Here is a 144,179-nt window from a genome sequence, read left to right as displayed (position 1 = left end):
GATATATGCGGCGGTGATACTGCACTTCCTTTCCCAAGCAGCATGCAGATATATAAACATTTCAGTTAAATGCATAATATAATACTCAGATAAATCTATGGAATGGAATAAGGAAATGTCAGTAAGTATTTCATGTTGCAAGGAGAAAATACTTGATCACTCCCTGTAACAAACTACAACAAAATTATACTATGTGCCTGGTGACAACAATTAAGGCTCTACCTCTCTTTCACAAATAGATTTATTTGTAAGATGGATTGATCAATAAATCAATTCTATTTTCTTATCTCCCTATAATTTATTTAAGATTCATTTTTCATCTATCTTTGTCTAACAGTTTCCAACTTTTGTACATTAGGCTGCTTAACCCACCCATAGATTCTCTATCAAGTAGTTAATGGTCTGGAACCAAACACTAAAGAAGTTCCTGTTGTAAAGGAATCCTAGGGTGAATACTTCTGCAAGCTGAGTAATTAGATTCTAATTTGAACTTTGAAAATCTGACTTTGCATAAACAGCTCATGTACGTATTTGCAATTTATGATTACACTGGGCTCCAAAGACAGTTTGAAAACTGATTACTAAAAAATTGGAATAAAATTTTTCCATCCAAATAATTTTAGTCAAGTTCCTCAAAATCATACTTTTTAACTCTAATGCCCCTGCCCTGTATCACATTAGTACCATTAATAAGTAGATCAACTTCAGGATCCTGGGGCCAGGGAGCCTTGATGTCACAGGAAGAAAGAAGAGAATGGAGAGCAGTTTCCTTTTTCAGTTTTTGCTAGGTGATTCTAAGCAATATTTCAAAACTGTAACATTTACCATCATTACTCTTCTCCTCCCTACATTTTTCTTTTTCTTTCCTAACCACTTCCATTGTCAGGGTCTTGCTGTAAGGTTACCTTTTTGTAGTCTCTTGTTTGAATGGCATTAAAAGATGTATTTCAGGTTTCAAGATGACTTAAACCCATCCTATCTCTTCCAAATTGCCCTCTCATCCAACTGGGCCCAAGAATCCATGGGAGATGGGATTCTGGTAGGGAGGGGAGAGATTGCCAATCTCATGTAGCACATCTACAACAGGCCTAAAGAGGACAGAAATGAGTTCACATTTTTTTTGTTTTTGTTTTACAATATCTGGACATTCCTTGAAAGCATTAATAATGTAGTGAAACAAACATGAGAAGGAAATGGGGAGAAGAGATGATGTTACAGCCCCTGTAAAGAGAGGAATGGAATGGATCTATCAGCAGTAATGAGTATGAAGGAAGGGGGTAGGGATACCTCTTTAGCCAAGTCAGACAAGATGGGATAACCATTTGTATGTCAGTGACATTCATTAGCTGGGAACTTTATGACTTACAGAGAGACACTTCTATTGTCATGATTCAAGCCAGTAAAAGCAAAGAAACCCCAAGATCAATATTTTTCACTTTTTCAAATATATAAAGAGTAAATAAATACTCAGCTTGGAAATTGAAAGGAAAATAATTTTAAATGAACAATATTTAAATCTGGAAAGCTAAGTATTTTTATTTTGAGTTTGAAATCTTAACAATCCATGAAAAATCTCAAAAGTTTACTGTATTGCTAGTCATCTATTTTGAGATTTTTGGTTTTCTTTTTAAAGATTTTATTTATTTATTTTAGAAAGAGAGAGATGGGAGGCGGGGCAGAGGGAGAGAGAGAGAGAGAATCCCGAGCATACTCTGAACAAAGCGTGGAGCCCCATGTGGGGCTTGATCCCATGACCCTGAGATCATGACCAAGGCTGAAACCAGGAGTCTGAAGCTCAAAAGACTGAGCCACCCAGGAGCCCATATTTTGAGATTTTTGATTATGGAAGTTATTTATAGGACAACAAAAGTGTTCAACATACCAGTGATTCAGGAAATAACTAGGTAAATTTTATACCTGTAAATGTAGAATTTATAAGTGGGAAATGTGGCAACTTAACAAAGAATCATATAGGCAGTTTTATTTTTTAGTCATCCATATGCCTCCTATTTTTCTAGAGCATTTTGCTTTCCCAGTGCACCACTACAATGAATTAACTGTCCCTGTTTCAATCTAAGGCCAACGTTTCCACATATCCCATCCTCCCTTTTCTACTGAGGCTTGTGCTCCTATAGTTATTTCCTCTCATCTGGATTATCCCCCTCAATGTACAAATATGCTTCAGCATCTCACACTTAAAATAAAAATTATTCTTTTTGAAGAAATAGCTGATTACCATGTAAGATAGAAATCATACAAGATAAGCCTAGAATACCAGATATCAAGGAATCTATAAATAACTACCAGGGATTATCAAAAATATTCTGGGGCCGGGGCGCCTGGGTGGCTCAGTCGCTAAGCGTCTGCCTTCGGCTCAGTTCATGATCCCAGGGTCCTGGGATCAAGCCCCGCATCAGGCTCCCTGCTCGGCGGGAAGCCTGCTTCTCCCTCTCCCACTCCCCCTGCTTGTGTTCCCTCTCTCGCTGTCTCTTTCTCTCTCTGTCAAATAAATAAATAAAATCTTAAAAAAAAAATATTCTGGGGCCAAATCAAAGAAGTTCCCATTGCCCACAATGGGGGCAATTTGAACTTCAAGGATACTAACTACGATGTATTGAAACACAATGAGTATATTTAAATCCACGAATTCATAGTATTATTTTAAAAAATCATTCATTGTTGGAAGATACTAAAGAGTTTACTTATTATTTTTGAAAACTGTTAAAAGAGAAAGAATCAAACATTTATTGTCTTTCCTTAACAAACTGTAACAGTAAGTAACCAAAAATTGATAAGGGAAGTATTCCAGCTAATAAATAAAGAAGCAAGGATAGAATTGGAATGTCACCATTTTGCAATCCTTAATGAATTAATGTATCTGGACAGAGAGCATCAATGGCTGCTAACAACACAAAAAGAGAGACAACCAGACATTATAGTCTTCTTGATGGATAAACATACCATCATCTCTGAATTAATCATGCCAAAAAATTTAAACCTGATTCTGATCAAGCTTTGGGATCCAACCATCAACTTTGGGGAAATACAAAATTTGTTAAACAAAATCACAGAAGTCCAATCAGGCATACTCAGGCTGTAGGAAACTCTACAGGACATACTGGTTTCTTTGAAAATAAATTTCAAGGAGGACAAAAGATGGAGAGAGAATATTTAGACTAAAAGATTTAAAAGACAGCAAAACAAAACAAAACAAAAACAACAAAAAAAGACATAGCAATATCAAACCAAAAGAACTTGCAATTGGTAGATCCTGTTTGGGAATTAATTCAAACAAATCATTAAAATTTGTGACGTTTGTGAGATAATTAGAACTTTGAACTCTCTAGATGTTTGGTATTAAGAGATTATTATCTGTTCTTTTTAGATGTCATAGGGTATTGTGATTATATTTCTTCGCAAGGAGTCCTTGTCTCTTAGAGATATACTCTCAAATATTACAGATGAAATAATATATACAATTTGCTTCAAAATAATACAGAACTGTGTAAGTGCATAGCAGCACAGATGAACAAAATGGCTCATTCTAAAAGCTGTTGATGCATGTGAAATCTATTGTACTATTGGATCTACTTTTTTATACATTTAAAATTTTCCATCACAAAAATATTTTTAAAAATTGTCTCTTGGGGGGCGCCTGGGTGGCTCAGTCGTTAAGCATCTGCCTTCAGCTCGGGTCATGATCCCAGGGTCCTGGGATCGAGCCCTGCAACGGGCTCCTTGCTCCGCGGGGAGTCTGCTTCTCCCTCTCCCACTCCCCCTGCTTGTGTTCCCTCTCTCGCTGTCTCTCTCTCTGTCAAATAAATAAATAAAATCTTAAAAAAAATTGTCTCTTGATCCTCATCTTTTTTATGTACAGCCTCATTCCTCTGCTTCCCACTAGAGCACAATTCCACACATGACTCATCTCTACTTCTTTACCTCCCATTCTCACTCTTTTCAATCAGGCTTTGGCTTACCCCGACTCCACCAAGACTCCTGTCATCTAAAGGCCCTAAGACCTCCGCCTGCCAAACCCAGCCTGCAATCTCTGTTTTCATCTCACTCAACCTCTTAGCAGCACTTGCCTGCTCTTGGTTTCTGATGTTTTCCTTGTGTCACAAGTTTCTTCTACTTTTACTGGCTTCTCTGTCTTCAATGCTCCTCAAACTGTTGGAATGCCACTGGGATCCCTGTGGACACATCCTACTAGGGGGGACTCATACAGTTCCACAGCTTTAAAGCCAATCTAAATGTTGATGACACTCAACTTGGCCCCAACTTGTATGTCCAACTCCATGACAATGTCTAACAGGTGGCGATCTTAAAATTAATGAGTGTACAATGAAACTCCTGATTTTGCCTCTTCCCTTTCATGTACTCCCCCTCCTACTCCATCTTCCCATTGTATTTAATGCACCTCATTCCCTCAGACGCTCAGGCAAAAAGCCTCAATGTTACTTTTGATGCTTTTTCCCCAATTCTACACTTTTGATCTGTTGGGAAGTCTTATAAGCTCTAACCTAAATACACCCTAAATCTGATGTCTTAGTCAACTTGGACTGCCATAGCAAAACGCCATAGACTCGGTGGCTTAAATGACAGAAATTTATTTTCTCACAGTTCTGGAGGTTGGGAAGTCCAAGATCAAGGTGCTGGCCAATTTGGTTTCTGGTGAGGGCTCTCTTCCTGGCTTACAGAAGACCACCTTCTCACTGTGTTCTCACATAGCTAGAAGAGAGAGCATTTATAAGGATACTATTCCTAGTGTATCAGGGCCTCATCTATGACCTTAATTTCCTTCTTATAGGCCCTACCTCCAAATACAGTTATGTTGAAAGTTAGAGGTTTAATATATGAGTTTGGGGGACCACACTGACCACAACATCTGACCACAGCAACTTCAGGGTTTTTATATACCTATTTTTTTGTACTTTTCTTTCTGCCCAGAATATCATTCTCTCCAATCTTCACAGGGCTACCTCCTTTTCCATGTTCAAATCTCAGGGCAAATGTCCCTTCCTGGAAAGTCCTTCTCTGATCACTCTGTCAGAAGTAGCCACATAAATTCGGTGAAGCCTAGTCACTCTCGTCATTGTCCCTGTTTTGCTTTCTTCCTAACTCTTGTCACTACCAGAAATACCCCATGTTTATTTGCTCATCAGATACTCCTGCCAGCTTCACAAGGGCAGCAGCCTTGTATGACCTGTTCTCCTCAGCACACACAAGGTCAGGAGTAGGAGGTGCTCAGAAGGAAGTGGTGGAGGAAAGGAGCCTATCTCTTCCGGACCACTTAGCAGCCAGACTGTGCCAGTTTTGGTCACCACGGAGCCCCAGCAGAACAGTTTTAAGAACACTAGATACTGAATTTAAAAACTTGCTAAAAAAGTAAATGCATCTTTGAATTGTAATTTCTTAGCCCCTCCATCTCAGCCCTAATTTTCTCCAACATTCTTTGTAATCTGTACAGCTCCCCCTGAAACTTTCACTTTTCCTCCCTTAATGACTGTATAACTTCCAGACTCCCAAATCTTCTCAGTGATTCTAAAGATGATTTAAAGAATAAGTGACGAAAAACATATTAAAAGTATAAGAAGTGGCGCCTGGGTGGCTCAGTCGTTAAGCATTTGCCTTCGGCTCAGGTCATGATCCCGGGGTCCTGGGATCGAGCCCCGCATTGGGCTCCCTGCTCAGCGGGGAGCCTGCTTCTCCCTCTCCCACTCCCCCTGCTTGTGTTCCTGCTCTTGCTGTCTCTCTCTCTGTCAAATAAATAAAATCTTTAAAAAAAAAGAAAAAAGTATAAGAAAATATATGATTTTCTAATAATCACTATGTCAAATTAGCTATTTGTTCTGAGTTATTTCTATTCTTCTAACACTGAAATTGAAAGGTGGGAAATATAGTACTTCTTATAAAACAAAAATTGGGAAGAGTTGTACTTGGCCAGTCTTCCACTACTTTTCTGATTTATACCTATATGCGCTCACACTTATGCATATATAAAAACAGAATTGGGGTGCCTGGGTGGCTCATTGGTTAAGCATCAGACTCTTGATTTTGGCTCAGGTCATGGTTTCAATGTCCTGAGATTGAGCCCCACACTGTGCTCTGTGCTCAGCAGGTAGTCTGCTTGAGATTGTCTCTTTCCCTCTCCCTCTGCTTCACCCCTCTTCCGCCACTTGTGCAAGTGCATTTTTTTCTCTCTCTCTCTCAAATAAATAAATAAATCTCAAAAAAACCCAGAATTGTTCTCTCTCGACATATTGGTCCATAACTCATGTAACAATATACCCTGGTCATCTTTCTGGGCCATATAGATTGACCTTGTTCTGTATAAATGTTGTATTATATTCCATTGTATGAACCACAGTTTCTTTATTCATGCCTCAAGAGATGGCATTGAACTCATTTCAAATTATCTGTTTTCATAAAGTCCTTTGTGTGTGTGTGTTTACAGACTTGCACAATTATTTTTGTAGGCTAGATTCCTAATGCCAAGATGGCTTTCTTAAGTGAAATGAACATTTTCATTCCTGAATTCATGTACCTATTCAGTTCTCATCAAAAATGTATAGCATTGCTCCCATCAGCTCAAAATGATCAAAATGTTATCTAACTTTTACATTTGTACCAAACTGAGAGATGTTACCTTGCAGTTTTAATTTGCATTTATTTAATAATTAATAAGACAGAACATCTTTACATATATCAGTTAGCCCTTTGTACACTACAACTTTTATATATTATGTTGTTTTGTATATGTCTAACAAAAATACCCTACTAAGATTTGAGAGGCCTTATAATAGAACTCATGTAGAACTATTAAAAATGGAGAAAACGAAATGTTGGGGGGAATTAAGCTTCTGTGTTGTATATAAGGCACACACCCACTTCACATATATCTGCATTTCAATAAATGGTTATGGGATGCTTACTCTGAACCAAGCTCTCCTCTAAGCCCTTGGTGGCAAAGATTAATATGCTCCTGTCCCTAAACTTGTAGTGTTTCCGTATGATTAACTAAGCATACTAACAGGAGAAATTAAAATATAAAAATGATCAACTTGGTAATTCCCTATAAAAAGTTGTAAATTTACAAAAACATTAGAATATAGATCCACAAACTAGATCACCAATAGACATGCCGAGGCAAAACTTTTCTTTTTGTTTTTTTTTTAATATTTTATTTATTTATTTGTCAGTGAGAGAGAGCACAAGCAGGGGGAGCGGCAGGCAGAGGGAGAAGCAGGCTCCCCGCTGAGCAAAGAACCCGACACAGGACTCAATCCCAGGATCCCGGGATCATGACCCGAGCCGAAGGCAGACACCTAATGGACTGAGCCACCCAGGCGTCCCAGCACAACTTTTCATGAGAAAAAAAAAAAACGTATAACTAGGTTTTCGCCATAATGGGTAAATTGATTGCAAAGTAGCATTAAACACATATATTTATATAATAAAAATATGCTGAGGTTTCAGTAGGTGAGAACAAATTTAATTTCCTTGGCAGTCAAGAGAATATGCATGAAGAGTTGATGAATTGCCTCTCTCACTTCTTAAAACCTCTGCCTATAGATTCTTTGATGGTTTTACAAATGGCTAAGTCCACTGGGAGGCTGCATTTGGTGTTCTCAGACGTATTCACTCCTAACAGAGTCATAGTTTGTAATAAAATCATTCCAAATGTTTAAAAGAAAAAAATGAGAGTGAGGACCACGTGTGCAATTCTCTGCAAAGCTGAGAAAAAAAAAATGTTCTCACTTTAGACAACTTATCAAACATTCCTAAACTGAAAATAATTCAGTTCAGGATTTTATACCCAACATCCCAGATGCCTGCACAATTGGAAAAGTGGGGCTGGCCTGATTCTGGCACACAGTGGAGTTATTTATGAGACAAAATGCAATTTCCTCTCCCCTAAACTGCCTGCAGATTATACGGGGTCTGGAGAGACTGACCATTAGGGATGGGCCTTTCTCATCCAAATAGGATGGTAACATTAGCTGAAGAGGGAGATAGCCTGGTAGGAGCCTTTCCATCTCACCACAGGGCAGGCAGCTCTGGACTTTTCCATGAGAAAAAGGTTTATTTTGTTGTTGTTTCCTTTCCAAGAAGCCTTGAAATCATCAGGAGGCTGTGTGGATACCAAAGTCTCCATGGGATAAGTTTAAGCAAGGAGACAGGGAGAGAGGACACCATGGAAGCCTGGTAGCTTGGAGCTCAACCAGGGAGGCATTAAATGCTATGGAGTTTCTTCTAATGACTGGAGCCTTTTGCCCCAGATACTTCTATCATAGAGCAGCCTCAATATCCTGTACTCTATCCTTTCAAGATAGGAGAACAAGCAGGGTGTGTGCTCTAGTATGGGTATTTCTGTGGCATCTTGAGTTAGGGTCTTGGCACTACCTCACTGGCTCCAAGGCAGTCTCAAAACTATTTTAGGGATTAGACTTTGCTCCAGAGCCCCTTAGAGCTGGACTAAAAAAGCAGGCAGCCTCTTTGACATGAGGCAAAGATTTATGCAGCTAGTTTGGTAATCTGATGCTAGTGCGAGTCTAGTTGCAGCCTTGATTTCTAACAAATTGAGCTTTGGTAAATGCTGAACTCTTGACTCATAATGGGACTGATTACAATTTGGAAGATCAACAGAAAACTCCCTGTAGTGGGTTGTATGTGTCACCCACCAAATCTGTCCAAGTCGTAACCCGAGGTACTTGTGAATGTGACCTTATCTGGAAAAAAACAAAAAACAAAAAAGGTCCTTGCAGCTAAAATAAATTTAAGGATCTCAAGAAGACATCATCTTAGATTCAGGGTAGGCCCTAAATCGAATGACCAGTGTCCTTATAAGAGACAGAAGGAGAGAAAACACAAAGAGGGAAAGGCCATGTGAAGATGGAGGCAGAGGCTGGAGTGGTACATCTATAAGCCAAGGAACACCAAGGACTGCCATCTGCCACCAGAAGCAGAGAGAGGCATGGAAGGGTTTCTCAGAGCCTCCCAAAGGAACCAACACTGCAAATGCCTTGATTCCAGACATCTGGACTCTAGAAATATGAAAGACTAAATTTCTATTATTTGAAACCATCTAGTTTATGGTCATTTGTTTTAGCAGCCCTAGGAACTAATATACCCCACAATCCAGGTCCAAGGGTTTAGTGTGCTCTGTGCTGGCAGATTGCATTGGGAACCCTGCAAAAATAGGCCATTAGGGCACAGTTGGGGTACAGGGGACAGAGCACAGGTTGGAGTCAGACAGACCTTGTTAGTTACTGCTGACTTGGCAAGTCCTTCTAAGCTTTTGTCTCTTCATGTGAGACCAGGAAGGCAGCCTAGGAATATGGAATAGAGTCAGCTAGCATAAGCCAAGAATATATTAGAGGTCATCGACACTGGCTGCACATTAACATCATCTGAGAAGTTTTCAAGATATTGTTGACAAGACCTCACCTCCAAATAATTAAATCAGAGTCTCTGGGATTAAGCCATAGGCACTGATAATTTTTTTAACTCCCTGGGCACCACTTCATACCTACTGGCATACCTATTATCAAAAAACAGAAAATAGCAAGTGTTGGCAAGGATGTGGAAAATTGGAACCCTTGTGAATTGCTGGTGCAAAACACTATGTCACCTCTTAAAACAACAGAAACAACAACATAGAATTACCATATGATCCAGCGATCCCCCTTCTAAGTATCCACCCAAAAGAACTGAAAGTAAGAACTCAAAGAGATATCTGTACCCATGTTCATAGAAGCATTATTCAGTTGAGTGGAAATAACCAAAGGTGGAAACAACCTAAATGTCCATCAGTGGATGAGTGGATAAACAAAATATGATATATATATATAGAATAAAACATTATTCAGCTTTAAAGAGGAAGGAAATTCTGACCCATGCTACAATAGGGATGAACCTTGAAGACATTATAATAAGGAAAATGATACCAGGCATAAAAGGACAAATATGTGTGATTTCACTTACATGGGGTACCTGCAATAATCAAATTCATGGAGACAGTTAAAAGAGTGGTTTCCAAGGACTGGGGAAGAGAGGGGAGGGAGAGTTAGTGTTTAATGGGCATAGAATTTCAGTTTAAGAACATGAAAAATTTCTAGAGATACATGGTGGTGATGGTTATATACCAATGTATTTAATGCCACTGAAATGTACACTTGGAAGTGGTTAAAATGGTAAATTTCATGTTATGCGTATTTTGCCATAAATAAAAAAAAACACATACTGTGGTAATTATTTCACAACATAAATAAATCAAACCATCATGCTGTATACTTTGAACTTCCACAGTGATGTATATCAATTATTTCTCAAAAAAAAAAAAAACTGGGAAAAAAACCCAAATACACACACACAAACCCTTTTTGGGCAATGCTGATATGCAACAGAATTGAGAAAGAGGGATTAAACAGTGCTCAAGGTCAGAGGCAAAGGCAGATTGGGCAAGTCATGGAAGAGACCACCTTGGCAATGGCCAGGGAAGATACTCTGGGGGACCCAGGACAGGGACTCACATCTTGGGCTGGGATGCTCAGGGTCAGCGGCAGGAGCATAGTCACAGCAAGGTTGGGTCACCAAAGTTAGAGAAGGACCACCAGCATCACTGACGTGGTGCTGAACCAGAGTTCCTTCCTAGACCTCTGTAGAGGACAAAACTGGTCCCCACTATGGGGCAAAACTGAACTTGTGGGGAGAGGGAGAAGGGGAGGGCACCAGACAGCTGACTCAGGAAACGGAGAACCCAAAGACTGTTACAGTCTCCAATCTGCTTTGTTTTATTACCATCTCAACTCCATAGATGTTCTTCCTCTACAGAGAAATGCTGTGAAACCTCAACTCTTGACCTCACGGGGAAACTCTCACTGTGAACATCAGGCTGAGAGAGGGCTGAGAGCCTGTAAGCCTTGCATAAGTCTGACAGCACACTCTATCGATCTATTTCCAGCTCAGAGTGGGCTGCAGGGAAGAGTTGAGCAAGGGTGTGTGGGTGCCAGCTGAGGGCGTACATGAATAGATGCTGATTCTGTTCACTTGGGTTTCAGAGGAAGCTGGTCCTGACCTTGTCCCCAGGCTTGGGCATGCACTCTCCTTGCAATATGTGCACTCCTGGCACTGCTTTTGGACTTCCTTCTTTTAAAAAGTGATAACACTACTGTCAAAAGCAAATGTCAGCACTTTCACATGAGGAGTTCATCAGTTTTGCTAGCAATGAAAGAACATTTAGAGCTTTTAGTTTGAGCTCTTGTGCTTATTTACTCTGACCTGGACCCATTTCTCCCCAGCAGAACAGCCCTCCATCCTGTGTTCTCTGACTTCATCCCTGCTCAGTTATGCTGCATCTGGGAGAGGATGTAGCTCCTTAGCACACCTCATGAGGGAAACATGAGTGGGAAGCGGGGCTTCACCTGTCAGATGCCATCCCTGTCAGCTTCCCAATAGCATCTCATGCGTAGAAGGAAAGTATTTTACCTCTCCTGTTTTAGTGGAGTTATCAAGAATACCCGTAACCACTTTCTTCAAATAAATGAAGAGGGGGGAGAGAAAAGGATGATACGGAGCCTTCTGTGTTTCTGGTAACTTTACAGTTCTGTTTGTACATAGATGGGGTCTAATTTAGTTCTGTGCTCAGGGGTAGAGTGAGAACAGAACGTCAATTCTGGTCCATGTTCCAGGGCTGGGCAAGTGGCCCACTCAGGCCCTGTTAGGGCTAAGTTCTTGTTTCAGTGAGGAACCAGCCAAGAGGCTGTGCAAGATGAAGGACACACAATGATGTAAGTAGATTTGGTTCCCAGGGCTCCTTTGTTTTTCAGGATGCATTCCCAAAATTTGGAGTTCTGGCAGCCATGCAGAGTGAGGAATCCACCAGGTGAAAGATCCTACAGGTATGCTGCCTAATATTTATACTTCTAAAAGGGGATGGGTTGGGTGTGGCCTACAGGAACCTAGCAGCCTACATCACTCGGACCTGAAGTCCAGGTTCTAGGTTTATGATTTCTTTTATTTTTAAAAGATTTTATTTCTTTATTTGAGAGAGAGAGAGGAAGAGAGAAAGAGAGAGAGAAAAAAAAAAGTGGGGAAAAGGAGAGGAACAAGGAGACTCGATCCCACCACTCTGAGATCATGACCTGAGCTGAAATCAAGAGTTGGATGCTCAACCACCTGAGCCACCCAGGTGCCCTTAGGATTTCTTGATGCATTGCAGCTATATTAAGATCTGTGTCCCCCTTTGCTTCTTGTTGAGCCACAGGGTTTACTTAGGACTTCAGCGCAACTGGTTCACCCATGGTCTATCACGGTTGTGAAGAGCAAATAATACAACAAATAACTGACTCCAAATTCTTTGCCATTTCCACCAAAGAAATTTTAAGGTGAAGAGTAGCAATCTATCACAGTACAGTAAACGTGTCAGTTCAGTGACCTCTGTGACAACATTTAGAGGCAAGGCTTATTTGATGGCTAATTCAGAGATGCGATTCAGAGATCTGTCTTGATAATCTAAACTCCTTGGTTTTTGTGAGGACTATTTCACCCAACAAGACTCTCTGTACCCCTTAACATAGACTTTTCGAGTGACTGAAATAATCATGTCTGCCAGATGATGCCTTGGCTAAAGCCAGATAACATCTACAATTCTTACTATCCACCTTACCTACTTTTCCAGATTCCATGCAGACCCTGGCTCATTTATGTGGCTTCTCACATTCTCCTGAATCAAGACTTCACCCCATGCTTCTGATATTTTTATCTCTTGGATCATATTCATTTGTATGTTTATTAATTCACTTCTTTAAGAAACATGCATGAAGTGTCTATTTTTTACCAAGTGCTGTTCTGGGCACTGAGAACAAAACAGAGATAAAGGACACTGTTTTTATTTCAAGGTGTTCACATTCTAGTTGGGAGGGTAGACCAAGAAACCCCTGATAGAGGTCTGCAGATGTTTCCAAAACCAACTATGTCATATATTATTTTTAAATCATCTCACTTTCGATGGTGTGGTATCGAAGCTGTGAGATGACCTCCAATGTCCTCACCTCCTGATCTTTATCCTCTTATAAGGCCCCTTCCCACATTAAATCAGTGCTAGCTTGCATGACCAAAATATAACAGAAATGGCTTCTGAGGTCATAAAAGGTGTCAGTTTCTACCTTGGTCTCTTGGATTGATCACCAGCCAGCCACATACTACGAGAATGCTAGCATGGCCCATGAAAAGCCTACTTGAAGAGGAATTGAGACCCCTGGACATAGCAAGCATGAGTTTACCAGTTGTATAAGATGGCCACTTTGGAAGACAATGCTCTGGCCCTAGTCAGATTTTTGGATGAGTGCAGCCCTGGCCAGTGTGTGACTCCAACATCATGATAGATCTCAAGCCAGAACCAGCCAGCCAAGCCAATCCCAATTCCTCTCCCACAGACACCATGAGAGATAATAAATTATTATTATAGTTTTAAGGAAGTAAATTTGGAAACAATTTGTTACACAGCATTAGATAACTAATACAGATAGGCTATGCTTTGTCTTCTGTTATGTTTTTCTTCTGTGTGGAATCTCTTTGCATATGTCCTCCCATTGCAGTTTCCTCATCTTTTAAGGGACAACACAAATATCACTTATTCTAATAATGCTTTTCTTAGATATAACAATCTCAGATCTGTACCAGTTACTTGGCACATAGTGCATATTATAATTCCTTGTCTATTTGTCACAGCTATTTCTAGGTTAGGAGCAATCTAAGGGTAGACTGTGCTGTATTCAGTTTATAACATCACAGCATTAACCTAGGGTCTTACACATCAACATATGTGTGCAGTAACTGTTAAATGAATAACATGTGTGATCAGTGATCGACTGTGGTGCATACACAAAACGTGCTTTTATATGTTGATGTGTTATTTCAAGGGCTCTTCTTTATATTTTTCCTATGTCAAAATTAGAATGGGGCATGAACCTCATCTATCATACCTTTTCTGCCTGCCTATAGCACCTAATATAGTGCTGGATACTCAGTGTGTGCTCAATAAAGGTTGACTGACTAAGCATTTAATCCCTTGAAACAGAAATTCAATAAATGTAGTCCCAGTGACCTGAAAGAATAATGTTTCTCCTTGTGTGTCTAATGGATTACCAAAGAGTATCTTAGAGCCAGGATTTTAGAAACAATTGTCAATGCCAGACTCAAGGACACAGCTATCACTGGATAGGGCCTGCCTCAGAGAAAAGATAATTCCCAAAGGATAATAATGAGCTGAAGAAATTTGTGTGTACCCAGTCCATAGAACTCTAGACTCCGCAGATGTAAAGGACTCCCTCTGACCCCTATGCTTACCCCCAAATCAAAGATTTCCTTTTAGGGGAGTGAATATCCCATCTTAATTCAGAGAACAGTCAGAGCCTAAAAGTCCATATTAGTGATGAAGCTACGTAAAAAATACCTGAATTGCCACGGCGAAAGTTCGAACTCTGCCACTAATTCCTCTCAAAGCAACACCTACAATGTCTGGCTACTGTCATCTCGGTAGCCAGTGCTGATTCTGAACACCAAAATGTCTCGTGCATCCTGCTTGTGATGCTGCCCCTCTGCACACCATCCTGAAGAGACACCTTTACCTTCTGGGATACAAAGCTCTTGGATCCAGCCCTGTGACTGGCTTCTCTTCATTTTCCTTTATCCATGCTGTGTTTCAGCCTTAACCCATTGGTTTCTGTCTCCTGGAAGAATTTCCTTTACTTTCCTGGAAGTACCACTTATGAACTTGTGATTAATTAATTCCTTCTCAGTTTCCAAAGTAGGAGCTTTATTAATTGGGGAGTAATTGCTGATATTACCCAAACTTTTAAAAGAAGAATCAGCTGATTTTTTTAAAGAAAGTAGCCCAGGTTCTGATGATAGAAATTACTCTTAAAAATACTTCTTTCTGATATTTGGTATAGTCAGTGTTATGGAAATGATGATAATACTTTGCCAAATGAGAGGAAAATATAAAGGTGCAGGGAATATAATAAACATCAAGCCTTGTAATATACTAACATTTACCATTCAGATTTTCAATAATTTAATAGAGCACCAAAGCAGGTTTTATTATTCAACATATTTGCCTCTGGATTATCCATCAGAGATGTAAATGCCTCTAATTCAATCATGTTTATCTGGTAGGTATATTAATAACTTCACTGTTGAGGGCTTTTGTGTTTTGTAATCAAATGTATGTTTGTTATTATGAGAACAATAAATATAATTTTATGAAAGAAAGAGACAAAATTACATAAAGTGAAATTATATCTAAAGGGAATGGAATAAAGTAAAAATTATAAGTAGAAACAGGGCGTTAGGAAATAAATTGATTTTAAAATTAACATTACGGTATGGAAGGTTTTAAAAAATTTGTATACCCTACAAAGAATTAAAATGATTCATGTATGTGTTTTGGTTCTGAAACTTACTTAAATTGAATAATTTAGCCTGAAAAATCCTTGGTATTTTATTAAAAAGTTCAATAAGGAATAGCAAATAAAACATGATCATCACAACCTTCAAGTGGTATTTATTAAGCTCCTGTCTACTTCCCTTAAAATCATATCAAGTACATAAATAACAGAATAGGGATGCATTAAAAATTGATCTTTGTGTAGTTTCTATGTTCATTCTCATCCCTGTCTTCATTTATAGCAATTTCTACCACCACCACCACATTTATAAAGCACCCACCATGGGTCGAGAACTGCACTAATCACTCTATCGCATAATCTTCCTTAATATTTCAGACAACCCTATGTCTAAGGACTCAACACCCTGCAGATGGGGAAACTGAGGCATAAGGAAGTTAAAAATTTGTCCTAGATCTCAGTTAGAGGTGCAAGAGACAGAATTCAAATCATTATCTCTTTGACTCCAATCCTGAGTTCTGACTCATTCTATTATTAATTATTAAATCTCCTCAAAAGACTTGCCCACTTTTCTAGCCCACACAAATCTCACTCCCTTTTCTCAATCCAAGCTTTTCCCATGTACATCATATTTTTATTATATACTGGTTTATATAATGTTAGGTACATGTGTGAAGAGTGTGAAATTTGTTCAAGTAGACTGTAAACTTCATGAAGGTAGGCTTATGTCTAATACGTGCCATACTACTATCAAAAAATAAAAGATAACAAGGTTGGTGAGGATGTGAAGAGTCCTTGTACACTGTTGGCAGGAATATAAATGGATACAGCTATTAAGGAAAACAGTATGGTGATTCCTTAAAAAACAAAAAATGGAACTGCCATATGATCCAGCAATCCCACTTTCCCCCAAAGGAAATGAAATAAATACCTTAAAGTGATATCTGCACTCCCATGTTCATTGCAGCATAGTCAAGATATGGAAACAACGTAAGTGTCCGTTGATGGATGAATGGATAAAGAAATTATGATATAGATACCTATGCATATGTCATATATACACATACATTTACACATGTATTCATATATATACATATGTCACACATATACACATATGTCATATATACATTTATAGAGATATGACATATATTTGTCATATCTGTATCTATATCCAAATATATATGATGGAATATGATTCAGCCTCAAGAAAGGAAGAGATCCTGCCATTTGCAGTGAACCTGGAAGATATCATACTAAGTGAAATAAGCCATTCACTAATATGTAGGATCCAAAAAAGTTGAAAACCTAGAAGCAGAGAGCAAAGCAGTGGTAAGGGAGGTGGGGGAAATGGGAAAATGCTGGTCAAAGAGTACAAAGTTGCAGTTATATCGGATGAATAAATCTAGAGACTTAATGTACATCATGATGACTATAATTAATAATGCTGTGTTAAACAATGAAAATTTGTTAAGAGAATAGATTTCAGGTACTTTCATCACACACACAAAAGATACTATGTGAAGATATGTTAATTAGCTTAACTGTAGTAATCATTTCGCTATGTTATATATATATTAAATCATGATGTTGTATACCTTAAATATGTACTTTTATTAAAAATACATACATACAAACAAAAAATATGTGCCATATACTCTTCCAATTTACCAACATATAAGTACTTAATATATAAGTACTTAATAAATATATATAAGTACTTAATAAATATTCATATATAAGCACTTAATAAATACTAGATAAGTGTGACCACATAAAATAGGTGTTGATGGTTAATAAGATATTTAGCACATTTAGTATAGTCCTAATATTATAATAAATAATTTACATGTATTATCTTCATTTAATCCTCATTTACTTCCTGTGAAGTAGGCTCCATCCTGCCCGTTTTACAATGAAGAAATGGAAGAAATATCAAATAATTTGACCAAGGTCACAAAGATAACTAGTGGCAGTCTGGGATTCAAATCCAAATTGTCTAAAAAAAAAAAAAACTATATTCTTATCATCTACTGCACTGTTATATTAGGACTTGGCTAGGGCAAGTGATACTAACAAAAGTGTTTTTGCTTCTGGGTAAAGGGTGAATAAGAACTGACCAAATAGAAAATATGTATCATTGTTACATACTATTCATCTGAGTACATGGAACTGAATATCAGGGATATGACTGACTAGTAATTTAATACTTACCATGGAGTAGGGGAGAAGGAAGTGAGTAGAAGAGAGTCTTTCTAGATATATCACTCACATGAGGGAGAGAAAATTGAATTTAGTAAAAAATATTTTCTGTAATCCTCTACAATTAAAACCTGATATTTTTTTTTTAAGATTTTACTTATTTATTTGAGAGAGAGAGAGACAGCAGAAGCAGGGGGAGCAGCAGAGGAAGGGGGAGAAGCAGAATCCATGCTGAGCAGGGAGCCTGACGTGGGGCTCGATCCCAGGACCCTGGGACCATGACCTGAGCCAAAGGCAGATGCCCAACCGACTGAGCCACCCAGGTGCCCCTAAAGCCTGATATTTAAATAGCTTCTGATTTCATATGAGATTGCCAACCATTTCTTTTTTTTTAAGATTTATTTATTTATTTGAGAGAGAGAAAGAGAGCGAGCACATGGGATGAGGGGCAGCGGGAGAAAGAGAATCCCAAGCGGACTCCCTGATGAGTCTGGAGCCTGAGGCAGGGCTCAATTTCATGACCCCAAGATCATGACCTGAGCCAAAACCAAGTCAGATGCTTAGCCGACTGAGCCGTCCAGGTGCCCTGAGATTGCCAACTATTTCTGTTGGAAAAGTGAAGTTACTTTTATTTCTACAACTTGAATTTTTGAGATGAATTAGTTTTAATGTAAGAGATATTCCATAGTCCATAATTATTGCATTATTAAAAATAACAATCTTAAATGTTCTCTTTTTAATTATAAATCTCTAGGGAAACATCACCTACTCTTCCTACCTCAAGCTTGTATTATATTAAATATTTTATCCTTTCACAGGGGTCAACCTGGAATCATTCCTTCAACTTCTCTTGCTTTGTCCTTTCCTGATAGATGATTCACATCAAGAGAGATTCAATCAAAACAAGTCATAGGGCAGGAGGAGAGATGAAGAGTGTTCAGTGAGCAAGGACTGACCTCCATTGTAATTTCTCACAAGCTGATGACTCACTTCTGTTGCAAATACCGGCCTTACTCAGTGCTTATGCCCTGCTATCTCTATAGCTTTGCCAAAGATGGCCACAATGGACTGGAAATATCTTTATTTGCTGGGAAGCAATACTTTTGATAGTTTACAAGGTGGCCATATCAATAGTAATAGAGTCATCAATATCCAGGAGCGAAATTGATTTTAGTGAATACAGAACTGGAAAAAGTACTTAGCAGATTTTTCCTTTGGCCTTTTAAAAAATTGCATTTAACAATATATCCTTTCATGGTACCATTTTTTAAAATGGTTAATATGTTTGGCTGACAAAGTAAAAATATAGATCTATAAAGGATTATTAATGATGAAGAATTGAAGATACAGTAGGAAAAAGTGAGTTGCTGCAGAATGAGATACAGCTGAGCAAGGCAGAAATAAGAGAAAAATGGTCTAACACCATGGAGGAAGATTGTTTCAGTTCCAAGCTCAAAGTAAAAATTCTTTGCCTCAGGAAACTGACCAGAAACACAACTTTTATGTTCATCTCAGCATTATTTGTAATGGTGAAGACTTAAAAACAATATAAATGATCAGTCATTATGGTTCACTCATGTAAGAAAATACTATGTAGCCATAAAAATAGGTTGTGGAGGAATATTTAATGACATGAGAAAAATTCATTCACTATTATAAAGAAATAAAAAACAGATTACAAAATGGTAGATACAATATGATGAAAATTAGATAAAATACAAAGATAGATACTCACATGCATGTACATAATATAAAGATGGGGCAAAAAAACCACCAAAATGTTATTGGTAATTAGCTTTGGGTTATGAGCTTATGGATGAGCTTTAATATTCTTCTCTGTATTTTTGTATATTTCTCAAAGTCCCTATAATTAACATGTAATATCTTTATAATTATAAAATAAAAACAATACTTTGCATTTTTATTTATTTTATTTTTTAAGATTTACTTATTTATTTGAGAGGGGGGAGGGCCAGAGGGAGAGAATCTTTCAAGCAGAGTCCCCACTGAGCGAGGAGCCCCATGCAGGGCTTGATCCCACCACCCATGAGATCATGACTTGAGCGGAAACCAAGAGTCAGACGCTTAACCAACTGAGCCACCCAGGTGCCCCAATACTCTGCATTTTTAAAGGAGAAGAAGAAAACAAAGAGAACTTCTATTTTTGACAATAAGGCTAAGTAGATACCCTCAACAGCCCTTTGGTAAAAAGAAATTCTGGGCTAAAAAATAAGTATATAAAACTCCTCCTTTTAAAACATACTGCCAAGACGGTAGAAATAGCCTAAAACAAGATCAAAGATGAAATCCAAGGAGGTAAGCAATAATTCAACTGTCTTTCCACTCTGAGGGATATGCCAAACTAGTGAATTGAGCTTACATTTTCTGAGCCATGTAGAATGTGAGCAGTGGAGTGTGGAGCTCCTACCACCAGCCCAGAGTGCTGACCATACATATCTCTTCCCAACTTCATGTTCAATGTTTCAAACTGATAGTTTGAAATCAGCCATGTGAGTGTTTATAACACAAAAACTGCCAAGTGGTACAGATCAGGAAATTTTTTTTTCCTCAGAGACCTAGTCCTTACGCATTTACCAAGTTTAGGAAGCAAATCCAAGGGTCTATGAAAGATTGAGAGTCTAACTGTAGACTGCATAAATTTGGGGCCCCAAAGAGCTCCACAGTTAGTAGGACAGAGAAGTAGAAATAAGCTTTTTCCACAGAAGGAATCATCAAGGAAACAAACTTGATGCTAGGTGGGGTGCAAAATATCTTCCCTGAAAGGTTCAATGTCACCAAAGTTTTAGGACCTGAAAGTCATACTACTTACATGGCTCACAAAACTTTAAGCCAAAATTCAAAAGTAGTCCCAGTTGATAGAATCCCCAGGCTTCTGGCTGATTCAAATGCAAATCCTTTCTGTGGCAACACACTTATAACTCAGCCTCAAAAATTAGCACAAGTGAAAAATATTAGCTCATATTAAAAAAATGAAAATAGCACCCAAGAAAATAAGACAGTAGGAAACAAGACAGTAAAATCAGACCTCCAGAAGTTTTAAATATTTAAGCTGGGCACAAATTAGAAACAAGTTTAATATAAATAAAGAAATAAAAGAATTGTACATATGAGAACAGAGAGATATTAAAATAGAAGAAAAAATGGACTTGAAGGAAAAACGTAACACTCCTAGAAATAAAAAATCAAGTAATGGAAATTAAAAACTTGGTGGAGAATTTAAACAGAATATTAGACACAGCCGAAGACAGCATTCGTTTGGAAAATCAGAAGGCAGATCTGAAGGAAGCATCCAGAATGCAGCAAAACGTGTCACAGAAGTGGCAAATGCGTAGGAGAGGTTAAGAGATGTGACAGAATGCTTAGGGGGACACCCGTGGAGTAAATCCATAAACAGAAGCATGGGGATGATAAGTATTAAATTTAGGACAATAGTTACCTGTGGGATGCAGTGAAGCATTGGGTCATGTGCCTGTAGGACTTTAAAAACACTGGTAATATATTCTCTGATTTAAGATGGGCAACGGGGACAGTGATGTAGGTGCTGGGGTGGTAGCAGTCAGGACTGGTGGACTGAGAGGGGGGTGGCCTGGCCTGGCAGGGGGTGGGCAGCAGCAGTGGAGGCAAACAAACAAACCCAAAACAACAACAACAAAAATGGGTAGTGGGTACGCATGTGTTCCTTTTAATTTTTTTTTCTTAAAATACATAATAAACACTTTTTTACATTGCCAATATTTAATTAATATTTATAACGTAGCCTGAAAGGAAATACTCCATAGAGTTAACTGTAGTTGCATTTGAGTCATGAAACTATGGGCATTTTTGTTTTCCCATCTTTTCTGATACTTTCGAATTTTCTTTCATGAAACTGTATTAAATTTACAATAAAAATATAAGGATAAATACACTTTAAAAAAAAGCATATGGTTTCCCAACATAATAAATGTCTTTGCATAAAATAGCAAACTCAGGTGATCCAATTATCTAGGACCTTGTCTTTTATTTACAGATAAATAAAATTTTTAAATGCTGCATACGGAAGTGGGAAGGCTTCTTTGGGTTATTTTTTCTCTGGTGAGTAAAAACATAATATTAAGTTCCCAGTGAATCAAAGAAGCTTTTAAATTACCCTTTGGCACTTGTGCAGATTCTTAAAATGAATTACTTCAGTTTCTTAATTATATTTAGTGACAAATTAATTAGAGATCTGGGACTGGTGAAATTATAATAAGACTATTGAGATTTACACTCGTTCCAAATAGAGTCAGTGGCAAAGATAACTGATTTAATTTGGGACATAATGTGTTTATAGAAAGAAAGGGTTAGAATAAGGCCCATTGGTAAGAGAAGCACTAACACCCGTAGGTTTTTAGACAAAAAATTTGCTTAGGCTTCAAAGCATTTTAGATGAGTAATTGAATAATCAAATCCTAAAGAGAAAAGAGAAAAGACTTTTTTGAAGTGCTGAATTCAACTTACTATAAAATTACGGTTTGCAAAATCATATAAGGGAAACAATGAGATAAAAATTTTTAAAAATGTCATTAGAAGTTGCTTTAGTTTTTCTAACATAAAAAAGTAAGCTATAATATGCCTAAGGATGAATACTGTTTCCTATTTGAAAAGTATAGCTTAGCTTGCAATTTTTATTTTAAGTGACCTAAATTAAGTTGTCTTAAATATTCTTTTGGTTTCCAGCCATATTTATTTATATAATCATATACAGAGAAATGTACATATACATACAGTTTGATCCAATTTAACAAATGCATTTAACTGTGTAACCCCAACACCTATAAAGATATTGACCATTGCCATCCCCCCAGAACTTCCCCTTGTACTCCTCTCCTGTCAACCCATAACCCCATGCAACCACTGTCCCAATTTCTAATATCAGTGAATGTATTTGATTTTTCAAGAATCATGTAATATTCACTCTTTTGTGTCTGGTTTCTTTCATGCAGCATGTTTTATAAATTGTTTCATGCTTTTTATTCCATCGTATGCCATGATTTGTTTATTCATTTTCCTGTTGATGGCCACCTGGGCATCTGATTCCAGTTTTTAGCAATTACAAATAAAATTCCTATGAATGTTTTTGTATAAGGCATTAGTGAACACTATGTTTTAATTTGTTTTAAATACTCAGGTGTGGAACTGCTGAATTATAAACAAATATGTTTTTAAAGAAAACTGCCAAAGTGTTCTCCAAAGTGGCTGTACCATTTTACATTCCCACCATGAATGTATGAGAGATCTGGTTGATTCTCTCTTTGCCAACTCTGGTATTGTCAGTCACTTTCATTTTAGCCATTTTAGTGGGTGTGTGGTGGGCTGCCATTATCTCTCCTTGAATATTCTTGTCTGGTCTTAATATCAGGGAAATCTGGCCTCATAACACAAGCTGGGAAGTATTTCCTCTTCCTGTGTTTTCTGAAACTGTGGGAAGTTTTGTATTTGGTTTTATATGAAGGTTTTTAGTTCTTTAACAGATACAAATCTATAAAAGTTTTCTATACATTCCCTGTTAGTTTTTGTAATTTATAATTTCTATCCACCTTGAATTTGCCTATTTCATCTAAGTTGTTGAACTTAATGGTATAAAATTGTTTATAATATCCCTTTTTGCCCATTAATTGCTGCAGAATTTGTAATGATGTCCCCTCTGTCATTCCTAATATTAGCTATTTGTGCTTTTTCTCTTTCCTTGATCAGTCCTGTTTGGTACTTACCAATTTTATTACTCTTTTTAAAAAAACAATTTTTGTGACATTGTTCATTCTTCTGTTTTTGCCTATTTTCTATTTCACTGATTTCAACTCCTATCTTGCTAGATCATTTCTTTTACTTATGTTGAGTTTAACTTGCTCTAATTTTTCTAATGTCTTAAGTTGGAAACATAGGTCATCTATCTTTCTTTCTAATATATTGACTCTTATAAAAATATAAAAAAATAAGCTAATATAGCCTTCAATTATGACTATATATATTCTAATTTAAGCATTTATATTTGAAATTTAATCTACCTCTAAGCACAGCTTAACTGTATGCCACAAATTTTGAAATGCTGCTTTTTAATTGTTACTCCATTCTAAATATTTTTAATTTTTCTTGTGATTTCCTTTTTGGTTCATGAGTTATTTAGAATGTATTGTTTATTTCCAAATACTTGAAGATTTTTTAGATTAATAACATTAATGACACCTTAATGTTATTAATTTCTAACTTAGTGCTCTTGTGGTCGGAAAACATACTTCAAAGATTTCAACCTTTGGAATTTATTGAGACTTGTTTTACAGTCCAATATATGGTCTATCTTGATAAATTTTCTTTATTTTTTTTATCTTGATAAATTTTCTATGTGCAATTGGAAAGAATTTGTATTCTCTTATTTTGGGGTATAGTGTTCTACAAATGACAATTAGATCAAATTAGTTGATAGAGTTTTTCCAATCTTCTGTATCATTACTAATTTTTTGTCTACTTGCTCTCTCACTTACTGAGGTGCTAAAATCTCCCACTAGATTTGTCTACTTTATACTAATTACTTCAAGCATTTTACATATTGTCTTCTTTTTTATTATTCTTAGGTATCTAAGAATACTCTTTGAAAGGTCTGATATATTTATGTTTAATTCTCTATTGTTCGTGCTTTCTTTTCTATTTGTCCCATTTCTTCTTTTATCTGTTTCTCCATTCGTATCACCCTTTTGGTAAATCAAATCTTTATTCTTCAATATTATATTTTAGCTTCTCTATTGACTTTTTAATTGTGTCTTTGTGGGTTTTTTTTTAGTGGTTGCTCTGGAGATTACAATATACACCTTTAATTTTCACAGTGTATCTCCCCAAAATATCTATTATTTCATCAATAGTGTAAGCACCTTACAGCGGTGGACTTGCCTCCCTTCCCTCCCTTTGTGCTACTCTTCTTATATGTCTAATTTTATGTATGCTATAAATCCCACACTGTATCTTTTAATTTAAGGAATCAGTAATTTCTAAAATAAAATTTGAATATATATGTATGATAATTTTTTATCTGGTAACTTTTCTATCTGGCATATTTTCCCTTCAGTCTCAAGAAAACCTCTTAGCATGCCTTTTTTTTTTTTAAGATTTTATTTATTTATTTGAGGGAGAGTGACAGAGATAGGGATAGAGATAGCGACAGAGAGTGAGAAGCAGACTCGCTGCTGAGCAAGGAGCCTGATGTGGGGCTTGATCCCAGGACTCTGGGATCATGACCTGAGTCGAAGGTAGACACTTAACTGACTGAGCCACCCAGGCACCCCTCTTAACATGTCTTTTATTGCAGATCTGACGAAGATGAGTATTTTCCCAGCTTTTCTTCATGTACAGATGTGTTTACCTTCATTTTTGAAGATAGTTTTTGCTAGATATAGAATATTAGATGACAGTTTTTTCTTTCAGCACCTAAAATTGCTCTATACTCTTCTAGCCTCCATTTTTTTCTAATGAGGAGTTAGTCAACATTCTTATTGCTGCTCACCTGTATGCCATGTGTTTTATTCTCCAGATGCTTTCAAGACTTTACCTTTGAGTCTTTCAGCAGTTTGATTATGATGTGCCTTCCTGTAGTTTACTTTGTATTTATCCTGCTTAGGGTTTGCTGAATTTCTCAGATATGTAGATTAATAATTTTCATCAATTTAGGATTTTTGGTCCCATTTTCTCTCTGCTCTTTTTCTACAACTCCAGTTACATGTATTATTGACCATTTTATATTGTCCCACTTATCTCAGATATGTGTTCCCCTTTGTTTTTCTTTCTCTTTGTGTTTCACTTTAGAAAATTTCTGTTGACTTATCCTTAAATTCATTAGTTCATTCCTATGTATGGCACGTCCTCTGGGTTTGTAACTCCATTGATGAATTTTTCATCTTGGTCACCATAACTCCATTTCTAGGACTTCCATTTGACTCTTTGTTATGGTTTGCATATATTTTCTGATATTTCCCATCTTTTCACATGTATTGTTTACTTTTTTCATGAGATCTTTTAACACTTCCTATTGTGGCCACATAGTTGTGTTAATCATTCACCGGAGTCTCACCTGTGTCTCTGATTGGCAATATATACCAGAAGGGCAGTAGCCAAGAGATAGGGGTTTGGCCTACAATAGTACAGCCAACAGAACTAATTGATTATATAGCATTCTCCTAAAACTCAAATTATAAACCACAAGTCTCTTAGAATTAAGAATATGCAAAAATTCCTGGCAGTCCTACTACATTGCAAAGATACATGCGTGCCAATTTTTCCTGAGCTTTTGTATTTATGTTGCATTTGAGGCATAAGCTGAAATCATTGGATTGGTAGGGATCAAAATATTACCTTTAGATATGTTCAAGAAAAGAGAAGTCTTTCTTCCAAAGGCTTAAAGGAAAGTAGATTCCACAACCCTCCATGGTAAATTTGTTTGACATTTCTCTGACAGGAATATATTTCTTAAAAAAAAAAAAATTGTGCAGTGCTGAAGAACGGTTTTGACTATTATTTTCTAAAGAGATAGTTAATAGTAATCAGCATGGTTTTGTGGGGGGAAATCGTAACATACCTGAAGATCATTCCTGAAGATTTCAAAGAGGCTGGTTTAGTAAAACAAAACAAACTCAACAGTGATAAAAATAATACACGAGACATTTAAAATCTTTTAATAATTATGAAGCTAAATCTTTGGGGTTTATGTTGTAAAACTATTTAGGAGAAAAGGCTAGAAGAACAAGAAGAAAGCTCCATCATTATCAAGAACCTTTGTTAAATGTCTATTAGTGATGTGGTAGGTATTATATTAATTTCTGTGCAAAAAGTTTAGGGATCATTATTGTGTATATCAGTTAGCTTTTGTTGTGTAGCCAACTACTCTAAAACTAATGATTTAAAAGAGGAAACATTGATTAATTCCTAAAGCTCTGAGGGTTGCCTTCTGGTCTGTGCCAGCCAGGTCAAGGCTCACTCATATTTGGTGCTTGGCAGGTTGGTTGGTCTGGGGGGGGCTCACTTTTATGTGTGACAGTTGGCTCAATGTCAGCTAACAGGATGGCCACAGCTGCTCATCATCCAGCAAGCTTAGCCTGGGCTCATGCACTTGGTAGAGGAAAGATTTCTAGCCTCAGGAGAGGACAAGCCCCAGTGCCTACGACTATTCACGTTTCCCTGTGCATCATGTCTGCTGATAATCGATTGGCCAAAGCAAGTCATATACCTACATTCAAACCTCTTGCAGAGGTGTAAAAATAGATTCTTAGTGTAAAAAGGCTAACACTATAACTAGGATTCAGATTAAAACTCAGATTCAGTGTTGGGCATCTCATTTGGTCTCAACAGTGCAGTAATAGAGCATACCTCTTAATGGTGACACACAGAAAGGGATTAGAGAAATGGCCATGATACAATCTCCCACATCACATACCTTTGTTTATAGTTAACATAAGGCAATAATTGCAACTGTATTTGAGTTGGAAAGAAGGTCAAAAGCACAGTTTACTAGAGGAGATTTTACACATCTGTATCTTCTTTCTTTTAACTTGCTTTTGCTACTGCAAAGAAAGTGTACAAATCCTGAACACTTACAAGTCAATGCACTGGCACAAAATAAAGACAATGTGTAACTAACACCTATGTTTGGAATTAGAGCAATGCCAGCATCCCCAGAGTGCCATTTATCCTTTCTTTCAACATATCCTACCCTCCTCCCCAAAAGTAACCACTATTCTGACTAGATTCGTTTTGCCTGTTTTCCTACTTCATATAGTTGAGAACATACAGTATGTGCTCCTTTGCGTATGACTTCTTTGGTTCAACATATATGCTCTCTCGATTTATCTATGTGTTGGACATAGCTATGATTTTATTTTCATTTCCGTACAGTATTCCACTGCATGAATAAACTACTAATTTATTTATCCAGTCTACTGTTGTTGGACGTTTGAGCTGTTTCCAATTTTTTTGCTATTAAGAATAATGCTATTCTGGGGTGCCTGGGTGGCTCAGTTGGTTAAGCGACTGCCTTCAGCTCAGGTCATGATCCTGGAGTCCCGGGATCGAGTCCCGCATCAGGCTCCCTGCTCAGCAGGGAGTCTGCTTCTCCCTCTGACCCTCCCCCCTCTCATGCTCTCTCTCTGTCTCATTCTTTCTCTCTCAAATAAATAAATAAAATCTTAAAAAAAAAAAAAAAAAGAATAATGCTATTCCGAACATTCTTGTACACATCTTTTGGTGCACCTGTGTACACATTTCTGGTGGGAAGAAAAAAAGATTGAAAATGTTCACAGTGTTCTTTAATGTTTCTATATTTAGGTACCCAAGATGCAGTGTTTCTTTCTTCTTTTTTTTTCAGTTTTGTTGAGGTATAATTGACAATTGACAAATAAAATTGTAAGATATTTAAAGTATACAAAATGATGATTTGATGTATATATACATTGTGAGTTCCTCCTATTGAGTTAATTAACCTATCTATCATCCCACTTCTCACTTTTTTGTGTGAGAACATTTAAGTTCTACCCTTTTAGCAAATTTCAATTATACAATGCAGTGTTATCAACTATAATCACCATGTTATACACTAGACCTTCAGGCTTTATTCATCTTATAACTGAAAGTTTGTACCCTTTACCAACCTCTCTCCACTTAACATGTAGTGTTCTACTATACTGTTGAACACCTAGGAGTGGAATTGCTGGTGGTGAATAGGAAACATGTATGTTCAAATTTAGCTGATACTGTCAAACAATTTTCTAAAATGATTCTACTTATTTATACTCCCTCTACTTCTATGTATTTTACCTTTAATATACTCTTATGCATAAATTTTACCTTCATTTTGATGCCCCAGGTTTTAAGCTAATATGTTCTTGACTTTGACTTTCTCATGCTCTATGGCAAAATAGTTATACTTGGACTCCAACTGGGTTAATAGTAGTTGATCTGCATTTAAAATTTCACAAAACCCCAAGAATCCCGAAGTGTATAAAATTGTTCTCCTTAGCAATAAACCAAAATATTCTGTTTCCCCACTCATTCATCAAATGCTCATTGAGCATCTACAATAGATTTTTAGATTTGAATCTGGGGATACAAAGGAATATAAAATTGAACTTCTGACCTCTGAGAAGTATGTGCAGAAGATGACTCTTCTTTATCAGCAACTACCAGCTCCTTCCCAGTGCCTCCCACCTCTCCTATCACTTCTCCAATACTTACCTCTAGCCTAGATGAGCAATTCAGGATCTTTCATTAAGCACAAACCCAATTTTTCCTCCTCTCTTTTCCCTCTTTGGCTAAATACCCCTAAGAGTTCCATCTTCTCCCTTTTTAGACAAAAAATAATATTAGGACACAAGCAAAATTGTTCTCAAAACTTGAGGAATGGTGGCAATGTTGACTTTTTACATTTTTTCCTGTATTTCAAGAAGAGTCTGCAGGTATTTGTATATAATGGGATTTTCAGACTGCTTTTATTTTGTGTAAGAAGATTGCAAATGTTTGCAGTATTCTTACTGTTCAGTATTTCATATTGTAAAATGATCAGGAGGATACATTAGTTGTTAAGGTAAAGTATCTTTGTGGCTTAAAGGAGGTATTATAGCTCTCAAAATAGCTGCAGTTAGTCCTTTTCATTGGTAACATGAAACCAATTTTTGTTTGTGAATTGAATTGTTGCATCTGTGCAATACATTTCAAAGCCCAAGAAGAGTGCTGTAGGAAAAGTGAGGTTCTGTTATTTATAAAAATAGATCACTAGTAATAAAATTAACCTCATTTAAAATTAACCTCATTTAAAATCACTGGTAAAATTAACCTCATTTAAATTACTCATTTAGATGTTTCTTTAAAATATTAAGACCCACCCAAAGGTACTTTGTTGTATTTTTTTCCCATAGGTCATCTTTATTGGGTATACATCTATTTCCTTCTACCCTTCTTCAAGTAAAAGTATGTAAGCAAAAATATGGTGAGGTGGGAATATCTGTCCAAATGATTCCATCCTGTCCATCAACAGGAATCACCATGAATTAATAGATGTTTTTATTACAAGTGGTATAAATCCAAATCAAAGTATCTTAAATAGAAAAGGGATTCGTTAACTCATACCTGGGAAGTGTAGCTTCTGCCACAGTTCAATTTATTTAGGGACTCAAACAGAATTGTTTCCTCATCCATCTGGGGGCTGCTTGCTCTTGAGCAGCCCTGATCTGCAGGTTGGCCTTTTCCACAGGACTCTGGATGCTCCAGCTCCAATAAACACCCTTTTTGCTCTGCGTGCCCTTAGACATGGTCCTGTGGTTTCATGCTCCGACTGAAGAACAACTGGGCAAGGATTCTGAGTGGACCAGCTTGGGTCATACGCTCATTCCTGAACCAATTCCATTGTTCAGGGGATTGGGTACCCTGTATGGCCAGGCCAGGGAGCGTTTTTGTTGGCAAGTTCCCAAAATTATCTGATCAGAGAGAAAGAATCATCCTCAGACAGAAACAGCAAATGTTCGGTACAGCCTTCACAGGGACTTCTCATGTATTGGTCACAGAAATAGTGGAGGAAGATCTCTGGTTAAGGTGCTATATAGAGTATGGGACTCATAAGGACATTGGGTTCATACCAGATACTTGTTCCAGGAGAGAATCTAACTCAGTGAAGATTAAATCCCATTTGGCCAATCTTTTAGGTCTTATAGTGCATGAAATTACTGATTAAATGACTAGTTAATTCACTTCAGCAACCATTTGATGGTCACTGAAGTGTTTGATCAAAAATTAAGGTGTTTGGATATTGGATAATCTAATTCTCTATTACAGGATTAACAATAATACAATAGGGGCGCCTGGGTGGCTCAGATGGTTGGGCGTCTGCCTTCGGCTCAGGTCATGGTCCCAGGGTCCTGGGATTGAGCCCTGCGCTGCTCGGCGGGAGGCCTGCTTCTCCCTCTCCCACTCCCCCTGCTTGTGTTCCCTCTCTCGCTGTGTATCTCTCTGTCAAATAAATAAATAAAATCTTTAAAAAAAAATAATACAACAGTCACAGCTCATTATTTGCCATTCCTGAAGTGTGTTGGTTATAACAAACAGCTACAGTGAGAAGCCAGAACCTTTATGAGACAATCATATTAACAGGCTGGTAATCATGCTTCTATTTGCAGAAAACTTACCTCTTAAAATGTCAACCAGAATGTCTTCCCTAGAATATCAGAAAATTTTGCTGAACAAAAACTGGAATATTGCTGTCCACTCCTCTATTAAGTGAGTATTAAATAGTCATTTAAAACAAATCTTCCCCTTGCAAAAAGAGGGCAGTATAATAGGCATAGCTTTCTATGAATGGGCACAGTGATGCCTGCAGAACAAGCACGACATTGAGATACACTGAAGACTATTTCCTAAGTGCTAAGTCTATGGTTATGGTAGTCAACTAGGCAAAATTGTATCTAGTAGCTAGTATCTAGCAGCTAAGGTCAGGGATGCTGCTAAACATTCTAAAACGTAGTAGTGCTCAAAGGCTGGCAGCTCCTAGAACAATCATTAAGACAGGGTGAACTTGAACTTTAAAGAAACTAGAGTAACAGGCTGCGAATTTACATTTATGCTATAGTCTAGAGGAGTCATTGAACTTCTATGTAGAAGAAAGTGACAAGATGGAAATAAGGCTTTAGATTACTGAAATCAGAATCGAGGTAGTTTATAGGTGGTCACTGCACTATTCTTTTGGTTTTTCTGAATAGCTAACATTTTTCAAAGTGTAAGTTTTTATTTTTTAAACTTTGTTTTCCTTTGCAAGGATTTAGGCTCAATTGAAGACAGGGCCTGTTTGCTTTTTGCTCTCTCCTTGGAGCAGTACTTGGTGCACAGGAGGATGTGCGCCGACTACTGTCGAAGTCCAGGGGTGCCTGGGTGGCTCAGTCAGTTAAGTGTCAGACTCTTGGTTTTGGCTCAGGTCATGATCTCATGGGTTCTGAGAGCCCGCCCACAATGGGCTCCGCACTCAGCAGGGAGTCTGCTTGAAGATCCTCTCCCTCTGCCTTTCCCTCTCTCTCTCTCTAAAAATAAATAAATAAATAAATCTTTAAAAAAGATACTGTTGAAGTTTGGTGATTTGGGGAAAGGGGAACTCAAAAATGATGGGAGATTCATGGAATCAATTGCAGTTAAGTTAGAAAGGATGTGGCTCTGAGGAAAAATGAATTGTGGTACAGCCTTTAGTGACAAAAATAGTAAGAATAATAAATAAATAATAAGAACAGTCACACTGAGCACTTAGCTCCAGGCCCTGCTCATGCCACAGAGGCCATTCACTATTTAAGGGAGTTACCGTTCTCCCACTGTTCACAGGAGAAAATGGACACAAATGGAGACACTAAGTGAAGGACCTGCCCAAAAGTCAACAGCCAGCAAGTGGTATAGGTCAGATAAAAACCTAGTCAGACTTAAATGTGCAGTTAGCCAAATAGTTTTCAAATGAAATGGTAATAAATTACCCAATATGAACCCGAGTCTCTTCCTAAAAGCAAGTGAAAGAATGGGGAGGGGGGCGCGATGATAAATTTTAACAAAGTCAGTACATCTGAAGTTTTGATGAAAGGATTCCTAGACTAGCATTACTAGAGCATGTGAGTGGGATGGGCAGTGGTCAAAGTGTGATGCTGGAAGAAGAGATTTCAGAGATGGTGTGGATTCTGAAGTTAACATAAAGGGGATGACATGGGTGCAGGTGGTTAGGGATGTAGTAGGGATAGAGAAACCTTGGATGCAAGAAGTTGAGAAACTGAAACACAGTGAGTAATGGCATGCAAAATATACAGGACTCAGCTGATCCTCAAAAAAATGCTAATCCTAAGAAGTAAAAAGTCAGAAATAGCAGACATAGTCAACATGTTTCTTCTCTGCATTTTAAAAGGATGAAAGTGAAAAAACCTGCCTGAATGGCAGGGCGGGGGATGTGAGCATATCACATTTGATGCGCTAGAAATGCACCATGAAGGCCGACAGTCCAGTTCTGCCCCAGGCCCCCATTCACTGTGCCCTGGTATGACTCAGTTAAATTCAAAATACTTTTCTGCTTGAAGGGAGTTAGGTGTTAACTGCTTTTGTTAAAAGTAAATAAAATAGTGAGGAGAAAAAAAATCCAACTAGTTGAATAGGAAATGTTAACATAAATTTCCAGGCAATATTTGTTACAAATAAACATCTATGCCTCAGCAATTCCTTTTGCTTGGGTTCCCCCCACAGCAGTCCACAGGGTTGAAGCCCTTATTTCCTTCAATAATCTGGGCAAACATCGCCTTATCAGAGATCTCTGACCTTCCTATGGAAAATTACCAACCACCCCACCAATATCATGACCACCGTATCTCCCTACCATAGTATCAGCCCTGTAAGAGTTCTCTGTTTTCTTCATGGTTTATTTCTAGTTCCTAGAACAGGTCTGCACACACAATAGGAGCTCAATAAATATTTGTTACATTTAAAAAATTACCTACTTGAACAACGCTCTAAGGTCTTAACGACTCAGTAAATCTAATGATTTCCCATTTCTACATTTAAAAAAGAAATTATAAACTTAAAGTGAAGAAAATAAGCTAAAATTTCTAGTCCAGTTTTTGTCCTTTTTACCACCCCCAAGATCAGTGTTCAGTTACAAAAATAAACTATTCTCCTTTACGGCTCATAGCCTATGTGTTCCTTAAATCCAATTTGCTGAGCTTCATAGTTTTGTGAAATGCACTGCGTCCAAGACAGTACCTTCTAATGACAACTCAGCACCTTCTAACCATCACAGTAGGAGACAACACTAAAAAGAATTTTTCCAGGCTGCCATATTCAACTAATACTTTTTTGTTGTTTTTTTGCAGGGGCAGGAGGATAGGAGGAGAGGATATTTATTTATTTATATGGACTTTATTGTTATTTATATTCAAGTTTTTGAACAAAAATAGAAAACATTTTGAATCAGAAAATGCCTGAAAGTCAAACATTAAAGACGGTGGTCCCATTATTCTTGAAACCAGACATCAGCTAAAATGGACTTTAAGTACTTTAAAAGTGAGTAAGCACAAGCAGTCTATTTGGTAAGTAGGGTTAAATGTCAGCAAATCTAAAATTTCAGAGGCAATATTTTATTTCAAAAGTAATAAATAATATGGTCACATATTAATTGGTAAGAGTTACAGTGATGGAAACCTTTAAAATTCTTATAAAAATTGGAATTATTTCACAGGCCGTTCACATTTCTAATGACTGTATGTTTTCCAATGACCTATTAATCTAAATTAAAAGTTAAATACACATTAACTTACCAACAATGATATAACTTCAAGGCTGAGAAAAAGCACTAATCACAAAGAATTTCAATTAAACGTTAATCTAGCAGTCCAGAGAGAAGAAATGTTATGAGAGATGAGAGAAGTCCTAATTCTAAATAATATAGCTTTGTATCTGTTTAAAAGACTAACATACCCTTAGCTTCATCAAAACACTTGTTAAAAAAATTACACATACCTATTTTGTTCAAGATGTAATATGAAACTTGAAATAATTCTTATTTTATAAAAAGGGTGACTCCTAAAAAAGGTTCATAGCATCTCATTAACAAAGCAAAAATATTACATTGAAATGGTTCATCTATTTTGGTCTCTAGTTATTAAAAAAAAAAAAGCCACTAATAATTCATTATAATAGTTCTATAAACAGTTAGAAACATTATCAGGAAAAAAAATTTTGTCAATGAAAAAAATCACTGATTCAATGAGCATTTGATCATTTTATTAACAAAATATAAGCAAGAATTACATCCCTCTCCCGTGAAACTTTTCAAATAATTTTATGTGGAGGGCCTTGAGATGTATCAATTATAAAACATGTTAAAAAGAAAAAAACTTTAAATGTACAAATACAAACCATTACTTTATACAAGAATTCTCTATAAAGTTCGTTAATGTAAAAAATAATTTGTTTCAACTGAATATAAGGCATGTTCAGTTTCTGTAATTTTGTAGAATCATTTTTTTTGCTTTGTTGGAGACTTTTCTCTTCGCTGGTCCTGATGTTTCTTTGATTCTCTGGATTGTTTAGAGTATCTGCTAGATTTTTCCCATCGCCTTTCGGCACCATTCTGATACCTATCTTCATCACTTCTAGAACCTGAGTGTTTTCTATTCTTCTCTCTTGACTTTGATCTATCTTTTCTTATAACATTTTCACTGTCCTTATTTCGGTGTCTGTGCTCATTTTCAGAAAAAGAATTTCTTCTCTCTCCTCTCTTCTTTTTGGGATCACCATGCTTATTTTCCAAATCTGTGTGTGCTTCTTGGTCTCTGTCATTCATGATTCTACTGTAACTATTTCGTTCAGAAGGAACACCTCTGTCTGAAGTGTATTTTGTTATGGGATTTCTCCAATGTGGATCCCTTGAATTTTTATCTTTATGTTTTTCTGACCTTCTTTCTCTTTCAGTCCATGTTTCTTGATGTCTTTGCTCTGGCCTTCTTTCTTCTTGTTTCCTATCATGGGTTTGTTGTTTCCTGATCAATTTATCTACTTCTTTACTTCTGGTGTTCCCTTGTCCCTTCTTTCTTCTATCTGTAGCTGCAGGTGTAAAATGAAATAGCTTTTATTTTAATCTTTAATTTCATAATTTAACAATTATATTTATTGATCCATTGTAGGTTTATTAATTCAGACAAACTGGATGCAAAACTAAACTGATTGAATGGAAAGTCTGATGACAGAATATTTTATGGGTAATTTTTAAGAATATACATCATATCACCATTAGTTACCAAAGTACTGTTTTGATCTTTAGACTCAAAGCAGTAAACAGAAACTTTAAATAAACTATAGCAAATGTAAAGTTTTTTATAAAGTGACTAACATTTCCACTTCTAAAAAATACAGTGATCACACATGCCAGCAACATCACTCCCTAAAGGTGGGGGAGTGGGGTGCATGAGTTTGTTTAATAGCACAAATATACATTCTTCAAATAAAAACCTCTTTCTACAAAAACAACAGTTCTGGGGCGCCTGGGTGGCTCAGTTGGTTAAGTGTCTGCCTTCGGCTCAGGTCATGATCCCAGGGTCCTGGGATCGAGCCCCGCATCGGGCTCCTTGCTCAGCAGGGAGCCTGCTTCTCCCTCTCCCTCTCTTCCTGCTCATGCTCTCTCTCTCTCTCTGTATCTCTGTGTCTCAAGTGAATAAATAAAAAAATCTTAAAAAAAAACCCACAATAGTTCTGCTCTCCAGTGCTATCAGAGAAGCAGTATCTGCACCAGGAAGAGAAGCTTGTTAAGACATATAATCATATGCTTTATGAGAGCTATGAAGGCTTGATTTCTGAGAAAACTCTTCTGAAATGGCCTAGAACAATTCAATCTCACTGATACAATCACAAATATAAATCTTAATCACAGTGAAATTTTAAGCTATAAAACAAGTTTAATCACTTTATATTTGTGTTATTTCTTTTGGGTACATAAGTCAAAGTTGCTAAGATGACCAAAAGTTCTGTCAAATTCATACATATACAGAAAGAAGAAAATATGGTAGAAAACTGCCTACCTTCGTCCTATCTCCACCTAAATCTCACTGTACCAACCTGTATTTCTTCTGCCAAATGTCTACCCTTGGCACAGTCCATTGGTTTGCCACTAAGGATTTATTTCTCTGGTTCTCAGCTGAGCTGCAGCTACCCAAGCAGAAACCATCTGGCTGTGTGCTAAATCAGCGTCTCTCTGACCCTACTCTACACCACTCTTTTTCTTGTGTCGCTGACACAAAACCCTGAGCCCTACCATAATATGCAACCTCCCCACTCTTCGGTGTTTGCTTTACAATTTTCTAATTTGGGAGCAGTTCATACTGTTTTTATGCTACTTAATATTTTACTAATAAAACTGAAAGCTCTCTACTGAAATTGTATGATGAGGCAAATTAATTCTGAATCAGCAAGATTCCTTATTGCAGCAATTCATGCTGTGTTATCATCTGTTCTCAAAACAGATACCATGAAATAACAAATTCTTTAGAATTAAAAGAGGTGAATATTAAATGAACAATGTTATATATTTTAATTCAAGAATAAGACTTCCTGTGGGCAAATGCAATCTTGCTCTAGTAACATAAAATACTGAGAGTCCCACAATTCTGGCTGTCACACAGTATCTAATACTCTTTTAAGTGCAACAAGCCAGAGAACAAGAGTATAAAGATCAACCTTCCAAACTACTTTGTCCTGCCACTAAAATATGCATTAAAAAATAAGAAATAATATGTGTTTTGGACAATTAGACTATCTCTTATTCAGACTAAGATACTATGATGGAAGAAAACAGAGTTGACCCTGGGGAAAATACCACAGACCTTCTCAGAAAATGGCACATTTGAAAAAATCCTTTCCGGGCGCCTGGGTGGCTCAGTTGGTTGAGCGACTGCCTTCGGCTCAGGTCATGATCCTGGAGTCCCAGGATCGAGTCCCACGTTGGGCTCCCTGCTCGGCGGGGAGTCTGCTTCTCCCTCTGACCCTCCTCCCTCTCATGCTCTCTGTCTCTCATTCTCTCTCTCTCAAATAAATAAATAAAATCTTTAAAAAAAAAAAAAAAAAAAAAAAAGAAAAAATCCTTTCCTACTGTATTTCCACTTCTGGGGAGGATGAAGAAAGCTGTGGAAGACCAGTGCCCCTGCTGAAAACTACTAGAAATGCCAGATAAAAATTTAAAATCTTCTGCTTAAAGGCACTAAAGATCTTGAACAACTTGAGATGTTATAAAGAAAGGCAGTGCTCAAAAAAAGGATAGGGGTATGTTGAAAGGACAGAGGGGTCAACTTGCAGGAGCTCTTAATTGCCAAAGCTGAAATAACCTGAACAACAAAATAAATGACAATAATGGATTTTAACTAATTCAGATAAATATCCATGAGTCCACACTGATAAAATATACAGTTAATAAATAAATGGGGAGGGGGGAGAGGGACAACTTCTTCTTGCAGAAGAAATTCAATTACTAAATGCAGAAAAAAAAAGCAAATGGAAAAACCACATTCGGCAAACACCACAGCAGTTAAGTATTGCAGACAAGATCCAAAGATGGATGCTAAAATTAAAGGGTGAAAGGTAGAGGAGGAAGAGAAGATTTGCATAGTATCAAATTATCTCCCTTATATAAGACATTAATTTACAGAGAAAAGGAGTTTCCATGAAGAAATCGAGCAGATATCACCTTAACTGAGTGATCAAAGTTAATGTCACCAATAAGACACATTAATATTATGAACTCCAAGATAAGATGCATTAAGAATACATTTCTACGGTATTCTGTCCAAAAATGCATAACCTCATTCTAATCATGTAAAAACATCAGACAGATATCCGTATTGAGGGACATTCTAAAAAATAAGTGACCAGAGGACTTCAAAAGTATCAAAGCCATTAAAACCAAGAAAAGCCTGAGAGGAACTATCACAGGATACAGAGGACTAAGAAGAAACTCAGTTCAATGCAAGTAGGATCCTGGAATAAGAAAAAGGACATTAATGGAAAATCTGGTGAAATTCAATTCAAATTCAAGAATTTGTTTAATGCATTGTTCCAATGTTAATTTCCTGGCTTTGATAATTGAACTCTGGTTAGTACAATGCTAACATTAGGAGAAGCTGGGTGAAGGCTATATGGGAATTTTCTGTACTATCTGCAACTTTAAGTTGAATAAGGGCCAAGATTCAAGGAGGGGAGAACCATAGAGAGGTAAGTTGACATTCTACAGCCACTTTCTCCCTGTGAGCATCTGCTGATTCAGGGCTGCTGCTGAGGGACAGAGAGACCAACAGAGCTCTGGCAGCTGCACAGGCCTGGAGAGACAAGAATGGAATTGAACTAGCTATTTGCAATACATACATGTCACAAAAGATACATATCCAGAAAACCTAAAGAACTCCTACAAATTTATAGAAGAGACAACTTCATAAAACAAAAAAAAGGGGGGGGGGGGCTAGCAAAAGACTTGAACAGCCACTTAACAAAAGGAAAAATACCCAAATGGCCAATAAGAATATAAAATAGTGCTCAACTTCATTAGTGATCAAGAAAATACAAATTAAAACCACAATGCAATACCATTACACATCTACCAGAATGGTTAAAATGAAGAAGATAGCCAACTGAAGTGCTGTGAGGATGGGAGCTACTGGAACTCTCAAACATGGCTGATGGGGGTATAAACTGAAATAACCACTTGCAAAACTGGCAGTTATCTACTAAAGCTAAATACGCACACAACCTACAACCCAGTGATTCCCAGTGATTCTCCAAGCACACACCCAACTGAAATGCACATATGTACATATACATATATCTACCAAGTATGAATAAGAGTATTCACGGGAATACTATTTATAATCTAAATTGCTGCTGAGTAAAAGGGATGTTAAATAGACTGTAGCATATTCATATAGTGGAAAACTATACAGCAGTAAGATTGAATGAACTATAACTAAATGCAGTATTACAGGTGAATCTCACAAAAGTAATTGTGAAAGATAAGCCAGACATAAAGGAGTTCATAAAACATAGTTATAAAGTTAAAAGCAGGCACAATGAATTACATAATTACAAATGAGAGCAGAAGCTGCCCTGAGGCAGTGGATGGGAGGTGTGGCAGTAGCTGGTAACTCTGGTTATGGGTAGCTAGCACATGGATGTATTCTCTTCATGAACATTTACACTTAGGAAGTACGCACTGAATGCATGGCGCATGTCAATAACATAAACCCTCACTAAAGTAAAAAACTAAAATTCCTTTAAACACCAGGAAAGCTATAAACTGGATTATAGGCATTATGAATGAATGGTATTTCAGTCATCACTCAAATAAGTATTTGCCAATGAAACATCTTCATTTCTATGAAGGGGATGCCAATAGGTAATCTCAGCATTATAAATAATGCAATTCACTACAGACTCCAGCAGTGATAGATGATCATTTATATTATTAATCGTGGCTTTTAAACAACTGAATCTATAATAATTAAGCAATCAAATTATTTTGTTCCCTTGCTGTAAACATCACCAGCAATATACTTGTTAGAGAAGAGCCCAATCAATTATAAATGAGTGTCCATACCTGAGGCAGAGCTCTGACTACTGCTGGATGAAGAATCGCTCTCTTCACTGGAAGACTCTGAACTGCTGTCACTGCTGTCCGAATCAGAGGCGGAGGAGTCAGACTCTGAAGAGGAGGATGCGGAAGAGGAAGAGGAGGGGGAGGATTTATTTGGCTCAACATCTGGTTTCTGTGCCACAATGACCTTTGGTGTATTTTTGAGATGCTCACGCAATTCATCCCTAATTAAAGATATAATCTCTGTTAGTTTCTGCTTCGAAGGCAACTGTGAGATAATTTTATAAGATGAAAATAAAATTCTGAAAATTATCCTTACGTTAAACCTCCAAGACCTATAGACGTAAAGAAGTTGATGGCAAACCGAGTGTTTCTTGGATTATCTCGGGGTAATAACCCTTCAAAAAATGGCTGTAGGGTTCTAAAACAAGAAAAAATATAAACAAAAGAGAACACATTGCTTAAAGATAAAAAGGCAGTATGCAGTCATTTTTCAGATTTTCTATGTATTATTAAATTAGTAAATGAAATACAATTAAGTAAGTGATTTATATCATTTATTAGACTACATGCTATCTAAATGAAATGAGTAGGGTCAAGTCATAATTTACTAAAGTTACAACAGAGGTTTTTTAAGAAAAGATTTATTTATTTATTTATTTATTTGCGAGAGAGCCTGTGCATGTGTGTGTGTGGGGGGCGGGGCCTGAGGGAGAGAGGGAGAGAGAATCTCAGGCACACTCCCCATGGAGTGTAAAGCTCAACACCAGGCTCGATCTCACAACCCTGAGATCATGACCTGAGCGGAAACCATGAGTCGGATGCTTAACTGACTGAGCCACCCAGGCACCCACAGAAGTTTTTAAAAACTTTTTTATACATCACACATACACACATATTGTAGACTATATATAATCATACACACACGCATATATATGTAGTATGTGAATGTATATAATAAAGTTGTGTGTGTATATATGCACACACACACACACACATACATGCACACACAGTACTGTGCATGGCACTGGGGGATGGGGAAAAGTAGTCAACAGAAGAGTGAAATCATGGATGAAGCCTGCATATAATTATTATTTCTAGGAAGGGGAACAAAAAAAAACATTAACAATATAAGGTGGTTTGGACATGTTGTTCTGAGTACCACATTGAATGACTAACCAGCAGAGTCAGGACAAACTGTTTCATAGACAAAGGTGACATATAAGGAGAATAATTAAGAGTTTTGCTGGATAGACCAAGAGAGGGGATTTCTAGCTCTGGAAATGGAGGTAAGGAAGCATGAATTAGTTGAGCAATGTTGGTGCAGCCTGTGGAGAGGGAGGAGATAAACCTGGTGAAGTAGACAGGGACCAATAAGTTAGTCTATGAAGCTAAAGGGAGCAGATGGACTAGCCCAGAGAATGGAAACTGTGGCAAAGAGGAGAGGTAGGCTGAAGAGTAGAGACCATGAAGAGTGAGGCAGAATTCTTGAGAAGAAAGTGAAGAGCCACAGTGAGCAAGTGGTCAACTGTGTAAGTAAGGCTGGGAAGTCCAGGGGCATGAGGACTGAGAAAAAGTACTTGACTTGGCAGGTAGTCACTAAGAAATCTGAAAGGATGATTCAGCAGTGTGAATACAGTAGAAGTCAATGTGAGTGGCAATGGGTAATCTGAATAAACAGGAAATAAGAAAGCTGAGATAGGGATTACACAATAGTCCCGGAACAAGACTCTCATTCAGTGTAATAATTTGAACAATTACATGACTGGGTCATCTAAATATATTTACAATTATCCATTGATAACAAAAATTAATTAATTTTCTAAGGTTCAAAATTAGGGTTAAAAATGAAAATAAAACTGTAAGTAGTACTCATTATTGGAAAACTCCAGTGAACATACAAAAGAATTTTGTGTTTTCTAACTAAATTAAAAGAGGCATTGATTCTGTGTTTTCTCTACTGCAACTAAAATCCAACATTAAAAACTGCATGTTGTCCTGTGCCACAGAACATGAGATTCAGAGTTGTAATTAGTGGATGAAGAAAGTCCTAGAGGTTTAACTATTGTTTTTACAACCAAGTGTGGACTTATGTTGCTACAATGGAAGAAAATTCCTGAGGACAGTAAGAATAAAAAGTGCATAATGATAAACTTACTCATCCTTTAATCTTGCATTAAGTTTAGGAAGACCCATATATTCACAAAGTTCTTGGAAAAATATTTTAACAAAAATTCTACTGGATGATGTAGTGGTTTCTTCACTTAGCTTTATACATTCAAGAACCTGAAAATTAAAATTAAAAGACAATTTTATTTTGTTCAAAAGACAAAATGACCAACATTTATAACTCTAAGCGTCTCTAAAGAATTATCCGTGAATATCTTTCTTTGTCCTAATAAGTATTGCTTCTTGGCAAAGTTTAAGACTACCTCTCTATGCTAATTTTTGTAACGCTAAGATACTACAGAAATAGAGTTCATTCTTTCTTGAGTAATGTGCTTTTTATAGCAGAGATATATTCTGCTGTGAGTATATAATGCTGAAGCAAAGATTACTAGCTCCTAAAACTCACTCATCAAAATGTGGATATATATAAGGGTTTGGGGCAAAATGCCACTTAGAGCATTAGGCTACAGTTTTGTGTACTACATATACAATAAGGGTAAAGACAGGAAGAGTGATGGCTTGTTCTGAATACTAAGCTTGAGGCTTAAAAACTGAAGCCATAGAGAGATGTTTTAGGACAAATAAAACTAAAAGTAACCTCCAGTCTTTATGAGTTCTGTGTTCCAGGAACCCATCTGCTTCAATTGGTTAAAACCTTGATTTCATTTTCATTCCCAGAGGGGGAAAAAGAAGTAAAAATATTATTATAATCAGGCTCCTAGGTTAGCTTACAAAATGCCTATTAATGCAGCCAGACATACTTAGTACTTACAATATTACAACAATCTAATGTTTATGAGGTCACTTTGCTGCCTCATTCTACCATCAGGTTGTGGTATTCTACAATGTGATCCTCTTCTTTCTTTCCTCTTGGATGTAATTTCTTTCTTTCAACTTCACTTTTCTTATAACCTATCACTTGTTATTTCGTATTGGCGCTATGGGCATATCTTACCTTATGTATTTCTTATATGGTATGCTTCTTGAAAGCAGAGATCATATATAATTCACTTTGGATGCCCAGTATCTCTCTCAAGTGACTGGGCACATAGCTGGTAACTAAATGAATGGTTGTTGGATGAACAGCAGTTGTACAATAAATGCCAGCTTCATGAATGCATTTCAAATTCCAATCCAGTATACATCTGTGTATCAAGGATATCTTATCTTGTTCTAAAGAACTGGCTACACGATGCATGGACCACCAAGCTACTGATGTATGTGGGTATGAGTGTGTATTCACATGTGCACACCTAGAGAAGATGAAAATCTCTATTTTCCCTGAAAACACCATTAGCCATCACTATTAAAAAGGACTGTGATGTTTGGACTGTTAAAATCACCTAGGATGGTATTTCTTATACTCATGTTATTTACTTAGCTTCTCGATCCCATGTTATATGAATATAACCTCAAAGATAGCCATTACAGTAAAAGTTTGCTATACATTTCATTTTAAAAGTACATTTCCTACATAGGAAAAGTATGGTTATATTATACTTAATACTCTATTCGAGAATAACGGGATTAGGAAGGAAGTATAAATATCAACCCATCTACTTACACTCCATGGAAGTGAATCAGTATATAAAAGGTGAGCAAACATCTTAGCAACATTTCTCAATTTGTTTGTTTCCAAGCGATGGATGGTATCATATTGTTCTTTGAATATACTTTCAAAGGATTCCATGTATTCTTTTTTTAGCATGCAAAATCGCTAATAAATAAAAAAAAATTGAATGTCAGTACCACTAAAAATTGACTCTCAATACCATTATGAGCATATCAGATCCTTCTAAATTTACTGAATCAAAAATTAGTAAATATTTTATATATCATATCACTCAATCTTTTTGTGCTATATGATGGAATGCTTAAAAAAGAAGGTAATATGTATCATCCCTATTTACCTGGGGTTTATATGCTAAAACAAAATTATACAAGTAGCTTATCATAGACACATACATTTGCATACTATGTAAATATATTTCTCTGTGGGTAGAGTTTAGATTTAAAAACTTATTTTAGCTCATGCTCTATTTGTGCTGCCTGAACATGTACTTGACTTCAGAAACTGCTTTGAGATTTTGAAAAGGCAACATTTAATTGTCCTCTTTGGGAAACTGTTACAAAGCATATAGAATTTCAAAAAGTTCTGGAAGAGTCACATGCAATGTTAAGGCACTACAAAATGAAGTAGGAAAGGAGGAAACCACAGAGGATGGGAAACCTGAGGAAGGGAAGAGCAACGAGCTTTTAGCAAAGATTTGCTATTGTATTAGACAAGACCACAAAGCAGACACATTAATTCACAATATTCATGTTAAGGATTCCCTTAGTGATTCTATTACATTCCAACAAGAAAAATGAGGCTGGAACTCACCCCAGCTAATAACCCAAAAAATTTCTCATATGTCCTTTGTTGGGCACAACAGTCAAGAATCATGTTGCAGAGTTCTTTCTATTTGGAAAAAAAACTGCATTAATAATTCAGAACACAATGAATCCATGCTATATGATAATTTATCAATATGACAGAGACAGCCTGAATTTTAAATAAGGTTTTAAATATACAAAACTTCCAAAGCTTTGTGAGCTTGTTATTAAGACAAAATTAAAAAATTCAATCTATGTCAAGCCTATAGTTTTTTAAAGCCTTCAGCTTAGCTGACAGTTTCCATAGTCATCCATGCTAATTAGATTAAAAAATTCTAAATTCATATTAAGTATGAACCACTTCAAGAAAATCTACTATATGAAACAGATACACCATGAAGAGACTGAATAGACTGTATTCTAAAAAGTTCCTACACAAAATCTTTAAAAATACAGATCATCAATACGCCACCTAACAATTCAGTTATACACCTTTAAACTCAATTATTAAGGAATATATTTAATTAGTATGGAAAAGGTAGAACATGAGTCTTCATAGAAGCATAAATAAACACAGCTACAACATTAACTTAAATGACACTCTGGTTAATAAAGAAAAAAACACCTCTGTGGCTGGATTTCCCAGCCTCAAAATAAATGTTACGCATATACATCTATCTATTGATAAATCTATACAAATAGATCAAATCATTCCATGACCGCTGGAGTAATATATTGTCTAATCAGCTATTTATGTGCCTTGAAAACTCCTGTGTAAAATTCTGTTGAACTAATAAATGCAAGAGTAAATCCAGGACCAGGAAATACTATCGTCACAAATGATTTGTAATTTTAAAATACTGTAATGAAATATGTATTGATTATATCAATTTCATAGACAAAGAAACTCAGGAAACATGGACAAATCAATGGAGACAAAATGAAAAAAGGCCTAAATTCATTCTCTGACCACTGCTGTAGAACTGACTAAATATCTTTTTCTACAAAACATTTACCAAAAAGTTAAAGATTATTTTTTCCAAATATAGTAACTGCAATGTATTTGTGTTCTATAAACAGAAAATATAATATAATGCATAATATATAAAAATATATTTATTAAATAAAATATAATATATACCCTTTCAGTTCATTTTTACTTCTATTTAATTTTACCTTTATATTTTCAATTAGCAGTTTTGACATTCTGTCATATTTAACAATGTGAGATGCAACCTAAGTAAATATTGTAAATATTTTTAAAACTTAGGTCTATCTACACTTACTGCATATATCTATGCGCAAGAGGGAGGAAAAGGGTCCCAAAGAAGCACAGAACAGATACTCTAGAACTGTGCTGTCTAGCATGGTAACCCCCAGCTAATTAGTTAAATAACATTACATAAAATTAAAATTTTTGTTCTTTGGTCATACCAGCCACATTTTCAGTACTCAAAAGCCACATGTGACTAGTGGCTACTATACTAGACAGCGTGGAATACAAATATTTTCATCACTGCAGAAAGTTCTATTGGTTGCGCTGTTCTGGAAGTTGATAATCTACTTATAAAACAATCTACTCAAAAAGCCTTACTTAATTCACAATATTAAGTTGTTTCTAGATGTCATTACATTGCTAAATTATTTTTTTATGATTAGTCACAAGTCACCTCAATTAAAAAAAATGCTTATTAATGTGTAAGTTCTGGAAAAATGTACTTTGTCAAAATTTAATATAGTACTAAAAAGTTAAAATGAGGTTTTTCTGAGTTCTGCCATATTATGTTAATTTGATATATTAAAATGCATTTTCAACTCTTTCTACTAACATTGTATTTTACAATAACATAACAGTTAATCAGGTTTTAAACAACATAACATGGTAATATGCTGACAGCATTGTTAATAAAGCCAGTGCTACTTATAAAACAAATTACTTTCTTCCCTAGACTAAATGCAATTATAAGAGTTATTCCCTGTGGCTTATAATAATTAAATATTTTAACATTTTAATTAAATATTATAGCTATTTTAGAAGAGTCTTTTGAGTGCATGAAAATAGATGCACTACGACATTCTTCCAACTATCAAAATATGTTGAGGTTAGTTCTAGAACAACTATCCTCTGAATTAATATTAATAAAAGTTATAATGACTTAATTATACTCCTCAAATAATGTGACAAGATCATATAGTAATTTCAGTTTCAATTATAATTTTAAAGGTTAATTCACTAATTTATTTCCTTTCAAAAGTGAACACATCAAGTGCACCCAGGGTACAAATAGGTACACTGTTTCTAATATACCAGTAAACAAACTTTAAGAGGGAAAAAAGAACTTTCATTTCTTCTCAAAATTACATACCATGGCATTTCAAGAAGAAATCCATAATCTAGAAAAAGACTGGTAAACTTTTTCAATCGAAGGCCAGATAGTAAATATTTTAGGCTTTAGAGGCTATAAGATGTCTGTCGCAACCAGTCAATTCTGCTGCCATAAGGTGAAAACAACTATACACAATACACCAACCAATGGGCATGGCTGTATTCCAATAAAATTTTAATTAGAAAAATGGGTAGTGGGCCTGGGCCACAGTCTGCCAATCCCCATAACAGATCATATTTAAAGCCTTAAAACAAAGCACTTACACCTAATAGTAACAGCTCAGATAGTCAAGATCTTTTAGAAATAGAAACAGCCTAGAGTTGATCTATTCACTGTGGCATCTGTGCTGGGTCTACCATGTGTAAACCAGGGTGTGAAAAACAAAACCCCAAAAGCCTTGGCTCAGGTTCCAAGGATTTAAAATGTAGATGGGCAGGGAGCAATGTAGATAAGAATGCAACTATAAAAAACACCCAAGATAATCTACTCAATCCAGTCTTTATTATTTTTGTCATTAGGGTTCTATGATACTTTGAACAGTGAAGTAGATACTAAGTTATAAGATTATGAGTCCCCTGGACTAAGAGGGGGCTAATATGTACTGGATTACTGAATCCCTGATACCCTGTAGAGAGTCTGATATGTAGTATATGCTGAATACATTTTGTTGAATTAATGAATGAAAAAAAAATGACAGATTCTTCTATATCCAATTAAAACAATGTAACAACATGTATGGTGATCATTACAATTTCTACCACAAAAGAATGTTTTAGTGCATTAAGTAGATGGAGTAGGCAATTAATTAAGGAACAAATTTCCTATTGTATTTTAAGCCACCATTTGATTTATAGGCAACCACTGAGAAATTCATGTAAAGTGCAGTGGTTCAGAGACTTCCTCCTTTTCCCACATCCCATTTGAGCAGTCCATTTAATTCACTGCAATGAGTAGCATTTATGAGGCACCCCAGAACTAAGTTTTAAGTTATTTTAAAATTTTAGAATAGCTACATTAAAAAATGAATATTCAATACTGAGTTATTTCAATTCATAAAGCCTATATTAACTGTCTTAAACATTTTTATAACCAATATTATTTCCTAATAGAAGAAAAAAATATTAACTTACTGTTTGGCTCTCAGGGAACTCCATTTTCAGCAATTTGTGAGCACATTCTTCAAAATCTAAACTGTAGAGATAAAATGGTCACAATAAGTTAAAAACTTGCAGCATTGTTAAACTATAGCACTCTTTTATAAACAAGGATCTCACTTTAATAATTGTTTAAAATAACTTTTTTATTGTAACTTCACAGTACTGTATCGTGTATATAGAAAAGAAATAGCTCTTAATTCTACAAAGAATGAAGTACTGAGATGTACTACAACATGGATGAACTCTGATTTATGTGAAGTGAAAAAGTCAGATATAAAAGACCACATACAGTTTGATTCCATTTATATAAGCTGTCCAGAATGGGCAAATATATAGACAGAAAGTAGACATATTTTTATGACATTGCTAAATATTTCCACTTATCTCTGACCCAAGTCAGTAAGAGGTAAAAGATGCCCCAGAGCCCAGCATGACATCTAGTGCTTAATCACCACATTTATAAGTTATCATGATTCATACCCAACCACAGTGCTTCATTTTCAAAAACTAAGTATAAAAATAGTAAATAACCAAAATCACTTACAAGGAAAAATTATTTGCTTTTATACAACATTCATGTAAGTTTCATTAAAAATATTTCCAATATACTTAAGAAAATTATCAAATTCAATGTGAGCTCAATACAGGAATAATACTAATGTATTTGTACTTTTTGTAGAATGTTCAAACCTTCATTCTTTTGATAAAAGCAGTATAAAATAATCAACCACTGAAATAGATGACCATGAATTTAGTTTTATAGTTCACCTGATTCCTCAGCTTCTGATACTTACTGAGTTTCATAAGCACAATAGAGTAATAACTCAGAATGGTACAATGTAATGGAATTAAAAAAAACAAACTAAAATGAAGAAATATATCAGAAAGAGCTTTTGCAACAGGTAATATTAAACAATATCTGGCACTAAGATTAAAATATTAAACTGTAGTTGATAAACTTCACCAATATAGCAATATTACCAAAAAGTATTTTGAAAGATGTTGACATTTTCTTTTCTAGTTTTAATTTTTTTTAAAAACAGAATTAGTATGCAGGAAAAAACCCTGCAATTTCTGAAAAATAAGTTAATCAATTAATAAAAATATTTTATAACTTTCAGTTTATCTAATAAGTACCATTGAGAAAGCTAGCTGTATGATAGTCATTTTCCTTGTTCTTATTTTAAAAGTATTTGGTAACTTCCTATACCAAGATTGTTTTGAAGTTGTACTAAATGTAAATATTAAATGAATTAAATTTGCTTGTTGTTTCAGTTATCTTAGGTTGCTAAATCAAATGAATTTCAGGTTTAACACAAATAAATAGTGACTGAGGGAAGGGTAAAGAAAAATGATTTTACATGATGCTAATTTCCCAGCTGTGTTTACAGCTGGTTTTGTTGATGTTCCCAATCTAAGAAATTTTGGTGGGAAAACAATAAACCCACCTCCCTCTGATGCTACAGCTTCAATAATGCAAAATCAGAGTGGGACATCATTTGAAAGCAAGAACAAACAGGAATGTTTACTTTTTAATAACAAAACCAACTGTATAATTTTATGTTTTGTGTAAATGAGAGAGGGCCATTTAGGAGCCAGGACAGTAAGAAGGTAAGAGTACAGGTGAGATCAGTCAACAAGTCTAAAAGGAAAGAAATTAAAAAAATAAAATCACCACACAGTTCAGTTGTTGTCCTTTTGTTTGCAAGATTTCCAAAAGCAAAGTGTATAAAATGCCCTCACTGCCATCTGACTTGATGATTATATTCCATTCTTGATTTATATTATATTTGGTACAGACTGGTATACTGTAAACATAAGACTTTTGAAAAACATAAAAAACTGGAAAACATAGACACAAAAAAATCTGTAATCCAATCTCCTCTCAAGACTACCACTGTTGATATGTTAATGTATCACTTTTAGAATCTGTCTACCTATTTAAACAGTTAAGATAATACTACTGGTACAGTACTATAGTGTCTATATACAGTTTTTGCCCCATTTCACATTAAGTCAGACCACTTGCCCACATCAGTAACAATTCCCACATTAGCCTAACTTTCAATGGTGGCATAAACTGGACATTTGATTATTTGTATTGGACAAGATGGTCTTTTTTTCTTTGTACTGAACAATTCTATATATAATTCTGTCAATTTCTATTTCTTTAAGAAATATAATGAAAAAGAATGGTCAAATGGCATGGACATTAAGTCCCTGATTCATGTTACTAAAAGACTTTCCATAAAGAGCATATCAATTTAAATTACCGCCAATAATGTTTACCTCTATCTCAGTAAAATCATTAATACTGAGTACTGCTGCTTTGAAAAAAAAATTAAAGTAAATCACTTCAGCTGTTTTAATGACCAATAATAGCACTTATTAGTCTAGAGTGATATTTGTTCAATAACTTTATGATTCAGGATCCCATTACATGACTCCCTCAACCATGTCCTTTAAACATCTGTCTTTGTGGTTCTTTCTAAAATATGTATGAGATTTTAAGTATAGTAAACTCTGTCATATATAAATTATTTTTACTAGACATTCAGGGGCTCAGAACTCTTAACAAATACCAACACATAAAACAGTACTGCTGTTACTAGAGTTGGTACCACTCTGTAATCATGATTGTCACCTGTCTGATGCTTTCATTTTTCAAATCTTTTGTGTGGTTCAAGGATTATCAAGGTTTGGTAAACTAAAAAAACAGTTTCCTTTAAATAGTTATCCAAACAGCTCCACTGTAACTCTTCAAAGTTAATGTTAACAGCAATATTAAAACAGTGAATCTGCTGTTTATAACAGATTACTGTTGAATTTCTAGAAAAGGATAAATGAAAGGTCAAACTAAGAATTTTTACCTAAAACAAAAACTTCTCATTTTTCACTTTAAGTTTGTATGAAAAAATAAGTTAATAGATTTTTCTTTCATGTGAAAGGCAAAGAAATAGGTAAGGATAAACCAAAAATATTTCTAGCCAATGTTTTGTTTTTTAACATTTCCCTTTCTGAAGATGAATCTAAGCCAAAAAGTTTTCAGACAGAATAAAAACAGGATGACTCCTACGTATGAATCATTTTTGCTATTACATCATACTAAATGGAAATATACAAAACCTAGTAAGAAAACAAAACTGAGAAAACATTCCTCCTCTGGTGCAAAATGTAAACACTGTGCCCATTAAATCAATAGGCTGATTCGCATAAAAAACAACAGATGTACTAAGCATTTAATATTTCATTTATTTCTCTTCCAAACCAAACTCACAGCCTTCAAAGGGAATAGGATATTCACATGACATCACAGTAGTTCTTACTTAACATTACTTCAAAGGGTCCTCAAAACCTTCCTATTTCCATTTATATTCATTTCCATTTGCACACACAAAAAAAGTGTCCAAAAGTTATCATAAAAGTACTTCTATGCTTAGAATCAGAATTAGAAACCAAATTAAAAAAATATTAAATTTCCACTATAATTATATACTGTGCCAGCTCTATAACACAGAGCTGTCTTCAGGTTTTTATTAGTGATATTTAACTATAAGGAATGACACAGTTAAAAAAACCCATTTAATTATGTAACACAATTAGACCTTCCAAATAAAGATAATTTTCTCCTGAAGCAAAGAACCAACAGCAGGGATCTATGAAGTTGGGCAGGTAGTTTGAGAATCCCTGAAATGGTATCTAGTTTTCTGTCATCAGATTCTAAAAATCCCATCTTCTTGTCCATCCTCTATCAAAAATAAGGATCAACTGAACTACAGTATCTTACCTTGACTGAATAGCAAGATAAATTGTACGACGAAATGAGACTAGATTAATTTCTGTTTTGTCATGAATAGTCACTTTTTGTCCTGAAAGAAATTAAACATAATAAAATTATGAGACTACAAAAATAAGTGTGAAGGACTGAATACGTATCTCTAGATAATAATTTTTCATAAATATTTAGAATCTACGAGTTTAACAATAATGCTCTTTTCTACAGTGTAAAATAGTATTTGCAGAGCTCAAAGTAACCATTTCCAGTCTTCTGCCATATCTTAGAGTATTTTAATAACTTTTGTCAGTTCAAAGAAGTCCAGAATCATGCCAGAAATATTTTTGTTTCTGTGTTGCCTGCTCATTTAGACATTATAAAAGGCAGCACTCATGCTGTTGTTTGGTAAAATACTATTTCTAGAATTATAAACAGTATCTTGATAATTTGGAAGGACTGTAAATTATGGATAGAAAATCAGTTTCAGAGAACACTGGGTCATCATGGCAGACTAGATGGGTCCAATATAAGTATGTGTATTTGTCAAAATTTTCTCTTATCTAATGCAGGACAACTTCCCCTATAAATATTTAGTAGTTCTTATTTGAACAGTATTTTCACATAAAACAAAGAAATTCTAAAGTTAAATATAGTACATAGTCAGGAAATGTTTTAAGTAAGAAAGTCACTGGAAAAAAAAATTGAATTTATTTTTATAAAATATGTTGTAGAAGAATAATTACACTTTAGGACAGAACTAAAATAGATTATGTCCTAAAAGGGAAAGATATACTCTTAATATTTTCAAATATGCAATATAAGTAAATAATGACCAGTCTTACGTATATTTTGACGTTTTAACTAAGACTTAAATAAAATAAAGTTCTGAGCTTATTTTTCTGTGAAATAAAGTAATCAAAGCTGAAGAAGAACATTATGCCTGCTTTGTGCAAACACAGCTTTTGGCCTCCCCACTCTTTGTTGCCAAAATGAATAGCAAACACCTAGCCACATTCATCTGTCACATTCATGTCGGGTTGCAGAAATCACATGCACTCAACACGAATGCATCTTTTTCATGGTTTATACTCAAAGGCATAAAATGTCAAATTGAAATTATGCTGATTATCATTAAAAAAGGATTTCCTTCTTTAACACTTTTAGAGCACGGTTTTTCAACCTTAGCAATACTGGTATTTTGGGCTAGATAATACTCTGTTGTGGTGGGGCAGTCTTGTGACTTGTAGGATGTTTAACAGCATCCCCAGCCTTCACCCACTAGATGCCAGTAGCAGCCCCCAGCCCTCCACAGATTGGGAACCACTATTTTAGAGGATTACATTAGAATTAATTTAATTTCAGAGTATTTTACAGTATTACTTGAATGAGCTTTTACCTTCTTCATCTTCTTCTCCCTCTTCGTCCTCTTCTTCCTCTTCCTCTTCACTACTTCCAGCATCTTGGTCTGTGTTTGAGTCACTATCTCCCTCATCAAGAATTTCTATCAGAACAAAGTATGGGAAAATATTAATGAGCAAGTGATACACATGAATCTCATTCTGAAAAGATAATTCTCAGTTCGCCAAAATCCATAGTGGCTACAGTTTATCACCAACGAAGTGAGCACAGGGGTCTCATGTTATTGCCTAGGTGGTCAGAGAGCCATACATATCATTCTTCTGCCAAGTAGAAAATGGTCATAAAATAAGAAAGGGATGAGAAGAACAACAACAAAAAAAGTAGATGAAGGTTTTCCAAAAGAGCAAGAGCACCGGAAAAACAAATTATGAATGGAAACTAGTATACTGGAGTCAAAATATTATTAGTTCAGCATCAGAAAGGATACAGTCTATTATACAAAGCTAAGGCTAGATATAGAAAATAAGAATTTAGGCTGTGAAAGACAAAGAAGGGAGAAAAAATAATTGCATAATTTAGTGTTTACTTTAAATAAACAGTAATGAGATTTTTATTCTAACGTATACCTATTGAATAGAACATTACAATTAATCTCAAGACTTTCCACATGTAAACAGAAACAGAAGTTTAAAAGCCTTTTAAAAAATTGGTAAGATGGACACTTCACTGGAAAATCACTTCTTAAAATACAACTTACATCTAGAACTGTATGAAAACAGCAATGTAAATAAGAGACTACATAAAGATAGTCATCATATTAATAGTTAACAAGTGAAAAAAAACTAAAGTTATATTTCGCCCAATGGTGTGTGCTCTGTTGATCTGATAAAAGATTTTACAAACCTGGCTAACACTCCACTTTTGCATTTCTTCTAAAATCAGAGTTTTTAAGATAAAGTTTTAGGGGGGGCACCTGGGTGGCTCAGTCATTAAGTGTCTGCCTTCGGCTCAGGTCATGATCCCAGGGTCCTGGGATCAAGTCCTGCATCAGGCTCCCTGCTCAGCAGGAAGCTTGCTTCTCCCTCTCCCACTCCGCCTGTTTGTGTTCCCTCTCTCGCTGTGTCTCTCTGTCAGATAAAATAAAATCTTAAAAAAAAAAAAAAAGATAAAGTTTTAGGGTGAACTTACTTTTAGGGAAATTCTAATTTCTTTTATTTAACTGAGCACTATATTTCAGGAGCCACATATAATATTTAATGCTAGCAGGAAACTTCATACTGTGAAAAATAAATCATTTTATTAAAACGAAGAGTTGTCATTCAGCCCTTAGCTGACAAACAAATCCCAAGAATATCTCTAACAAATGTGACTTCAAGAAATAATGTAAAGTGTCTAGTTTCCTATTACATAATATAGCTTAGACAGACTTTTAAGAGAGGAAACTATTTAGTATTCAATAGTAGGAAGACAGGCACTCCTGCTGTCTTCCCAAATGCTGTAAGACCTAAAACACAAGTGCACCTGGGTCACGCTAAGGTGCTAATTACTAAAGCTGTGCCCACTTCCTGCTGTGGCCATTTTTTTATGCCAGTTCTAGAAGAACATTTTATGAAAGAATGAAGGTCAAATGAATTGTCTGGTCGTTTACATCATCCTCTCCTCATCTCTCCACTTGAGAATCTACTTACTGAAATCACTTAGGCAATGACAACTGGATTTCATTAACTGAACAAAGCAGCGGTTTCAAGGTATGATGTAAGTCCCTGGGGGATCAGTGAGACCTGTCAGGTGGTCTGTGAGGTCACAACTATTTTCATAACAACATCCAGACATTATCTGCCTTTCCGCTGTGCTACCATCTACAAGCATCCAAAAGCAATGGTAGTTGAAGCTGCTGCAATCTGAGCACAAATCAAGCACCAAACTGAACCAGCCATCACTTGCTCTTTACTGCCATGTTCTTGGAGGCAGGAAAAGAGCTAGTTTGACCTGAGGATGCCCTTGAGGAAGAAGTAGAAAACTGCTAATTTCACTGAATCTCAGCCCTAACGTGTAAGCATATATAATCATCTGAGTAGCAAAACATGAATTCATACACAGCCCTTCTGTTAAAGACAGATGCACAGTGGTGATGGTTATCTCAAAGAAAAGCACTTGTGCTACTCTTTGACTTGCAAGGTCAATTAGTAATGTTTTCCATTTTTACTTGAAAGAATGGTTGGCAAACTATAGTTGTTAGGAATCTGGCAGACATTTTCTCAAATATAAACAAAGTGAGACTGTCACTTCAACAAAATAATTAACAGTATTTACTACCATGATAAAATAGTGAGTTCTCAAGAGAAAATTAGAACTTTGGAGAACTTGGATCCATTCCTGTGAGGTTGATAGCTTCCCAATACTTAGACTTCTCTGATGAGGTAGGTGGCAATACTAATAAATGTGATTTCTTGATATCATGTTAATGTGTTAATTTAATTTTGATAATGTTGACATGTTAACACTTAGAAGATATGCATAACTGAGTGAACTGATATTTTCTAAATGACCAATGGAATATGTTGCAAAATCCTGCATGGGTAAAAGATCCATTCAAAGTGACAGGCCAGTGGATTTTGATGTAATAGAGCATGAAAATTCAAGAATATTGTTTCAGGTTTCACACTGCAATTAATCTTTAAGAAACAATTAGCTTTTAAATACTGGCATAGTATTAACAAAGAATATACACACTATCTAAAAAGGTTATTAAAATACTTCTCTCTTTTCCAAATACATATTATCCATGAGGCTAAATTTTCTTCATATACTTCAATGAAAACAACCTATTGCAAGAGACTGAAATCACAAATAATATGTTAATCCATCTTCTATTAAGTCAGACATTAAATTGTATCAAGTATATAAAACATGCCATTTTTCTTAAATTTCTTTGTTTCAGAAAGTAGTTATTTTCATAAAAGTATATAATGTATAACACTGTTTATTACTGTTAATTTGAAATAATTTGATAAATGTTTTTAATATTCTCAGTTTTAATTGCTAATGAAGTAAATGTCAATAAATGTAACCCACACAAACAAAAGCTCTTTGGAGTCCTAAATAATTTTAAGAGTATAAAGGCAACTTAAGTTCAGAGAGTTTAGGTGCTATAATAAAGAAAAGTACTACTTTCCTAGCATTGCTCAACCACCGTTGGCCTAAAGAAATGGATGTGGAGTTTCCAAGTTAAAAGAAAAAAAAAATCATACTAGGTATGATAAAAATTCCATAAAACCATTTAGAATCTTTGAGTGATACTGCAGAAAAAGAAGTTCATAAGAAGGCAAAATAGGTCTGAGGAATTCTCCATGTCTAGAAACTAAATTGTAATAGCAAAAGGAATCTGGCTATTGTAGTGAAATGTCCCTAGGAAACTGGCATCTAAGGAGAGCAATCTCTTTATTGTACCAGATTTTCAGAATAATGTATAGAAATGGAAAGCTGCTTACACCTTACTTTCTATTTCATTCTACTTCCAAGCCTGACTGAAGCACAGAATGGAGGAAGTGACCAGAGCTCTAGGCCTCCTGCTGTCTTCCTGAGAGCTTTCAGAACAGTAAGTACTTCTCACATAAAATCACAACTCAAGGGAAACGAACTTATAAAATTATAATTATAATATAATTATATAGGTATCCCTGAAAATTAACTTTAGAAGAGAAATGATACAAATGTCAAAAAAAAAGCATCGCCTAAATACTTGCTCTATGATAATACAAAGCACTGTATTTATTTATTCTTAAACAAACAAGTAACATTTACATCAAACAAGTAATTTGTGCCAAGTCACTTAGCTAGTAATGGCACAGACAAAATACAAACCAAAGTCTGTCCAAAGTTAGTGCTTATAATATATTGATAACATACAAATGATAATAATAATCAATTTATTAATTTATTGAGCACTGATAGCCTATCTGGAATTGTCATTGATTTTATCAGGATATCAACCTGCTCTGAAGAAATAATAAAATACTGTACTTTATAATAAAAGTATAGCATCTAGTTGAATATTACATTGGACATCAATTTAAGCACCAATTCTTAAGTGGTAGTGAACTTAAAATAAAGGCCACTAGTAATATAGGAACATTTCTTTTTTTTTTTTAAAGAGTTATTTATTTATTTTAGAGAGAGAAAGCAAGAGAGAGAGAGACAGCGTGTGTGCAGACAGAGGGGCAGAAGGAGAGGGAGAGAATCTCAAGCAGACTCCCTGCTGAGCCTACCACAAGGCTCAATCTCAGGACCCTGAGATGATTACCTGAGCCGAAACTGAGTCAGATGTTCAACCGTCTGAGCCACCCAGGCGACCCTATATAGACATTTCTTAAGAGGAATGAGACTTAAGGGCTGTATAATTTAAATAGATGGAAAGAGGACAGGGACAATGAGGTAAATAATTTAGAATGAAGTAATACCACAAACAAGCACCAGACAGAAAAATAATGCATGGGAAAACAGTGAAGAGAATGGCTTCATAACAGCAGAGATTTCATTAGGTCAGTGATCTAAACCTTTCTATCAGTATTATATAACTACATGAATTGCTTCTACTTATCCAAAATAGATTATAAAATTGTACATACCCTTCTTAATAGCTTTGTACTTCTCTTCATTCTCCATAAAATTAGGATCCATCTTGAAAACATCTTAAAAACATAAATTAAAACTTGTTTATTTTCTATATTTACATTTGTTGGTGCCCCACTTCCCAACTCACCCTGTACCCGGCCCACCCCCCCCAACTCAGACTCACTAAGAACATCTTCTGGATTATAGTCATCCTCCAGAGGGAGCATATGGGTGAACTGATCATCTTCTTCCACTAAGTCAAGTCCTTCTAGGATAACAGGGTGGTCCTTGAATCCATCCTTCCGTACAGCAAACATCACTTCAATCATATACTGAACCCTTTTGTCAATTTCAGACTCATGGAGAATGTTTCGGAGGCGCTCAAATATAGCTAAAGTTAAAATGAAAGAAAATAAGCAAAAGATATTATAATACTCAAACAAAAGCTCAATATCAAGCCAAGGGCTTATAGTTACCATTGATTCCTCTTGGTGACACTTGTGTTAATTTGAGGCCACATTCCTTGAGAAAACCAATAGCTACTTCAACACTATCATCAGTTGGTCTTTCCAGGAGCAAAGTGAGCATCTCTAGGCATAAAACTTCATGTGCCTTAAACAGATTGAAGACATATGGAATTGAGAAAATGCTTTTACATATATTACCCTACTATTGATAGTAATTTAAAAAATTAGCAAATCTGGTTTTTGCAGCAATAACATTATACACATGATGAGCAAAGTTTTTAGAATACATACAGAAATACTCCAAATATGGGATACAATTTTTCTTTCACTCTCATTATGTCTGTTAAAAATTTCCAGGTGATTGCTCCAAAACCTAAATTGATTACATTAAATACACCTGTTTATTTCCAGAAGAAATAATTCTTATACATTATTATAATAGCTACAGGAAATGCCATAATTAGCTTCAAAATAGAAGTTAAAAATTAAACTACACTTTTTCTAATGCCCTTCTTCACAACCATAACTCTCTATATCCATTTCCTAGTTCGTTCTATCAGCAATTCTGTTATACAGCAAATAGTTCTTAAATTACATGAATAATTTTATCAGAAAATATCTTAACTGTGTCTGGAACTCAAGGACAGTTTGGAAACACTTCCCTCTTTTTTCTTTTTCTTTACTAAATAAAGTTATTGACACTTGCCATGTTCAAAAATTAATACTTAAAAACAATGCCAGGTAGGATGCAAATAAAAGTCTATTGAGCAGCTTTGCTGTGAAAAGGAAATGTACTAGGAAGCATTTTCAGGACACTGTATGTATGCCTTCCTAAGGTCGGATACTTCTTTGAGATGCGGAAGGAAACAGTCTAAGTCTTAACTCAGGAAAATATCCTTTCCATTGAGCACAACATCAAAAATACATATTGCTTTTATTTTGTGGGATGGTGGGAAGGTCTAACAATCTTACATCAGTGATAAGAAAATACTGCCCTGGAGGAGGCGCAAGATGGTGGAGGAGTAGGAGACATAAATTTCGTCTGGTCCCAGGAATTCAGTTAGATAGGTATCAAGCCATTCTGAACACCTAACGAACTCAACAGGAGATCGAAGAAAAGAATAGCAGCAACTCTCTGAACAGAAAAGCGACCACTTTCTGGAAGGTAGGACGTGCAGAGAAGTGAATCCGAGGCGATATACAGGAAGATAGACCACAGGGGAAGGGAGCCTCCGTCAGCCCCTATTGGCAAGTGATAGAGCAGAGGAGCACAAAATCAGAACTTCTAGAAGACTGCTCCGCTGAGGGACGTCGATCCAGTGGCTAAGTGGGAGGTGGAACCCTCGCTTGGACAGTGTGGTCTCAGGACCCTCGGAGTCACAGAAAGACCGGGGGTGCCTGAGTGTGGCAGAGCTCCCAGGTATCAGAGCAGGGAAGCCAGCTGCAGAGATGAAGCTGAGGAGCGGGCTCTCAGCTTGGGGCTGCCATAAACCGTGATCCGTGGCACAATCGGGCCACTGCTCTTCCAGCAGGGATCCAACAAGCGGCAGATCTGGGGAGACTCCCCTTCTTCCCCCAGGAAAAGTGGCGTGGGAACGCACCACAGGAATCTGCTGGGTTTGGAGACTCCAAACAGGGTCTGGTGGCAGAGACAGTGGCCGGGTGAGCACAGAGTGCCGCCATAGACCAGGGAAATGGGAGTGATTGACTGATTTTTTCTGGGGGCTCACTGAGGAGTGGGGACCTGAGTTCTCGGCTCCTCCGGGCCAGAGATTGGGAGGCCACCATTTTCACTCTCGTCCTCCAAAGCTGTACAGAAAGCTTGCAGGGAACAAAAGCTACCAAGAGCAAACCCGAGCAGATTACTTAGCCCGGCCCGGCAAGGGCAGGGCAATTCCGCCTCTGGCAAAGACATTTGAGAATCACTGCAACAGGTCCCTGCCCCAGAAGATCAGCAAGAACAGCCAGCCAAGACCAAGTTTACCGATCAATGAGAACAGCAGAACTCCAGCACTAGGGGAATACTGCACATAGAATTCATGGCTTTTTTTCCCACGATTCTTTAGTCTTTCAAAGTTAATTTTTTAAATTTTCTTTTCCTATTTTTTTTTTGAAATTTTCTTTTTCCCTTTTTCAACCAACATCTTATCAATTCCTTTTTTAAAAATCTTTTTTCTTTTCCTTTTTTTTTTTTTAAAGATTTTATTTATTTATTTGACAGAGGAAGACACAGCGAGAGAGGGAACACAAGCAGGGGGAGTGGGAGAGGAGAAGCAGGCTTCCCGCCAAGCAGGGAGCCCGATGCGGGGCTCTATCCCAGGACCCTGGGATCCTGACCTGAGCCGAAGGCAGCCGCTTAACCGACTGAGCCACCCAGGCGCCCCTAAAAATCTTTTGTATTTTTCATTTTTAGAGTCATGTTCTATCCCTTCATTGCAGTTAACCTTATTTTTGGTCTCTATATATAAGTTGTTTTCTCTTTAAAATTTTGGGATACAGTTTCTTCTGACAGACCAAAATATACTCTAAATCTCTAGTGTATGGCTTTGTTCTAGTCTCCTGCCTGATCACATTTTCTCCCTTTTATTTTTTTTCTTAATTTCTCTTCTTTCTTTTTCCAAACAACTTATCAATTCCTTTTATAAAATCTTTTATAATTTTCATCTTTACAGCCATATTCCATCCGTTCATCATATTTACCCTTATTTTTGTACATATATAAGTTTTTCTTTCTTTAAAATTTTGGGAGGCACTTTCTTCTAACAGAGCAAAATAAACCCAAAATCTAGTGTGTGGCACTGATCTATGCACCAGCCTGATCATAGTTGACCATATTCTTTTTTTTTTTCTTTTTCTTTTTTCTTTCTTTCCCTTTCTTTTCCCCTGGTTTCAGGTCTCTTCTGATTTGTTTACTGTATATTTTTCGGGGGTCACTGGTACCCTGTTAGCATTTTGTTCTCTCATTCATCTATTCTCCTCTGGACAAAACGACGGAAAAACTCACCTCAAAAAAAAAGAACAAGAGGCAGTACTGACTGCCAGGGACCTAATCAATATGCACATTAGTAAGATGTCGGAACTAGAGTTCAGAATAACGATTATAAAGATACTAGCTGGGCTTGAACAAAGCATGGAAGATATTAGAGAAGCGCTTTCTGGAGAAATAAAATAACTAAAATCTAACCCAGTCGAAATCAAAAAGGCTATTAATGAGGTGCAATAAAAAATGGAGGCTCTAACTGCTAGGATAAACGAGGCAGAAGAGGTAATTAGTGATATAGAATACCAATTGATGAAGAATAAAGAAGCTGAGAAAAAGAGATAAACAGCTACTGGATCACGAGGGCAGAATTTGAGAGATAAGTGATACCATAAGATGAAACAATATTAGAATAATTGGGATCCCAGAAGAAGAACTAGGAGAGAGGGGGGCAGAAGGTATATTGGAGCAAATTATAGTGGAGAATTTCCCTAATTTGGGGAAGGAAACAGGCATCAAAATCCAGGAGGCACAGAGAACTCCCCTCAAAATCAATAAAAATAGGTCAACACCCCGACATCTAATAGTAAAACTACAAGTCTCACAGACAAAGAGAAAATCCTGAAAGCAGCTCAAGACAAGAGGTCTGTAACCTACAATGGTAGAAACATTAAATTGGCAGCAAACCTATCCACAGAGACCTGGCAGACCAGAAAGGACTGGCATGATATATTCAGAGCACTAAATGAGAAAAATATGCAGCCAAGAATACTATATCCAGCTAGGCTGTCATTGAAAATACAAGGAGAAATCAAAAGCTTCCAGGACAATCAAAAACTAAAACAATTTGCAAACACCAAACCAGCCCTACAAGAAATATTGAAAGGGGTCCTCTAAGCAAAGAGAGAGCCTAAAAGTAACATAGACCAGAAAGGAATAGAGACAATATACAGTAACAGTCATTTTACAGGCAATACAATGGTACTAAATTCATATCTTTCAATAGTTACCCTGAATGTAAATGGGCTAAATGCCCCAATCAGAAACACAGGGTAGCAGATTGGATAAAAAAAAAAAAGACCCATCTATATGCTGCCTGCAAAAGACTAATTTTAGACCCAAAGACACCTCCAGATTGAAAGTGAGGGGGTGGAAAACCATGTACCATGTTAAAGGACATCAAAAAGAAAGCTGGGGTGGCAATCCTTATATCAGACAAATTAGATTTTAAACCAAACACTATAATAAGAGATGAGGAAGGACACTATATTCTACTTAAAGAGTCTATCCAACAAGAAGATCTAACAACTGTAAATATCTATGCCCCTAACATGGGAGTAGCCAATTATATAAGCCAATTAATAACAAAATCAAAGAAACACATTGACAACAATACAATAAAAGCAGGGGACTTTAACACCCCCCCCCCCTCACTGAAATGGACAGATCATCTAAGCAAAAGATCAAGAAGGAAACAAAGGCTTTAAATGACACACTGGACCAGATGGACTTCACAGATATATTCAGAACATTCCATCCCAAAGCAACAGAATACACATTCTTCTCTAGTGCCCATGGAACATTCTCCAGAATAGATCACATCCTAGGTCACAAATCAGGTCTCAACCGGTACCAAAAGATTGGGATCATTCCCTGCCTATTTTCAGACCACAATGCTTTGAAACTAGAACTCAATCACAAGAGGAAAGTCGGAAAGAACTCAAATACATAGAGGCTAAAGAGCATCCTACTAAAGAATGAATGGGTCAGCCAGGAAATTAAAGAAGAATTAAAAAAAATTTCATGGAAACCAATGAAAATGAAAACACAACTGTTCAAAATCTTTGGGATGCAGCAAAGGCAGTCCTAGGAGGAAAGTATATAGCAATACAAGCCTTTCTCAAGAAATAAGAAAGGTCTCAAATACACAACCTAATCCTACGCCTAAAGGACCTGGAGAAAGAACAGCAAATAAAGCCTAAACCCAGCAGGAAAAGAGAAAGAATAAAGATCAGAGCAGAAATCAATGAAATAGAAACCAAAAGAACAGTAGAACAGATCAACAAAACTAGGAGCTGGTTCTTTGAAAGAATTAGTAAGATTGATAAACCCCTGGCCAAACTTATAAAAGAAAAGAGAAATGACCCAAATAAATAAAATCATGAATGAAAGAGAAGAGATCACAACCAACATCAAAGAAATACAAACAATTATAAGAACATATTATGAGCAACTATATGCAAGCAAATTAGACAATCTGGACGAAATGGATGCATTCCTAGAGATGTATCAACTACCAAAACTGAACCAGGAAGAAATGGAAAACCTGAACAGACCTATAACCACTAAGGAAATTGAAGCAGTAATCAAAAATCTTCCAACAGGGGCACCTGGGTGGCTCAATCGTTAGGCGTCTGCCTTTGGCTCAGGTCATGATCCCAGGTTCCTGGGATCAAGCCCCACATCAGGCTCCCTGCTCTGCGGGAAGCCTGTTTCTCCCTCTCCCACTCCCCCCCTGCTTGTGTTCCCTCTTTCGCTGTGTCTTTCTCTGTCAAATAAATAAAATCTTAAAAAAAACAAAACAAAACATAAAAATCTCCCAGCAAACAAGAGCCCAGGGCCAGATGGCTTCCCAGGGGAAATCTACCAAACATTTAAAGAAGAATTAATACTTATTCTTCTGAAATTGTTCGAAAAAATAGAAATGGAGGGAAAACTTCCAAACTCATTTTATGAGGCCAGCATTACCTTGATCCCAAAATCAGACAAAGACCCCATCAAAAAGGAGAATTACAGACCAATATCCCTGATGAACATGGATGCAAAAATTCTCACCAAAATACTAGCCAACAGGATCCAGCAGTACATTAAAAGGATTATTCACCACGACCAAGTGGGATTTATTCCTGGGCTGCAAGCCTGGTTCAACATCCACAAATCAATCAATGTGATACAATACATTAATAAAAGAAACAACAAGAACCATATGATCCTCAATGGATGCAGAAAAAGCATTTGACGAAGTACAGCATCCTTTCTTGATCAAAACTCTTCAGAGTATAGGGATAGAGGGCACATACCTCAATACCATAAAAGCCATCTATGAAAAACCCACAGCGAATATCATTCTCAATGGGGAAAAACAGAGTCCTTTCCCCCTAAGGTCAGGAACACAGCAGGGATGTCCACTATCACCACAGCTATTCCACATAGTACTAGAAGCCCTAGCAACAGCAATCAGACAACAAAAAGAAATAAAAGGCATCCAAATCGGCAAAGAAGAAGTCAAACTCTCATTCTTTGCTGATGATATGATATTTTATGTAGAAAACCCAAAAGACTCCACCCCAAAACTGCTAGAACTCATATAGGAATTCAGTAAAGTGGCAGGATATAAAATCAATGCACAGAAATCAGTGGCATTTATATACAAAAACAACAAAACAGAAAAAAGAGAAATTAAGGAGTCGATCCCATTTACAATTGCACCCAAAATCATAAGATACCTAGGAATAAATCTAACCAAAGAGGCAAAGGATCCGTACTCAGAAAACTATCAATACTCATGAAAGAAGTTGAGGAAGACACAAAGAAATGGAAAAACGTTCCATGCTCATGGATTGGAAGAACAAATATTGTGAAGATGTCAATGCTACCTAGAGCAATCTACACATTCAATGCAATCCCCATCAAAATACCATCCACTTTTTTCAAAGAAATGGAACAAATAATCCTAAAATTTGTATGGAACCAGAAAAGACCCTGAATAGCCAGAGGAATGTTGAAAAAGAAAAGCAAAGCTGGTGGCATCACAGTTCTGGACTTCAAGCTCTATTACAAAGCTGTAATCATCAAGACAGTATGGTACTGGCACAAAAACAGACACACAGATCAATGGAACAGAATAGAGAGCCCAGAAATGGACCCTCAACTCTATGGTCAACTAATCTTCGACAAAGCAGGAAAGAATGTCCAATGGAAAAAAGACAGTCTCCTCAACAAATGGTGTTGGGAAAATTGGGCAGCCACATGCAGAAGAATGAAACTGGACCATTTCCTTACACTACACACAAAAATGACTGAAAATGGATGAAAGACCTAAATGTGAGACAGGAATCCATCAAAATCCTAAAGGAGAACACAGGCAGCAATCTCTTCGACCTCAGTCGCAGCAACTTCTTCCTAGAAACATCGCCAAAAGCAAGGGAAGCAAGGGCAAAAATGAACTATTGGGACTTCATCAAGATATAAAGCTTTTGCAAAGCAAACAGTCAATAAAATCAAAAGACAACTGACAGAATGGGAGAAGATATTTGCAAATGACATATCAGATAAAGGGCTAGTATCCAAAATCTATAAAGAACTTATCAAACTCAACACCCAAAGAACAAATAATCTAATCAAGAAATGGGCAGAAGACAGGAACAGACATTTTTCCAAAGAAGACATCCAAATGGCCAACAGACACATGAAAAAGTGCTGAACATCGCTCGTCATCAGGGAAATCCAAATCCAAACCTCAATGAGATATCACCTCACACCAGTCAGAATGGCTAAAATTAACAAGTCAGGAAACGACAGATGTTGGCGAGGATGCCGAGAAAGGGGAACCCTCCTACACTGTTGGTGGGAATGCAAGCTGGTGCAGCCACACTGGAAAACGTATGGAGGTTCCTCAAAAAGTTGAAAATAGAGCTACCGTACAACCCAGCAATTGCACTACTGGGTATTTGCCCCAAAGATACAAATGTAGTGATCTGAAGGGGTACGAGCACCCTGATGTTTATAGCAACAATGTCCACAATAGCCAAACTATGGAAAGAGCCAAGATGTCCATCAACAGATGAATGGATAAAGATTTGGTATAGATATACAATGGAATATTATGCAGCCATCAAAAAACCCGAAATCTTGCCATTTGCAACAACGTGGATGGAACTAGAGGGTATTATGCTAAGCGAAATAAATCAATCAGAGAAAGACATGTATCATAGGTCTCACTGATATGAGGAATTCTTAATCTCAGGAAACAAACTGAGGGTTGCTGGAGTGGTGGGGGGTGGGAGGCATGGGGTGGCTGGGTGATAGACATTGTGGAGGTATGTGCTATGGTGAGTGCTGTGAATTGTGTAAGACTGATGAATTATAGACCTGTATCTCTGAAACAAATAATACATTATATGTTAAAAAAAGAAAAAAAGATAGTAGGAAGGGAAAAGTGAAGTGGGGGAAATTGGAGGGGGAAGTGAACCATGACAGACTATGGACTCTAAGAAACAAACTGAGGGTTCTAGAGGGGAGGGTGGGGGGGATGGGATAGCCTGGTGATGGGTATTAAAGAAGGCACATATTGAATGGAGCACTGGGTGTTATACACAAACAATGAATCATGGAACACTACATCAAAAACTGATGATGTAATGTATGGTGACTAACATAACATAATAAAAGAAAATTTAATAAATACATAAATAAATAAATGAAAAAAAAAAAAGAAAATATTGCCCTGTACCACAGTTGGAAGATCTAAAATATTTAACATTTTAACTGGTTTGTGGCAATGCCAAAAATATTTTCAATATAAATGAATATACATTCAAAAACTAAAATTTACTTTCTGTGCTTTCACATAGATATGTGAAATTAAGTCTCTGTGGTCTTAAGAAGCAAGTTATCATTGTAATAATTTAACTCATTAGGTTAATATCTAATGGGTTTTTAAGAATGAACATGGGGACACCTGGGTGGCTCAGCCGTTAAGCATCTGCCTTCGGCTCAGGTCATGATCCCAGGTTCCTGGGAGCGAGTCCCACATCGGGCTCCCTGCTCCACAGGAAGCCTGTTTCTCCCTCTCCCACTCCCCCTGCTTGTGTTCCCTCTCTTGCTGTGTCTCTCTCTGTCAAATAAATAAATAATCTTAAAAAAAAAAAAAAAAAAGAATGAACATGGGAAAGAATTTTATGTAGGAAAGAATTAAAATATTAATGGTGATAAGATCAAATGTGACTTCAAAATTCTTCCTCTTATATATAATTAAACATAATATACATCTGAAGGAAATCTTTGAGTATGAGTAAGAGCAATTCTATTATTTTTAAGTTTAAATAGAAGCCAACTCAAAACTCTCAAATAAAAAAAAAAAACCTCTGAAATAGATGAATGGATGAATACAAAATAAGCACAAAACCTGAACAAAATTACTTGCAATTAAAACAGATTAAAATTACTTCATTTATATTTTATAAACTGGTTTTTTTTTTTAAGATTTTATTTATGTATTTGACAGAGAGAGTGAGAGAGATCATGAGTGGGGGTGGTGGGGAGAAGCAGGCTCCCCGCTGAGCAGGAAGCCCGATGCAGGGCTCCATCTCAGGACCCTGAGATCATGACCTGAGCTGCAGGCAGACATTTAATTAACTGAGCCACCAGGCGCCCCTATAAACTGATTCTAAGAATATATGACTATATACCATGTTGCTGAAGAGGCAGTATGTTTTTTATAGAATATCAGTATTACATTCTCATGAACAACAGGTACAGGAGAAAAGAGTGGAAGAACTATCAACTTTATTGTCTTATAAATATGATTAAATTACATTCTTTGAAGGAATAATTTGTAGTTGAATAACTATGTATAGTATTAAGAGTCAGATTAATTTGATAAAATACTTGTTCTGGGTTTCTTTTTATATTTAAGAATATTAAACACATTTATTACGTTTTAAAACTAAAATATCATCCAAGATACTTTTCTGAAAGACTATAAGGCAAAACAAAGATAGAGATGTGTCAGTGAAGTGGCATCAAGCATGTGATGTCTAATGCCAGTGAATGGTACCAAATTTTGAGAATTACTTACCACATTTTGGTTAATAAGATGTGCCACAAATTTTGAAGCAGTAAGACAGAGTTGCTGAAAAGTGAAGGTAGAGAAAATTTTAATCTATAAACTAAAACCATTTTCACTTAACTACTAAATCTATAGCTTATTTACACACTCTATTTAAAATATGTAGCACATAAGGATAATTTTTATAATATAAGAAAGTTACAAGATAAAAACTATTACATGCGAAATAGTGCCATTTCTGGTTAAATAATTATAATTCTACAGTTATAGCCATCAGTTTTGTAGCTCATCACTAGTGGCCAGAGGTATTTAATGGAACAAAAAAATGTTCTCATGAAATGCAGTTTTTAAAAGGAATTCCTATGTGGCAATCAACATTGCTTATCACTGTTGATACTAGATTATTAGTCTGTCCCTATGTGGCAGCCGACTTATAAGCCCATCATATATACCTTATCATTTCTTCGATAGCCTTTTCGGAAATTAAGAATTAGCCTCTTGAGGATTAATTCTCCAATCTGTGGAAATTTTGAGTTGATAATTGCCACTAACGCTGCATAAACATGGGTGAAGATTGGAGAAGCACTCTGCGCTTGCAAAACAGATCTGGACAGCAGGCCTCTGTTTAAAAAAGAAAAAAAAAAAAAGTCAACAAGGTTCCACTTCTAACTCATTTTGAAATGAGCACAGTTCTATATGCATTTGATAAGGGGAGAGATGCAAAGTTATTTCTAGCAATTCATGACAAATAATTATTGGACTGCCAAAAGGCAGTAAAACAATATCTTAATAGTTATCAGGTTGAACTTTGACAACTGAATCAATAGAGTAGAAAATGAGAAAAGAAAACCCAGCTTATAAATTGTGAGATCATAAGCAACCCATAGAGCCTCTGGTGCTTTCTGACTAAAATGGGAGAGCTCTACCTACCTACTTTTGAGGACACAAGCTGCCTCTTGGTCAACTTTCTATATCCCCACAACATGTTACATCTTACTTTATATGTCCCCTCACCAATGTTTTGGAGATGATAAATCAGGGTCATGTGAAATGACACAGGAAAACATCCCTTAGATTTCAAAATAAAAAAATAGAATATAAAATATTTCAATTTCCTGATCCTTTTTTTTAAATCACAACCAATTAAAAGTACAAAAAAAATGATTGTCATTCTCTTCTGCTTTTCTAAGATTTATCACTGATCTTTCTCATTTCTTTTACATTCTCACTTTGCTTTCATTAGAAATTAAAATTATATATAAATAAAATGTTCATTATTCCTTATGGGTTTAAATTATTGGAAGTATTCAGTAAACAAATGTCTGCACAAAAATCAGTATGTGACATCAAACCTTCTCAAAAAGCAAAAACTCTGCAACAATTTCTAATGGTGAAGTACAAGTTATTTGTTAATAGCTTACATTTTTACAAGAAATGCATTTTAAATAACTATTCTCCTCTACTACTGAAGTAGCACAATAAATCAATGATTATTGTCCATGTAGATATTATGTTCATTTGAAAAATTGCTATGAAACACTTTAAATAAAATAGCTGATGCTTACCTTCCTCTAACTATGTTTTCTTGAAGAAGTTCTTGAATAATAATACCTATATTAGAAATGTTGACTTTGTTGATAAGACCATTGATTGACTTCTTTAGGGCCTCCCAGCTCATCCTCTGGTACGCTAAGCTAAAAAGAATTGATTTTAAGAAAGATGAAAACTTAATCAACAATTACAATAACTGGAGATTATAATAAGAACATAAAAAATACTTGGAGTTCCTCTGCTTTTAACATTATTTTCACAAAATGACCTCAAAGTGCAGTAAAATATATGACTATATGAATACCTAAACCTACATTTGATGTTCTGTACATATGCTCAACTACAGATCACTTCTCTTTAATAACATAATAAAATTATATAAGGATATATAAGGATAATGTTTTGTTCTTATGTCCATGCATATTGGAAATTATAACATTCCTTTATTAGATTCAATACATACTTATTTTACATTATAATACTTCATTTAGTTAAAATTGTCTTTAAAGAAAATATTTTAAAATGACAACTTTAAAAATTTTTAAATTATAATATGAAATACCCAAGTATAAACCATAAAAAGGAGATTTTTATTACATCCTTTCTTATAAAAGCATAAGGAAAACAAAATTAAATATTTTAAACTGTAAAGAAATGGTGATAAATACAGGAAAAGGAAAAGTCATATGAAATCATGGGGCTGAAAGACTGTTGTATTTTAAAGAACATCTCTGCATTTAGGCAGTAGTCCCACATCTGTATTACTTGTTTTTTAACTTAGATCTTAGGCAAATAGCCTAACTGGGTTTGTTTAGGTTGAACCTGATAACACCTAAGGTCTTTTAAAGCTCTATAATTCTACGCTTTTTATATTTATTTCTCTGTGGAATATGATTTCAGCTGCAGAAAGTCTTATCTTTTTCATCTTCCTTATACTTCTCTGGCAGTCTGGTGAAGCTGAAGGGCTTCTTGAAATAATACATATAAATATATAGGATTACAAAGGATACCAATCATATTTAAATAGTTTTCAAAGCATGAAAAGAAAAAAAAGTTTGATATAGAATTCTATGTGCTTCATTAAATAACAAGAAGTGGTGGTAGGCCTAATAACTTCTTTAATTTCCAAGTAGCATGGCCATTGAGTAATATTTTAAGATATTTGCAGCAAATACTTTGTTAATACTATGGTCTCCTGCCTATAGTCCCGAGAGAAAGAGATGCGAAATTTTAGTTAGAGGTAAGTAAAAATAAAGATGCAAGTTTTTCTTTCCATTTACATTCATGATTGCTAGATTCTACCTATGGACCTCTGGAAGGTCTGTAGGTTAAGGGTCCCTGTTCTGGAGTGATATGCCAAGGGAGAGGTGGTGAGAGCAGTCTACCCTGGTGGGGAAGAGTATTTTATCACTGACATTGTCCTCAGCAGACAGTGAGGACAAAAAGCAGACTGATTTGCAGTTAAATTATATTGTTTTTAAATTCCCTCTAGATCATGTATTCCCTAAATGGCTGCATTTGAGGTGGGTGCAACATTTCCAGTGGCCCCCAAACCCAACCCTTTGGTATGCTACTATTTGAGAAAAAAGATCAATGGCTTAAAAACTAGCCTAATTAGGGGCGCCTGGGTGGCTCAGTTGGTTAAGCGACTGCCTTCGGCTCAGGTCATGATCCTGGAGTCCCTGGATCGAGTCCCGCATCGGGCTCCCTGCTCGGCAGGGAGCCTGCTTCTCCCTCTGACCCTCCCCCCTCTCATGTGCTCTCTCTCATTCTCTCTCAAATAAATAAATAAAATCTTTAAAAAAAAAAAAAAAAAAAAAAAACTAGCCTAATTAATAAGATTGCTCATACATAATCACAATCTCTCCTATTAAACTTCGGTAAAACAAACAAACAAAAACTACAACCAAGCACAATTGTATTTCCTAATTAAGAAGCCTACAATTCCCCTGACTTAGTATATACTAAAAGTAAAGTCTATAGACTTCTCTTAAGAGACTTCTACTTCTCCTTGTCCCCTTTACAGCCTATGAGCAGATTTAAACTGTATATAAAATTATCTTCCAGAAATCTATGTAAAATTATGTATACTGGGGACTCTTCTCCACCCACTTTATATATAAGGAAGTAAGACTTGGCTTAATAACAATGTTTCTGTCTATAATCAGGGTTGCTTTGGACTGGATTGGAGACAATGACTCTCTCACTAAAGCTGCCACTCCTGCCTCCTCCAGAGAGCAGGGAGCAGAAGGCCTACGTGCTCACGAAGCTCCTGCTAACCACAGAAGCCATCTCCAAATCCCTTCTAAATGTAACACTGCAGGCATTACTACCATGTACTGGAATATTACACATACAGAGAAACTTACTAATTAGTTTTAAATTTAATGTCATCTAACGTCCCTTGCTAGCTCATAAATTTTAAAAATTTTATTTCAAATATTTATATTTATATAAATGACATTTCTACTTCAAGCTAATTCATGAAGCAAATTTAGATTTCATTTATCTAAGGGTCTCAAGTACTTTCAAGTTGCCACTAAAATACCTATAAAAGATGTGGGAATACTCTTTCGTGGCTCACCTGGAAATCTGTTTTTCTTAAAGTGTAGCTACCTTCTATCCCAATCTTTTTATTACCTAACTGGCAACTGAGTGACCATTTCAATCTTGGACCATACTTTTCATAATTATCCTCTCATTCCGCTAGAGAAAAAGGTCCTGAACACTTAGTGATACTTTCATATATAGCTCCTCTCAATTATTTTGAAAAGGAAGTGAAGGTATTTTGAGGGGGGGGGTTAATCAATGAATTTTGATTGTTTGCCTTAGCAAAAAATTACAGTCTAAGATGGTAAGGTCAAAGAAAACTATGGAGTAGGTTAGATTCAACTTCATTTCATAGTCAACTTCATTTCATAGATTAGTATAGGGGTGGGCAAACTACATCCATGACTCAAATGCAGCCTACAGCCCATTTTCGTAAAGAAAGCTTCACTGGAAGAGAGCCACACTCATTTGTTTATATATTACCTATGGCTATATTCACTACTACAGCAGAGCTGAGTAGCTGCAACAGACACAGAACACTGCACAAGCCTAAAATATTTCTTGTCTGGCCTTTTACAGAAAAAGTTTGCCAACTCCTGGTTTGGTACAACTGGAAGGATCGATTTGAGTTCTAAAATATCAATAATTCTCTTATCTATGAAAAATGGACACTACTAATAGGCATGCATACAACTATAAAAGGAATAGTTTGAAAACAGTAAAAATAAAAGATCTTTCTTCAAACCCTTTTGATTTATTCATGCAAAAAAATAAAGAAGCTGAGCTAATGTCAGGGCAAATAGTAAGCAGAGCTCCAAGGAAGCTTACGGAGTAAAGAGGAGAAATCTAATTTGAGGACTCTACCACTGTGGACTAATAATGTAAACTCTGTATAGCCAATGTTAATTAGACCATAGTTGACTTTTTTTCAACGATATTGTATACTCAGTGATATTGACATGCCTGTTTTTATCTGTGATCTGCTCTTGCATCATTCTGAGCTTTGCAGGAGGAATATATGCTCCACCGGTGCGAGTAAGAAGAGGATCCAGTTCATCTTTCTTCTTCTTTGCAGTAGGTTCATCCTGAGCAGAGGAACTCTGGGTTACTGATGGTTCTGGGCTTCTTCTCCCAGGAGATGGAGATTTCCGAGACCTTTTACGATCCATATCTCTTTCTCTTTCTCTGCGTTTTTCTCGGTCCCTACTTCTGTAATATTAAAAAAATTTTTAACGGAGAAAAGGCAATATAAATTACATTCTTAAATGAGCTGCATACAAAATGAGCGAGACCATTTGCAGGCCACAAATTCAGACAAGGGAAACTGGTCTGGAATGATGAGGAAGTGCTTCATAGAGAAAATGTAACTTAAACTAGGGCTTCAAGACTTGACAGAATTTATACTGGGGCAAGGGTGGGAAGGTAGAGGAGGAAGGAGGGCATTTCGCAACTAGTGCAGAATAGAGTAACTACTGAAAAAGGGAGCAGGAGTGTTCAAGCTAATTAGTAGTATTGTCAGGAAACAATAAAGAATCATGTATAATGGTAGTTGGAAAGATGAGTTTGAGTCAGACTATGAAATCTTAAAAGACAAGCAAAAGACTGAGTTTTTTATAATGGAGTTGGTGGAGAATCACTAATAGTTTCTGAGTGTGATAGTAACATGGAAACAGTGTTTAAAGAAGACAATTTAGCTTGCAATGTACACAATATACTGTATAAAGAAGAAATCAGAGTTCATCTCCAATAATGGCAATTTAGGAATAAAAATGTCCTAAAAAACTGTAACATTTGAAATTATTTCTTGATAGAACTGGCATTTAAAACCTCAGAATAGGGCGCCTGGGTGGCTCAGTTGGTTAAGTGACTGCCTTCGGCTCAGGTCATGATCCTGGAGTCCCAGGATCGAGTCCCGCATCGGGCTCCCTCCTCAGTGGGGAGTCTGCTTCTCCCTCTGACCCTCCCCCCTCTCATGAGCTCTCTCTCTCTCTCAAATAAATAAATACAATCTTTAAAAAAAATAAAAATAAAAATAAAAAAATAAAACCTCAGAATATCAAAAACATCTGGTTATTTGAGACAATGTGAAAAAAAATCAACTATTTTCCAGCTATAACTCTTCCTGACTACTATAGGTGAGTATCTTTCCTTAAGCTAACATTTTTAAAACAATCAAGGTATTATTCTCTGAAACTATCAAGAACTAATGGGAAGAGTAAATTCCTGCTTTTTTAGAGGAGTTTGTCCACTTAGCTGTTTTTTTACCTATACTACCTTGGAAATTTAGATCATTCTGCTCATGCTTTGTGCAACCATTAGTTAAATGAATACAGTAAATAAAAACAATTGTCATTTATCATGATTACCAGGAAACTGCTTGATAGATTTTAGCTAGATCTACGGGGGATGTATTTGAGATGGTCTGTCTTAATATATAGTAATACAACTTACAAAAAGAGGGAGGGTCACCTAGCCAGGCAGATCAGAGGAGCTGTTTTGAAACTGCAGTATACCACTGTATACGTGAAGACAGAGTGAACAGAAGGGAAAAAAAGTGGTTCCAAATAGACACCCCAATTAGTCACAAAGGCAGGTGCACTGCAATCTAGGCAGTGATTTGCAACTGAGTTGCTTCTTATTGTGGGTGTAGTATGTTCTAAGAGAGTAGCTACAGCAGGGCTTTACTGGCATTGGTTACGATTCTTCTGAGAAACACTAGGTGAGACTGCTAGCTGGCTGATAAAATTGCATTTTACAATTTCACTGTTTGTTCCTTTAGAGTGTAGTAGTATTAGAGTCTTCTTCAAGTCTAAATAGAAATATTTCTCTTCCAATGCTTTCATACTGTTAGCTTTTATTTTCTACATAATACAAAGCCTGCTTACTTCACAGTGTGACTGTATGGATCAAGTGAGACTTATGTACACACACTGGACCAAACAGTTACAATGGAGTAATACAGTCAGAGATTATGGAAGAAAACATGGGCTTCGGAGTCAAAATTGAGTTCAAATCCCACTTTCATTGTCTACCAGATGGGCAACTGCAACCTCAGGTAAGTTACATAATCACTTCAAACCCACTTCACTTTTTTTTGCAAATTGTGAAAAAAATACTATCTAGTTTGTAAGAATTTTAACAGTATTTGAGAAAGAGTGCCGAATGCTTAGCTCACCAATTATGGTGGCAGTAGTTGGTTCTCCCAAGGGGTCATTATGGTGACAGCAGATGAGCCTGGCTTTTGGAAGTTAATTTAATCTGACATTTTAGTTTTGGGTATATATTAGAAAGTAAGTAGTGAGAAGGAAAGTTAGGCTGCAGATATCAAATAATGTGATTAGCTCCAAACTGCACAGGAATGCCATCAAAATTTTAGTGGGGGTACAGTCTTGATAGTCACGGAGTGGGTAATATGAGGGAGATATCAAAAGGATACAGACCTTCATGAACAATAAAATACGGTAGACAAGTTTTTGAAACTGGACGACTAATAGGGTGGGTAGTCAAATTCTCCAAGGCTCAAGAAAGAATAATTTATACTAGGTAAAAACTAGATTGGTAACTTCATTCTCACTATCCCAGTGCCATCATGCAGGAAAGTATATTTTGATCACTCTATGTCATATAATATAAACGACTTTCATTCAGTAAGGAATCTCAAAAACTCACACTGCCAAGTCCTCATGCAGTACAGTACCATATAATGAATAAGAGCTTAGGCTCAATGTCAGACTGACCTGGACCTCCCACTGACATGCTTCTAAAACACAAACACATGACTTAAATCCTCTCTGCCTCAGTTTCTTCATCTATAAAACACACAATAGTATCTACTTCATATATTTACAGCAATAAGGAGTTAATTCACATGAAATCCTTATTAGAAAGCCTGGCACCTAAGAACATCCATGTAATGCTAGCTGCTATTATGTTTTTTTTATGAAGTGTAAAGAAAATTTAAACAAATATGATTTTTCTATAGTTAAAATTTCCAATACTAACCGTGACTCCATGCTACTGTCATAAGAACGCCCTCTTCTTGAATGCTCATAGTCTGACCTGCTGTAATCAAAGTGATCTCTATCCCGAGGGGATCTTTCTTGTTCTGCATATCTAACACATTAAATAAGAAAACCAAAGTTATAAGATGAAAACTACATGTTATAAATACCTAGGAAAATCATATATTGGTAATGCTAAAGCAACTCTATGACTGAACGATGTCTTACTGAACTTTTTAACAAACAGCTTATTTTGTTGACACCATTCATTTAGTCTTGATTATAAAAACTTTCAGCTTGCGTACAAAACAACTACTGGAGTTCACGTAACCAAATCTGTCATCATGATTCACATTGTCTTAAGCAAAAGATAGATATCTGGATATCATATATAGTTGGCATGAAAAAAGCCCATGCTGCAAATGACTCCTTTTGCCTAGTTGGCACATTTTATTAAAGCATTGAACAAATGAGACCAATGTCATTGGTTGGCCTCCATAAAGAACAGTTTAACTCATTCCAAGAGACATCCAAAAAACATTAGCTATTATTCTTGAAGCTGCTTTACTGAATAGCCATGAGAAAGGATTGAAATTATTAGCAAACAAGGATGACAGTATAAGATCTGCCATTTGAACTTTAAATATTAATAAAGTCAGAGAACCTTAAGAGAAGTTAAATACATACACACATAATAAATATACATAGTAATATATATAGTAATTCATATTTTATATATAGTTAACCTTTTGAACAGTTGCAGGTTTGAATTGTGTGGGTTTAGCAAATTTTTTCTAATATAGCACAGTATTATAAATGTATTTTTCTCTTCCTTATGATTTCATTAATAACATTTTCTTTTCTCTAGCTTACTTTGATGAAAGGTACTAAGTAGTTGCAAACCATTACAATTAATTCAATGTCCATGAAACAAAAGTTTTTAGAGACAACAGAGTGAAATAAGAAGAAAGTACATATGGGGTAAGGAACAGATGAGACCACTGAAAGGAAGTTTAGAGGATGCTTCTCCCTTCATAAATTATTTTTAATGGTCATAGCTCACTAAGTGAAATAACTGAAGTACTACTATGAATGCCTGATGAACATTAACAGTAGTATTTCTAGATCTTTCATCTTAACACAATTATAAGACATGATACATATATATAAAAGTATTCTAAAATCTATAAAGAGCTATGTAAAGGATAGTAGTAACAGTAAAAGCAGCACTTCAAAATAAGGTGATTTCAACTCAGTTTTCCATTTTATAAACTTTCATTTAGTGTTTCATTCAATATTAATTTCATTTTATAAAACTTCTATGTAGTATTTGACATGCTGAAATTATTCTCACCTCCAAAATTAGATAAAATCTAGATTTACTAGAAACTCCTAGAACAGTCATTCAAGAATGATTTGTCCTCAAGCTTATTCAAGTAATATTGTAAAACCATCTAAAAGAAATTGTTCATCCTAAAATGAAGAACCTAAGAGCTAAATAATTTTTTAAAACTTATTACAAAAAATTTAAATTTCAGGAGCACATAAAATTATTTACCTGTCTTCTGGAGAGGAGGTCCTCTGATAGGAATTATAGTTTTCCCTTCTGTCATGACCAGAAGAATGCTTTTAAAGGGAAAAAAAAGAGGGGGAGGGGTTATTTAAAAAATTATGATAAAACACACAGAAAATGAAATATGTATCTCAGAAAATTGGAAGTGCTTTACAAATTATTTTAGAACTTTTTTTTATCATAAGAATAATTCATGTTATCTAAACAGTATGTAAGATAAAACAAAATTTTCAGACCCTCCAAGGTGAATATCTGTGGCAGATAATCTGTTTTCACTACGGACCACACACTTTTTTTAACCAAAAAAAATTCAAGGTAGAAGAAAATAATTTTCAAATTTTCGATGCCACTTAGTTGATATTTTATTCCTATGTATTAAGTTTTAAATATATAGAACATCATTTTTATAAACACCTTCTCTTGGTGAAAAACAAGAGCAAAGCTTTTTCTTGGTAAAAAACATGACTAAGGGCCAGAGATCTTCTAGCAAGAAGGGTTCACTCCTGTGGTTATATCAAAGTCTTATAATACTGCACTTATTTTCCTGGATCTACTTTGTCTTATAAAAACCACTTCAGAGGCGCCTGGGTGGCTCAGTCGTTAAGCGTCTGCCTTCGGCTCAGGTCGGGATCCCAGGGTCCTAGGATCGAGCCCCGCATCGGGCTCCCTGCTCCGCGGGAAGCCTGCTTCTCCCTCTCCCTCTGTCACTCCCCCTGCTTGTGTTCCCTGTCTCACTGTGCCTCTCTCTGTCATCTTTAAATCTGGATAAAATAAACAGCTAGAAGAAACTGACTCTAATATATTTATGAAAATTCATTTTCACTTTCAGGAAACATTGTGTGAATGTCTGATACGTATGGCACTATGTTAGACTCTACAGAGTTGAAAAACATGATTTGTGAGAGAGAGCTCCTATACCAAATCCTTTAAAAAATAACAAGACATACAAATAAATAACTCCACTGTAACATGAAACTGAAGAGAAATGTCACAGAGACAGAGATATGAACTATCCAGTTGGAGAACAAATCTTAATTTAAAAATCCAAATACAGTTAAAAAGCCAAAATATTTATCTCTGTAAATAGGTAAATTTTTTATATCACTGATGAACATTCACATTGACCAGCCTTTTTTTTTTAAGGATTAAAATAATTTTAACTAACCTAACTATAAGAAAGGAAAAATAGTATGTTTTTAAAAAGTAGCTTTACCTTAAAAGCTAAGAAAAAGGAAATCAAATAATGAACAACTTGTTCTACATATTTACATGCTTGCCTCCTTAATGGGAAAAAGAAACATTTAAAAATAGAAAATTATATTGCACAGAAATGTAAATAAGCTCCAACTTCCTCTTATTTTATGACTAATTAACAGCAGTTTGAGTCTAACATTGTCACAAGTAAACTGCCAAACAGTCTCATTAACTATTGAATTTTTCTAATAGTATATACTACCTAGACTGATCGGTATAGGTGAATAAGCATGTGATCAAAATTTGTAATTTATGGTAGCCGTAGTTTGGCTGCTATTTTATACTGAATGCAACCATCTTAAAATCCTGTTTGTAATGTATATAAGAAAGTTGTAAAAATTATTTCACTTAGCAACACAATGAGGTAAAATTGTTCAATATGTATGACACAGTTTTCTATAAAACTTGACTTCAAGATCCCAAACCAATATGGAGCACAAGACTCATTTGATTCATGGCAACACCAAACACAGTATTTACTGATCATTTAAGACATAGCCCTTCCTGTGTAGACACTCTGGAGGATACAAAAGTTAGGAAAAACCCTCAAGGAATTTATGATCTTACGGTAGAAAGATAGCTGTAAAGATTCCCACAATTAAACATATCAGATTATAAGTTCCTGAGAGAGCATAAGATAAAAGAAGAAAAAGAGGAGGAGGAAGAGAAGGATGAGGGGAAGGAGAGGAGGAAGGATGAGGGGAAGGAGAGGAGGAAGGAAGAGAGAGAGACAGAGAACAGAACTGCAGTCTACTTTCTCTTTTACAAGGCACAGCAATTATTTTGATTACATTAGGGAGAAGGCCTCAGTGCTGTGCTAATGATTTTTAACACATCTCCGCAACATCTGTTGTAAGCAAGGGGGGAAACCAAAAATATTGAAGTCATGAATCATGATTTCGTTAACGTGACTGACCCACACAGAAGTGTTAACAGGACATCTTGAGTAGGGAACAATAACTGAATACTGAGGGATGAAGGTGGGTAGAGGGGGATTTGAACTAGGCTTTGGTAGACGAACAGGATTTCACTAAGTAAAATATCATTTTGAGATGTGATTCAAATAATAACCTGAATTTTCCTATTTCCTTTATCACAGAGTCCAGATTATAAATCAGAGTAGGCATTGAAAATAATATATTGTCAAAATTACCTTTAAAAATTCTCTAAATTGCTCATGGAGCAAAACAAATGTTTATACTATGTGGTTACCTATAATCTCTAACAATATAAAGACAGCAGTATGAGAAGGTAATTGGAGCAGGGAGCCTGAGTCCAAGCATCCAATAGGCTCAGGAACCAGTCTTTTAAGAGCAAGGAGAGGAAGGGCTGAAACAAGTAGGAAACTTGGTTCTTGACAGTTAAGGAAGCTGCAGCAAGGCTCAATGGAAAAACAAGGGATCCTCAGCTGAACCCTCTCGAACCTAGCAGATGAGTCCTCAGAACATCAAGGGGAAGATGTGAGCTTCACCTGAGGTGAAAAATGGGCCCCACCCAGCTAGTGGACTTGCCTATGGCTAACAGGATGGAGAAAGGGAGGCAGACTAGGCTACGAACTGACAGAGACAGCTGAGCCACTAAGCTTGGAGGGCATGCTGACTGAAGATACCCACTCCTAGGATGGGAGGGTGCCACCGAGGACCCATGGGGACCACAGGAAGTAAAGGTGGAGAAGCACAGCGTAAGAGGAGCAGGACAAGGATTCTGAAAAGACTAAACACATCTCCCTCTGTGTAAAAGGCATCCGGCTAAATCTGAGTGCTCTCGTCTAATATGGCTCAATCAAGAGCCAGTTCCACACCAGGTCTCCTTTTTCTTTATCCCCAGCTTTTAGCACAGTCTGCCACCTACTAGGCCCACAATTAATTAACTGCGTAAGTGCCACTGGACCAATGAGTACAAGTCCAAAGAGGCAGATTTCAGAACAATATATGAAAGTATCTACTGACCTTTGGGTCTTGCTTGAGACAGTGAACTCCCACCAAAAGAGATATGAAGCATGGGCTGGGTGTCTACCAAGCCTTATACTCGATAGTATCATACTCGACAAAATTTAGAAAAGATGGCAGCAGAGCCTGCCTCAGTCTGCAAGTCTATCAGTTCAGTTTATTAAACACTTACCAGGCACCAGGCCTACTACCTGGTGTCTACTGTTAAGCTCAATCTACTGGTTCTCTTTAAAGAAGGAGGTTTAGTGGTGCAGAATTGGTGGAGGAGAGAGGAAGGGAGCAGGGCCTAGATCTGTAATTAAATAAAAATACCTTCCCCTTTACTCCAAGACCCAAGGAGTGATGTGTCTGCTTGTATATCTGTGCAACTGAAAAGAAGTGGAATGGTTTGCTCTCCTGCTAAGTCCACTGACAAGCAGAGGAACAGTTCTGAGAGTCGACGGAGTTACTGGTCCCTATTACTGCTCTGACTGCATCTACTATTCTCCCTTTCTTATAACCTGCCTCAGCCACACTAGACTCTTTGCTTTATACTTGCTGTTCCATCTGCCTGGCATACTCTTTTCCCAGGTATCTGCATGGCTAACTTCCTCATATCCTTCAAGTTTCTGCTCAAATGGCTACCTTTTCAGTGGGTCCTCCCTATCAAAAATTGCAACCCCCAATGCTAATGATCAACTTTACCCTACTTCTTTTGTCTATAGCACAAGTCTAGCTCTTAAGAATACTATCCCACACCATTTACTTATGGATTAAGTTTATAATTTATTTTCTGTCTTCCCCCACTAGAATGAAAACTCCATGAGACCACAGATTTCTATTTTGTTCATCATTTTACCCAAAGTGCTTAGAACGGTCATTGGGACATAGTTAAGAATTCAGTGAATATTTGTTGAATAAATGAGTGTATAATGTCTAAAGGACAGCACAGAATAAAGAGCTTGTTTATGCACATGAAATGCAATAAAAGGCTCCCTTGTAAAAAGACATGCAGGAACTATGATTAACTGAGGAAGGAGAGGGCGCCTGGGTGGCTCAGTTGGTTAAGCGACTGCCTTCGGCTCAGGTCATGATCCCAGAGTCCTGGGATCGAGTCCCGCATCGGGCTCCCTGCTCAGCGGGGAGTCTGCTTCTCCCTCTGACCCTACACCCTCTTGTGCTCTCTTTCTCTCTCTCAAATAAATAAAATAAAATCTTAAAAAAAAACAAACAAAAAACTGAGGAAGGAGATGCCTGTCTTCCACTTCACGCTCATTCAGGGAAGTATACTCTTTAAGAAGAATGGTGGAATTCCTTGCCCTGTTAATTATTCTTCTTTTGCATGTGCTCACTCACATGCACTTTCTTGATTTGGGCAGGCAATGATACACATATGTGCATACATGTACATGGACACACATACATACATCTTGCACGTTCTCTCACTTGCCCTCTTGCACACTATTGCTTCTATCTGATCACATAGCTACACTTGAAATTGTGTAAGTTAGATATGTGTATGATGCCACTCTACTGTCTGGTTCTAATGTCCTAATTCTATAAATGCATTTTTTGATTAAAGGACAGGTACAAGTTTATGTTCTTCACTATAAATTTCAAACACTTACTTTTATCTGTGCCACACTACTTTTCATTTTCTGGTGCCAGTTGATCTGATAAATTAAAGACTCCTTAAGTTGGTCCAAATAACAGGTACCAAATCGTATGAATTCCTTGACAGTTTACTTTTTCTGTCTGCAAATGTCACCTGAAAGATATATCAAAGAAAGCTCTGTTAACACTGATAAAATGTATGTGAAATAACAACACGTTATTTACACACAATGAACATTTGACCATCTTATTTTTCTTAATCAGTAGGCACAGATATATAATCAATAATTAAATAAAAATTCAAAAATTCCTTAAACAGTTCCACATAACAATGTATAAAAAGAACACATTCATAGAAAAGACTCTGAATAAGAGAGCAAATAATAAGGGCTTATTAAGCACCATAAGGTATTTTAGTCTAATGACTGAGAGGAACAAAAATTAATTTAATAACTGATGTCAGATAACTTTATTCAAATTGTTTTCAGTGAGGGACACCTAAACATACATCATAAAACAGTACTGTGATATTATAAAAAGCAAGTGAACAGAAGAAATAATTATATAAAATAAAGTCTATATAAACTGAGTGTAAAATATCCCATGTTTCTATATAAACTAAGAATGATTTATCCAATGTTCTTATAATAATGATCACTCAGAAATAAATATGCTCTGCGTAAAAAATAAGGTGTTAAATTAAAATAATTAAATTTTAACGTAATCTGTCAAAGGCACATGACTTCAGATATATGCAGGGGTGAGAACTAAGTTATTTGGCTCAGAATAAACCTAGTAACCAACATTAAATGCTAAAATAAAAATTTTTTCAATATCCACCTGTTAATTACATTTTAGGAATTTTTGAAAAATGCTGAATTGCTACTTATGTCAACACAGAACTACCACTTGAGTACTTAATTCTAATAATTACATATCTAAGTGGTTTATGGTTTGGTGTAAGGTAATGAAATCACAAAAATCAAATGAAATAGAAGAAAATAAGAGAATTAAAAGAGGTAGAGAATATACAGAAAGAACTGTGCCCAGTACCAAAATAACTGAATACAACTAGGAAAATTTTTATATTTGAATGCCAGAAAGGATTATAGATTATCTAGTTCAATTCCTTTTTAAAGATAAAAATACTGAAGGCCAGATAAGTCATTTCAATGTCCTAAACTATACTACCAGAAACTTAGCCTAAGGATACCCAATTTTCTTTCCAGTAGACCACATACACAAATAATCTTGACACTATAAAGTGACATAGAGCTACTATCATTTAATGCAGATAGGGAAGTACCCAAATCACTAGGTCAAGAAAAGTTTCTATTACAGTGGTTAACATGGCATCAAAGTTCTTAAAAGCGCATTATATGAATATATGAGATTATTTATAAACTTAATCTATAAAAGATAATTGCAATGTAAAGCACATTACCACTTCTGTATTTGTAGCTGCAGTTAGACTAACATGCCTCTAGGGGACTCCCAGAGGGAGAGAGCCAGAGGAGAGGAGCCCCCTGTGCCCAAATCTCTGACCACCTCTGAACCAACACATGTACAAAACAGAGTACTGCTAAGGATCAAAGAAGTGAACTGTGATATGAACAGCCACCAGGAGAACTTACAATTTAAGTCTAATCAAGTTAATTGCCTAAAAAGTCACCACTCCTCAGAGGAATGTAACAGAATCTATAGTCTTAAGAACATACCAGTAACTATGTCCAGGATACAATGAAAAATAACTTATCAGAAAACTGTGGTCCAAGCTTAAGAAAAAAGACAATCAAAGGAGACCAACACTGAGATGACCCAGATGTTGGAACTGGCAATATAAGGTTTTTAAAGCTTATTCAAATGTGCAAAGGAAAACATGCTTGCAAGGAATAAAAACAGGAAAGTTCAGCAAAAACAAAACAAAAGGAAACAAAAAGAAAAAGAAAACAGAACCAAACTGAATTTCTAGAACTGAAAAATATATGAAGTGAAAAATTCACTGGTTAGACTTAAAGCAAAATGGAGATAAAAGAAACTCAATGAACGTGAAGTAAGATCAAAAGAAATTAACCAATCTAAAAACAGACAAAAAAAATTTAATGAACAATTATCAGGGACATGTGGCACAATATCAAAGGACCTAATATCTGTGTAATCAAAGTCCAAGAAGGGAAGAGAGAAAAAATGCAATAAAAAAAATATTTCAAGAAATAGCCAAATTTCTCCAATATTTGGCAAAAGGCATAAATTTACAGATTCATGAAGCTCAAGGAATCCTAGGTAGGACAAATACAAAGAAAACCACGTCTACGCACATAGTCATGGATAATGGTCAACAGTCAAATTGCTGAAAATCAAAGATAAAGGGAAAATCCTGAGAGCGGCAAAAGGGGAAAAACAATACATTGTACATACAGGGAAATAACCGTTCAAATTACTGCTGACTTCTCATCAGAAACTAAGGAGACCAGAAGACAAACAATCTTAAAAGTGCTGAAAGATAAAAAACTGCTAACCCAGAATTCCAGCAAAAATAAATCTTAAGAATGAAAATAAAGACATTTACTAATTAAACCAAAGAAAACGAAGAGTAAGAGAATGTATCACTAGCAGACCTGTACTACAAAAAATGCTAGAGTTCTCAGGCTGTAGGGAAGTGATACCAGATGGAGATTTGAAAAAGGAATGAAGAACACTGGAAATGGGTAACTTTCTCAGGAAGTATAAAAGGCTACTTTTTCCTTCACTTAAAATACATCGGTCTACTTAAAGCAAAAATTAACATCTTGAGGGGTTATAGCGTATGTAGATGGGGTATATGTGATATGCAGCATATAGGAGGAGGAGGTAAAACAGACCTACATGTTCTAGGGTTTCTATTTTTTGTGAAGTGGTAGTAATATCAACTCCAAGAAACTTGTGGAAAGTTAAGGATATATATCGTGTTCCCTAGAGCAATGACTAAAAAAGTAATGTAAAAAATATAGCTAAAAAGTCTGTAAATAAATTAAAATGGAATTTAAAAAGATATTTAAATAATTTAAAAGGACAGGATAGAAAGAACGAAGGAACAAAAAACAGGAGGGACAAATAAAAAAAAAGATGGCAGACTTAATCTAACTGCTAATTATATCAAATATTAATGGACAAACATGTCTAACAAAGAGAAGCTAAGTTCTCCCTCCCCTCAGATGGATGCAACCCTGAAGGCACAGATCTTGTCTTGGATGGGTTTTAGGCCCCACATGCCTTCTCAACAAGCTGACTTTGTGCCATAATCTACAAATCACATGACTCTTCTTTTTTTTACATGACTATTTTCAAAGGTCTTGTTTTTATGGCTATAAATGTATAGAGCCATAAAATTCAAAATTTTACTCAAGTAACTTTTGCCTAAAGGTAAGGGTTATTTTTTTTACCCCTACCAGCACAACCTGCATATCACTGCTAACAAATCCTTATCACCTTTATCACACAGTATTATTTACATATACACTCATTCAACAACAAATAATATTTACTACACTTCTATTATTTTGCCAGGCATCTTTCTAGGTAGTGGGTAGACAGCAGTGAACAACCATAACAAAATCCCCTGCCCACATGGAGCTTATATCCTAGTTACAAAAAGTAAATCTATATTGATAAGCAAAGCACTAAGCTGCTCAAGCAAAGTGGCTGTTGGGCTTTTTTTTTTTTTTACATGCAAGTTTCAAATCATTATTTAATGTAAAGCTGGTTTCCTAAGTCATTATGTTATATTAAATTATGAATATTGTATAATAGAAGTACTAGTACCTATATGGGGGCCCACCTGACTTACTACATCAGGTGTGTGTGTGTGTGGCGGGGGGGAATGGGGAGGCCTAGGCATGCTGGTTCTATGAAAGCATCCCCAAGGTATTTCCCCAGGTTTCCTCAGCTTTCCAATTTTGGATGAGAAATCTTGGTTCCCAGTTTGTTGTAAACCATGAACTACTTAGATAAAATACGGAGACTTCATAGCCTACCTCCTTTATAGTGAAGTACGTAGTCATAAATCATTTGGAAAGGGACACATACATTCCAAATTGTATTCCAAATGTATTAATCCATACTAACTCACTGGTAAGAAGCATATATATGCATGCAAAAGAGTATCAGTATCAGTGATTTTTAAATCTGAGAAATTCTGGGCACAATTCATAGGGAGAAAATTCTCACTGGTTATGTAATGACTGCCACAGCACAGGTTCATTGGGAGTTTAACATATATGCCGTAATAATTAACATTACCTACTGCAACATGGGCACAAGCACAATTTTAAGCAGTGAAATGGAGTCATCCAGATGACAAAATATGTTTATAAAATGCTTTTATTATTCTTAAAATGAATGTAAGACATGAAAAATTGAGATAGGAAAAGAGAAAAAAAACTACATTAACTGCCTCCCTAGGTAAACCAGATACAAATTTCATATATATTCATATACAAGGACTGAAATAATTTTTGTAAAAAAATTTTTGCCTATAGGTTTAAATATGCTAATTAATGAGATCTGGAATATACTTTAGGGAAAAATTAAAAGCCTAGAGAGTTGTCAGTGTCCTTAATTTGTTCTTACATCCAGGATAATCAGTGACTAAGTCCTTATAAAATTGATACTATATTATACCTCCATGGAGGATTCCACTCCCTTCTATTCTAATATTATCATATAAATTAATCAGTCACTGTCCACAGGAGTTTCTGCTTCCCTACTTTCAACTAAACACTCCTTCTCTAACCAATTAAAGAATTGAATTGTACAGAAGGAACATCAAAAGAAATCTGTGTGAAAGACTCTACTCAGTACTGTTCACTAATTTACAGGAAATAACCTGATGGATACTGCTGCCATGATCACCACCACACATCACCTGTGACTGATTTCCAGGACTTTCTGGGTCCAGAAGCAGAAATCACTGGAAACTGCTTCTGTTCAAGGCTATCAGAATAAGGCTCTCCTTCCCCTGATGCTAGAAATGCTACTTCTTTGCATATTTTTGTTTTTTATCCTCTTGGTTATTTATTTTTTCCCTCTCTGCTGGTTGATGCTTCTAAATCTGTATAATGGAACTTTCTGCATTGATGGAAAGGTTCATATTCTGCACCGTCAGTAGCTACTTCATTAACACAACAGCTACTGGCCACATGTGGCTATTGAGCACTTCAAATGTGCCTAGGGGATTTGAGAAAATCAAAGTTTACACATATTGGACAGCATACTTCTAAATGATTACTAGACATTTAGGCCTTTTAGTCATGGTACTTCAAGATCCTTGTCCTTGACAATCTCTAGATATGGTGTTAATTCTTCAGATACTGACAAAGCAAAATAACTCATACCCAATTTACAGGAAAAGTCACTTGGTTATTTTCTAAGAAAGGTTCAGATTATGGGAAATAAGGGATAATATAATAATCCTGGTCCTAGAGTTTGTCTATGTTGCAATCACCAAGGTGGGATCTCTAGAGTCTTAAATGCAGTGCAGCCACCATGACGCCTTTGATCATTTAACATAAACAGCAAGAAAATCTGGTACTAGAGATATTATGACAATCACAAACTTGATACAATCATGACCCACTGAACAACAGTGTAGGCATTCCCAGAAGATAATGGTCTATTCTGCAGCTTAGGCTGAGTAACCAGGGGTACTAATAGAATTTAAAAATAACCCCGATGACAGCTATGAAGAGAGAACTGACAAATGAAATATAAACCTTACTACTTGTAAAATGGATTCCACTAATTTGCAAAACAGAAATATCATGCCAGTTTAAGTCACGATATACTTATCCTGGATTAGCTAAGGTCAAATTCTTATTTCTAGTTACTTTAGACCCATCTGTTCCAAAGTAAGACCACAAAATTATGTCTGCAAGGACCTGTATGTTCTAAAGGTATGACCATCTACTGCTCTAGCAACTCACTAGTTTACAATTTCTGCTTAATCCCTGACAAGACCATCTGATAACTACCCCTACTCTCACAAAGTCTGTAAGTACCCTTCTAAAATCCTCTTAATGAGATACCCCACGGCCCCTCAGAGTATGTTGTCTCCCTTGCTGCAGCAAATTAATAAACTTGACTTTGATTACTAATTAGGTATGATATTGGTGATTACTCACTGGTGAGCTTTAACATATATGACAAATGACCCAGTTTCTCAAACAATTCAATGCCACGGGGGACAAAAGAAGAAAAAAAAGTAAAAAAGCAGGATAGTTATTATAGAATAAAAGTGATTTAACAGATTCAATGTAATGTGCGGCCCTTGTTTAGATCCTGAGTTGAACAATTTCCCTTCTCTAAAATGGGATATATTTATGTAGTAGAACCCATGTTACTAAATTGAATTCAGTACAAATTCAATTGACTAATAAACTCTACCCAACTTTCCTTCTAAAATGGAGGTGGGCTGAAGTTCTTATTTCTGCAAAAAGGATGAATTATTGGAAGAGAACATTTTCTAATCTAGTTCGACTGTGAACCTGCTGATATTATTAGCATATTCACATCATGGTTTTTTGGGGAAGAATAAGATAGGGTGGGATATGGACTCCTGGAATTACTTAAATCCTTATTACATATTTTCTATTCAAGAAAACTTATCTTAGTATGTACCTGAAATAAGACTCATTTCAAAATCACCTGTTACCTAAATACTGTGCCCAAGTTGATAATGGAGATACTTTCAGCTCTAATGCCAATAATACACAAACTTTTAAAAAGTAATTTCTGGAGCGCCTGGGTAGCTCAGTCAGTTAAGCACATGGCTCTTGGTTTTGGCTCAGGTTGTAAGATGGAGGCTCCCTGCTCAGGGAGTGTCTGGCTTGAGGAGTCTCTCCCTCTGCCCCTCCCCCACTCTCATGCGTGGGTACTCTGTAAATAAATCTTAAAAAAATTTTTTAAGTATTTTCCTCAACTATATAAACATGTTTTCCATTGATATAGAAGTCATTTTAAAATAATATAATGGTGAGTGTCCCAAAGCTGATGTGCAGTGGTGAATGTTCAACATTACTGTTCAAAACCAGCCAATAGGAGAACCGTCAATGTACACAGTAGCTCTTCAACAAACTAATTTACCATTGACACTAATAGAGTCTATAGCACATTACAATGAGGTTCCTGAGATATCCAGAGATTAACCAATTAACTACATATACTTCCCGTTTTAGAAGTCTGAAATGTGTAATTTAAATTAAGATAATAACAGCAACAATAAAGTATGATAAATTAGCGCAGCCACAAAGATACAACACTAAGCATTTCATTTATATCTTCTTATTCAATCCTCATAATTACCTTGCTTTATTTTTTTTAACCTTCTTTTTCAATGGGAGAACTGAGGTTCAAAGAGTTGAAGCAATGTGTCCAAGTAAATTATAGCTAGTAAATGGCAGAGCTAAAATCAAAAGGTTTTTCTGATGCCAAAACCCAATGAAAATGATATTGCATCCCAATGAAAATGATAACATTAATATATTGATACCAAATTAGTAAACTATAAAATGTAAACAGATATAGTCTCTACTATTCAGAAAATCTTCCTATCCTAAACTGATCCATTCTTCCAAAGTTCCAGATAGCAAAGGTGTTGATATGAGGCCCTACCTACATCTTTTTAAACATATGAAATAATATTTTAAAGGTTCCCTTTATTTAATCAGCATAGCTAGAATTCACTCTATAAGCAAATAAGTCACTTAACTCTATTATGCAAAATTTAACATTTTCCTTGGCTATCCTTCTTGGTTCTGAAGCCTGGCTTCTCTTCTCAACTTATCTACACATACATACACACAGCAATTTTCTGTGTACTTTACTTCAAATTACCTTATTTATCTAAACTTAGTGAGTTTTCTTTCTGATCAGTGTGTATTGTCTTTCCCTTTCTATCCTTCAACCATCAACACCAAATAATTTTCTGGCAATCAAACACAATCTGTTAGATTTCCGTGTCTCAAAACTAACTGTGAAATTGACAATATTATAAAGTAGACTGCTACTACAGTTCTAACAAAAAATGCATAAAGTCCTATCATCGTCCAGATTTATACAGAATATGCCCATAGGGAAATTCTGACAGTTCAACATGTGCATGCTTGATACTTAGACTAATTGGAAATTCCTGCAATGAGAGCAATTTATCTAGAGTTTATAGCTCTCGCTGCTCTTCTTAGTATCACTGTGTGGATTTTATGATGAATTATTAAATTTCTCTCTCCTGTCACAAGAAAGCAACTCAGCAAAACCACACCTGCTCCCCTGAACAAGGAGGGTATTTTATAATAAGGAGATATAGTTTAAAAATAATTTTCCTATCAGTTTCAGCAAGCATCAGAAAGCAAAATAATAACATTTGTATGATGCACTTTAGGCTGTTAACTGGAAACTATGAAATTGTAAATTCTGCAATTATCACAAAAATTCAGAAGATGAAAACATACTCAATGACTTTGGTTGAGTACTCCTACCATTTTCCCTTAGGTGTCCTCAACCAATGTTAAAGGAACTTGCCGTAACTTACTATCAAAAATTAAAAGGGAATCAACAAAGTAGATTCCCTTTAGTTTGCTCTTCTGCATTCTACATAGCAGCACACCTGGCAAACTTCAACCATTGTAACAGAGTTTAAAAAAAAAAAAAACTTAGTTGTTCAACAGGGAAAATGATAATATTAAACAATATTCAAAAGAAAAACTAGTTTAAATATGTTCTAAATGCAAAACTGAATGGGGGCAAGGAGGTGGTAATGGGATCCTCAAGAAAATCCCCAAACAGGACCCAAGCCGTTGGCCCTTCCACATGGTGATCTTCCTTCTCAGGGAACAGATATGAAAAACAGATTGGCCACATTTCTTAACTTATATATGTCATAACTATGACAAGATTGCTATGGCCTTTATATATCTGTATTGAAGGAAAAATCTTTTAAGAAAACAGCTTTCCTACTTTTTTTCTTGCTATTTTTAAAAATGTGCACATATTAGTGAGAAATATGCCCCATAATATGTCACATAAGGAAAAATGATGTTGTAATTTGATTTCAGCATAGTTTTACAATTTCAAGAAAATAAAAGCACCCAAACACTGCTATCATTTTGAGAAAGTCACCAGGTACAGGTAACAATCCCTTATCTGCAATTATGAAATCTGAAAAGCTCTGAAAACACAAAGGTTTTTCTTTACCTTTCTTTTTTTTTTTTTTAAATAGAAGTATAGTTGACACACAATGTTATACTAGTTTCAGGTGTACAACATAGGGATTTGACAACTCTATACATTATGCTATGCTTAGCACAACTTCCAAAGATTTTTCTTAAGCTCGTGGGAAACTCATTTGGCACCAACCTGAGACTTAAGGTGACTCTTAATTTGATGCACTGCAGAAATATTAATGTGTTTGATTAGAAGATGTTACCCTGGATCCTAAAAGAGTGATTACTTCATAAGTATATACACATTGTATTTCTTTAAAATCTGAAAAATTCTGAATGTCAAACAGTTCTGGCTCCAAGAATTACAAATAAAGAATTGGAGACCTGTACTCCCTGTTGTTTGCTTCTTAGTCAATGCATACATCAGGCGTGCTCTTTGACTTAGAACCATTTGAATGACTGAAGATTCCCATGTTCAAGTACAGGGATGAAAATTGTGCAGATAGTACCTGAATTACTGTTTGTATAGGAATGAACAAAATATAAAAGATTTTGATTAGTTTCTGACTCTGTGTAGGGGAGACAGCCCAATTTGGGGACATCTTAAGACAGTGAGACTCAGATGAGTAAAAAAAAATGACAAAATCTAAAAGTTCTTAACATTTTAATGAACTCAGTGATATCAATAGCCATGCTAAAAATTACTCATAAACTGAGAGAAGTTATTATCCTTCATTCACTTCCCCATATCATGAAGCTGGTCCATAATGGTCTGTACTTAACCAAATAAAATGAAAGGTGATATGATCATTTCAGTACGCTACTTAATTTAAAAAAAAAAAAAAATTCTTTTGTTGGTACATAGGAAGATCCTCTAATGTGCTCCTTTTCACCAGAATGTAGGTTCTTTAAGAGCAGCAATTTGTCAATTTTTTTTTGTTTCAAAATTTCTATCAACTTTTTCTTGATTCATAGTATTGATTTCCAATTCAGTTGGTTTTCAAGAAAAATTCTACATACTGAACTTCTTTACTGATTCACTTAAACATAAATTATGACATTTATGGGGCAAATTCCCTTTATCCTGTTCCCTCTCAAGTTCCATTCTCTTTCCTTACATAGCCAAGTTTTTATTAACATTTATTTTGATAGATGAGTCTACACTTGATGCCTACAATTCTTAACCTTCCATTAACCCCTCTTACACTCCACAATTTGGTTTTCTACTCCCACTACTCCACAGTACTTATTAAAGTTACACAATGGCTTCCTTGTTGCTAAATCCAGGGGCCACTTCCTTCTTTTACCTGCCACTGGTCTAGCAATTGGTACTGCTAAATCCCTCTTCTTGAAGTTCTTGAATCTCAACTTATAGGGACACCATGTTTACCTGGTTTTCCTTGTCTCTCTTCTCCTGTCCACCCCTCTAACATTTACTATCCTGTAGAGTTTAATCTTTGCTTATGCATTTCGTCTGTTTTGTTCATTGCCATTCTCCCAACAGAGAAAGCCCTCAAAACATGTTTGTTAAATGAACAAATGAATAGTCTTTATCTCTTCTTTCTCCATATTCTCTCTGGAAGACCATCTATATCCTCACACTTTCAACTAACATTTACAAGAATGACTTTTACTTCAGCCTCATCTTCTCTACAGAGTTCCAAATCTTTATGTCCAAATGTTTATAGAAAAAAATCCCTGTGGATGCCCCAAAGGCCCTCAGAAATAGGGAAGTCCAAACTGGACCTCATCATTTCCTCCTCTCCTCAAACCCCCCTCTTCCTCTAAGATATTACCTACAACCCAGCTAAGTGACAATTCCCTTTTCCTTCCTCCCAATTAGTCACCAAATCCTAATAATTCTACCTTCAAGTTTATAAATAGGACATAGAATCAAATCTACTCCATCTCCTTATTCTCTCTGCCATTGTGTACAGAAGAAGGTAGGGGGAAGGCTCAGTTTCGAAAGTTTCCATAATCAGACAACCTTAATTTCATTTTAGAGGAAGGCAAAAATTTTTTTGACCTTTCTAATAAGATTCCCCCAAGGTCTTCTTTATGTCTAGGTTATAAGAACTTTTCCAACTTGCCTCTAAAATATTAATTACTTATGTATACGTCTAATTGGTCAGGTTTCATTGTATTCCACCCACACAGGACAAAAGGTACCTTTAAATATCTGCAAAGCTATCCATAGGGAAGCCTAGTCCTTAAATTAAAAGCACATCCCACCACAATATATTCAAAATTATTTCATGCTTTCCAAGTTACCTTCTAAGTTTTTAAAATGGAAATTCTGTCTCAATGGCTCAATTATTAACAATCTGTTTCTACATATGATTGTTGTTCAGTAGCACTCCTCTAATTACTGAATAAAAACAAATCCTAAGGGAGATCTCTGCTACTACTGCACCCTCAATCACTTGTATTTACATCCTCCTAAGCCCACCTCATCTTGCCCATATACCCCTTGGTTCATAATTCAACTGCATGGCAACAGGATTTAACTTTCCTCATTAACTCCAGCATCTTCATTCATTGAACAAATATTATCATTATGGGTTTTCTTGGTCTAGTGATTAAGCTAAATTTACATCCATTTTCATCATCACAAAGAAGAGACAAAACCTTAAATTTCAAATCTATACCATAACCCTCACCACTTAATAGTAAAGGAACAGCCTTGTAGTAAAGAAATAGCTCTAGTGCTTCTTATCACCCACTGAATGCCTTCTTTTTCATTTTGCGTTAAAGTTTGAATTTGCACAGAAGAGACTCTTTTGTGAGGTCATAAAAAATTGAGAAACTTTGTACAACACAAACAGGTAAACAGAACTAAAAAAACGATGAGGATGGAGCCAAAACTGATAATTACATTAAGAAGTTGTACAGTAAAGCACTTATAGAAAAAATAAGAAAGTATAAGGTTAAGAGAAAGAGAAGTATGGTCATAGTCTTCTTTCTGGTTTTTTACTTTATTCCCTATTCTTTGGAAACAAATTAAGAAGAGAGATTAAAGGCAGTGTCTGTGAATAGTGAGGTGATACATACATTACGCTGCACACAAGGCACTGATGTCTGAGAGATGAAAGTTCCTATCCTCAGACAGAGAAGAAAAGTCTAAGTGCTGTAGCAATGTTATAGACATAGTACTTCTGGAAAAGAGGAAGTATAACTAAGTGGGTCTGGGGCATACAGAAAGAAGTGGTTCTAGAAGCTGAATTCCGAAGAACAAGTAGAAGAGGGGGAAAAGGTAATTTCCCATATGGAAAGGAGAAAAAGGTCATTCAGACAATGAAATCCGCATGTGTAAAGACTCCAGATATAAAAGAGTTTAGGGGATTCTCAGCCGTTTGAGCAGAGTACAGGGTATATACAGAAGATTGAGCAGAAATGAGATGGAACATGAGATTCAAGAAGCTAAAGCATGAAAGACTTTGTATGAGACCACTGGATTCTTGAGGTTCTTGGTCACTACCATATATCAAGAACCTAGGACAGTGCTTGCCACTTTATAGGTTCCAATTCTAAAATTAAATATGGGGGGGGGCATGTAGACTTCTAATGATTATCCGTATCTCTTCCTACAAAGAACTCCCTATAATGATATTTTGACAGGTGTTTTACCAAAGACTATCACAACAGACTTGTCTCATTTATCAACCCTGACTTCTAGGAACCCCCAAGCTGTTTGTCATCAACTGCATCAAGACAGCACTACTATCAAGTGTCATCCCTTGTCTTCATCCCATGTTAACCTGGAGAGCTGCCTGAATAAACTTCCCTATTGAGATGAAAAAAATACCAGTTCCTTTAAAGGCATTCCAAGGGGAAATCTGAACATGAAGATGTAGTTACTTCAACTTACAAAACCACATCTAATAATTGAATATACTTCATGCCTTCAAACACATACCACTTTGTTCCCCCTCCCCAAAAATGTGTTCCTCTGCTTGCCTAAATAAGTATATAGGTTGAATATATTCTGCCAACACTCACAGCACAGCTTTGAAAGTGGCCTTCCCGATTATTAATTAAAGAGCCATTTAGTAAACCACAACCTGGGTTTTTAAAGAGAACTTGGAAGTGGTGGCCTCCACTGAGACATTTATGAAGTAGCCCCCAGACACACAGCACTATATTCCATTACTGAGGCACTTGTCACCAAATGTAGAATAAAATTGTCTTGATAAAATTGAGGAAAGGACTCACAGGGTGACCTTTCACCCGGAAGTGCTAAACTCTGTCTATCCTGGTCCATCTGAATTAGGCCCAAAGTGAAGAAAAATATCAATCTTCACTGAGTTTCTACCTCCCATTAGCTTCTATTTTTTCCCCCAAGATGAATTTTATTTTTTATCTTTCAAGTTTTTATTTAAATTCAAGTTAGTCAAGAGTAGAATTTAGTGATTCTTCACTTACATATAACACCCAGTGCTCATCACAAGTGCCCTCCTTAATGCCCATCACCTATTTAGCCCATCCCCCTGTCCACCTCCCCCCTAGCAACACTGTTTTTTCCTATAGTTAAGTCTCTTATGGTTTGTCTCCCTCTCTGTTTTTATCTTATTTTATTTTTCCCTTCCTTCTCCTGTGTTCATCTGTTTTGTTTTTTAAATTCCAATTATGAGTGAAATCATGGTATTTGTCTTTCTCTTTTTTAAAAAAAGATTTTATTTATTTATTTGTCAGAGGAAGAGAGAGCAGGAGCAGGGGGGGAGAGGCAGAAGGAGAAGCAGGCTTCCTGCTGAGTAAGGAGCCTGATATGGAACTCAATCCCAGGACCCTGGGATCATGAACTGAGCCGAAGGCAGATGCTTAACCAACTGAGCCACCCAGGCGTCCTCTCTGACTGACTTATTTTGCTTAGCGCAATACACTCTAGCTCCATCCAGGTCATTGCAAATGGCAAGATTTCATTCCTTTTGATGGATGAGTAATATATATATATATATATATACCACAATATAATATATACACCACATCTTCTTTATCCATTCATCAATCAATGGACATTTGGGCTCTTTGCATAATTTGGCTCCCATTAGCTTCTATAATCACAGGAGCCCTAATGTCTCCAGACCAAGGCAGCTTATGCCATCCTTTTGGTATCTGTTCTCTGGGGAAAGACTCACGAACTTGGCTACAAATAGCAAAGGCTTGCTTTAATCCATCGCTTCCTCTCCTGATGTGTTATTTTTTAAGAAAATGCTTTGAAAATTTGCACTCTGTTGTAGGCAATGAATTATCTCTTCCAAAATTCACTTGGGAAATGTATACACTGATAAAATATTTAGGCTACACGTTTAGTAAGTCCAGAAGTTTGCTGAAACTAATATGCCAGAGGCCTTTTTGTTTTATCACCTTCCCATGCTAAAATTTTCAAATTTAGATGGTAGAGAAATGCAACAAGGAAGCCCATGGAGTCATCAGTAGGATCTGCTATATTACCAATAACCACCTCTCTTTTAAACTAGCTCTAGGCCAGCCTTAACTTATACCAAGTTAGGGACATACCAGGTAGTACAAAATTCAGTCTCGATACAAGTGGGTAATAAACAGAAAATAATGTTTAAGTTAGGGTACCAACATTATAATTGTGTGCTCTCTTAGATGGTCTCAGGTACAACAAGTTAATGTAAATCACCTGGCAATGTGCAATCATCAGGGAGGACAGTAAACCAGACCCCAGCCAAATGAAGTGGGAAATGCTCCATGAAAGTGGCATGGGCACTTAAAAGTGGAAGGGCAACCTTCAAAACCAAAGGAAAAGAACTGAGGCAAGAGAATTCATCAACTATATCACAGCAGTAACAGTAATAGCTAACATTGTATGTCAGGCACTGTGCATAGTGCCTTATATCCATCATTTTCCTTTATCCTCAAAACAACTCACGAAGTTGGGTATTATTAACATTCACATTTTTCAGGTGAAGAAGCTGAGACTAGAAATGATGGGTAACGTGCCCCAAGTGACAGACCTAGTACGTGCCGAATCTTTGGTTTACTAGTCCATCATCCAGTATCAACACAAGTAGGTCTCCTCCTCCTACAGATGCTGCTTGTCACAACGCTTCTGCGAACAAAGTCACACTTTTAATGCCAAATCTAAATTCGCTTTTCTACAGTAGGACGATAATTGAGGTTAACCCCCAAGTTCACAGGCAATCCTAAAACAAGCTTAAATACGATAAGGAGGAGGCAGGTTAACTAGTTTTCTGAAGGCCAAATTTGCTTGTTTTTCTGCTATTGCTAGTCTGTGGGACACCTAAAAATGTAAAGGGAATTCTGACCATCCTTTCAATCCCTTATTTCTTGTATCTGGAATAACCTTTCTCAAATCGTTTCCTTCTCTATCTCAAAAAGTCGTGAGGATTAAGGTAAAATAAGTAAAGCGATTATTGGAGTTAGACTCAGAGAAATTAACTATGACCGGTATGTACAAGTGTATTGTAGGATCCGGAGCTGGATAGTTGGACACACTGGAGGCCCAAGTTGGGGAGTATCACCTTATTGGAAGTAGATCAACGATAAAAGGGGACAAAGAGCTCACTTAATGAGGAACGAAGAGTCCCAGGAGTAAACACTAGAAAGCATCTTTATTTACAGGGCAAATGGATGGAAAAGAAACGACTAATGAAATTTTAAAGAAGCTGTCATAGGTATATTACGCTAGAACGAGGCATAAGAGTGGAACTTCCGCTACTTTCTAATTAACTACAGTTCATTAATCCCACTCCCACGGCCTGGAATCCGGACACTAAGGGGCCTTAGGAAGCCCAAAACGACTGGAGAAGCTCTAAGTGATCCGTGCCGACAGGAGAAGAGGCCCAGCGCCGCGCTAGACTGCAGCAACAAACACACCACGGCGAGACAGCTCCAGGAACCTCACCAGGGAGCTGGGTCCGTCCGCGCAGTCAGGGACGGAGTTCACGCTCAGACTCCTCCGCCCGACCGGCTCTCACACCTCAGCCTCGCGGGCCGGCCGGCGCCCAGAGGAGAGCCACGCACAACCCGGCGCTGCCCATGGCGGTCCCAGCCAGCCGGGACCCACTCCTGGTCCCCTTTCAATTCCCACCCGGACCGGCAACCCGCCACCCCCACTCCGGTTCGCTGCCTGAGGCGAGTCTACGGAGTTCGGTAATTACCTGGAGCTACACCGCGCCGCCATTACACCGGAAGCGCGTCACTTCCCCTTCCCGACCCGGCAGTGCGAGGAAGGCGGTACGTGAAAGACATAAAAACCTGAGGGCTAAATTCACTTTAAAACGTTATCCTATTAATTTACTTCAAATGCCCTATCGTAATACCAAATTTAGAGCAGCTGGTCTGGCTTTAATTTTCTTTTACCAAGACGGCGACAAAAGGGAAGTTAATTCAAACTACAAAGTCCAGCATCCGCCGCCTATGAGGGCGGAAATGACGTGAACAATTGTAATTTTTTTAGACTGAGAAGGTCGCAAGGTACGACGGGAATTGTAGTTCTTCTGGGTAGGCGCCGGAGACATCCAGTAGGCTCGTCTGAAACTTGGTAGTGATGAGGCTCTGGCAAAATTTACTCTAAAGCTCCTTCTTGGCAGTTGGCAAAAAATAGACCTTTCTAGTCACTTTTCCGTGAAAATCTTAAGAGCAGACACCTTTTTCAGACTCTCTTCAGTTATAAAGAATCTGTATAAGCAAAAATGTTAGAAGCGTTAAGTACCTATAAAGTTCCAAGATTTCAAGCCTACGGGAATGGGACCACAAATAAAGTGAAGTAATGAGGAGAAGCTAATTTTGTAGAGAGGATGATGCCTCTGTTTGAGTTTAAGGTACCAGCTGGCAAGACATCCTGAGGATAAGGAGACTGGCTGGCCAATTTGGAAGTAGCCGACTGTGCAGAGATCAGAGGTAATCAGTGAAATAGTTTTCTTTACTTTTCAATAGTAACAAAATCTAAAAGTTCAACTCCTTGTTACTGTTTCGGAAACTATCTTTTCCTAAAGCAACTGTGTCTTTATGTTCCCCAACCTTCTATACACCAGGCCTGGTTTCTCCAAACATTTCTCTATTAGAATTTTAGAGTACTCATGCTAATGACCCCCTCTTTTTTTTTTTTTTTTGAGGCAGAAGAGTATAGCGATTACAGAAAAAGGTACTGGAGCAGGCCTATTTATGTTTAACTCTGTCTATTGATGTACTCCTGGATGATTTTTCTGGGGCAACACTGTGTGCCCATTTTCTGTTAGGGAAAAAAATTAATACCTACCTTATAGAATACTTTTAAGAATGAATTAGCTGATACATTTGATGTATGTGACATAATTCCTACTACATAACAGTATTATCTATTCTTTTTCATAGTTAACATATTTGACCATAGTTAAAGTACATTTTGGTGTCTCTAAATACTTAAGAGACTAGATTTCAGTTGTACCAATACAGGGCACAGGAGATGAATCTGGTAAACATTTGTATTCATATCTGAAAAAAAAAAAGCACAATACTACCTCTACAATTATCAATAGAAATAGGAAAGTTAGAATTGAAGCTAGGGGAGCTAAATGGAGCTGGAAAAGACTAGGTTTGTCGTTTGGAATTTGCTTCTTTCAGGAAGCAAACTGTGATATAGGGTTCGGAATGTAAAACGGTAAAAGGAAGAGGGAGGAAATTGGATGGGGCATGGGTAACTCCAGAGCAAAGGTGAAGAGTCCCACACTGTGATAAAATGGCTCGGCCCTTGTAACACAGTCCTGCTCACTCACTGGCTAGAGCCACCTCAAGGAGAATGTGGCCTCCATTCAAAACCTGAAATGTGCTTGGAAGTGTTAACAGTTGAAGGTTGTCACCTAACCACACTCCTAGCAAAGAGCCTTTTCTTGAAAAGGTATCTGAGTAGATTATCTCTTCGTCTGTCACAGTCCACCCCTTGCACTATTTAGATCCACTCTCTATATATATTCAGGGAGTAATTCCTACGGGGTTCCAGTGGCCTCTCTTCCTGAAGAGAAACTTACAAAAGTTAGTGGAACAAACTACAGTACCCATCTTTGCAGTTGGTCTTGGGCCACAGCTGAACCTTTCTCTCCCACTATTCATTCTAAATTCCTCTCCTTCTCAGCTACCACTTCTCCTGGTCTGAGTGGTTAAACTGGTGGTGTGAAAACCCTAGTTCCTGAGAAACTTGAGCCCCTAGTAATAATTGTCTTCTCATGCAGGTGTTGCTGCACTTGCCCATTTATAGTCACTATTGGGCAAGGTAGCACAAAGAGATGCCCAAGTGGATCACCTGAGTGCCACACATTTTCTTACCTGTTCCTGTTATGTAACATCAAGCCTACATTCTCCTGCTGATCAGAGTTAGCTTCTCCTACCAAGGTGTTGACTCCTCTTTTTGCCTACTTGTCCCTGAACTCAAGAAGTCTAAAGTGCCCGTGCAGCAGATGAAACTTCGTTCAGTGGGACTCTTGCTGTGTCCTCTAACAAGAATATAACACCTTTGGGGACTAGGACCTCTAATTCCACAAAGCTCAGAATTGCAGGAATGGGTCACTGGAAATGATGGTAAATGGGGCTAATCCTGTTTTAACCCCTTGTCTTGTGGACCCACGTATTGTTCCTAATGGGGACTCTAACCCATATCAAAGTCTCCTGCATCCTGGGGAACAGCACCTCTTCCTTGTAGAGCATTGTCTCCTATTAGGTGCTTGAATTTTACCCTTAGCAGGCCATACCAGTGCTCTATTAGACTTCCAACTTCTGGGAAATGCAGCATGTGATATAACTAGTGGAACCCATGGTCACAGGCACCCTCCTACACTACCTTTACTGTGAAGTGTTATCTAGTTGGATGCTATATTGTATTGTATTCCACATCTGTGAATCAGGCATTGTGTAAGTTTCCGAATAGTGGTGATGGATAAAGATTGGTGGGCATGAAGTGCAAACACATACCCAGTATAGGTAATCTATTCTCATGGGATGGATCTGCAGCCCCTTCCAGGATGAAAGGTTCCAGTGTAGTCAACTTGCCATGGAATGGCTACTTGATCTCCTAAAGAAGTGATGACATTAGAAGCCCAACATTGCTCTCTTTTGCTGGCAGGTTGAACTTGAAATGAGACAGTAGGTAAGTCAGCTATGGTAAATGGGCTTCATACTCATGGACCCCATACATAGACTCCATTTTTGTCACCATGACCATTTCACTCAAGTGTCCATGTGCCAGCACTGGAGTGGCCGCGAACAAAGGCTAATATCAACAAGCTGAGTAATTTTGTTTACTTGGTTGTTTAGTGCTTCTTCTGTAATGTATGCTTTCTTGTGGACATTGATTGTGTTCAAAAGATCTTCACACTTTTTACCCACAACAATATGCGTATCCATATACCTCTCACCCTTTAAGATCTCGTCTGCAATTTTTAAAATCTCTTTCTTTCAGACCTCTGACCAGCCAGCCAAGCTTTTTGCCATTACCTGTTAGTCTGTTTATACTCTGACAATTAGGCCTCTTTCCTTCCCATACAAAGTGGATGACCAGGTGCACCCCCTGAAGCTCTACCCAGTAGCAAGATTGTCACTCTCCTGTCTTCAGGGCTATTCTAGAGGGAGGCTGTACTGTAGCTGCTGTCTGGTTTCAGGTTTCATCCACATACTTAGCCAATTCATCTGTCAACTAAGCTCAGCCATTTTTTTCTTTCTTCAGCTTGTTGTTCAAGACACCACCCCTCTCCCATATGGCCATCAGTGCAAGCTGAGAGGGGTGTGGATGCAACTGAAGGGTGACATCAAGGTCTGGACTGTCTGTTCATGTGGATTGTTTGTGCCTTCTCATCTTCTTTGTGCTTCATCCCAAATATAATACTTTCATCTTATGATGAATTATGACTGGGCCCTCCAGTATTTATGACATGATGGGTTCAATAAGACATATTTCATTTTGTATCGTTTAGTGTCCCATGGTCAAACATTCCCTTTTTTTTTCAGTAGCATGCCAAGACCTAATTTTTTTTTTATTAAAGATTTTATTTATTTGACAGAGAGAGCACAAGCAGAGGGAGACAGAGGGAGAAGCAGGCTCCCTGCTGAGCAAGGAGCCCGATGTGGGACTCGATCCCAGGACTCTGGGATCATGACCTGGGCCGAAGGCAGCCGCTTAACGGACTGAGCCACCCAGGTGTCCCTGAAGACCTAATTTTTAAAAGGTGTGGAACCTTGCTTCAGAACTCCAGGTGCCTGAACTGTGATTCTCCCACTAGATTTCCGTAAACTCAATACTGTGTCTTTTTCTAAAAGTGACAACTCTTAACACCCTAGAATGTGCCAGATCCTACACCACAAGTGTTGAGGCTGCTCGCGCCACCACTCAGACCTGCTGTCGAGCTCTTTTGCCAGGTTGTAAAGCTGGCAGCTTTTTGTGTCACCTGGAATGAGGGCCCAAAAAATATTCCTAGATGTGCAGTATGTTGCTTAACGGAACTCAAAGCAACCTTGTAGGCACTGTGCTTTCTTCTTTCTTGTAGGGGATGCTAGAGTCAGCAATTTGTCTTTTACTGAGAAGGGGATGTTCTAGCACTCCTCAGAACACTGGGCATTTAAACCCTTTAATGAAGGGACAGATCCCTGACTTGTTCATAAGGTTAATTTCCTACTTTCTGGGGCATAAACCTCCAGCGTGCTAGCCACCTCTTGCTCAGCCTGTTTAATCAGCATGATGTCATTGATATAATGGATCATTATGATACTCTACAGGATTTTCAGATGATCCACATGTCTTTGGACTATATTATGAGAGAGACAGGAGAGTTAACATAGCCCTGGGGCTAAAGTGTCAATGCATGTTGTTGGCTGCTTATTTCATTTGTATATTAGTATTTCTAATTATATTTATTGATTGGAATAGAAAAGAATCCATTCTCCAAATCAGTGGCTGTGTACCCAAGGCCGTATTATCCTGCTTTAACAATGATACTTTGCTTGGCATGGCAGCTACAGTTGGGGCTGCTACTTTGTTGAACTTAGTAGTCAACAATCATTCTGCTAATTTATCTGGTTTCTACAGGCCAGAGTATCAAATTAAATGAAGGTGTGATGGGAACTACTGTTCTGCATCCTTTATATCCTTAAGGGTATTATTAATCTCCACCATCCTCTGGCATTGTGATATTGTTTTAGATACACTCTCTTGGCCAGGGGAGGCAGTTTCAAAGATGTCTACTTGGCCTTCCCCCCTGTGACAGCTCTTACTCCATAGGCCAAGGACAATAAATGGAAATGACTCTCAACTGTGAAGTATATACATTCCAATTATACATTTGGGATTGGGTAAATGACCACTGAGTTGATCTGTGATCCCAATGGACCCATTGTGAACCAGACTTTGGCCATAACTCCATTTATTACCTGGCTGGCATATGATTCATTCCAATAGTAGATCATTTGGCTATTGTAAGTAATGCTACAGTCAACATAGGGATATATATATTTTTTTGAACTAGTGTTTCTGTATTGTTTGGGTAGTGGAATTACTGGTCATGTGGTAATTCTGTTTTTAATTTTTTCAGGAACCTCCATACTGTTTTCCACAGTGGCTGCACCAGTTTGCATTCCCACCAACAGTTCACGAGGGTTTCTTTTTCTCCACATCCTCACCAGCACTTGTGCTTTCTTGTGTTTTTGATTTTAGCCATTCTGATAACTCATGTGGTTTTAATTTGCATTTCCCTGGTGATGAGTGATGTTGGGTATCTTTTCATGTGTCTTTTGGCCATCTGTATGTCTTCTTTGGAAAAGTTTCTGTTCATGTCTTCTGCCCATTTTTAATTAGATTATTTGTTTTTTTGGTGTTGAGTTGTATAAATTCTTTATATATTTTGGATACTAACCCTTTATTGGATATGTCATTTACAAATATCTTCTCCCATTTGGTAGGTTGTCTTTTAGATTTGTTGATTGTTTCCTTCGCTGTACAGAAGCTTTTTATTTTGATGTAATCCCAATAGTTTATTTTTGCTTTTGTTTCCGTAGCCTAAGGAGACATATCTAGAAAAATGTTGCTATGGCTGATGTCAGAGACATTACTGCATGTGCTGTCTTCTAGGATTTTTATGGTTTCAAGGCTCACATTTAGACCCTTAATCCATTTTGAGTTTATTTTTGTGAATGGTGTAAGAAAGTGGTATAGTTTCATTCTTTTGCTTGTAGCTGTCCAGTTTTCCCAATACCATTTGTTGAAGAGACTGTTTTTTTCCAATTGCATATTCTTGCCTTCTTTGTCGAAGATTAATTGACCATATAATTGTGTGTTTATTTCTGGGATCTCTATCCTGTTCTATTGCTCTGTGTGTATTTTTGTAACAGTACTGTACTGTTTTGATTACTACAGCTTTGTAGTACATCTTGAAGTTTAGGATTGTGATACCTTTGATTTTATTCTTCTTTTTAAGATTGATTTGGCTATTTGGGGTCTTTTGTGGTTCCGTACAAATTTTTTGGTTATTTATTCTAGTTCTCTGAAAAATGTTGTTGGTATTTTGATAGGGATTGCATTATTAGGTAGTATGGACATTTTAACAATATTTGTTCTTCCAGTCCATGAACATGGAATACCTTTCCATTTGTGTTGTTTTCCATTTCTTTCATCAGTGACTTATGGTTTTCAGAGTATAGACCTTTCACCTCCTTGGTTCAGTTTATTCCTAGATATTTTATTATTTTTGGTGTAATTGTAAATGGGATTGTTCTCTAAATTTCTACTTTTGCTACTTCATTATTAGTGTAGAGAAATGCAGTGGATTTCTGTGATTTTGTAGCCTGCGAACTTATTGAATTTATTTATCAGTTATAGTAGGTTTTTGGTGGAGATTTTAGGATTTTCCATATATAGTATCATGTCATCTGCAAATATTGAAAGTTTTACTTCTTCCTTACCAATTTGGATGCCTTTTATTTCTTTTTGTTTTCTGATTGCTCTGGCTAAGACTTTAGTACTATGTTGAATAAAAGTGATGAGAGTGGACATCCTTGTCTTGTTTCTGATCTTAGGGGAGAAGCTCTTAGTTTTTCGCCATTGAGGATGATGTTAGCTTTGGGTTTTTCATACATGCCATGACAGCATTTTCTATAGTCAGCTCTTACCTGTAATGAGGAACAGGCACTGGACATCTTCATGATGCTAATGTCCCTGTAACTAGCACATTCCTGTTAGCCTTGTGAAATGATATGCTCTCCAAGCCCTCCTGTGGAAAATACTTTTCTGGTAGGTTTTCTGGCCTCCTATATTCACTACTCTAGCATATCCATTTTCCTGGGCTTTTTATTTCCTTTCTCTTGGGTCAGCTGTGACAATTCAGGTATTTCATTTTTACTCAGCACAAGTCATTGCTTTCTCCAGGTGTGTGGGAGTCACCCTACCTGTGAATTTGCTCCATCCCCTTGGATCCTTTCCAGAGTGTTCAATCCTGTATTCCAAGAGAGTACCCCCAAATTGATAAACTCTTCCTAGCTAGTGTTATGCTTAGCAGTTGCACTACCATATTGTGCCAAAGACTAATTTTGCCCCACATACCACCTGGGATGGGCTCATCTTTGCCAGGCAAGCAGGTAGGGATATAATCTCAAAATCCCAACTTACTACTTGCTTTTTTTGTTCATTCCTGGTACCACTGTGTCAGTTGGGTCTTCTGAGAGGTGGACACTGAGGTGAAGACAGGCATATAAACGGTTTATGTGGGAGTAACACCTGAGAATGGAAAAAGACAGGAAATAGGATTGAGCAGGAAGTGTCAACAGTACCATGATGCAGATCTGACAAAGTCTCCGAAAGCTCAACAGAGAGGTCCAGAGTGAAGATTGCCTATTAGAAGAGTCTTGCATTGGGTGAAAGTCTAGGCCCTTGTGACACATCTTGCTTGGTCATTAGCTGGGGCCACCACAAGAGGACCATGACCTGAGCTCAAAAGCAGAAGCCAACCTGAAGGAGTTAATAGCTGGAGGCCACAAGTCCTTTCTTGAAAAGGGATGTGAATGTCTGAATGCTGCTCTTCTATGTCTTACACAACGGGTACTAGCACTGGAGAGATGCTAGAAATTATTAGGTTTGTTTGGTATGTTCTGTATTACTGTTGTAATAATTGCATGGGAAGCATTGTCAGACCAGAAGAGATCTCAGCCTTCCCTAGGATAAGTTTATATAAAAATCTCACAGATTGTAGATTTTAAGGGAAGGTCCTGGAAATTTGTCACTGCACTTACTGTCCACAATAGGTTCTTAGTTCATGGGAAACATTGATTAAACCCTTACGAAATAGATAATAGAAAATTTTACTGTTCTTCATTCTGATTTTATTGGTACTGTAATCAGTTGTTCACAGCAATTCAGTCTCATCATTAAACAGGTTTCTGCTTCCCTCTGAAGCTTGCCTGAGATGTCAGTTTAGGCAACAAGCTAGTGATTGTGTTTTTAAGAAAAAAACAGTCTCGGGGCCCTGTGGAAAAGGACTGCACTAGGTACTCTGAACTATGGGTATTTCAAAGAACAGAGACTTGGGTACAATCTTCCAAGGTAACATTGTTTAGGAAGCTTTCAGTCTGTACCTGTAGACCAAGTCAGAATTTGCAAGACTCTTTTCTGTCTAAAAGCAGACACATTTTGATCAAACATAATTGCTTGATCTAAAGCAGAGTAAGATAAGTATTTTTTAAAAAGATTTTATTTATTTGAGAGAGACAGAGCACGCACAAGTGGGGAGAGGGGTAGAGGGAGAGGGAGACTCCCTACTGAGCAGGGAGTCCGACAGGGCTCCGTCTCAGGACCCCAAGATTGTGATCCTAGCCGTAGGCAGACACTTAACCGACTGAGCCACCCAGATGCCCCTAAAATAAATATTAATTACAGTGAACTTAATAAGTTAATGAGGAAAATTTTAATGTGGTAATTTATTCAGAATATTTTTGGTATTTTTTAATGTTGTATTTCTCATAGACATAGGAGAGAGTCCTTTCTTTCTTTCTTTTTTTTAAAGCTATTTCAAATCTTCAGTAGACTCTGCCTTTGGGATCTGATGCTCACTGACTTCTAAGAATTGAGAAATGAATATTTTTACTAAGTCTCTTTACTTTCACAGTGCTGTGATTTTTTACATAGGATTGATAAGAATATTTCCTTCTTTGTACTAGGGTATAATTGGACAAATCAATTGTACAACAAGGTCATACTTGAAGTGTCACATTTGAGAATAATTCTCCTTTAATCATGTATCAACAAGGGTTGACTATATATGGAGACCAGCTCAGGAATGACACTAGCTGTTGACTTTAGCTGTGGAGGCCACCCAGCTGAGTAATGACCGTTGCCTTGGAGAACAGAGGACCTGGGAACACTGTACTGATTTAAGGATCCTGGCTAACTCCTTTTTGTGTGAAGCCCAGATGCCATCTTGGAGAGGAGGTGGGAGAGAGATGGATCTCGTACACTAAATAATTTACCCAAATACCTGAGGATTACTTAGATTTGTTATTTTTTAGAGGGAGAGCAGTACTGACCCACAAGGGGGTGGTTTGGAAATGTGTAAGGATGGTTAAGGTTGTCAGCATGCCAGGAAGGGCGGCTACTGGCTTTTTGCAGAAGGAGGTGATAAGAGGGAGAGGGTGCTCAATGCCTGCCAAGCTCTAAGCAGAACTGTCCTACCCATCATGCCATTTGAGTTATTGGGAGAAATATGAAAGGGGTTGTTTAAATCATGCTCTTCATTTGGGTTTAGAGGGTGGCTTAACAGCTTGGGTGTTTTTGTTTTTGTTTTGTGTTGTTTTGTTTCTTTCCACACAACCTAGTGGGTAGGGCTCTGGAGGAAGATAAGATTTGTTTAAATCAAATAAAGAATTACCTTTGCTTCCCATATCTGATTTGTAATATGACCAGTTCTGTTAGAGCTATGCTTTAAAGCATAGTTAATCTAAATACAAAGGAATTATAGCCATATTTTTAAAGTTAGGAATGTAGGTTCTTAGAAGGAGCAAAAGATATCCTTTAATTGATTTGCTTTAAGATCCGTTTTTGTCCAGGGCGCCTGAATCATAGACGATCATGTTAGTCACACTAAAAAGCTAAAGCTCTGACCCACTGTTGTGTGACTCAATTCATATCATATTTTGAATGTTTTAAAAAGCTTCCAGTGCTTATGTAACCCACATGTAATAAGTTAAAAGTGCTCTTGGAACTATTTCTTACAGTTTCTTTGAAAACACTTTAATTGGGGTGGCCAGCAGCTTTTAACTGCCCTAAGGGATGTTTTGATATGGGAGGTGGGTGGCCTCAAAAACAAAAAACCCACTAAAGAGGGTTCTCTTGCACCACCCCCCAAGCCCACTCTCCACCTGTGTTTTTCTTTCTGTTGATATTTCCAGAAAGCTGTTCTTTTCAGACAAGCATTAAAGTTTCCAGGAGGCAAATAGTGCCTTTTTCTGTAAGTGAACATAGAAGCAGGAGAAAACAGTTTACAGGAGAAAGTGGAAATGAAGAGGAAAATAGGGTCTAAGAGTAAAGAAGAACAAAAAAAGGAGCAGAAAAACAGTGACAAAAGAGAAAGTAAGGAATTGGAGAGAAATAAATGAAATGGTAATGAGAATGGATACAAGAATCCAACAGGCATTACCAGCGACTTTGTAGTGCAAGCAAAAGGACAGGAATCTTTCTTTAGTACAAGAGAAGGAGGTGATTATGGTGTGTGCTCTGTGCTGGAATCTCGGCACCACTCGGGCTTTTGAGAGACAGGAGGGAATATACCGGGACTGACTGCACGTGGTGGCCTCTGTGACAGAAGCTAAGAGAACCAGTCCCAGTTCCTAGGGAGCAGAAGAGCATGCTGGCTAAAACATGATGTCCAGAGCCAGATCACCTGAGTTTAAATTTACCAGCTGTCTGAGTTATTTATTGTCACACAATACATTACTTTAAGGCTTAGTGCATAAAACAACACTTACTATCTCACATTTTCTGTAAGACAGGATTCAGGTGCAGCTTAGCCAGGTCCTCTGGCTTGGTCTCTCACAAGACTGCAGTCAAGCTGTTGGCCAGGGCTTCAGTCAACTCAGAGCCCAGCTGGGGAGAGGATCCGTTCCAGGCTCACTCATATTTTTGTTGGCAGGCCTCAGCTTCCCACTGGCTATTGACTGGGGTCATCAGTTCCCGGCTACTGATGTGGATCTCTCCCTAGGACAGCTTACAATATGGTGGCTGGCTTTCATCAGAGCAAACAAGTGAGAAAGGGTGAGAGAAGGCATAGCTTAGTCTCAAAAGTGACACCTCATTATTTGGACCATCTTCCTTTGGTTAGAATCAAGTCACTAGGCTCATCTGATACTCAGGGCGAGGGGATGACCCAAGGGTGTGAATTCCAGAGGTCATCTCAGAGACTGCTCTATCACCCCAGCTAGGTAGCCCAAACTACCACGTCTCAGTTTCCTTCACTCTAAAATGAGGATAAATAATAGCATTTGTAACATTAAACAACATAATAAACATTAGGGTTATTTAAGGATGAACTAAGATGATGTATGTAAAATGCTGAACATGGTGCCTTACGCAGAATAATAATTTTGAAATATTGACCATTTTTTGCTCCTAGGGATTTCCTTTTCCTTTCTCCCATACAAGCAGTTGGTTTTCTTGGCTCATTCCTGAGCAGTAAGATATGACAAAATGGGATGCTACAGGCCTGCTGGTCTTCCTGGTTTGGTTTCCAAAAGCCTAGATCCTTATAGAAACAGAAAGTTTGGGATGGAGAACAGCTATATGGGAAAAATCATAGGGAAAGAGCAGGTCCCAGGAAGGAAGAGTGGAGTGATGGCTGAGCTTTCTCCTGCTTAAATCATGTATAGCATATTAAAAAGGTCTTTTTTTTTTCTAAATCTTTTGAATAAGCAGTTTGGTTAAAATTGTAGACATTTGAATAAGCAATTCAGTGAAGGAAAATGGCCAGACTATAATTATGAAGAGAGAAGGTCTCTACAGTCTCATTCAGTCCTGCAGCATGTGTTTGATAATCCTTGGATTAAGTAGAATGAAAGTACCCTGAAAAAGTAATAATGGGGATTTCACTGCCTGAAGTTGAGGTTTATATTGAGTTAAAATTTAATATCACTTGGTAGTATTTTTAAAGTCATATATCTGTAGTTAAGCAAATTAGTTAACACTATTAGAATACTACAGATACTCTGTCATACACTCAAAGCTGTGCTAGGAAAAAATGCTGTTTGGACAGCTTAAAAGTCAATGTTTAATATATTGGGACATTTAGGTATAAAAGGAAATAAAGGACATTTCTCACATTTGTGCGTTTGATCAGTAACTAGGAATTATTATTAAGCACAGATCACAGTGAGAGATACAATGATGTGTATGAAGTTTAGGAACTTGTTCTCTCCTTTCAAATTTTCTGCCTCTTTGAGAATTTTTGTGAAAAATGATTTTTTCCCACCTACTTGAGAGCTTCTGTGAAAGGCCTGATTTGCCATACAGTTCTCTTATAAGGTTTGCCTCCTGATTTCTGAAAATCCATAGGGAGTAGGTCCTTGTTTCACAAACATGTCCCAAGAGAACGAATATCACAGCGGTTAAGGCACAAGACAACACTGACTGCCCAAATTGTACCTTGACTCTGCCTTTGTACCTGACTTGCTAGCTGTTTGATCCTGATCAAGTTACTTAGTATCTTTGTACCTCAGTTTTCCTATCTATAAAGCAAGAATAATAATAATATTACTTACATGGTTATTGTAAGAATGAAATGAGATAACCTATGAAAATACTTGGAACCTAGTACTTCAAAGGTGTCTGGCTCAAAAAAACATGAATGTATTATTATTATTAGCTAGAAAAATGTTGCTCACTTTCCCCCACAAAATCACTGCTTCAGGCTTTTCTGTTCATCACTATCTTATGCATACTTCATCTAGTTTTCATATCAGACTAGTTACGCCCCAAAGACAGACATGGCTCCTAACCTTTAATTGCCCAAAGCACAGCTTTGGCATTTTATAAAACTTCACTAAAGCATTCAAGCAATGATAATACAATTGAGGAAAAGAAACCTAAGATGAAGCATTGGGTGCCATTTCTCCTGGAGTTCAGTAGTCATGCCTTCCAAAGAGCCTCCTTCCTTTCCCCTGCTTTGTCTCTGTGGCCCAGGGCTTGACTCATTTTCCCCAGATGGATGGCCCTTCACTCCTGCTTTCGCCTCTCAGGAGTGAAAGTCCCCCACTTGCTCTGTCTCCAGCTTTCTCAAGGAAAAGCAGAAACCAGCCAACATCATCATAATCTCTGCAGGGATAACACATAGCCTCAAGGAAAATAGAGCACATTCCTTTCTCATTGTCTCATGCATTCCATTTCCATTTTCTCCTTTGCTTTGCTTAACTTAAAGGGCCATAAAAGATACTATTTTACCAAGGAGCTCTTTCCCCAAATATGAATTTTCTGCCATCCCTGCAACAACAGGCACAGATTTCAATCTGATTTCATCTATGCAAGCCTCCATCCAAAAAAAACCCAAAAAACAAAAAACAAAAACCCATCTCTTTATAGTGTGTCACAGTTCCTAAATAATGTTTTCAGTACAGATGAAAGTAGGGGAGATATATCAAAATGGTTAGGCTGTTAGTGAGGGCAATTGCAGCTCATTTCTGCAAAAGAGCCTTTAATAAACTGTATATAGTGTTGTCCAACAGAAATGTAGTATAAACCACTTATGTAATTTAAAATTTTCTAGTACTAAGTAAAGTGAAAAAAAGGTAACATTAATTTTGATGTTATATTTTATTTAGAAAAATATGTCCAAAGTATTATAATTTCAGCATATAATCAATAAAAATAGTAGTTTACCTTTTTTTTATGCTACATCTTAAAAGTCCAGTGTATATGTTACATTTAAAGTGGCTATCTGTTTGGACCAGCTATACTTTGGGGGCTCAATAAGCTAAATAATGTTTTCAGTACAGACGAAAGTAGGGGAGATATATCAATTATTTTTATTGATTATTTGTTAGTAGCTACCGTATTGGACAGCATAGAGAACATACTTCGTAATTGCCCCTAATGGGACAGTGTGATCCTTCGTTGACTAAGAGTTGCTCCTGAGGGAGTTAATTTCTTCTGGCAGGCTGGCATTCCAGCTAAGCTTGCTTCTGTAGCCAGAGAAAGGCCTCAGGCAGAGAGATGCCAGTGCTTGTGCTAAAAAGCTGTTAGGGGAACAGTCCACCAAGGTAGCCTCTGCAGAGGCCAAGGGACATGGTCGCAGTATCAACAGTGTTCGCTCTAACCATTTGAAACAGTGGCTGGCGCTGTTCTATTCCAGGGTGAGTTAAAAAGGGATAAACTGCGTATCAGGAAAATTACTGAGCAAATGTTCTTTCTTCTCAACAAAAAAGGGTCTTGGTTCATGCATATGAAATGATAATGTACTGAGTTTGTTTTCCTTGTACTCTCCGCTTTCCTCATTTCAAGCCTGCAGGTAGATAGAGACCACCTTCCTCAGGGAAAGTTAGTGATAGGTCTGGAAATAGAAGCCACTTGGCCTAAGATTTTGCTGGCTTTTGTTTTCTGCAGGTAGGTGCACCTGGAGGGGAGAATGCTGTAGTGGATGGAGAAGAGAGGCTCACATAGTGAGATAGGGAGAAAGCTGGAGCTGAGTAAGTCTGCAAGTATGGGGAACTTAGGCCCCATTCAGAAGTGGTGCCTTGTTATGGGAGGAAAGGTAAGGTGGCAGGATTGCAAAAGAATGACTGCGAGGGCACTTAAGGTGGCAGGACCCCAGGTTTGCCAAGACTTCATTGCCTTTAAATCTGGCACAGAAGTCAAGTACCCATGGGCATCTCTGCAATGATGGACCAAAGATTAGATGGGGCCTTTCTGGAGATTTCTCTGGGTGAAACTTCTGGATATCTGCAGGGCCCTAATAAATTTGCATTCATTTTTTTTTTTTTTTTCTTCTGGATTTGATATTTAAAGGTGTCAACATTATCTTTAAAAAGCTTTCAGGAGGTTTGCTGGAAGTATAAGGTAGGATTAAAAAAAATTTTTTTTTAATTTTTAAAAATTAAACAAAAAAGTTTTTTTTTAAATCCCAGATTTTATGAAACCAGTATAAAAATTTCACTTTTCACACTCTAAGACTGTCCCTATCTATCTGTTTTTTCTGGCTTCCTATTAAAAAAAAAAAGCATTTTTATTTCAAATAGCTGATATTCTCACACATGCACACATGTATATTGAATTATACACTCCAAAAATAAAAACAAGACCTTGAGGCAGTAGCTAAAAAATTACATATGCATTTTAAGGAAGTTGAGTGAATATTTAAATAGAAGCATCCTTATTATTGCTGCTATTTATGAATTCTAAAATTTTATTTTCCTTTAATTTTAAATAAACATACTTTGAGGCTTACAGACAATTTATAAGAATAGTGCAACAAATTTGTGTATGTCTTTAAACAAGATTTCTCACATTTAACATTTTGCCACATCTGCTTTATCATTCTTTCTCTCCACATACACAAACATATGCACACATATCTCTCTCTGTCTTTACCACCTCCCTCGTGTGTGTGTGTGTGTGTGTGTGTGTGTGTGTGTGTGTGTGAATAATTTGAGAGGAAGCTATAAAAATGGTGTCTTTACCCTTAAATACTTTGGCATTTATTTTCTAAAGACAAAGATATTCTCTTATGCAACCATAACATGGTTAGAATTGGGAAATTAACATTCACAAAATACTACCATCTAATCTATAGACCTTAAGCAACTTTTACAAATTTACCAGTCCTTGATGACAAAAGGAAATTCTAGATTACATGTTGCATTCAGTTGATTTGTCTCTTTTGTCTTTTTAGATCTAGAATACTCAGAATTTTTTTTTTTTTGGCATTTTATAACATTGACATTTTTGAAGAGTATGGGCCAGTTATTTCATAGAATGCATTTCAGTTTGGATTTGTCTGATGTTTTCTCATGATGAGATTTAGGTGATGTGTATATTTTGGTAGGAAAGCCCCAAAAGTGATGATGTGTTTTTGTTTTGTTTTTTTTTTCTCAGTGCAGGAAGCGTATGATGTCAATTTCACTGAGTCTTACTATGAAATAAACATCAGCTAAACTGTGTTTAATCTAGTGACATAGTGATGTACATTATGGTACAACTTTTGTTACATTGTCCTTAGTTGGTAACAAACAACTCAGGCACTGATACTTTGAGTAGCACTCTTAGAGTGTTCATTTGTTGATTATATTCCCAGTGTCCATTTCTCAACTTGTCCCTTTCACAGAAGACTTTAAGTTTCTCTCTGGGGTTGCTTCTCAACCTGAGGAAACCAACTCCATCCCTTTACCCAACCAGAGGAGCATGTGAGCAAGGTCAATGAAGTATTGTGTTCCCCTGCAGTCAGTATTGTTTCAAGGATGGGATGTCACCAAGGCAGTCTTACTACAGCGAACCTCAAGATTTCTGTTAGGTATGTTGGAGTAAAGATGCTATTTCCTTCTGGACAATGTGATAGGAATGTGAAGTCTGGAATTGTTGCAGCTCTTGTTAGGATAGGGGCCAACCTGAGATCAGTGGTGGCCAGTAAAGGAGGGAACAACTGAACAAACTAAAGAGAACAGATACACTGTTGACTTTTTTTTTTTTTAATTTTTTTATTGTTATGTTAGACTTTTGACAAATGTCTAGATTAAGTCTGACCTGAAACCTACTTATGAACTGTTTAGCAGCCATTCTAAACCAAGGTTTATACTATCCCTATTTTTGATTGTGAGGGATGCTACTGTCAGAAGCCATTACTACAGGCATTTAGTTCCTAAAGCCGGAGATGGTAAACATTTTGTAATGTAAAGAATAGTTGTGAATAATAAGGCATTGTCTTAGTTAAAATGCTAATAGCAGTTCCCAGATGAGAATCACTTTTAGTGTTTTAGGTTTGGATTAGAATTTTTACTTATTTTGAACTGAAGGTATTCTACTATGCAGGGATACTGTTCAGGGATTGTGTGTGTATGGGTACCTCTGGACAGTGTGTTTATAACTAGCATCTGTTTTGATGGTCAGGGCTTATTTTGTCCTAGTTATTAAATGTTTTTGCGTATTACCTCAGAATTCTCTGCTCTAGGTACTGCTATGTCTAGGGTGAGGCTTAGTGCTGAGCTTCAGTATTTTCAATGAACCCTTCCCCAAATCCTAATTGTATCTGCGAAGTCCAAATGAGGGAACTTCTGTCTTGGTTTCCTGAGTTTATATTCCAACCTGTCTTCTTACTGGCTTAAACTCTATCCTCTTGACTTGGTCTCCTAGACCCTTTAATTGACCATCTATGTAATTATTTATTTCTTGGACTCTCTATTCTGTTCCATTGATCTTTGTGTCTGGTTTTATGCCAGTACTATACTGTGTTGATTACCATGGCTTTGTATATAATTTGAAATCAAGAAATGTGATGCCTCCAGCAGTACACTTTGCTGTTCTTCCTCAAGGTGCATTGGCTATTCACGGTCTTTTGTGGTTTCATACAAATTTTAGTATTGTTTTTTCCATTTCTGGGGAAAATTTCATTGGAATTTTGGTATGGATTGCATTGAAAGTGTGGATTGTTTTGAGTAGTACTGACATTTTAACAGTATCAATTCTTGCCATCAATGAATGTAGGATATCTTTCCATTATTTATGACTTTAATTTCTTTCATCAGTGTCTTATGGCTTTCAGGGTGCAAATGTTTTACCTCCACCATTAAATTTATTCCTAAGTATTTTATTCTTTGTGATGCTTTTGTAAATGGGATTAATTTCTCTTTCTAATAATTGATATATGGAAATGAAACCTTTTTGTATATTGATCCTGTAGCCTACAACTTTACTAAATTTGTTTATTCTAACAGGCTTTTGGTAGATTTTTTAGGATTTTTTATATATGATATGTTATCTGCAAATAGAACTGATTTTACTTTTTCCTCCAATTTGGACATCTTTTATTTCTTTTTCTTTCCTAATTGCTCTCACTAGTACTTCTAGTACTATATTGAATAAAATTGGCATTCTTGTCTTGTTTCTAATCTAGGAGGAAAAGTTTTTAGCATTTCACTGTTGAATACAATGTTAGCTATGGGCTTGTTATGTAGACTTTTATTATGTTCACGTATGTTTCCTCTATACTCAGTTTATTGGGTGTTATATCATGAAAGGATGTTGAATTTTGTCAGATGCTTTTTCTGCAATCATATGATTTTTATCTTTCATCTTGTTAATGTGATGTGTCGCATTGATTTGTGGGTGTTTAACTCCTTACAACCCTGAAGAAATCCCACTTGATTATGATCCTGTATATTGTTGAACTCTGCTAATATTTTATTGAAGATTTTTTCATCTATGTTACTCAGTGATATTAAACTGCAATTTTCTTTTCTTGTGGTGGTCTTGTCTGGTTTTGGTATCATGTTAATTCTGGCCTTGTAACATGAGTTTGGAAACGTTCCATACTGTTCTGTTTTTTGGAAGAGTTTGCAAAGGGTTGGTATGAGTTCCTCTTCAAATATTTGGTAGAATTCACCAGTGAAGCCATCTGGTGCTGGACCTTTCTTTGTTGGGAGGTTTTTATGTAAACATTCAAAGTCGTTATTAGTAATTGGTCTGTTCAAATTTTCTATTTCTTCATGATTCAGTCTTTGTAGGTTGTATGTTTCTAGGAATTTATCCATTTCTTCTACATTGTCAAATTAGTTGGTGTTTAATCGTTTCCAGTAGTCTCTTCTGATACTTTATATTTCTGTGGTATCAGTTGTAACATCATTTCTTTTATTTCTAATTTTATATATTTGAGTCTACTTTTTTTTCTTGGTAAGTCTAGTAAAAGTTTGTCTATTTTGTTTATCTTTTCAAAGAAACCAGGTCTTATTGTCATTGATCTTTTCTATTTTCTTTTTATTCTCTATTTCATTTATTTCCACTTTAATTTTTTTTAATTTTCAAAAAGCACTTTTTATTTTTATTTTTTAATTTTATTATGTTATGTTAATCACCATACATTACATCATTAGTTTTTGATGTAGTGTTCCATGATTCATTGTTTGTGTATAACACCCAGTGCTCCATTCAGTACATGCCTTCTTTAATACCCATCACCAAGCTAACCCATCCCCCTACCCCCCTCCCCTCTAGAACCCTCAGTTTGTTTCTCAGAGTCCATAGTCTCTCATGGTTCGTCTTGCCCTCCGATTTCCACCCCCTTCATTTTACCCTTCCTGCTATCTTCTTTTTTTTTTTTTTTAACATATAATGTATTATTTGTTTCAGAGGTACAGGTCTGTGATTCAACAGTCTTACACAATTCTTTTCCTTTCTTCTACTAGCTTTGGGCTTAGCCTGTTCTTTTTCTAGTTCCGTGAGATGCAGAGTTAGGTTGTTTGAGATCTTTTTCCTTTATTTATTACTATTTAATAATTTATCTATTTAATACATTATTTATTACTATAATTTCTTTTTAGAACTGCTTTTGCTGCATCCTATAAGTTTTGGTATGTTTTGTTCCCATTTTCATTTGTCTCAAGATTATTTTGATTTTTTTTGATTTCTTTGACCTCTTGGTTGTTCAGGAGCATGTTGTTCAATCACATATTTGTGAATTTTCCAATTTTCTTATTGATTTCTAGTTTCATACCATTGTGGTTGGAAAAAAATGTTTGATATAATTTCAATTTATTAATTGAATTTAAATGATTTTAATTTCAATAATTTTGTGGCTTTACCATATGATCCATTTTGGAGGTGGTTCCATGCGTGCTTGAGAAAAATGTGTATTCTACTGCTATTGGTTGGAATGTTCTGTATATACCCAGTAGTTCCATCTGCTTTAATGGATCCTTTAACTCCAATGTTACCTTATTGATTTTTTGTCTGAATGACCTATCCATTGTTGAAAGTGGATTGTTGAAGTCCCCTGCTATTATTGTATTGCTTTCTATTTCTTCATTTACATCCATTAATACAAGCTTTATATATTTAGTTGCTTCTGTATTGTATAAATATTTACAAATGTTATATTCTCTTGATGAATTGACCTCTTTTATCATTATATAATGATCTTCTTTGTCTCTTGTTATAGTCTTTGGCTTAAGTCTGTTTTTGTTTTGATGGAAATATAACTCCCTCTTCTTTCTTTTGGCTTCCATTTGCATGAAATATCTTTTTCCATCCCTTCAGTTTCAGTCTGTGTGTGTCCTTAAAGCTGATATGTCTCTTATAGGCAGCGTATAGTTGGGTCTGGTTTTTTTTATACATTCAGCCACTGTATATATTTTGATTAGAGAATTTTAGTTCATTTATATTTAAAGTGATTATTGATAGATATGACTTACTGTTGCTATGTTGTTGTTTTTTGGTTCTTTTGTAAATCCTTTGTTCTTTTCTGTCTTACTCTGTGATTTGATGACTTTCTGTAATGGTATGTTTTGATTTCTTTCTTTATTGTTTGTGTATCTACTATAGCTTTTGCCTTGTAGTTACCATAAGGCTTATATAAATTATCTTATATTTATAACAGCCTATTTTTAGCTGGGAACAACTTAATTTTGAGTGCATACAAAAGCTCTACATTTTTAAGTTCCCCTCAACATTTTGTGTTTTTGATATCACAGCTTACATCTTTTTATTTATATTGCATATCCATTAACAAATATTTGTAGTTACATTTATTTTTAATACTTTTGTCCTTTAACTTTTATACTAGAGTTAATAGTGATTTACCTACCACCATTATAATATTAGAGTATTCTTCATTTAGCTATGTATTTACCACTGAGTTTAATCTTTTCATATGTTTTTATGTAACTGATTAGCACTGTTTTGTTTCAGCTTGAAAAAGTCACTTTAATGTTTCCTGTAAGATTGGTCTAGTGGTGATAAACTCTGTCAGCTTTTGTCTGTCTGGGAAATTCTCTCTCTCTTTCAATCCTGCAGGACAAATTTGCCAGGTAGTGTATTCTTGGTTGGCAGTCTTTTTCCCCCCATTACTTTGACTGTATCATCCAGCTCCATTCTAGCTTGCAGTTTCTCCTGAAATATCTGCTGATAGTTTTATGTAGGTTCCCTGTACATAACAATTTGCTTTCCTCTTGATGCTTTTAAGATTCTTTCCTTCCCTTTAACATCTGACAGTTTAATTATAATGCATCTTGAAGTGGGTCTCTTTGGATTTCTCTTATTTTTTACTCTCTGGGATCCTTTGACCTGGGCGTCTGTTTCTTTTCTTAGGTTAGGGAGTTTTTTAGCCATTATTTCCTTGAATAAGCTTTCTGTCTTTTTCTCTGTCTTCTTCTGGGATCCCTATTATATGAATATTGGCCAATTTGATGGTGTCCCATAAATTTCTTAAGCTATTTTCACTCCTTTTCATTGCTTTTCTGTTAACTTCTCTAGTTGGCTGGAGACTACCCTGTCTTTTGAATTTGTTGATCTATTTTTCTGCTTCATCTACTCTGCTTGTGAGTCCCTCTTGAAATTTTCAGGTCAGTTATTGCTTTCTTCAGCTCTGTGATTTTTGATTGACAGTCTCTTATATTTTCTATTTGTCAGAATTTTCACTGAATTGTTCTGATGCAGTGAGCAACTTTATGACCAGTATTTTGAACTCTTTATCGGGTTAATCACTTACTTTCATTTCATTAAGGTCTGTTTCTGGAGTTTAATCTTGTACTATTGTTTGGTACATATTTCTCTGTTCTCCGTTTCCCTAGACTCTGGTGGTTTCTGTATATTATATAAAATAGCCACCTGTTGCACTCTTGACATATTAGCTCATGTAGGAGATCAACCTTGTTAATCAGCCCAACCAAGCTCTTGGTTTTCTCTCAAATCTTTGTGATTCACCAAGATGCCTTCTTTGTTTTAGTGGCTCCCAGTGGTTAAGGCCATCAGTGTTCCAAAAGGGAGGATTACAGTTGGCACCTAGATGTAGATTGATTAGAAGCTGGAATCTCACACAGAAGCTTGGAAAGTATGTACTTTTGTCACAGTCAGGCCCTAGATATGTATTAAAGTTAAAAGCCTGAGCTCAGCCATGAGCTTGTAAGGTGTACAGCTAGATCCCTTTCAAGGAAAACTTGGAGAGGAGCATTTTTGCCTGCTTCTGTGTTGAGCCCTGGAGGGATAGCCAGTTAAGATCTCTTCTTTATTTCCTACACTCCTGTGGGGCTTGGTGAAAGGTAGCCCCACTGGCTATGAGAGCCAGGTGATTTGCGAATCTATCCCTTGAGGCAGCTATAAATGTTGGAGTGCAGATGTGTATGCAAGTTTCTTCCAGGGAGATACTGGTGGGTGAATTGGAGCAGGCTGGAGAGAGAAGACAGGAGGTATCTGTTGGTTTTCCCAGTGTCTGGAGATGATGGTTGCCAGCCACCAGATACATGCTAAATTAGAAACCTGGCCCTCAGGCAGCAGCTTCTAAAGTATGCAAATAAATCCCTTTCAAAGAAAGACTGGAAAATGGGCATTTTTGCCTGCTTTCTTTGTGTTGAGCTCTGGGATGATGGCTGGTTAAGATTTGCTTCTTTATTTGCTGCATCCCTGTGGAACTCATGAATGGAAACTCCATTGGCTATCAGAGCTAGGTAATTTAGAGATCCATCCCTTGGTCAGCAGCTGCAAAAACTGAGGTATGGATGTGTATACAAGCTTCTCTCAGGGAAACACTGGTGACTTGGAGTAGGGTGGAGGGAGAAGATGGGGGGGAAATGTATGCCAACTTTCCTAGTCTGTGAAGGAGGAGCAAAGCCCCTAGATGCCTGCTAAATTATAGGCCTGAACTTTAGGCAGCAGCTTTTGAAATGTGCAGATAAAGCCCTTTCAGGGAAAAAAATGGGAGATGAATATTTTTTTTGCATATTTTTATTTTATTATGTTATGTTAATCACCATACATTACATCATTAGTTTTTGATGTAGTGTTCCATGACTCATTGTTTGCATATAACACCCAGTGCTCCATTCAATACGTGCCCTCTTTAATACCCATCACCAGGCTAACCCATCCCCCCACCCACCTCCCCTCTAGAACCCTCAGTTTGTTTCTCAGAGTCCATAGTCTGTCATGTTTCATCTCCCCCTCTGATTTCCCCCCCTTCATTTTTCCCTTCCTATTATCTTCTTTTTTTAAACATATAATGTATTATTTGTTTCAGAGGTACAGGTCTGTGATTCATCAGTCTTACACAATTCACAGCGCTCACCATAGCACATACCCTCCCCAATGTCTATCACCCAGCCACCCCATCCGTCCCACCCCCCACCACTCCAGCAACCCTCAGTTTGTTTCCTGAGATTAAGAATTCCTCATATCAGTGAGGTTATATGATACATGTCTTTCTCTGATTGACTTATTTCTCTCAGCATAATAACCTCCAGTTCCATCCATGTCGTTGCAAATGGCAAGATTTCATTCCTTTTGATGGCTGCATAATATTCCATTGTGTGTGTTTGTGTGTGTGTGTGTGTGTGTGTGTGTGTGTGTGTGTGTGTGTTTTCTTCTTTATCCACATCTTCTTTATCCATTCAGGGAGATGGATAATTTTTGCCTGTTCCCTCTATGTTGTGCCTTGGATGGGATAGCCAGTTAAGAGCTGCTTTCTGTTTGATAAAATCTTGTGGATCTCATGGATGAAAACCCCACTGGCTTTCAAACTAAGTATTTGTGAGCCTGTCTCAAATGTAGGAGTCTTAAAAGTTGGAGTTTAGATGTGGGTGGGGTCTCTTTGCTCCTCAGGAAGAATTTGGCAGTTGGGAGTTCCATTCTGATTGGATGGCACTGTATCAGGCATGAGTTTTATGGCCAAAGTGTGTCTCAGCCTTTCCTACCCATTTCAGTGTATTTTTTCATTTGCCCAATATATAGGAGTAACTCAACTGGTTTCTGGGTCTTTTTCACAGGGAATTGCTCCATGTGTAACTATATATTTGGTATATCCATGGGAGGAGCAAAGCTCAGGAGCCTCCTATGTTACCATCTTGATTGACTCTCTGTTTTGAGTCTGTTGTCTTAAAGTACTGAAGTCACCATGGTTGGAAACAGGGAGAATGCTGACAGTGAAAAGGGTGTGCATCAGAGGAACACAGACCCTGGCATCCCGTTCTGCCTCATGAATAGTTAGACTTACCATAGAAAGGAATCATGGCAAAGAAGAGGACAGCTAATGGTGAATTATTTAATAATCTATCAGATATAACAATGAACAATCCAAAAAAGGAAAATAAGAAAACAATTACATTTACAATAGCATCAAAAAGAATAAAATGCTTAGGAATAAATCTAACCAAGGAGGTGAAAGACTTGTACAGTGAAAACCACAAAACATTGCTAAAAGAAATTTAAAGAGAACACAAATAAATGGAAAGACATCTCATGTTCATGGATTGGAAGATTTAATATTGTTAACATGTCTATAGTGCTAAAAGTGATCTACATGTTCAATGCAATCTCTATCAAAATTCCAACAGCATTTTTTTAAGAAATAGAAAAATTTATCCTAAAATTTTTATGGATTCTCAATGGACTTTGAATAGCCAAAACGATTTTGAGATAAAAAAACAAAAGTTGGAGGAATACTTCTTGATTTTAAAACATATCACAAAGTCACAGTAATCAAAACATGGTGGCATTAACAGTCAACTACATCAATGGAATAGAGAACCCAGAAATAAATCCTTACCTATATAGTCAAATGTTCTTTGACAAGGGTGCCAAGACTACCCAATGGGAAAAAGCAGTCTCCTCCACAAATATTTTTGGTAAAACTGAGTATACATATATAAAAGAGTTAAGTTGGATCCTTATCTTTTACAAAAATTAAACTAGATTAAAGACATAAAGATCTAAGACAATAAAACTCCTAGGAGAATACAAAGAGGGAAAACTTCATCATTTTGAATTTGGCAGTGATTTCTTGGAATATGACACCCAAAACAGAGAAAACACAAGCAAAAAGGGAAAAATAAGACTACATTAAACTGAAAAAATTTTGGGTATCAAGGGGCTCTGAGAATCAACAGAGTGAAATGGCAAGCTACAGAATGGGAGAAAATATTTGGAAATTATATACGTGATAAGTGATTAATATATCCAGGTTAAATAAAGAACTGCTACAACTCAACAACAAAAAATCAAATAATCTGATTAAAAATAAGCAAAGGGCCTTGAACAGACATTTCTCTAAAGAAGAAATACAGATGGCCAACAACCATATGAAAAGATGCTCAACATTAGTAATAACCTGAAAAATGCAAGTCAAAACCACAATGACATATTATCTTGTACCCATTAGCATGCCTACTATTAAAAATAAAAACGGAATAATAAATGTTGGTTGAGTATGTGGAGAAATTGGAACGCTTGTACACTGTTTGTGGGATTGTAAAATGATGGAACTGCTATGGAAAACAGTATGGCAGTTACTCAGAAGTTAAAAACAGAACTACCATATGATCCAATAATCCTACTTTTGACTGTATATCCAAAATAATTGAAAGTAGGGACTCAGAGATATTTGCATATCCGTGTTCATAACAGCACTATTCACAGTGCCTAAGAGTAGAGGCAACCCAAATGTTTATCAACAGATTAATGGATAAACAAAATGTGGTATATACATATAGTGGAACATTATTCAGCCTTAAAAAGGAAGGGGATCCTTTTTACATTTTTTCACATGCTACAACATGATGGACCTTAAGGACATTATGTTAAGTGAAATAAGCCAGTCACAAAAAGACAAATACCATATGATTCCTTTTATATGAGGTGTATTGAAAATAATAGAATTCATAGAAACAGAAAGTAGAGTGGTGGTTATCAGGGGCTGGGGTGGGGGAAATAAGAATTGTTTAATGGCTATAGAGTTTCAGATTTGGAAGTTGAAAAAGTTCTAGATATCTATTTCACAATAATATGGAGATACTTATAACTACTGAACTATATATTTAAAAATGGTTTAGATGGTGAATGTTTTTTTCCAGCAGCACTATGCAGTTTTATTAACCATTCAAGTACAGTAGCATCTGGTAAGATCAGGACAGAATTGGGGTTTAAAAGTGAACAGAGGGGTGCCTGGGTGGCTCAGTTGTTAAGCATCTGCCTTCGGCTCAGGTTATGATCCCAGGGTCCTGGGATCAAGCCCCGCATCGGGTTCCCTGCTCAGCGGGAAGCCTGCTTCTCCCTCTCCTACTCCCCCGCTTGTGTTCCCTCTTTTGCTGTGTCTCTCTCTGTCAAATAAATGAATAAAATCTTAAAAAAATAAATAAAAGTGAACAGATATTCAGCATCTAACAGTTTGAAAGAAGCCACTATATACTCTTTCCACAAACATGTTTTCACACAGCCAGTATGGTACTAGCCACTAACCCAGAACGCCAAGTGTATTGAAGTAGAAAAGATGCAACAACAAAAATAGCTACATTAGAAAGACTTCAATACTTGAGAAAAAGAGTGCAACACTCAGTTTTTCCCCTTTAGCCCCTAAAACAACATCATACCGTCTAGATCTATCAATACAGTCCTACATCAGCTTCTAGAATATTTGCCAGGAAGGCAAACATAAAATGACACTGGCCAGTACAGTCTTTGGGTATTTGGGAAGGGGAAGGGGAGAAAGTTGGTTCTCAGAACAAATTAGTCAGCATCAGTTATATCAACAGGATCTTTGGATTCTTTGTTCTCCCACACTTCTTCAATGTGCTTTTCCTTCTCTCACAAGCGCTCCAGTTTGGCAGCCATTTGTACCTCCTGATTCTCTTTGTTGGCTTCCATTTTGTGGGTCAGTTTTTCTTCTGCCATTTTACTGAGGTGGTTCTTTTGTTGCTTTTTGAAGCATTTCTTTCTCATGCTCTTGTTTCTCAACAAGCTGCTTCAAGACCTCAGCTTTATGGGACTTGTATTTTTCTTCTGCAGCTTTTAATTTCTTCTGAATTTCCTCTAGAGATAGATCCTCCTTCTTTGGAGGGGAAATGGGGAATTCTGGGATGAATTCTTTTGGTTGAGGGCTGAGAATCAACTCAAAAACTTGGCCTGAGGCATGCTTCTCCAGTTCTTCCACTGGGATATCAGAAGAAGCCATGGTGAAGAGCAGACAAGAGGCTGGCAGTGCATTCTACAGAATCCACTGGCAAGGAAAACCATGCTCAGTCTGAGCTGCCTGGCCATGTTCTCCAAGGTGGTAAATTTTATATTATGTATTTTTTTATCACAATTTAAAAAACTTTAAAAATATGATGTGGTTTTTCAACTCTGTGTGTAGATTCTAATGTATTGATTAAGGATACGCCACAGTTTATTTCATAAATCATCTTGACTATAAAGACACCTTCAAAACTTTATCTGTTTCCTTCCTCCAGTAGTAGGAAGTATGTAGTCTTATTTTGCAGAAGGGAAAATATAAACACAAACAAGGAAATCCCTTTCTCTTCCATGTGGTTCATTTCCAAATTGCTTTAGAAATTGACTTAACTAAACCAATCCCCAGCTCTTCCTGACTCCAGTTGTTTTAAGCTTAACTTTGAAAGGGTCTGGAGAAGGCAAATGAAAAGGTCAGAATCTATCTTCTGCATCTTACCCCATTAGAAAATTTCTATCACTATGTGTATGCCCTTCCATTATAGGTACAGTACAATTTCACAAGATTTGTGAAGGAAAGTGAGGAATAAAAAAGAAATTCAAGTTGAAAGAAGCAAAATCACATCTGAGACTCAGAAACCTTTAGAAGGCTTCTCTCAACTATTCTACTTAACATGTTTTCTTGACCTTATTCAATTTGCTTTTCCTTTTTTCTACAGCTGAAGATAACTTCATCTTTACTTTCTTCCTTTAGTTCTTTTATGCTTTATTTATTCATTCATTAATTCATTAGGCATTTGGTGCCTATAATCATTTTATAATGATTCTTCTGGTCTTTAGTTCTTTACAACATCTCTGTGACATAAGGCAGTCTGTAGATGCAGTGCTATACCAGAGAGGAAGAAATGACCAGTTATTCTACTGTCAGTAAACTTGAGGGCCTATTGTCTGTTTATTATCACATGTACTCCAGTGATTGCCCTCTTCTGGAGTCTGTACTTCCCAATTTTCATAAGAAGCTATATTGGAACTATTTCATTAGATATTATAAAAGGTTAGAGAGTATGAGGCAGTAGGGAGAGGGTTTATTTGTAGTCTACCAGTAGTGTCTGATCTATCTCTGGTATTTAGAACAAACAGAATAAATCTTTTTAGTTATTGGGGATTATTAGTAACATTTCTTGAATGGCCAGTGGTGCATTATGGAATTTCTATTTTAACTGAGATTCCAGAATATTAAGGTAGAAAAGTTTTTTGAATGCCTACTTTTGCTAGGCATAGTCCTTTTTTCCTTATAATGTTATGATGTATGCATAATTTATTATCCTCTTTTATGTGAATAAGAGAATTGAATTTGGGCAACTGGCTCAAGATCATCCAGCCAGTAAATGAAAGGGGATCCAAACCTGGGATAATCTGTCTCCGAAGTGTCTCTAAGCTTTCTATCTTGATGACTGGCCAAATTTAAAATACTTACTAGCTACAATTTTATCTAAAGAGGAATAATTTTATGTACTATACCAATTTCACTTCAGGCATTCATAGATTGGCCCTTTTAACCCTTCTTTCTTGACATAAAGACATTTTCTCTTCATAAAGACATTTGCATGAAAATGAGCTAATCCATGTTGTAGTCCTTTTCTGTTCAATCCACATTATAGTGGTTTATCTGTTCACATTTTCCTTATTTTTTACCTGAAAGCATAAGCCTTGGTGTGCTGAAAGATGACAAATAAAAATTTGAACAAAACCCAGAGGAGAAAGCTGGAGCTAAGAGTCCCTGGAAACCAAAATGTGTTGAGTCAAGAGGAATGACATTGAAATTCGTAATTTTTTTTTTTTTTACTGACAAGCACAGTGTCTGGGCATGTGCCTGTGGTGAAAGACATGGTAAAAGCAGGGATAGCTTAAGAGTTTGTTAGTGTGCAACACTTAACTTTTGGAAATCGTGCTCTACGTCATATGAAACATTCTTAAGTGTACCCACATGTCTCATTAAATGTAATATCTGCACAGTGAACAGGATGTAAATGTTTTTTATAGTTTTGTTTTTGAAATTATGTTTAGTTCTGATTTCTAAAGAATCATTGTGCTTACTAGAGAATTATTTTGAAATGAGAAATGAGACAAATTGTTCTGGGTCCTTAAATTGTTATTAGTATTAAATTTAACAATATATGAAATAAATATTTATTTTGTGGAAATTGTTTTGTGTTTGGAGTCAGTAATTTTTGTTTTGCAAACCAGAACAATGCTTTTTTAAAAGGATCTTTATTGAGATACCATTTACATACAATTCACCCATTATATCTTGCAGCTCAGTAGATTTTAGTACATTCACAGATAAATGCTACAGTCACAACAGTAGATTTTAGAGCATTTTCATCACCTCAAAAAGAAACCCCATCCACTTTAGTTATTACCCTCGCTACTTGTTTCCCTTTACTCCCTCTTTAGCTCTGGGCAACCACTAATCTTTTTATCTCTCTAGATTTGTCAGTTCTGGATACTTTATATAAATGGAATAATATAATATGCGGTCTTTGTTACTGGATTCTTCTACTTAGCATAATGTGTTCAAGATTTATCTATGCTGTAGCATGCATCAGTAGTCTATTACTTATTATGGTTGAATAATATTTCCATTGTATGGATATACCACATTTTGTGTATCCATTCATCAGTTGGACACGTGAGTTATTTTCACCTCTTGCCTGTAATGAACAGTATTGCTTAAGTATTTGTGTACACCTACTTTCAGTTCTGAGACTCAGAAACCTTTAGAAGGGTATATATCAGAAATGGAATTACTGGATCCTATGGTAACTCTGTGTTTAAATGAGGAACTGCTATTCCAAAGTGGCTGCACCATTTTACATTCCTACCAGTAGTGTATGAGAGTTCTGATTTTTCCATATCCTTGTCAACATTTGTTATTACCTGGCTTTTGATTCTAATGTTCTAGTAGGTAAGTGCTATTTCGTGGCTTTAATTTATATTTCTCTGATAACTAATGATGTTTAGCATCTTTTTATGAGCTTGTATATTTTCCTTGGAGAAATGTTTATTTAAATATTTCACCTCCTTTTTTAAAAAAAAAATGCTTATTTATCTCTCTAGTATTGAGTTGTAGAAGTTCTTTGTATACTTTTTTTGTTTTAAAGATTTTATTTATTTATTTGAGATAGAGAGTGAGAGAGAACATGAGCCAGGGGACAGAGGGAGAGGGAGAAGCAGGCTCCCCACTGAGCAGGGAGCCCGAGTTGGGGCTCGATCCTGGGACCCTGGGATCATGACCTGAGCCGAAGGCAGATACTTCATGGACTGAGCCACCCAGGCGCCCCATATATACTTTGGATACAAGTCCCTTATCAGATACATGATTTATTTTTTTGTCCATTTTGTGGGTTGGCTTTTTACTTTCTCAGTGGTATCCTTGGGAGCACAGACATTTCTGATTTTGATGAAGTTTAGTGTATCTATTTTTCTTTTGTTGCTTGTGCTTTGGATGTCATATCCAAGAATCTTCTCCAAGTCCAAGGGACTTATCCTTTGGTTTCTTTTAAGAGTTTTATAGTTTTAGAATTTTGTTGTTGATCCATTTTGAGCTAATTTTTGTATATGGTGTGGGACAAAAGTCCTATGTTTTGCACGTGGCTTTCCAGTTATTCCAGCTCCATCTGTTGAAATACTCACTATTAAATGGTCTTGGTGCCCTTGTCAAAAATCAGTTGGCCATAGACACATGATTTTATTTCTTGACTCTTAATTCTATTCCATTCATCTGTTTATCCTTTTGCAAGTACCACAGAGTTTTGATTACCATTGCCTTGTAGTAAGTTTTTAAAATCAGGAAGTGTAAGTCCTTGTACTTTGTTCCTCTTTTTCAAGATTCTTTTGTCTGTTCTGGGTCCCATGTGATTATGTATGAATTTCAAAATCAAGTCTGTCCGTTTCTACAAAGAAGTTAGCTGAAATTCTCATAAGCATTGTGTTGAATCTCTAGATCAGTTTGGGATATATTGCCATATTAAGTCTTCCAACCCATGATCATGGATATTTTTTCCATTACAATTGATTTTTGTATATTGTCTTTGTATCCTGAAAACTTGCTGAATTCATTTCTTTTTTTTTTTTTTAACATTTTTTAAATTTAAATTTAATTAATATATGATGTATTATTGGTTTCAGAGGTACAGGCCTGTGATTCATCAGTCTTGTATAATACCCAGTGCTCATTACATCACATGCCCTCCTTAATGTCCATCACCCAGTTACCCCATCCCTCCACCCACCCTCCCCTCCAGCAACCCTCAGTTTGTTTCCTATGATTAAGAGTCTCTTATGGTTTGTCTCCCTCTCTGGTTTCATCTTGTTTTATTTTTTCCTATCTTCCCCTATGATCCTTGTTTTATTTCTTAAATTCCACAAATCAGTGAGATCACATGATAATTGTCTTTCTCTGATTGACTTATTTCGCTTAGCATAATACTGTCTAGTTCCATTCACGTAATTGCAAATGGCAAGATTTCATTTTCTGATGGCTGTGTAATATTCCATTGTATATATTTATATACCACATCTTCTTTATCCATTCATCTGTCAATGGACATCTGGGTTCTTTCCATGGTTTGGCTATTGTGGACATTGCTGCTATAAATATTGGGGTACAGGTGCCCCTTTGGGTCACTACATTTGTATCTTTGGGGTAAATACCCAGTAGTGCGATTGTTGGGTCGTAGGGTAGCTCTATTTTCAACTTTTTGAGGAACCTCCATTCTGTTTTCCATTTCTTTGAGTTTTAATCATTTTTTAGTATATTCCTTATGATTTCATGTATATAGTATCATGCCATCAGTGATTGGAGATGTTTTACTTCTTTTCCAACCTGGATGTATTTTATTTCTTTTTCTGGCCTAAATTGCCCTGGCTTAAACCTCCAGTACAATGTTGAACAAAAGTGCTGAAAGAAGGCCATTTTTGTGTTGTTGCTGATCTTAGAGGGAGGACATTTAGTCTTTCACCCTTACGTATGATGTTAGCTATATGTTTTTTGAAGATGACTTTTATCAGATTGAGGCAGTTCCCTTGTATTCCTTGTTTGTCTTGTGTCTTTATCATGAAAAGTTACTAGATTTTGTCAAATGCTTTTCTTGTGTTTATTGAGATAATCATGTGATTTTTATTTTTCATTTTATTGATATGATGTATTACATTAATTGATTTTCAGATGTTAAACTAACCTGGCATTCCTGGGATAAATCCCACTTGGTCATGGTATATAAGTTTTTAAAAAATAAGTTACTGGATTCAATTTGCTAGTATTTGTGGGGGGATATTTGTATCCATATTCATAAGAGATACTGGTCTGTAGGGTTTTTTTTTTCCTTGTGATGTCTTTGTCTGATTTTGGCATCAGGGTAATACAAGATGATGAGTTAGGAAGTGTTGCCTCCACTTATATTTTTTGGAAGAATTTGTGAAGAATTGGTGTTAATTCTTTCGTATAATTCCCTAGTGAAGCCATCTGGGCTTGGCTTTCCTTGGGTAGGTTTTGGTTAGTAATTCATTCTCTTCACTTATTATAGATCTTTTGAGATTATCTATTCCTTCTTGAGTCAATTCAGTAGTTTGTGTGTTCCTAGAAATTTGTTATTTCATCTAGATTATCTAATTTATTGGCATACAGTTGTTCATAGTATTGCTTTATTTATTTACTTATGTTTAAAGATTTTATTGATTTATTTGAGAGAGAGAGAGAATGAGTGGGGGGAGGGAGAGGGAGAAGCAGGCTCCCCACTGAGCAAGGAGCCTGATGTGGGGCTCGATCCCAGGACCCTGGTATCGTGACCTGAGCTGAAGGCAGATGCTTAACAGACTGAGCCACCCAAGTGTCCCATAGTATTCCTTTATAATACTTTTTTTTCCCCCATAAGTTTGGTAGTAATATCCTCTGTTTTATTTCTGATTCTAGTATTTTGAGTTTCTCTTATTTTTTTCTTGGTTAATCTATTTATAGGTTTGTCAAACTTGTTCATCTTTATAAAGAACCAGGTTTTGTTTTTATTGATTTTTCACTATTGTTTTTGTAGTCCCTATTTCATTAATTCTTGCTCTAATTTTTATTAATAATTTTTATTTTTTGCTTCCTTTAGATTTAATTTGCTCTTCTTTTTCTAGTGTTTTAAGGTGGAAGCTTAGGTGTATTATTTGAAATCTTTCTTCTTTCTACATATAAGCATTTGAAGATACAAATTTTTTGTTAAGCACTACTTTACTTAAATCCCATAAGTTTTGTATGTTGTGTCTTTATTTTCCTTCATCTCGAAATAGTTTGTTTTCTTACTTGATTTCTTCATTGACACATTGATTATTCAGGAGTGTGTTGTTTAATTTCCACATATCTGTGGATTTTCCTAATCTTTTTCTGTTGTTCTACTTTCATCCCATTTTGATTGGAAAACCTACTTTGTATTATTTCTATCCTTTTAAGTTTTGAGATTTGTTTTATGGACTAACATATGATCTATCCTAGAGAATCTTCCTTATGCACTTAAGAAGAATGTATTTTCTGTCATTGTTGGGTGAAGTATTATATAGATACCTGTTAAGTCTAGTTGGTTTATAGTGTTGTTCTACTCTTCTGTTTCCTTGTTAATCTTCTGCATAGCTGTTCTATCCATTATTAAAAGTTGAATATTGAAGTCTCCAACTATTACTGAATTATCTTTTTCCTTTCATATCATCCAGCTAATAACTTTTATAATCTCACTGTTTCAAGGCATTCCGATATCACAGGCCAAGATCACTATGCCTCTGGTGCTCAATGGGAAAATGGTGCAAGGTAAAATGTCTCCACTGACAAGGTCTGAATGTTTTGACAGAAATGAACTTATTTTGTCAAGATTATTTACTCTGGATTTGGACCCAGACCTCTGGATTTCCAGTGATCTAATTTCCAATGATTGAGGATGGAGGCTAAATTATGGCTGCAAGAAGAAGAGAAAGAGAAAGATTTTTTAGCTTACCAAATGTGAAAAACAAGAAGAAATTCAGTTTATGAACTGGGGGTAAAACGAGAGACTGACTTCTTCCTTATGTGTAGAGGCAAAAAAACAAGAAAGGAATAAGAAATAATTACAGAATAAGGTAATTTATTGTTGGGGGGAAAACTGAGTAATTCACTGAGAAACTGTGTTTGCTTCCATTAAACCCACTTACCTTCTAGTCACTATTGCTGAACTTAGAGTCTCAAGAGGTACAATAATGAAAACGTCCCTGGTCAAAGACACTCTTTATTTCTAAACAGGGCTTCTGTCCTGAATCTTTTTCCACTTTTCTTTCTTTCTAACCTCTTTTATGACTATCCCTTGAAATTACCATAAGACCTAGGTTTGGGCATCCAAATGAGGTTCTTTCTTTCTTTGAGGGTAGTACTCTTGTCCCCTTAGCTAACTGTGATCAAAGATGTCCCAAAACAAAAGGCTGGATCCCCAAATGTTTGCCAAAGAGAAGAAAAAATGCAGGATGTAATGCCATATTTCTATGACCCTTTAATTCCATCCATAAAATGTTCCATCTGTTTATACTGAGAAAGAGAGTGAGCTCAAGGCATCATTTCATAGTGGCTGTACCGTGTACCCCTAACGTGGCATTGTGCCTTGCTACATGACAGAACCTTTGCTTGCGGCATTTGAGGTGGGGGTGCTGCCGATGACTGCTTTGTCACTAACTCTGGCAAAGGGTCTTGTGGAAAAATACTGTGGATCTTATGAATTTCTTTTTAATATATTAGTGTTTAATAATACAACTATATCCAGTGAGTAATAAGGCTTAACAGACTTTGACTTCTTAGGAATAAACAATTTTTAAGCTAAAAAAAGAGTCTAATAAGAGTAGAATATATGACAAGTTAAGTTTTGACTAGAAGTTACTGTGAAGTAAAGACCTAAGTAATGAGGCCCTATTTAGGGTGGGCCAGTCAGAGAAGGACACTTCAGGGGAGTATCTGGCCCACCAGAAGGCATTAAGAGGGAGTTAAGTGCTGAGAGTTCCTCACAAAGTGACAGAGTAGAGGGTAAATGATGTTTGGAGGGAGCCAAAGAAAACTTTTCTTTTTCGTAAATATGCCTACAGCTAACTCTGCCTTGTTGACATTAAACTGGGCATCACCAATTTCTGGATCTTAAGACATATAAAAGTAAAAATGTTATGTATTCCCTAATTAATTTTTAAATAACACCATTTATTATTTTGGGACACTTTCTCAGATTGCATCAACCCATGACAGCAAGTAATGGTGGACATTTATCACTTTAAATGATCCAAATGAGCACTCCCTGTACTTCCTATACTGTTCCCCAGAGTTATTCAGAATAAATCTTTGGGAATGCAGAAATTCTATAGAACATTTACTTTGAGTTGCTTGTAGGACTTCCTGGTTTGAAACATAAGCCTTCAGAAACTTAGCAATCTTTATAAATAGTTTTAATGCCCCAAATGAAGCAATAATTCCAGGAGGGAGTATCCTTTTGGGGATTCTGATTGCACTCAGAGTTACCAGAGAGGTGCTATTGATCATGGAGATAAAAAAAAAATAACAAAAGCTCTGTTCCTGGAGCCCCAAGCTCTGTTAGAACAGATTGTCCTATATCTAGAGGCCCCAAGGAATGAAAGACCAGGTCTCTGGGCATTGTCTCCAGAGTCCTAACCTATGTTAAGACTGAAGGAGTTAAAGATTATCACAGGAAGTGTATGTGGAAATGTTAATAATTGTGTGCGTGTTGGAAGGAAGAAGCAAGGAGGAAAGAAAGGAGGGAGCCAATTCCAGATCTTGTATAACTTTAAAGCTTGAACCTTTATTGAGCAAGTTAAAGCCAAATCCTCAGTCTCAAAATCTCAAGTGCCCTTTGAGTCACTTAGGACTTTGCTTAGAACATCAAGAAAAGATAAAAGAAATCCTCAGGCACTGCACCTGCTCATGCTTGATTCTTGTTTCCTCATATCCAAGATCTGAGGGATTATTTTTATGCTGGGTTAAGGTCTAGGGTAGGTTTAGGCCTGAGCTTCCTTCCATCTGCCCCTCCTGGGCTTCTTTCACCCTATCATCCCTCTTGGGTCTCTCTTGATATTACTCTTTGGGGCACTAAAGAGAGAACTGATCCCTCTGGCTTGATTTATAATCCCTTTGTTTCTCCCTGTGAGAATCAAATGAAGGGAATAAACTTTAATCCCCTTTAAAAATCATTTCCTCTCCCCTCTTCAACTCTCCCTTCCCTACTAACCCTTTCCCACAATGATGGTAATCATTATTATAATGCTGATGTAATAGTGAATACTGGAGGATCCCATTTCAGCACTGATCTACTGAAGGTCTTGTTCTTGAACTTGGATGAGATCAAGGGAGGCCTCTGCAAGGTCATGTCTCTGTTGCCATAGAAACAGAGAGGAGAAAGTTGTTTCAAATATTAACAAAACAGCAGTTTGGGGGTGATATATTTTTTCCCATGTTATGTTTTAGGAAATCATAGAATTCTTACGCCTTACAGATGAGAAAATTGAGTCTCAGCCAGGTTAAGAGACTTGCCTGAGGTCTCAAAATGGCACAACTCAGGCTTCTTGACTGACTAGTTTTCTTTCCACCACGCCATGGCTACCACTTAACAGTTTATTATTTTATGTTTTATTTATTTTTATAAAAGGTTGTGGCCAAAGGAATTTCCCAACCATAATGTATGATGTTAGTCTGATTCAGGTTAGAAGAATGAAGTCTTGGGAATGTTTCCTAGTAGAGAAAGAAGAGAAAGGAAGAAAGAAAAAAAATTTAGGTTAGGTATTATATATCAAGGACTATTTATAATAAAGAGCCAGTAGATACCACATGGTTGTTTTATTAAATACAGAATCAATTTAAAGATCTACAGGGACTCCCTGAAAGAAAAGTATTGTGTCATTGGATTAGAAAAGAGCACTCACATGAATACAGGGTGTTTTTGTGTATTTGGTTTCTTTTGATCTTATTTTGGTTTGTAAAATACAGTACCTAAATGAACAACTTCTGGTAAATGACTTGCAAGGAGTAGGGTGTAACAAATGATGATGATCATGAAAAATACCCTTTAGTAAGATGAGTTTAGGAACATTGCCTATGCGTATTTGCCTTTCTTCTCTCCCACAACCCACTTCCCTCCTTCACCCTAAATTGCTGTCCAGAGGCAGAACCAATATGTATTTCTACTAATTGTATATATGTGTACTACATTCTTCACTCTCTTGCTAACACTGGGTACTATTAATTCCTAAATTAAATCTTAATTTACAGTTTCCTGATTACTAATGAGGTTGAGTCTATTTTCTGGTAATAGTTATAATAACTAATATTTATTGAGTGCATATACCATGACAATTATGAGTTAGAATATCTGATCCTTACATTGTAGATCAAAAGGCATAGAAGGGTCAATGACTTGTCCAAAGTCACTCAGCTAGGAAGTGATAACCTAGACTTGAATCTAGATGGTCTGAGTCTAGAGCCATGCTCTTGAAAATTATGAGTTATGTTACCTTTTTTTTGTATGTTTATTGTTCATTTGGATTTCCTTTTATGTGAATGATCTATTTTTCATATCCCTTGTCCTTTGCTTTATTTACATAGCCACTTGATGATGAAATTTTATTACATAAATGAGAGTGGTTTTTTGTCATTGTTGCTGTGTTTCCAATGCCTTGGACCTGTAGCAGATCAAAAGAACCAACTTGTAGTAGATCAATAGGAAATGACTTTAATAATTTTTAGAAATTCTTTAGACTTGTAAAATGATGTAGCAAACCATTGGGGACTATTTTATGTTTTGTTTAATAATGGAGAAATTTCTGGGCCTTCATTTTCGGTGCCTCAAAATGGTAATTTAAAATGTTTATAATATTTTAAAAATGAATATTTAGTGGTTAGGCCTACTTAAGACATTCCTAAATCAAGCACTTAAAAAACTCAACTCTTTATTTTTTTTCCAAGGAGATGTAGTTGCCAAGAATATTTTAATCTATGAGAATATTGCACAATTTTAATTGGCAGAAAACATTTGTACCAATCAAGTTAAAAATTGCTTGAGAGAGGCTTCCAACAAAATTGTCAATCTGAGATGTTGACTTCCTTTTTCCCTGTTGAAATAGTGAAGGTCACATGTTCCAGTTAGTATGTTTTGGTTAGTTTTACAAAAATGAATACAGACCAACTTCTGCTCTTTCTCTTCATTTTTCTGGATTAATTTGTTCACAGAGTTTTTGCCTATCAGTTAAATTCTATATTTAATTGCTTTTTAAAGGAATACAGAAAAGTTATCTGTTTGACTTCAGTAACATAAACCAGCCAGAACGAACACACACACACACACACACACACATACACACACACATACACACACACGCACACTGACTGACACATACACTGCCCTGTGTTTGAAACCAAGTGAATATGTCAAATACTGTTCTCAGTTTTTTGAGTCTGGAATTGTATGACAACTTTAATTAATACTATTAAAACAGGAAGTAGAATAAAACCAATGCTCAAATATTGGCTAACCACGGACATTTCTTTGGAAGTGCTTAGTTCACATTATTGCTATCGTGTTTGTGGCATGCCTGCTCTGAATACAGGTGAAAGACTGAAGAATTTGCTTGGCTGGTATCACCAACACTGGATGTTGGCCCAAACTGAGGGTGGATCTCCTTCCCTTTCATGAGAATGGCTACACAGACAGAGTCCCCTGGGCTCAGGCCATCCCCTTCCTTCTATCTACTCCAGCCTAGGATTGTCTCACCCCTTGTCTTTCTTTTTCTCTTGCTTTTTCAAAAGCATCTCTTCCATTGTTCATTTTCTCACTATGTTTTAATGTAGATTCTATGGAAGCAAGACGGAAAAGGTTGAACAGAGGTAGGAAAAGAGTAAGCCTATAAGCCACTAAGGCAGCTGCTGTTTCCTTTCTTACCCTTATTCTCTCTTAGCCCCAGGACTGGTTCAGATTGTTGGAATGTTTCCCTTCATTTCTCAAAACCTACCCCTTTCCCCATTTAGCTTCTTACCAAGAGACTGTGTCCCATATGCTCTTATGAAATGCTTTAGAATTCTTCTGAACACAAGGCATATTTTACTGCATAACCCTGCCCTTACCATCTATGTCCTCTTTATTTTTTCTACTAGCATTGGAGCAGAAAAATAAGAAAAAAACAAACTAGGTATGTAGCAAGCAGTCTTTTAAGTCACATTTTGATTTATTCATTTATTATTTTTTAGCTTTATTACAGTATAATTGACAAATAAAATTTTAAGGTATTTAAAGTGTACATTATGGTGATTTGATATACATATGCATTATGTAAGTCACATTTTATCATTAAATCACGTTTTATCTTTAACTATTAAAACTGTGAGAAAAGCCACAAAAATAGTTTTATGTTTGCTTTAAGACCAAGAGAAAAGGGTAAATGCTGTGAGACTGCTATTTCTCTCTTTTGGCCGGAGAAAAGCCCTAGGCAGAAACAAAAGACATAGTACCAAAAGTAGAAGTAGCTTGGCTAATTCTCAAGGCTTTCAGGAGATAAGGAAGGGGTGACAGGGTGCTGGCCAAGACGGTGGCCTTATTTATCGTCACTCCAGTTCTTAAGAACCCCATCGAGCCATGTTCTGTTGGAGCCCCTCCCCAGGCCATGAGGCCTGCATCAGAAACTTGGATTTGGGGAGTGTGAAGAGATCTTGGGGAACAAATGGATGAAACCACAGCCGAGTCTCCTCTGTTTTGTTTGGCGACAGTCTTTCTGTCTGGCTGGCTGGCTTCCTTCGTTCCTTCTTTCTTTCCTTCTTTCCTTCCTTCCTTCCTTCCTTTATTTCTTTAGTTTGGAGGCTTTCAGGTGTGGAGTCTTCAGTTCACTGGCACCACTGCCTGTTACTAAATACACAACGGTTTCAGTTATTTATGTTGGCTGCCCAATCTTGAAGACATTTATGATCCTGATGACAATCCCATAGCTGGAAATGAAGTATGGGGAGATGTGCTTTTACTTCTTCCCAGGAATTTTGTAGGGTGAGGCTTTTTATGGCTAGATCTCAGGAGAAAGGGGAAGGGGCTTCTCCAAAGCTCTGTAAATGTTTTTATCTTTGTTTTGATTTTTTTAACTTCATTTCTAAAGCTAGCCTCATAGATTGTATTCTCCACCACTGTTTATCTTTTTAATACACAAGCCTTTATTTTGCTAGGTACTGAAGTTGTTCATGCTGAAATGCTGAAAGCAGTTGCCTACAGGAATATATACATACATATACACATGTATATATTTATTGTTCTTTTGAAAAATCAATAAAAACAAAATAGAGCAAATTCTGACACATACCTACACCCACATAAAAGTTAAAGATAGAACTACCCTACAACAATTGCACCGCTAGGTATTTACTCAAAGAATAAAACAAATACTGATCTGAAGGGATACATGCACCCCTATGTTTATAGCAGCATTATCTACAATACCTAAATTATGGAAAGAGCCCAAGTGTCCATTGAGTGATGAATGGAAAAAGAAGTTGTGGCATTTTACTCAGACATCAAAAAGAATGAAATCTTGCCATTTGCAATGATGTGGATGGAGCTAGAGAGTATTATGCTAAGTGAAACAAGTCTGTCAGAGAAAGACAAATACCATATGATTTCACTCATATGTGGAATTTAAGAAACAAAACAGATGAACAAAGGGGAAGGGGGAAAAAAGAGAGGGAAGCAAATCATAAGAGACTCTTCACCATACAGAACAAACTGAGTTGATGGAGGGATTGTGAGTGGGGGCTGGGTGATAAGGAGGGCACTTGTGGTGATGAACAATGGGTATTATATGTAAGTGATGAATCACTAAATTCTTCTCCTGAAACCAGTATTACACTATGTGTTAACTAACTGGAATTTAAATAAAAACTTGAAACAAACAAACAAACAAACAAAAATAGCTCAGCTTTTCAGGTGAGAATTCATTTGTTGAAACAAAAGAATTCATTTGTTGAAAGTTCTAGTTTTAAATTTAATTTATTCAAATGTTAGTAAATGAAAAGACTATTTTTTATTTAGGATTTCAAATACATTGCCTATAATTTTTGATACAATGAAACAAAAGTATTACTATTGTAAGGCATTTCAGACCTTGACCTCATTCTTACCATACCTGGCAATGTATTCTATTTTCTCTTTGCTGTTGGCTTTTATTGGTAGTTTCTGTGGGGATAGTGTGACTATTTGGCTATAAAGAATCAAAAACTGAAAGAAAAAAAAGACAACATAAAAGTGTCCAAGAAGAGGAGTCTTTCTTTTTCTTGTTAATTTTCCTGCAGAACCAACCAACCAGTGAGCTGTCTTAACTTCATTTCTGGGGAGGAGTTGGGAGAGAGCTAGACATAGATTGAAGAAAAATATCTGATAAAAATAAATAAAAAAATTTAGTGTTTAGAATGAAAATGAAATCTAATAACAGTATTTGTTGTCATGTGAATAATATTCTATAGAAATGAGTAAGAACTGAGAAATGGTTACGATGGTAAATATGTTATGTGTATTTGACTGCAATTAAAAAAATGGAAGGAAGGAGAAAACAGTAAGAAGTGATAAAAGTTATGAATTGTGATTTGATAGGAGAACTTTAGTTTCTGAAGATCACAATGTTAAGTATGAGAATGGCTATTCAAATAAAGCTAATTGGCATGTGTTTAAAATCTTCAGTGTCAACTACATTGAGTTTGGATATTTTTCCCCTTTTAACTATGATAATGGCTTAATAAAAACAGCAGGAACAGCAAAGCGAAGGAAAAGAAACAAAACTTGTGGCAGAGAATATTCTTGGAAACTGATACCTTTCACTAGCATCCTGTGCAATTTGAAAGCAAATGTTTTAATTGAACGAAAATCAATTAAGTGTCTATTAAGGAGCTGTTTTAGAATATTGTATCATTAAGTAATAGCAGTTGCTGATTTTCTTAACTGCAAGTAGGAAATGTGAAGAAGAAATTGGAGTAAAGGGGACATTTTGGAATAACATAATTGACCTATAAAACCTCCTCTATAGTTGTTATAATTCCGTCTTTCTCATTGTACTTTTTAGAATTTCAGTGGTGGGTGCCTGGGCGGTTCAGTCGGTTAAGCGTCTGCCTTCAGCTCAGGTCATGATCCTAGGGTCCTGGGATGGAGTCCCACATTGGGCTTCTTGCTCAGCGGGGAGCCTGCTTCTCCCTCTGCCTGCCGCCCTCCCTGCTTGTGCCCTCTCTCTCTCTCAAAGAAATAAATACAGTATTTGAAAAAATAGAATTTCAGTGGTGCTTATCAGTAAGGAGAAGAAATAAGACTAGGAGGAACGTGGACAGGAAAAAGAGGTCTCTTTCCTGGATGATGGATCTTAATCCTCTTTTGAGCTATGGATCCTTTGAAACTTTGATGAAGTTCACTTGCATATACCCCAAACTTTATATAAAATTAATTTTGAGGGTTCATAGATTGTCTGAAACTTACCCTTGAGTCATCCAGAGTTCTGTGGACCTAGAGAGAACAATCTTTGCTCTAAGATTTGCTTCAAGTTGGGTAGTTAGCAGTCTGATCCCCAGAGTAAACTTTGGCTCAGTGGTGGTGCAGTTTGGAAGATGGTAGATAGCAGTAGAAGGATTTAGGCAGTGAAGCTCAGGAGGCATCAGAATGAGTTCTCCAGATCATCATTATTCCAAACCAGACTAGACTACAGCTGAGATCAGAGGGGGAGGGTTTCAGCTCTCATAAACGAACAGTTTCAAATAGTTAACCAGGCTCACAATCCTGGCTAAATAGGACAGAGCTAATAGCACTATAATACTAAGCATGAAACTGAGGCAAATCTTTTAGCCTGGGTGAACCCAGTAGGGATTTGAATACTATGTGCTGCTTGGATGGCCCACTGGAACTAAGGGCTTATGCTTGCCAAATGACAAACCTTCTGCAGCAAATTAAATTTGCAAGCATCAAGGAGATTCTTTTTGCACTTCATGCCCTGTTTGTAATTATCTTAGGAATTTTAGAGCTAAAACCTATGACTGACTATCAGAGACTGCGGTTTGAGTATGGCTAAAAATGTGAGATAGAGTTCATGGTGCCTGTACATTTTATTTCTGGACATGAACTTGGACTGAAGTATATAGAAGATATTGCAGTAACAATACATTTATTGTTACTGTTATTGTAAATAACATTTGCCCTTTACATAGAAGGCCACACATAAAGCCACTTTGTATAGAACTGGTATCTTAAGTGCTGCTGTTCTCCATGGGCCAACGGGAGATTAGAGCCTGTTATATTATGTGGTTTCCTAGCAGACTCTCTGAATCAACCCGGTTGTTAAGCATGACCATATTTTTTCTCTTCCAAGTTAGTGGTTGAGACTGTGTTTTAAGAAGAACATATTTATTATTCGTACTTTATCCTTCCTGTTAATGGCTTGCATCATCAGACTCATCCCCCTGAGCATGGCCTGATTCAGTGTGTCATCTGGCATATCCACACCTGCCACATTTCAGCCCTGCTCTGTCATGCAGAAAAGTCCAAGCAACATGCTGTTTAAATGGAGCCATGCTGACAGTTTCTCTTCATTCAAATAACATCTGTGAGACTGCATGGATTAACATTCAGATGACAGAAATCTTATTTTTATTCAAATAAAGAGATAAGGACCGGTTCATCTTATCCATGGGCAGGCACTAGAGAAGACTCACGTCTCCTCATTGGCATGAATCAGTAACTATTATTTTACTAATGGTTTTACATCAGCCTGCCAATAAATTTAGGCCAGGGTCCTAGTACCCTTATAGAGAAAACTTCACTGAATGTGCAAGTAATACTACATTTTTTATTATTGGGAAATTACACTCAACTAAAAAACCTCATTAAGTGTCCCTTTTGCTCACTGCACTGGGAGAATCTACTTTTGAAACTGCTAGGTTTGCCCAAACTCATCCACATACCTGCTTCATTATTCAGGAGGATGGGCTGTAAAGCGTTGTGTATGTTAGAATGACAGTCATGTGTCAGGAATTGCTTTTGGTCAGTCAGATAACTATTACATGATCTGTGACCTTGAAGGAGACTGAGGAAGATGGTGGAGGTCAATATGCAGAGCACACGTGTTTCTAGTCTCTTCTGTTGTAGGAGCTGATGATAGCTTTATCTCCACATTGGAGTATGGACACCTTGCAGAGAGCTGCTCATCAGCAAGTGTAGACCTATGGACAATTTACACAGCACCAGTCATAGAGAAGGTGGCTTTATGTAAGCTTCTTATTTGTGTAGCCTAGGGCAGGTAGTCTTAGTGAATGAAAATTGCTTTCTTATTGTTGTAAATGCTGCATCATATATATAAGCCTAGACACAACCCTAGAGTCTAGTGTTTTTGAACTCTTTTTTCCTGGGCCGTCCCTAGAAAAAATTGGGTGGTAGAATAGATTAGTGTCTGATGCCTTCCTGTTCTCTGTTTCTACCCCCTAAACCTTTCTCCCCTCAGATACTCTTGGTGTCTCAGGTCCCCTTTCTTTCTTATCTTCATTAAAGCCTGTGTCTTGTTAAAAAAGTCAGAATGATATCCACACCCACATTAAACTTAAACCATAACCGATTGCTGACTTTTAACTTACCTGAAACAAACAATAAAACTGGACAAAATACATGAAACAGTGGTTTTCAAGACATCAGATGAAGGACAGTAATCTCTGAGAAACAGGAAAAATGGCCCCAGCTTACTACATGAGAGAGTGCCAGGCTGTGGTGTGCCGGGAGGAGGGGAGGGCCCGGGTGTATCCTGGTGGACTCTCTAAGTCGAGAAAAATGAAGATGTTTTTGGTTATCTTTATGACTGGAGGCGCTATAGACATCTAGTGGACAGCAGTTGATGGAACAGTCCTGAATAGCAAGAACTTTTCTAGCCAGATTGTTAAGTGCCACTGAGGAGAAACATTGATAGTTGGCCTCTGCCAAGAATGCTGAGACGGGTTAGGGAATATTCAAGACTTTCTAGTGTCATGACACCGGGATGCTGAGGACAGAACAATTTCTGAAAACACGAGCAGCACGCAATTCATATTTCTTTAGTTTAAGAATTATTTAAAGAAGAAAATATTATGACATGGCATGTATTTCGACCAGTCTGAAGGCTTCAGGGAGGATTTTCTTTGTTTAGGTAAAAACCTGTGGTCCTGAAGCACCCTTTTGCCAGTAATACATTCTGATGTCTTTCGATTTTAATTTCATACCGGCATTGCCTTTTATGGGCAGTTGTCTTTAAAGAAGCATATGGTTTTAATGTGGCTTCATGAACTGAGAGTCATATTCCTGCAGATGAAATGGCACTTCAGGCAAAGTGCAAGCTGCCCACCTCAGAGCATTTTCTTTCTTTTCCTTTTTTTTTTTTAGGAGCAGAAGGAGAGGGAGAGAGAGAGAGAATCTTCTTTTTTTTTTTTTTTTAAGATTTTAT

At 36.5% G+C, this 144,179-nt stretch overlaps 1 protein-coding gene and 1 pseudogene across 4 annotated transcripts; both read right to left on the bottom strand.

The window, feature by feature from the left end:
- Positions 1–33,543: 33,543 nt before the first annotated feature.
- Positions 33,544–98,774, bottom strand: CWC22 (CWC22 spliceosome associated protein homolog). Of its 4 annotated transcripts, none has more exons than XM_032407070.1 (20): positions 98,701–98,774; positions 82,373–82,512; positions 77,548–77,615; positions 75,991–76,101; positions 72,952–73,197; positions 69,453–69,581; positions 68,340–68,508; positions 67,897–67,950; positions 58,067–58,202; positions 57,775–57,981; positions 57,605–57,667; positions 53,014–53,118; positions 51,630–51,711; positions 47,816–47,876; positions 44,306–44,383; positions 43,487–43,639; positions 41,912–42,039; positions 40,073–40,174; positions 39,757–39,977; positions 33,544–35,228 (listed from the first exon to the last, which is right to left on the bottom strand). In XM_032407070.1, the coding sequence occupies exons 2-20, from the start codon at positions 82,397–82,399 to the stop codon at positions 34,642–34,644; spliced, it is 2,727 nt and encodes a 908-aa protein (XP_032262961.1). In that variant the 5' UTR covers positions 82,400–82,512; positions 98,701–98,774; the 3' UTR covers positions 33,544–34,641. The 4 variants fall into 4 exon arrangements, with proteins under 4 accessions (XP_032262961.1, XP_032262980.1, XP_032262972.1 ...); XM_032407089.1 differs by lacking the exon at positions 98,701–98,774 and adding an exon at positions 98,445–98,693; XM_032407081.1 differs by lacking the exon at positions 98,701–98,774 and adding an exon at positions 97,534–98,413.
- Positions 98,775–125,222: 26,448 nt separating this feature from the next.
- LOC116641573 lies at positions 125,223–125,667 on the bottom strand (annotated as a pseudogene).
- Between the last annotated feature and the right edge of the window lie 18,512 nt (positions 125,668–144,179).

Source organism: Phoca vitulina, unplaced genomic scaffold (assembly GCF_004348235.1).
Source record: "Phoca vitulina isolate PV1807 unplaced genomic scaffold, GSC_HSeal_1.0 scaffold1, whole genome shotgun sequence".
NCBI lineage: Eukaryota > Metazoa > Chordata > Mammalia > Carnivora > Phocidae > Phoca > Phoca vitulina.
The sequence above is the reverse complement of the archived record's forward strand: the minus strand, read 5'-3'. Positions and strand labels throughout refer to the sequence as shown.

Coding starts and splice junctions, on each gene's coding strand:
- CWC22 (XM_032407070.1), bottom strand. CDS start 82,399: ATGAAAAGTAGTGTGGCACAGATAAAA. Junction 69,582..72,951: donor CAGATCACAGATAAAAACAG/GCATGTCAATAT, acceptor AATTCTTTTTAG/CTTAGCGTACCAGAGGATGA. Junction 43,640..44,305: donor TTTTTGGGTTATTAGCTGGG/GTGAGTTCCAGC, acceptor TTTATTTATTAG/CGATTTTGCATGCTAAAAAA.